This window comes from Dermochelys coriacea, chromosome 6, assembly GCF_009764565.3.
Source record: "Dermochelys coriacea isolate rDerCor1 chromosome 6, rDerCor1.pri.v4, whole genome shotgun sequence".
NCBI classification, from domain to species: Eukaryota; Metazoa; Chordata; order Testudines; family Dermochelyidae; genus Dermochelys; species Dermochelys coriacea.
The window spans coordinates 85,882,184-86,004,541 of NC_050073.1; the positions used below are offsets into that span (position 1 = coordinate 85,882,184).

A 122,358-nucleotide genomic window follows, 5' to 3' on the forward strand; every position below is an offset into this window, starting at 1 on the left:
TTGTCACAATGCAGAACATCATGGTACTCCACACCAGCAGAGCTCAATTCCCATGACTTGGCCACATACTCCCTAATGCCTCACAGACTGGCTGGCACAAAGCATTGGCAATGGGAAATTGAGCCATCCACCTTCAGGGCAAGAGATGTACAAGGCTCAGGAGAAAGACTGGGGCATAAAGGAAAGAGTAACATTTCCCCAGGTGCAGGTACAGAGCAAAATCTGCACAGTGATCAAAGAATGCTCTCATAGTGCCTGGGATATATGCAGCTTGAGAAGGATACAAAAACAATGAGGAATCTGGTGGCACCTTAGAGACTAACAGATTTATTTGGGCATAAGCTTTCATAGGTAAAAAAACCACTTCTTCAGATGCATGGAGTGAAAATTACAGATGCAGGCATAAATATACTGACACATGAAAAGAAGGGAGTTACCTTACAAGTGGAGAACCAGTGTTGACAGAGCCAATTCAGTCAGGGTGGATGTGGTCCACTCCCAATAATTGATGAGGAGGTGTCAACTCCAGGAGAGGGAAAATTGCTTTTGTAGTAAACCAGCCACTCCCAGTCCCTATTCAAGCCCAGATTAATGGTGTTAAATTTGCAAATGAATTGTAGCTCTGCGGTTTCTCTTTGAAGTCTGTTTTTGAAGTTTTTTTTGTTGAAGTATGGCTACTTTTTAATATGTTATTGAATGTCCAGGGAGATAGAAGTTTTCTCCTACTGCCTTTTGTATGTGACCATTCCTGATGTCTGATTTTACATTTATTCTTTTACGTAGAGACTGTCTGGTTTGGCCAATGTACATGGCAGAGGGGCATTGCTGGCACATGATGGCATGTATCACATTGGTAGATGTGCAGGTGAATGAGCCCCTGATGGTATGGCTCATGGGGTTGGGTCCTCTGATGGTGTCTCTAGAGTAGCTATGGGGACAGTAACAGGGTCTACCTCACCCCTTTTGTTTCATATTGCTCCAGTTTGCGCTGGTGAAATCAAGCTGCATAGTTCACAGGAACAATTCCCATTCCACTGGCATTCTCCAGGGTTGGGGGCATACCCTGCAGAGAGGCTCAAAGTACATCAGAATTTCTGCAAAAAGAAGGGTTTCAGAGTAGCAGCCGTGTTAGTCTGTATTCGCAAAAAGAAAAGGAGTACTTGTGGCACCTTAGAGACCAACAAATTTATTAGAGCATAAGCTTTCGTGAGCTACAGCTCACTTCATCGGATGCATCCAATGAAGTGAGCTGTAGCTCACGAAAGCTTATGCTCTAATAAATTTGTTAGTCTCTAAGGTGCCACAAGTACTCCTTTTCTTTTTGCAAAAAGAAGGAAGTCTAAAGAAAACAGCTAATTGCAGGTGTCACTTCATGTCACCTGTTTATTATTGTTATGTTGGCAGGTGTTTGATCACTAGACAATCACAGACCTTGTTAAAACCAAAGTTTCATTTAGGCTAAATGGAAGGAGTAATTAAATGTCCCTTTACATAGTGATAGCTGAAACAATAAAAGCCACCACCCAAATCATTGGGCCTCATGGCAAGGCTTGAGCAAGAACTAGCCTCGGGGAGGGGTTTCCCTGAGGCTGATTGCAAATGCAGGGGAATGATTGGTTACAGCTGTGTGAGAGAATGACAGAAAGCAGCAGCAAAACTGTGCACTTGGCCCTGGGAGGAAACGGAGAGACAGAGCTTCTTTGGGGCACAGTACTCATTGGAAAGGCAGACTTGGATTTCTGAGCAAGGAAACTACCTGCTGTTGATTGTTTCCACTGTGTTCAGGGAAGCAAGATTTTGTGTATGCTTTGCAAATAAACAGGATTGCACCAGAGAAATAACTGACTTAGCATCAATTTTTCTTCCTAACAAAAACAACCCAGCAAGGCCCCAAATACTGGCTAACCACTCGGACCAAAGGGGTAACATAATTTATCAAGAGCCAGTAGTGTTCTTGGCCTTGCACCTACAAAGAGACATGCTCCATAACCCAAAGAATTTACAGTCTAATATGGACACTGACAACATGGTATATAGAGCAGCTAAGACACCAGAGGATAGTGCAAGCATGTAGCAGCAGTGATGTTTACAAGAGCTAGGTGCTGGACAGCTTTTTGGAAGCTGCATGACTTTACCGTTAATCGTTATATGGTGCTAAGTACAAGGGAAGCAGCCCCCATCCAATTTCCTTCTTTAGCCAATAACAGGTGTGGAATTAGGTGCACAGGCAGAGCTGTGTGGGGAGACCAGGGCTGGAATAGCAGGCGGTGCTGCAGGCCAGGAGTGAGGTGCAGGGACAGAGCCGTGTGGGGAGTCCAGGGCTGGATTAGCAGGGGTGCTGCTGCACAGGAGAGAGGTGCATTGTAGCAGGGCCCCTGTGTGCTCTGTCTCTGTGTTTCCTAAGGATTGAAACTATTCAGTACAGTGTGGAGGGCAAGTGCCCACCAGGCAGTGATATCGCCAGCCCCTGAAATACCACGGAACGAGTTACTTAGAACATTCCTTAGCCCCTTGCTGCAAATTCCTGTGGCGTCAAAGCTCCCTCCCGGGCCAGGTGTGGAGGATGAGGGCAGACAGGGGAAGGTCTGTTTGCTAAGGAGGAGGCTGACAATTGGGGGAAGTGGGTTGTGTTGTGCATTCTCTTCCCCCCCCACCATTGTGAGCACAGGCTGCTGTTGTTGCTGTCAGCAGCAGCAGGAAGTGGCTGGCGGTTAGTCACCCCTGGCTGCACGTGGCCGGAATGCTGCTGTTTATTTTTGTTCCTGGGCGTGGATTAGGCCTGCCCTGGGGAGTGATAGCCTCACTGTAGGGACGGCCAAAGTGGGAGAAAAAGAACTGCAGGCAGCTTGGTGCTGGCCCACCCAGCCGATAGCAGCTGGGCCTGGCCTCTGAGCAGCCCCTGGCCTCCCCCCGATACAAATTGCCCATCTGACAGGGAAAGCAGGGTGTGACGCAGTGGTGGCTCTGACACAGTCCTAGGAGAAGGGAAGCCTTCTTAGGGGAACCTGACACATGGGCCCTGGGAGATGGCAGTGTCAAGGCTGCCCTGTGGATTGTTTGAGCCCCGAGTCCTGGGCAATGGAAAGCGCCTAGTGATGTGTCTGAGGCCCATGGAAGGGGAGCAGTGAAGAATCCCTCTTTGCAGGCTTAAGCCCCAAATGAGCATTTGCCTTGTTGCTGCTTTCCCTTTCTTCTCATTCCCATCCCAGAACGAGAGCCAGCTTTCTCCTTCCTTCCGTCTATCCTTCTCACTCTCTTTTCCCTCACTATGTCGTGTTCCCCTTCCCCCCTTCCCCGGCACTGGGTTTGGTGGCAGCTGTGAGAGTGCTAAGTTGACGAAGGTTCTAGCCTCGGCTCTGGAGATTTATTCCCCCCCTACTCTCTTCTGCAATGAGTCCCCAGGCACTGGCCCACTTACCAAGAGATCTCAGGCTCCCTGTCTCATGAGCTTCACCCTCAAGGTTGAGAATGTCATTGTCCATAGCTGCCAGGGAAGGATGTCGCCATGGAGAGAGACTCTTGATGAGATAGCTAGGCCCAAAGCCAGGTAGGCCCCTGATGATGGACACTGAGACTTTGAGCTTGGCCCCGTCTACTGTGCGGAGTGAGTGGCGCACAAGAGGGGTGCGATCCCTGCAGTTGGTGCTGGTGAAGAGGCAGCTGCTGCAGTCTGTGTTTTCAATTCCAGCATGCACAGGGCTAGGCTTTCAGCAGCATTTCTGGGCCAGAGACAGGTGGCAGGAGGAGTTGAACTACGCTGAGAGGCCAAAGCTGTGGGTGGATGTTTGTTCTATTTTGTCGAGAAGCAGGAAGAATATACTGAGACATGATAGCTCCCAGCCCAGCTATGGCACAGGCAGTACCAGGTAACCTTGGGAGCACAAACACAGAGCTGCCAGTGCATCTGCTGCTCCCAACGTGCCAGCCAAGGACAGTACATAAGGCTCCTAAGCACATCCCACATTGCCCCTCCTGCCTGGATAATCATGAGTTTTAGTTACTAAGGCAGATGTTCTCGAGCATGAAAATCCCAGGGGCAGGTGTAGCCATGGAGAAAGGCACTGACAGAACTGCACAGGGGCACCCAAGCATATGAGGGTATGCACAGATGCGGCTTGGGCCAGCGGGTGCAAGTCAGGAGGAGCCCATCTTTGCTGGGCATGTTGCTCCGGTCCCAAAGAAACAGCAGGCTCTTTGCAATACCCTGTGGCCTAGCTGTGTGAGGCAGCTTCTTCTTTCCTGGGCCTCACCACAGGTTCTGGAGGGGAATGGAGCCCAGAAACAAGAGACTCCCTGGGAATGTCACTCAAACAGCTGCAGAGCGCTGTGCTTGGACAAAAACAAACAGCAGGCTCCAGACACCAGCCAGCGGAGCAGGGCTGTAACCGTAACAAGCACAGGGTGAGAGGGGCCTGGAAAGGGCGTGTTTGTGCTGCCCTCTGCCACTGTTTGGCCAGCACAGGCAGAGCTGAGAACTTCCAAGGCATGTATAGGAGGGCAGCTGTTGCGCTGCCCACTGAAGAGCAAGCGGTAGATACCATCTGCAAGTGATACCACACTGTGAGCTGAGCCGATCCCCTCCCATGAGAATGGGGCTGGGCTGCTAAGGGGAGGGGTGCCCAACACCTGAGCAGATCCTCTAGTCCAGTGGCTCTCAACCTTTCCAGGCTACTGTCCCCCTTTCAGGAGTCTGAGTTGTCTTGCATACCCCAAGTTTCACCTCACTTAAAAACTACTTGCTTACAGAATCAGACATAAACATACATAAGTGTCACACAGCACACTAGTACTGAAAAACTGCTTTCTCATTTTTACCACATACTTATAAAATCAATCAATTAGAATATAAACATTGTACTAGCATTTCAGTGTATAGTACATAGAGCAATATAAACAAGACATTGTCTGTATGAAATTTTAGTTTGTACTGACTTCGCTAGTGCTTTTTATGTAGCCTTTTGTAAAACTAGGCAAATATTTAGATGAACTGATGTACCCCCTGGAAGACCATTGAGTACACCGAAGGGTACATGTACCCTGGTCGAGAACCACTGCTGTAGTCCCCTTTCTTCAGGGACATGGCTATTATGTTCCCTACCTGAGTTAGGGGTGAGCAGGGGGCAATTATCCAAGAGGTGGAGGCAATTATCCATCAATCTGCCCCGCCTGTCACCCCCTCCCACAATCTGTCCTTCCTGATGCTGGGCACTCATTCTCCACTGCCAAACTCAGGCACCATCCACACCCAACTTAGTGTCTCTGGCTGCTTATCATGTGGATGCAGCGCTCTTGGCTTTAGCTGTCATAATATTGACCCAAAATGAAATAATAGGGAAGGCGGGATCCTGCCTTGCTCTGGAGTGAAAACATAGGAGGATCAGGGGAGCAGCAGGCTCCTACATTGTGCAGATGGGGGAAGGAGGCTGAGCTGCTTCCAAACACTACACCCTGTTGCCACACCTGCTGATAAGAGGGTACTTCTGAACGACACAGGCAGGGTGTACCCAAATTCATCTTAGTGAGGACGAACATCTGTACCCCAAAGGCTTCATCCTAAAGAACTTTACAGGATGTGCAGACAGGGATTGCTAACCCCCACCCTACATTCAACATGCCAGCTGATGAATGGTCCACACCACCACCACCTAGCACAGGAAGTGAAGGGCAATCCAGTATCCAAAAGAAATGACAGGGGGCATTTAAGGAGAATGTGTGGAGTGGAATCTGACCAGGATGCAGGTCAGGCTATTAGGCAAAAAGTCATTGACTGTTTAGTGACCACAAACTGCCTGAGCCTTGGTTTTATGTCCCATCCAAAAGTTAGTACCTCCTCTGTCACCATGCTGGTGCCCTGATTCTGCACCTACTCAGAGGGGCCACTCCCCACCGCACTTTATGAGCACACAGGGTTTTACAGGAGGGAGGATCTCCCATGCAAGTACCAACAAGCCCAACACCATTTAACTTATGAGCTCTGACAATCGCGGCTGTAGACCAAAACTGTGCTGATATGAGTACCTGATGTCTTCTGACTTCGCCCTGCATGATGCTCTCTTTCTCTCACCCCTTTATTAGGCTTGCCTACATGATGTTCGGTCACTTCCTCTGGTCTCATCATCTCTTCCTGTCCTGGCTGGCCCTCGGCCTCCTTCCTGATGTTCTGTACACTGGTGCTGCTGTTTGAGCTGAGATTATGGGTCATCAACCATTTTTCAGGCCATGTGATAGGTATGTATTGAAGCTGAACTGAATTCATTTTGCTCAGGGAGAAATTGTATCAAATGCTTTTCTACATCCAGAGACAATGATTCAGACCTGCTGCCTTCCCTTTGTCCACTTGCTTTGGGTGATGGAAAAGCAACCAACGTCTCTGGAGAGAATCCTTTGCAAACCCCACTTGTTTATGGTGCTCATGGTTCCATTGTCCTCTAGATGGTTACTGGAGTGTTCTCTCTTGCTAGCGCTTCCATTGTTTTATTAGAGACAACAGTTAGATTTATGGGCTGGTCATTGCCAGGATCACTTTTTCTTTTTGAAAATTGGCATCACATTCACTTTTCTGTAGTCTGCCAGTGCTTGTCTAGTTGGCCATGACTTTCAAATGTGCTATAACTGTCGATGCCCCACTAGGTTTATATGTTCCTCAGACCCGCTGACTTGTGTATGTTTGAATTTTCAAAATATTCACTTCCCTGCCTTTGATCACAAGTTGGTTCTCTTCATTTTTCTGGATGGTTGGACTTTAAAAATGAGTTCAGTATCTGGGCCATTAAGGAACCCTCATTGATTCCACCCCTCTCACCCCCCGTCCTCATTTATTAACTGACCTGCTTTCTTTTTAGCTCTTCTTCCCTCTGCTATATGGGGGGAAAGCACTTCAGGGCCTCCTTGGCTTTTTGGCAGCATTAACTGATTTGGCTTTTTTCCTGACATCATCCTCATCCTGCAGCTTTAACACACTCTCTGTTCTTGCTGATTCTTCCCTCCTGCTCCATTACAAGTTCTTTTTTTCAATTCTCAGATCTTAGCCACTCAGCTCCAAAGCCACATTGTCCACCTTTCTCTCAGAGGAAATGTCATCTCTCACTCCTCCCTTGTGGCATCTTTTAGCCTTCTTCTCCTATGCTGGTGGATTTTAATACTTCCTCCCAGTGCACCGTACTCACCAGATTTCCTAACTCCTCCCCAAAATTACCTTTGTAAAGTAAGAGGTTTGGACATATAGTGCTGTCCCTTCACCTCTCCTTCCCTTTCTACCTATCCCATATCCCTCAACATTGATAGTTCAGGTTGTTATTCCCACTAGACCCAAGCCTCCATTATTTAGTACCCCTTGTGGTTCTTGCTAGCTCCCTATACTCCTGGTGTTTGTGCATAGGTAAGTATGCTCCTTCTCTTCATCTCCTGTTGCTGAATGGCTCATTCTTCTCATTGACATTGGATGTTGGAAGCACACGTCTGTTTATTAGACTAAGGGCATGGCTACACTTGCAGATGTAGAGCGCTTTGAGTTAAACCCGCCTTCGTAGTGCACAGTAGGGAAAACACTGCAATCTGTCCACACTGACAGCTACAAGCGCACTGTCATGGCCCCACTAGCACTTCTTGCACGGCCACAGAGAGCAGTGTATTGTGTTAGCTATCCCAGGAAACAAGTGGCTGCAATGTGCTTTTCAAATGGGGGGTGGGGTGGGGTGGGGTGGAGGGTGACAGGGAGTGTGTTGTGTGTATGTGGGGAGAGAGAGAGTGGGTTTTTGGGGGGCTGAGAGCATGTCAGCATGCTGTCTTGTAAGTTCAGACAGCAGCAGCCCCCCCCCCACAGCATTCCACAGTAATGGTTTGCTTTGTCTTGGAGCAGATAAGCATGCTGGCTGTCAGAAACAGAGCTTTCAAAGGGCATATCCGCATTCCTGCAGCGATTCCAAAACAATGAGAAGAGGGGCCACTTGACTTAAGGGGATTATGGGCGTTTCCTGAGGCTGATCAGAGTGCAGTAATGCAACACCTCGTTCACACTGACGCCCAGGCGTTTCAGCCAAGGTGCACCAAACGTTAATCTTCTCGCAGAGGTGGAGTATCAGGAGCGCTCTAGCCGTGGAGTCAGAGCGCTCTACGTGCCTTGCCAGTGTAGATGGGTAGTGAGCTTGGGCACCCGGGGCTGCTTTAATGCACTCTAACTCGCAAGTGTAGCCAAGCCCTCAGAATCCCCACTCCAGCATTCTATCCTAGTTTAAAGTCATTTTACAAGTCGCTGCCCACTTGATAGTCCTCAATCAGAGAGAGCTTCTCATCCACATGGTCTCTCATCATCATCATAGAAGGTTCCACTGCCTCTTGACTTCAAACCCTGCTCTCTCCTTCCTTGGCTGGTCTGCTCTCCAGTCTCCATCTTCTCCTCACTTATCTTGACACTGGAAAGAACTTGGAGAAACTGTGTGGATGACATGTAGTTCTCCTGCTTCCATAGAGAATCAGAATCTGCAAAAGCAGAGATCACTATGGACAACAGGTGTCCACTAACCCCTATCCTGGCCCGCACAATACCCTTCCCTGACAGTGAACAGAAAGAGCAACTTGCTGCTTCCACGCTTTCCTTATCTCATCCCCTAGAGACACTGACTCTGCTTCAAGCCCTAACTGGGGTGTCTGCTCTTATCTCAGCAGATGAGCCCAAACCCAACTCGTTAAATCCCACTGGCAATGGCCCAGAGAACTAGTATTCCAGTCTCCTATGGTGACTGGGCAACTACCCCTCTGCTCCCCTCACTGCACTCCGGTCAGCTGCCCTGTTTGTCTGCCACTCCTGGACTCTTCTTGGAGGATGCTGTGACTGCCACCATTAGGCCTCCACACTGATGCATGCACAAGGGAGCACACACAGGTGCTGTTGGGAGCATGAGGCAATCTCACCAACTTGGCTAATAAGTCCCCCCGGAATTTAGCAGGACACACCTTAAAGACCGGATGGGAGGGACGGAAGTTCGAAAGGGTCTGGCAGCAGGAGGCAGAAAGGGGCAGTTGTTACAGAGTCTTAGTCACACTCCAAGCTGTGGCTGCCCCCACATTGGAGCCAGGGATGGTCAGCGCTGGCTACGTGACTCAACTCATCTCCGGAGACTTTGGAGCCCTCTTGCAAGCTCTCCAAGCTCCAGAGGCAGTGCGTGCAGATGCCCCTAGTTGCATTATCTTCCAAACTCATTACCTGGGCTATCTGTGCAGCTGCTGAGCCGCCAGGAGAGACGGAATTTCAGTCTAGTATAAATTGTGTATTGGAGAAAATTATTTCCAACTCCATACCCCTCACCGCATGCCCTGTGTTCCCTGCCCCACCCTATCCTCACATCTTCACGTGCCTTCAATCTCCTCCTCCCCCTTTTGATATTCCTGGGCATTTCTTGCCTAACTCTGTCTGAGTCCTGGCAGCAGCTCCTCGCTAATGACAACCAGATGCTACTTGCCTCTCGCACTGTAATCCCTCCAAGCAGCCACAATCCAACACTTCCCTTCACTTCCCGGAGGGCATCAGGCTCTGGCACGTCCCAGCCTCGTGGGGGCCAAGAGGTTAAAAGCTCCTGAAATCCCCATTCAAGAGCTGTCCATTCATGAAAATGACACACAACTTCACATGCTGGCTGTGGGGAGAGCTCCAGCAGTTGGGGCTGCAAGGAACAGGGCAGGACCGCTGGTGGTCAGTGAGCTCCCGGCTACCTCAGACCCAGCCACTCGCAGCAGGACTCTGAGAAGAAAATGGTCTGTAGTAGCTGTGGGATTGAAGCTGGGGAATGTAAACAAACCCAGGATCCACAAGGAGGTCATAACCTCAGAGTCCAGTTACTCTTCCTCCTGCTCCCACCTTCCTAATCTCTGGGGCTGCACTGTTTACTAGAGCAAAAAGTAAACAAACAAAGGAAAGCACAGAAACGATGATTTTTGGTTGATCCCCTATGCCCTGATCCCAGCTGCATGCACAGACATACATGCGTGCACAGACACAAGCATGCACATACACAGGCATGCCCAAACAGGCACAAAGACAAGCAGAGACAGGTGCTCATAAGCACAGGCAGAGACAGGCACTCATAGACATGGGTGCTCACACAGGGCCTGACTCTACAAAGCCTGGCACCTCTTGTTATTTATAGTGCAGTAGTGCCTATGTGTGACACTGTGCTGGGCACTGTACAAACACAGAACAGAAAGACTGTCAATGCTGCAAGGAGCTTACAATCGCAGTACTGGACAAGAGACAGCAGATGGATGCAAGATACAGGGGAAACACTGGGAAAGAATGACAAGGTGGGTGAGGTACTATCTCGTATTGGCCCACCTTCTGTTGGTGAGAGAGACATGCTTTTGAGCTACACTGAGTTCTTCCCCAGGTCTGGGAAATATACTGGGAATGAGACAGAACTGATCAGTACAGATGGGGGTGATCTCGCCACAGTTGCTGCCCAACCATTGTTAAGGGTTGGGGTTTTTGCTTTTTGTTTTTTGCTGCTGGAGCAGCAGCATTTTATGTTTACTTTGCACAGCTGTAAATGAAGACACTAGGTACGAGGCACAGGGGCATGCAGCCCACACACAGAGCTCGCCAGATGCTCCTGCACATCAGGACTGGAGTCATGCCGGAATGCTCCAAACACCGTTCCAGCATTGTTTTAGTTTTGTGGTGCTCCGGTACGTCTGTATGATCACTTATGAGTAATGGTACCGGGCGTGCGTTGCGGCACTTTATTTTTGGGAGTCAGTCACTGCTGCACAGACCCGGACACATGCACACACACACACATTCATCAACCTGCCAAAGTGGCTCTCTGATCTTCTCCAGGCTAAAGGTAGCTCCAGCATAGACCATGCAGTGTATAGGAAGAACTGGGTCCAATAACGCGCTGGCCGTAACTCTTGCTACAGATGGGACACGGCACAGAACGCGGGGAGTGGGTGAGGTTAGCCATTCTCCATGGACATATGAAGGGAGCTGCCTAGCTAGGCTCAGTCTGTCTAGAGCATAGAGTGGGCGGGGGGGGAGGGGGAAGGTTGGGTGGAGGTTCTCTGCAGAGAGCTTCAAGATGCCTCCAGGAGAAATCCTTTGGAGGCCAGTCCTTTCCCCGTAAGTCTCTGTCAGACATCACCTGCCCAAGCTATGGAACCCCATGTATTGTACGAGCAAGGCTGGTCATGCAGTCACTGCTCCTGTTGAGTAGATCCCATGTACTAAGCTGGGCTCTCTTGGGGTTGCTAACCTCCCCTTTTCCCTGCACAGAACCCCTCCAGACGCATGGGACTCTCTAGGGGAAGGGGTCGCTAGAAAGTGGAGTGGGACTGGCTGCTCTATCTGATTAACCATCTGGTACCACGTTTCTGACACTCCCACACCCCAACCATGAATTGGTGTCATCCTGCCCTGGGCCTGGCCACTCTCCAACTGGGAGTGGAGCAAGCCAGAACAGGGCGAGACAGGTGTGGATTGGGCCTAATGAAGAGCCCTGGCCATGTGGACAGAGTGCCTGCCGCAAGCACCCAGCACAGGCCAGTTTGCTTTGGTTTTCACAAGCTGACAGAACAGGGTGCAGGGGAAGGTGCCTGGCAAGTACAACGGACTGGGGATGCGAAATATGCTGCTGCAACTGCCTGAGACATGGACTCTGAGCTCCAGCAACTGGAGACAAAGAGCAACATTCCTGCCTTAGCCTGGAGAGGTATTGGCTTTGCCAGCAAGAGCAGTCAGGCTGCCAGGAACTGCTGCTTTCCCAGCCCATTTGCTTTGGCTCTAAGTTTCTAGAACATTGAATTGTCCAAAATAAATCCTGTATTCCTTCTCAGACAGACGCCTCCTGTTCTGTGGTGCAAACCCTGTGTTCCCTCCATCCACCCTTCCTGCTGCTTGGCACAGACCTCATATTCCGCTCCAGTACAGGCACCTTGTGCTCTCTGGCACAAATCACGTCTTCCCTCAGGCAGAGACCTCCTCCTCCTTTATCGAAACCCAGTCTGTCCCTTGGGCCCTTTGCCTATTTAGGGCTGAATAACATTGCCCTTCCCTTCCCCAACCCCAGTCACTGCCTGCACCTTGCATTTCACATCCCACCTACATTACTGGTCCACTGGTGCTGCATGTGGGGGACTTGGGAGCTACTGCACAGGGTGAGGCAATCTGGGGTCTAGCACAGGCCACAATGTGTGGGATCCACTTCCATGTCCCTTTTCCATTAACTGCCCCAGCCTGACTCCTCTCAAGTATTATCCGAGTTCATATATCTGCATCCACCTCCATGATTCGTCTAGGGATGGGGTCCTGTGTGCCCCCTGCTGGCCAAGGCAGCCTGCTCCACAGGGAGGGTCTTTTGGAAGTCAGTTTATGCTTTAACTGGCTGTGATGCTGGCAAACCAGGTGCCAGCTTATGCCAAGGGCCCTATGTCTCACTTGGACACTGACAAATACACAGCTGGAATTAGTCTGGCTCACCTGTGTGTTAGTGTTGTTAAAACAGATATTAGAGTTATAAACATCTGTTTAATGTTTAACTTTTATTGAATGCTTGTAAGTTGCTGCCTGCATTGATGTCACTTACAACACCTGTATCCCATACTGTAAGGTCATATCTGAGTGTTTGCATTGTAATTCTCTGTAACTGTAAATCACTAGACAGGAAAGAAGCATTAATGAGTGTGAAATACTAGTCTCCAACAGGAGGTGTTATCTCCAGTTCAACAAAGAAGGCCCACCAAGACCAGATGAATTATTGTGGAACTTCAAAGGACAAAACACTTTGTTAATTACTCTCCCCACCCCATGAAGAGGCACTCAAAGAAGAGGGGAAGGGAATAAAAATCCCTGACAAGGAGAAACTGTATCTCTATGCTGCTTGGACGCTGGGAAGGCAAGGTTTTCTAGGCATCAGCAAGAGATCCCTAGCATATAGCCTGGGTTAGCCTTAACGGACATATAAAGCTTGCGAATTATAGAAGCTTCTATTACATTTTGAAACTTAAGACTGTAACTCATTTGTGTGTGTATGTTTAACTGCTTTAACCTTGTAAATAACTCCGATTTCCTCTTCCTCATTAATAAAATCTTTTAGATAGTTCATTATAGGATTGGCACAAGCATTGTCTTTGATGTGAAATCTAAGGGGCAATTGATCTGGGGTAAGTGACTGGTCCTTTGGGACTGGGAGTAACCTGAATATTGTTGTGATTTTTGGTGTAGAGAACCATCTATCGCAAAGGCAAGCTTGCCTAGGTGACAAGATAGATTGGAGTAGAGGCACCGGCTTTCTGAATTCCCTTGGGGGAGGGTGCTAGACCCCTGCTCAGCCACAGACCCTGCCCCCACTCCACCTCGTCCCCCAAGGCCCCACCTCCTGCCCACCGCTAAACAGCTGATCAGCGGTGGGTGGGAGGCAGAGGAGCCGATCGGTGCGGCCTGCCAATGGGTGCCTACAGACTGGAGTACCCAAGGGGACTAGCTACGACTTCATGGTTACACTGTTATAGTGACTGAGGAGTTTACACTTGACAGTTGGTGAAATTTAAGTATGGGACACACAACCAATTTGTGGGTTGTGTCCTGCTTCTCAACCATCTGCCCTGAGGTCAGTATTCTTGAGCCATTGCAGGACAGCTTGCCACTTGCAAACGCTCACCCCACCAACGTAGGCTCTACAGCTTTCTGGGGGCCTAACTGGGAATCCCTATTCAATCTTCCTTCCTCTTGACTCAGCGGACCAGTGAGCCAGCCATTGGGGTGAGTGCAGTGATAGAAGCAGTGAGACCCCTTCTGCTGTCCCCCCTCCTCTCAGGCTATTGACTCCCACTAGCATGCTGGACTGTCCCTTCCAGTTACCACTCTAGCTATCTGGCAATTGGGAAGGGTTTTCTGGAAATGGGCTGGCAAAACTGAGAGGGGTGAAGGGGCTGGCTCAGAGCCAGCACAGCCTTTGTCAAGTCATTTCTCATCTGAAAACCAGGTATAGCGATCCTCACCTGCTACCCAGGGACCTCAGGAGGCCCCATTAATTAGCGTTAATAATGTCTCTGAGCTACAGTAAGAGAAGCTGGGTTCCTATTATCTCTGTGTGGGGCAGGGATTCTGGCCCGAGATACAGCACCTCCTCCCCTATCCCATTTCTCCTCTCCCTTACTCCTCTACCGAGGGACTTTTGGTGCTGAGGCCCCACTTACCCTCCCTGGGAACACTCCAGATGGGTTTTCTCAGGCAGTATGTACTGTAGCCATTTCTTCCCACTGCTGATCCCGCCCCATGCCAGCTGAAATAACATCTAACAGCCTTAACCCAAAGCCTTGTTATTGCAGCAGAAAGTAGAGATACTGGGACTCAAAATGAATGGAAGGAGCAGCGAACAAGACTGGAAGCGGCTCCATGTGGCATAGCCCTCAAAGACTAAAGAGAAAGGGGCACAAGTCAGACTCTCCCCACATTATATCTACATAAGCCTTGCCAGAGATAGGCTGCAAGAACCCAAGGGCTGGGAAGGCAGCCTCAAGAGGAGACGGGCAGAAAGGGAAATGACCTCAGGAATGTCTCATTCCGATGCTGCTATTAGGAATCGTGGGATTGTTACTATTTCCATCAGGGGACACATGAGGATTGTGGGTAAAGAAAACAGAGCTCCTGAGAACTGGCAGGGCTGGACTGTGGGCAGGAGATGTGACGCAAGGTCCTTCCTCCCACCTCCTTTCCAAATTAGCCCAACAGAAGTCTTTGCCCATGGAGGTTCTCACAGGAGAGACACTCCCAATCTCTCTCCCACCCCAATTCAGTTGTGGGGCTGGGGAAAGTCAGAATTCTTCTTGGCCATAATCTGCCTTTGATATTGCAGTGAATGTCATGTGGGCAATGGAAAAGGATAAACTGCTACAAACAGAATGTCAGAATCGGGCATTAAGGGATTCTAAAAAAGATTCTAAAAGGGGAGTGAGGGAAAGTACCTAGCTTCCAACATAGCTTCCACCCTCCTCTCCCCAGCCTATCTCTTCTCTCCTAAGCTAAGCAGACACTACACATCCACTCCGCTGTGCTTACAAATGCTCTAGGCCTCTCCACTATGTGGAAGCATCCCTCTCCACAGTAGTGAGACTGTGGAACTAACCAACAGGTCCTACTCTGTCTCTTCCTATGGAACTCCTTGCCAGAGGATGTTGTGAAGGCCAAGACCATAACAGGGTTCAAAAAAGAACTAGATAAATTCATGGAGGATAGGTCCATCAATGGCTATTAGCCAGGATGGGCAGGGATGGTGTCCCTAGCCTCTGTTTGCCAGAAGCTGGGAATGAGCGAGAGGGGATGGATCACTTGCTGATTACCTGTTCTCTTCACTCCTTCTGGGGAACCTGGCACTGGCCACTGTTGGAAGACAGGATACTGGGCTAGATGGACCCTTGGTCTGACCCAATAGGGCCATTCTTATGTTCTTATTCTGTTTATGTCCAGTAAAGAGTAGAGATAACTGTAAATTATTTTTATTACTGTCTGAAAAACCCTACATAAATAAATTGTAGTGATTTGGACATGTATATGTGCATATTTATTTGGTTTTCCTAAAGTTAATTAAATATTTTAGGAAAAATTGTCAGCGCGGCTATCAGCCAGAGTTGGTGGCCGCACTCTGAGGCCACCAAAAAATTTGTTGTAAGAACCCCTGGTCTAGGGAGATGGCAGTGCCCAGTATGTAAGGCCCTAACTGTATCTAAGCAGTTACAACTCAGTTCAAGAATATGTGTTGTACTTTCAGACCTGTAGACTTTGTGAAGCACTGTTCTACACAAAGTGCAGTGTGGTAGTCACAATGCCTTTTCTCCGGAGGCCAATCATAGCACAGTAATGCAACACCTCCTCCACACTGATGCCCGGGCATTTCAGCCGGGGCACAACAAGCTTTATGCTTCGCATGGAGGTGGATTACCAGGAGTGCTACAGCTGCAGAGTCCACGCACTCTACATGCCTTGCCATGTGGACACCTCAGGAGTTTCAGCGCCTGGGGCTGCTTTAATGCGCTCTAACTTGCAAGTGTAGCCAAGCCCTGTCTCTCACCCTTCTGTCAGGCTGCAAACATAAGTTAGACAAAAGAGCACCTTGAGTTGTGTATGAGAGCCCTCTTATGGAAGACTGGGGTTTACTTCCCCTCTACCTCTTCTGGGCATTTTGAGATCAAGAAGTAGGGAAGCAAGCCCCAATCTATGGGCCTTTAGGGCTCATTCCCTTACCACATCCCTAGGTCTTTAGGGCTTGCTTCCTTTGTCATATCCACTGTTATTTGGGCCTTGTCCCCCACATACCTCAGGCACAGGGGCTTGCTTTGTGCACCCCATATGTCCATGCACATGGAGAACTCCCACCAGTCCCAGGTTCCACAGGACTGTTCGCTTTGACTCACAACCTTGCCCCATGCCAATGCAAAAGGAACATTTCCCACATTCAGGGCAGCTCAGGGAGAAGAGGGGCAGTTAGCTCTGGGCCCCCAAACCAAGTGGTGTTTCAAATTGGGGTGCAGGGTCACAGCGCCACTCAGGTTTGGTCTGTCCCTCTGCTGTCTCCGTCCGGGTGGCCAGGCTAAATTTCAGCATCATTGCAACCCCCTGCACTAGGCCATAATATCATATTTGGCACAAGGCAGGGCAGACAGGCTGAACCTGAGTGGTGCAGCATCCCACTTCAGCCACTTGAGATGCTGGGAGGTATGCACGTGGGGCTCCCTTCATGCTTCCCCCCAGAATGTTCCAGGGGCTTGCTGATCCCCCCCCCCATCTACCAAGCACGTGGGTGTCTCTTTGCCCCTCCCCCAGGCACGTGGGCCTCACTTTGCCCTACGTGGACTCCACGAAGCCTCGCTAGCTCCACCGCCCTGGCAGATCCCACGCGCCCGGACTCGGAGGAGGGCGTGGAGTGACGCTAGTTTGTGACAGGGTCAGAGGTCACAGCCTCTAGACGGAAAACATCGCACAACGCCCCCCCCCCGCCGCGAAATCGGCTCACGAGCGACGCCTCGATCTTCTCTGTGATTGGCTTAACGGCCTGGAGTGGACGGAAAGAGAACGGCTCCTGGCCAATAGCAGTGGAGAGAGGCGGAAGTGGTCCGTGCCTAGCGTGGGTCCGGGTGGAAGTGGTGCTCTCGATCCCACAGTTCCGACCTCTCTTCGCTCCCGCCGCCGCCAAGATGCCGGGCGCGCCCGAGAAGGAGTCGGGGCTGTCGGAGCAGATCGAGGCCTTCGTGGCTCGGCTGAAGCGGGGCGGGGAGCGGCTGAGCTCAGAGGAGGCGGCGCGGCAGACGGTGGGGCTGCTGCGGAAGATCATCGGCCATGGGCGCTGGGGCAGCGCGGGTGAGGCGGGGCGGGCAGCGGCGGGCCTGCGGGAGCCCGTGGCTGGGAACCCCCCTGCGGGCGCTGGTGTCCCCGCAGCCGGCCACGGGCAGCGCGTCTTGGCCTGCGCCCGCTCCCTGCCCTCGAGCGGCGCCCGGGCTCGCTTCCCCAGCGATGGGCACCCCCTGGCCCCATCTCGCTGCCAAGGGGCTTCCCCGAGCCGCAGCCGGGATTCTCCCTCCTCCGTGGGACTCGGCGCCGCCCGGGCCCAGATGCTTCCTCCCAGCCACAGGCCCGCGCTCGAGGTTCCTGGCTCTCGCAGTGATTATCCCTCCGTCCGCCCCTCTCTCGCCCACCCTGAAATCACGGCTTGCCCCCGGGGTTAGCTCTTTAATGAGCCCCCTCTCTAGCCTTGATGGGAAACACTCTGTGATCAGCAGCAAGAGCGTCTGCCGCCCACCACGGCCCTGGGTTTGAGATACTTCCCTCTGAATACGGAGTCTCCTCCCCCGCCTTTTCGTAAACCCCGCTGGATTTCTTGCTCCCTGCTTTCAGAGTAGCAGCCGTGTTAGTCTGTATTCGCAAAAAGAAAAGGAGTAGTTGTGGCACCTTAGAGACTAACAAATTTATTTGAGCACAAGTACAGCTGTAGCTCACGAAAGCTTGTGCTCAAATAAATTTGTTAGTCTCTAAGGTGCCACAAGTCCTCCTTTTCTTTTTTCTCCCTGCTGGTATTTGCAGATCTTCCCAGTTCGCTGTTAAATAAGACCAGAGCTAATGCCGACACTTGCAGTACCCACCAGCTGGATTTCCCCCTCTCCCTGAACTCAGTGCTCCACTCTTTATGATCCTTTGAACAGTTCCTGGAATGTGTGACATCCAAACCACTTTGACTTAATTTTGTGAGTGGGATTTAGTGATATACAGTATGAAATATTTTAGTAAAAATCCCATCTCATCTATCGTCTTCACCTCATCCACTCACATAGTACTATTATCTAAAAGCCTGTCTAGTTTGGAATGATCTCACCTTTATAGCCCACCTGAAACTTTTTTTATTTTTATTTTTTTGCTCATGGCTCTGTTGTTTTCTAGATCATGGTGCTAAGTTTTCTGTCTAAATATTTGTTCCAGTATGTTAGTAGCAATTGAACCAGGTGCAGGACTATTGAAAGATAGATCGGTTTTAAGCTGGCATAGGGCCGCTGGCTGTGGAGTTATTTGAGCCTGTGGAGTTATTTGAGGCTGTGGGCAGACCTGCTCTTGGAAGGATAGATTTAATTATTTTATTAAGATAATGTTGAAGTAAAAAGAAAACGGTACAGAGTTTAGGCATAGAAGTTTCTGGTTATCAGGGAATAAGATACAGATTATCAAGGGGTGTGAAATTTGGTTTAGGAGCGGGTGGCGTAAGGAATACATAATCTGCAATCTCCCCAATTGGGGGTAAAAGTTTAACGGGTCAAAGAACAGACATTGCAATATGGGGGTATGTTGTCCATATAATGGCTATGTTCAGGTTTGGAGTATAATGAGCGGATACGATGATGAGGATGGATCTACCCTCATTTGGTGGGATTTAATGTTCAGTGAGTTTATGTTTCCAGTGCATATGGTCCAATGGAAAAAGTGTCTCAGTCCCTTTCCCATAGTTGATGCACAATGTCGTACCAGCTTACACCTCCTGGTACTGTTGGTGGCCGGTGATGTGTTCGATGTAGATGTCCCTGGACCATGGGATGGTGTCTGAGATCACGAGGCACCGCATGAGCCGTGTGTAGCGTCGACCGATCCCACAGGTCCACAGCACATGCTCGTTGCAGGGGTCCCAGGCGCCCATACTAAGCCATCCCCTTGTTTCAGGGGAATTGATGGTGCTGATTCGGAAGGAGGGCAAGAGGATGACTGTAGCCCAGCCGTCTGAGACCACTGTGGGAAACATGGTGCGGCGAGTGCTGAAGATCATTCGCGAGGAGTACGGCAGGTGAAGCTCTCCCTCCCCCTGCTGCCTGTGTGTACCCCTCTCAGCGATCTGGGAGAAGATCTTCCTGACAGGATCATTTGGATCCTATATGGTGTCTTCTCTTTGCTGCTCCTGTGAGATTCTTCAGGAGTCTTAATGAGATGTCTTTCCTCCCTGTCTCCAAGATTTTCCTTCAAGGTTAAACTCCTTTAATTCCTTTGTAGGAAGGTTTGTAGCCACAACTGGCCTTGTGGTTTCCCTGCTACTGATGTTTCTTTTAGTATGTGTTACTGCTGCATGAAGCTCCCCTCTGCTGCAGATCTCTCTGTGTTCTGACCCTGTATTGCACATGCTGTCCTCTCCCTACTTTCCTAGGAGAGAGAGTTCTGTTGGAGCAGCAGCCTTGAGCCAGGCTGTTCCACGTGCCTCCTGCAGCTTTCAAAGTTTACTTACATAGCTTTCAGAAGGTACAGTTATTGGCAAAGCTTCAGATAGCCTTCTGCCACAGACAGCTTTGGAGCACAGCACCCCAACTTTCACAATATGCCAAAAATCAAGCTAATACCATTTCAAAACAAGGCCAAAACAAGCCAGTCCCTAAGAACTCCCAACACTTTATGTGACTAGATCCCCCCCGGCGTGCAGTCTAGGACTGTGGTGGACCTGCTGTGCATCCCTGATTCTCTCCCCACCTTGTCCCTGCTTGCCAGTAGCTGATCAAAAAAAAGAAGCAACTAGCTCCTAGCCAACAAACAACTCACAAGCCAATTAAGCCAAAAACAAGCCCCATTTCTGCATTTTTTTCGCAGGTTTGGCATGTCTGCTCTGGAGGTTGTTTGAGAAAATAGGTGTGGTTCTCTTATCTGACCCTGAATAAGTAAGGCCCCTTATTTCTCTGCTCTGGAAGGACAGCAAAGCTCAAAAGCAGCCTCATCAGGTTGTTTACTTGTGCTCCCTTCTTGCTGTGATGGGCTGTGTTCTCTCCATAGGCTCCGCGGACGCAGTGAGGAGAGTGACCAGCAGGAGTCACTACACAAGCTTCTGACCTCTGGAGGGCTCAGCGAGGACTTCAGCACTCCCTATCCCCCACTCAGGGCTAACGTGATTGAGGCTATTAGTGAGCTGCTGATAGAACTGGGTAGGAGAAAACCATTCTATCACAGGGTGGGAGAGAGGGCTGATCATGGGATTAGGGATGGGGAAGAACCAGTTCTCAGTTTGAATGGAAAGGATGGGGAGCTGTGAGACCCAATCTTGCAGAATGTGTGTATCCCTGGAGCAGCACACAGGGATCCCTTCCTATGTGGTCCTGTGAGGAGAGTAGAACAGTGTCAAGTATGCACCTTCTGGAAACAGGCAAAATTCAGCCCTGTGCTGTTTGCACTCAAGGCTTTGAAAGAATCTGAGCAGAGCCCTTCCTCCAACTGACTAAGATGGAGCCATGGTGTGCTCAGGTCCTGCAGGGAACAGAATTAAATATTTTCCCCTGCACTTCTTCCCTGGCGGATGCATTGCAAGGATTGTCTGCAGCCAAGGAGGTCTGCGTGCAGCACCTGAGACAGCTAGGAGGGTTGCTGTGAACCTCAAACTTCTCTCTGCACATGGTACAGCATTCCGCTTCAGTTCTCCTTCACAACAGGTCATTGTCTTCTACATCTGTCCACAGATCAGCGACCATCTATCCTCTTGAGGATTACACTGCTTGGCAACCTCCCTCCACATTCAGTACTGGCAGGCTGTAACTTCCTCATGTATCTCCTATTCTGGCACCAAGAGTTAGTCTGTGTGCAGGGTGGCCACCATAGCTGATGCTGGTCCTTTCCTCTCCCCTTATGGTGGGATTTTCAATATGCCTTATTTTCCTGGGCAGTTTGGGAGCCTATGGAAGTCAGGGTGTGGTGCTCTTTGTGCTGCCACAAGGCACGTACAGCCAGACTCTAGCTTGATCCCAGCTGGTGCAGGGGCTGGGGAACTGAACTGTTGCTGCTCCACCAATGCCCATCTTGCTGCCTTAGCTAAGGGTGATGTGACACAAAGCCTGGTTTGGGGGGGGGGGGTCAGGTAATAACCTAGTTACCAAACTGGGGGTCTCAGTGTTCAGATAAGGAATGTTGTGCCCTTTCATCAAGTTGTAGCTCAAAACCTCAGATGCTCTCCCTTCAAACCCAAAGCTCTAAAAAGTATGTTGTTGGGGTTTTTTGGCCTATGGGATAGTTCCATGGAGAGGGAATTGCAGTTGTGTGCAGTGGCAGAGGGCTTGTGCCCTCTCCTGTTGGCCCTGTCTGTGGCTGGAATCAGAATGGCAGGTATAGGGCCCGACTCTCCTCACTGCTGGATGTCTTCCCTTGCAGAGGGCACCACTGATAACATTGCGATGCAGGCGCTGGAGCACATCCACTCCAACGAGGTAATCATGACCATTGGCTACTCTCGCACCGTCGAGGCCTTCCTAAAGGAGGCAGCACGCAAGCGGAAATTCCATGTCATTGTGGCGGAGTGTGCACCCTTCTGCCAGGTAGGACCTTGGTTGGCTGTGTTCTCCAGGCTGTGTCTGTGGTAGCTGTGCAGTGCTTTTATCTGCCTTAGGAGGAGCAGGTGTAGAAATAACAGATACTTCTGCTTAGCATGAGGGAGTGACCAGGCTGCCTCAAGAAATGGTGTGGGATTGCTGCCTGTGGCCAAGAAGTGGGGGAAACTCCTTGCCTCCCCACCAGTGATTTAGAGGACAGCATATGTGCTATACCACTGGCAAGTTTCTGTCTCAGATAATGTAGCTTCTGACTTGAATTGGGTGTGTCTGGTACTGCATCAAGTCCAGCTCAGGAGCTTCCTTGTCTGGTCCCTCTTAAGGGACTCACCAGATTCTCTCTCTTCTGTAGGGTCATGAAATGGCCGTCCGTCTATCCAAAGAGGAGATTGAAACCACTGTCATGAGCGATGCAGCCATCTTTGCTGTCATGTCTCGAGTCAACAAGGTAGGTTTGGGGGGGGGTCAGTAGTGGGGTTCTGGTGTTCAGTCCTTATAGGGCCATCCATAGGCAGCATCAAGTGAGTTTGCTTTCCCTATTAAAGACCCCAAAGAGCTTGGAGAGAGGTGGCTAGAGAGGATGTCTCAGGAGAGGTTTTAGTATTTACATATTGTACCCAGCATAATATGAGTGCTACTATATAGACATGTAGAAAGAGAACCCCTCCTCTGAAAAGCTTACAATTTAATAAGACAGGGGATGGGGAGCAGGATACAGTGTAGAAGCAGAAACCAGTGTGACTGACCACACTTACTCCCAACTTACTCCCAGCTGCTCCTCACCTGAGTGGCTAAATTTCCAGGATGCATTAGAACAAACAGTGAGGCTGAGTGGAAGCAGAGTTGCTCTGAGACACACATTTAGAGCCAAGGAGACAAAGGGTTGACTCCAGCTTTTTTTTTTTTAAAATAAAAAAACAAACAAACAAACAAAACCTGCCCATCCCGAGGGGGAAGCACTGAGCTCTTGCCTGGCGCACAAGTCACAGAGTAGGCAGTATGCCAGCCTTTGGCAGGGTGTCAGGAAATTGCTACTGGACATCCTCAGAGCTCTGACTGCTTTCCCCTCTCTCTCTCATGTGGAGATGAGAATAGAGCACCATAGCCCTGCAGTTAATGCCTGCTAGTCTTCTAACTTCCACTTGGCAGGTCTGACAGTTCTGGATGCTGTTCTAGTTAGAGGAAAACTTTTGTGGAGAGCCAGTCCCAGATGGAACAGACCCAGCACTCTGCTGAACTAGAATCCCAGCTTTTCACTGTCTGTCTAGTCAGTGTAATGCCCTCTTGCTGTGATGTATATAGATGGTGAGAACCTGCAGCCCCTAACCCCAGCATGGTCTGAGCCAGTAGCCCAGGATTTGGAGCTCCTTTTCCTCTGCTTGTCCCAGTTCATTGCAAAGTACTCTAATACTAATTTGTACTTGGAAGGTGATCATTGGTACGAAGACAATCTTGGCCAATGGTGCGTTGATTGCTGTAAGTGGGACTCATACCCTGGCACTGGCAGCTAAACACCACTCCACTCCCCTCATTGTCTGTGCACCCATGTTCAAACTTTCACCGCAGGTAGGTGCAACAACTTTGATTACAGCATCTGCTCTATCTCGTGGTAAATAGAGGGACCTATATTGCTCATGAAAGTGAGTAATAGACAGCATGGACTAGCTAAAATACAGGTTGGCAACCCGGAAGGCTTCTACCAACCCTGCTAATGCACTTAGATCCTAACGCAAGGGTGTCTCTGCCCCATTGATGCACCTTCCCCCAGCAGCTCTACTGATGCAGCTAAGGCCTTTTTTCCAGCACAGATTGCCAGATATGCTGAATGGTGGGCTCTTATGATATAGACCAACATCCACTAGAGACTGAGAGCTACCATATTCATTTCACTTAATCCAGTGGCGATTTGAACTCGCATCTTCAGAGGCGGAAGGAGATGTTTTAGGACTTTCCTGCTCCGCTTTTTTGATATTGTAATATGGATCCTGTCTCAAGTCATGAAAGAGCAGCTTGAGACAGTCATGCCTCTGCTCTCTTGACCTACCAGGCTATCCTGCAGAGCAGCCAGAATATAAGCAGGCATAAAGGAACTAGGAATGTATGGCTTGCCTGAGCCCCTTGCTGTACAGTTTCACTTGCAGTTGCCATGCATATTCATCTGAGGCTGCAGGTGACTGCTGTACACTCTACAAACCTAAGCTGTGAGACCCTTACTTTCCTCTGCTCAGTCCCTTCCAGCACGTATGCCCCAGCTCCATATGGTATAATGGGGATGGTTGGCCTCTTCTGATCCTATTGCTCTTTCTTTCAGTTCCCCAATGAAGAGGATTCATTCTACAAGTTTGTCTCTCCACAAGAAGTGCTGCCATTCACAGAAGGTACTGGTCCTCTTTAGTGCAGGTTTTTGAAGGGGAACTAGTTGTGTTGACCCCAGGCAGCAAGAACTGGGACCCTGTCTCACATGTTTAAAGACGGAATTAGCTTGTAACCAAGGGCAGGAAATCCTGCCCATTGTCTTACGCTCTGAAATGACTGACCCCAGTCCTAGTTATATGCTACTTGGCTGATGGAAGGAATGGAACAGGGTTTCCTCTGAACTCCATCCTTGCAGTTGGGCTCCTGCCCTATGAAACACTTTCTTATACAGGTAGTAATTTAAAAAAAAAAAATCAAGATTCTGATGGTGACTGCCTGCTGGTGGGCAGCAGAGCCCTAGCACAGTGTCAGAGAAACCAAACTAGTTTCTGTGTAGCGCTCATACGTAGTGTGACTTCTTGGAACATAACACTCCAGAAATACTAAATGAATTATTGCCACTGGCTGACATAGTTTTGATTCTGCCATGGAGCTTCTGAGGCCACGTTAGTGTGGGCAATTCCGGTCTCCCATATTTAAGAAAGATGAATTCAAACTGGAACAGGTGCAGAGAAGGGCTACTAGGATAATCAGAAGAATGGAGAATCTGCCTTACAAGAAAAGACCATAAAGAGCTTGGCTTGTTTTGCCAAACAAAGGTTGCAGGAGATATGATTGCTCTCTATAAAATACATCAGAGGAACAAACACCAGGCAGTGAAAGGACTGAAGTTAAGGGCCAACGTTGGCACAAGAACAAAGGAATGTAAACTGCCCATCAACAGTAGTGGGGGCAAAAACCCTAACTTGTTTCAAGACTGAGCTTGATACATTTATGGAGGGGATGTTATGATGAGGTTGCCTACAATGTATATGTCCCATCTGTGACTACTATTAGCAAATATCTCCAATGGCTGGAGATGGGACACTAGATGGGGAGGGCGCAGAGTTACTACAGCCAATTCTTTCCAAGGTGTCTGGCTGGTGTGTCTTGTCTAAATTCTCACAGTCTCAACTGATCACCATATTGGAAGGCAATATGTATTCCCCCTCCCCTGGATTGGATTGGCAGACACGGGTGGGGGGAGGTTGCCCTCCCCGGCAGCGTGGGGCACTAGTCACTTGCTGGTTTGAACTAGAACAGATGGTGGATCCTCTGTAACTTGAAGTCTTTAAATGAAGATTTGAGGACTTTAATAACTCAGCCAGAGGTTGTGTATTGCAGGAAGTGGTGGGTGAAGTTCTGTGACATGTAGGAGGTCAGACTAGATCATGACGGTCCCTTCCGGCCTTAAATTCTGAGAATTCATCTTAAAGATGGCAACGCTGGTGCCCATTTACATAGCAACCAACCTTCCAAATCCATGTTTATGTGCAGCAGGACCTGACAAGTGCTGGGCTAAGACAGTTCTGATTAAGGCTTTTATTGTGGCGTTTTGCAGATCTTCCATTGGGGGGCTCTTCTGGTTAGCACCAGCAACAGCCATCAGCAGGGGCAAACTCTATCGTTTTTATCCAAGACTGTGCTTTATACCCATAATTCAAATAAACCTACCATGGTTGGGGTTGTCTCGAATCTTGTTCTGCTATTTCATTGCCGACTTCAGGGGTGGTGAGGGGAGGATCACAACTTGTGCTCCAGGCAGTGTATGGTGAAGTCACACTCCACATCATCTTGTCTGTTGCTCATCTCAAATACCATGACTGTTTGCTTTTCAGGGGAGATCCTGTCAAAGATCAGTGTTCACTGCCCAGTGTTTGACTATGTTCCCCCAGAGCTCATTACTCTCTTCATCTCCAACATTGGGGGTAATGCACCCTCCTACATCTATCGCCTCATGAGTGAGCTCTACCATCCTGATGACCATGAACTCTAAGATCTACTGGCATGAAGTGCCTCAGTGTCCAGGCTCTTCCTACATTGCTCTTTTGGAAGACCCAGCAGCTAAATAAACCCAGGGCTGCAGATATGGGGGTGACTGTCTTCAAAAGGAAGCATCTGCATAGAGTATAATGTTTCCACCCTAGCCAAGAGCAGCAGTGACAGATCTACGCTTGGCTTTGCTTCCGTCACTTGTATTACAAGGCACGTGGAGCAGTTTTGAATCTGTTTGATGTTTGGAACCTGTTGTTGCCATTCTTGTACATCTCCACAGAAGTTCTGGTTCAATGGTGGACCGGGTATAAATGGAATTCTCTGTTGCCACTAAGCTGCATTACCTTAGTGTGCTACAATAAAGACTGCTTGTAGTGATCTCTGCTGTTGGCTTATTTTCTATACAAGAACAAAATGCTCATTCTTCAAACAATAGCAGCACACTGGCCCCAGTAGTGAGCTGCTGTTGTAGCAAGATGGCTATAGTTGCTTTGGTGATTGCAAACTGAAAAGCCTTCTGTTACAAACCAAAGGCTTTAGAGTGCATTCTCTTTAGCTGTCTCTGGGACTATGACAGCTCTTTTAACAGTGCACAGCAACACTACATCACAGTTTAGGGTATGAAGTGAAGTATTTCCCCCCTCTGGTTTTGTTTAGACAGTAAAACCTGGTGGGCCAGGTTTCTTGTTTTAATTTAGGCACTTAAATCCTGTGTGTTACAGTAATGCCTAATAAGTAAATAGAAATTTGTAACAACCCCCTTACTGGTATAGAAATAAACTCCAATCTATTTAGAGCTGCAGGGTGAATTGAAGAGTGGAGGCAGAATAAAATTAGAATACGAGTAGGAGTGCTCTAGGATCCTTAACTACCTCTTTTCCAGCAACCTCATGTTTCACTGAGAAGATAGCACGTGGCTATATTTTTGAGATCTCCCCTCCACCTGGAGAAAAGGACTGATGTGCTGCGAAAGCCGCAGGCAAGGAAAGAAACAGCTAGCTGGGATTGCTCTGCTATTAGATGCTTAGTTGAATAAAATGACACTTTTGGTTCTTTGATGGTCTGACTCTTAAGTTTGTCTACAAAATCTTGCAGATGGCCTGCGCTCACTCCAGTCAGACATGAGCCTGAGGAAAGTGTTGTTGGTTTATTAATAAATACTTAGCCTGCTACACTTTCAAAGTGTTGTAAATACATTAAAACAATCCTTCCCCTATGAGGAGTCCTGCCATTCTCACAAGAAGGGAATTTAACACTTGTAAGTGTGAGACTATTTCTACCCTTGAATAGCCAAGTCTAGGCACACAATACAATTTCTGAACATTGAAGCCTCTTCTCTGGGCTATATGAGCCCTCTCCTGCTACATTCCCAGGGATGATCTCTGCTCCTCAGAAGGTCAGCTGTGAAGGTAGTACTTCTGATACCATCCTGGCTCAGGAGTTGCATCCAAGCAGCAACGCTGGTTTCGCATTGCTGGCTGGAAATATGAGGGGTTGTGTGACATCAAAACTCCTGGAGGGTCTGTTTTTTAGCTCACACTTCGAAGTGCTGTCCTTGTTTCCCAAACAGCTGCCAGGCTTGGGCCATTCTCCGCAGTTTAGCCAAATTAGGTTTAGGCTGGTAGGAGAAAAGAGAATTAATGAATTGATACAAAGTTTCATTAAGAGAAAGGGACTTTACTGACCTCCATCGTCTTTTCCCCACACAGAAAGATGCTCAAGTGTTTTAATCAAATCTAATTTTAAACGTCCTCTGTGACTTCCAGCTTCACAATCTGATGCAGTGCCTTGGCAGCAGAGTGGATAAAAGTCAAGTTTTTATTTTATTAAACATCAGATTTTTTTTTTTAATATACATCTTGCTAGTCCATTGTTTCTCATTTTAGGCTGAGGTGTTTTGTACTTGTTTCTTCCATTAGTTTCCTCATTGTTAGTAGAATTTTAGATTTTACATGTTTTTCCCTTAAGTCTCTCACTTAAAAGCCTCATCTTTTCTGAAAATGAGAAGCCCAGGGCCTCATTAATACCCTCACTGTAAAAAAAGAAAACTGATAAGCAAACTGACCTTCCTATATTTGCAACCAGCACCACATTCTGATATAAACTGGCATGAATGAAGAAAGCTGAAATGCTTTGGCAAGACCATACTCTTCTGGCAGAATTTGAAGTCAATGGGACATGTGCTCATAAGTCACTTAAGTGCCTATAATAACTTGTGAATTAAAAGTCTATGTAATTTTTCATTGTTAACAGTGAAGCAATTTTGTTTCGAAGTGAAATATTTTATGCTCTTAAGAGAAAAGTTTAATAAAAATACAGTGTTTTAACCACTGCTGCTACACTTAAGCATGTTTAATTTTAAGCACTAGTGACCCCATTAAACAGAGCTTCTCTTGTGAGTAAAGTTACTCACCAGCTTGTTTGCAGGATCAGGGCCATACTATTCTATTTATTTTTGTAAAATTCAAATACTCTACTGGAAGTGGCATTTAAGAAAAATAGTTCATTGTATATTTTCATCTGAAGTTGCAATAGTACATATTTTCAAATTAGTTTTACAAAACCTAAATCTGATTTTAAAAAAATCATTCCACCCTGACAGTCAAAACATTCTCCTGATCTTCAGCCTAGATTTTCTTTCTTTATTTCGTCCCATTCCTCTTGGTTATAACTCTTCATATCATCCTAAATAATTCCACCTTTCAAATAGTACATTTACCCATTCAAGCACACAGAGCAAATGTACTGTTTCAGGCAACCATTTCCTAAGAAATTGAGTTATGAAAGAAGAGAAAAAAGCAAAAGTACTGATCTGCTATGGGATATCCCATGTACTCAACATATTTAGGGAACAGCACATTTAGTAGGGAGCTTTAGAAAGGTGCACATTACTAGTTCTTCCCCCACCACTAGTTGTCCCTTAGCCAAACTAGACAGACTTAACTCCTATTTTCTCCTCATAAGTCTCCTGCAGTTCCCTGGCCATTTTTTGTTGGTCTTCTTTGAATTCCCTCCAGTTTGTCCTTAGATGAGTTTATAACAGTGTTTCAATTGCAAAGTGTTACCAATAGTGTGACTCCCTAAGATGATACAGGATAGCTGAATAAACATTGCCAGTGGCTACTTACCAAGTCTGTACAACTTCAGGAAGAAATATTACAGGAAATGGCATGTTAATAGTAGGGTTCTAAAGGCAAATGTGCAATACACCAAATGAGTAGAGTCTAAAATAGCATCTGGACATGCTCTTTGTGCCCAGTGAGTCACAGTCTTCATTTATACACAATACCGTGAGGAATAATACAGGAACGGTTAAGGGAGGGACAGGAGCTAGAGGTTTGTTTACATCATATGTGGTCAGTGGTTATTTCAGTCAGGATTTCTCTGTTTGTATTAAGTAGTGGATACAGAGTGAGCTGTGTTGTTGGTTAGTATGAAACTTGGATGAAAAGGCTTAGCAAGATTTAACGCATCTTTTCAGACAACCCACCCTGTGGGTTTGTTGCCTTTCTCTGCTCAGCTCTTCACACTGTACCTGCTTTTCCTGCTTCAAGTGGTCTATGTCTGCAAGTGGCATCATGGAAGGTCTCCCATGAGCACACTGGAAAGGCAGCTGGCAAGAGGACAAAGCTTCAATAAGCTGGCAGCTCTCCTCCTTAGTCAAGCTGTCATTAAACTTAATAGCTCCTGAAAAGAGAGGCGAATTATAGCATGTGCCAGCAAGAGTTCAGTTCAGCTAACAAGCCCCCCTCTGGGAACTATGGACAGCACAGCAAGTTAATATGGGGAGCTCCCACTTCCTCCCACACCCTGAGACCACAAACCAGCATCATAGTACACTAGACTTCATATTTAGCTCCAGTTAATCAGACTTCCCTCAAGAAGCCTTCCTGGCACGCACGCACGCACGCACGCACGCACGCACGCACGCACACACACACACACACACACACACACACACACACACACCCCCCCCCCCCCCCCATAGCCTAAGCTGCTTGGTCTGCTCTGAGGCTTCTAGATGGCAGGGCAACTATTTCCTTGCTTCCCAGATGCTACAGTTGTTGTAGCTCAAGGCACATGAGCAGCTTTCTCCGGAGCTGAAAACAAGGCCATTCCACAAATGAGCTACCAAACAGAGAAAGACTGAATACTCACCCCATAGCTACTTAGAGATTGAGTACCACCTCAATAATCATCCACTCTTTCTCACACCTGGGAATTTAATGCAACCACTGCAAATCCAGGCAGGATAGCAAGGTCTCTCTGGTACTTTAACAATCTTTATCCTTCCTAAACACCAGAGGGTGTGAGAATCTATGGTCTCATTTATTTCTCACCTTAGCAGCTTGTATTCTGCAGTTCAGAGATGGCACTTGTCCTGCTTTTCTAGCTTAAATAAATCTTATATGCAGTCTGCGACTTGGAGACTCTAGTGATGTGCCATTGCAACAATGCCACCAATCCACATTTGTCCTTTGGCCATGAGGGGAATGTTAATGCACTATGCAACATGTCTGCTGGCATGAAGGGGCTAGAGTTACTGCTGCTTGTATTTGTGAGATCTACTCACCTTCTGGGCTTCTGAAAGCCCAGGTGAGCCAGATGTCCATCATGGAGCCAGAAAACTAGCACTTCCAGGGTCTCCAGGACACTCTACACTGGCATTTCTACAACTCACCATTTGGGGCAGTCAAAAATGTGCTCTTTGAGAAGAGGGGCACTCCTCCTGCTCCCACAGAACTGGTGAATTAAAGTTCTAGAGCTCATATGAATTGATGCACATTAGGGCTCTATTTTGTCAGCATCTCACATCTGAATAGGAATGTGGATAATAGCCACAAACAATGCAAATAGAGGCAGCATGTTCGGTCCTTGGCAGAGCTCTCCAAAAAGAGGGCAACTGTCTCCTGCTACTAGTAGACATCCTGTCTTTAAAAAGTCAGACTTCTGCAACCCTTCAAAGTGCCATATTATTCCAGAGCCCCAGAAAGTACACTGTGTAGAAATGACAGGTCTCAGAGTAGCAGCTGTGTTAGTCTGTATTCGCAAAAAGAAAAGGAGTACTTGTGGCACCTTAGAGACTAACAAATTTATTTGAGCATAAGCTTTCGTGAGCTACAGCTCACTTCATCGGATCCGATGAAGTGAGCTGTAGCTCACGAAAGCTTATGCTCAAATAAATTTGTTAGTCTCTAAGGTGCCACAAGTACTCCTTTTCTTTTTGTGTAGAAATGGAAAAGTAGAGAAGTTCAGCTCACTTACCATGGCATGCTTGGGAAGCGAGCACCTTTAGAAAGGTTAGTGGGAGTGTCCCTTGTGCGCCTCCTGTGGTCTGCAATAGCTAAAAGTAGAGAGAGAACATGGTCCCACTTTCCAGTGAGTATGAAAAGGAAAGAATAGTAACATTAGAGAAGGAACAGATAAGGAAGACCTAGTAGGGCCCATTTGGTCCACATCTCCCCACTGTCAATCCTTAAGAGCTAAAGGATGGTATGCTCCCAGGTTTTGTACTGTCTCAAGCAACAAAACTTTCAGGGTTGCTTGAGAGCAACCCTCACCCACTTCAAAAGAAGAGCACTACTTACCTCAACTTGTTCTTGAATCAACTCCTGGAAAGCAAGAGGCAGAACAATCAATCACTTACTGTTTTTTCCCTTCTTGACTTTCCTATCTACTGTCCAAACCTGGACATATTTACTGTCTCCAGTTCCAAGTCACTCACTGTGATAAATAATCAAGAAGGATGGGCCAATGATTGGAGCATTAGCCTAGGCAGTGAGAGATCCAGGTTGAAGTCCCCACTCTACCACAGACTTCCTGTGTACCTCGGGCAAGTCACTTAGTTCCCCTCTCTAAAGTGGGGATGATAGCACTTCACAGGGGTGTAGGGAGAATAAATACATTAAAGATTGAGAGTCTCAGGTACTACATGATAAGGGCCATATAAGTACCATAGACAGAAGACCAGCCTGAAGTCACCCCAGCAAACTCCTGAACTCACTACAATTTTTCAGGACTGCACTAAAAGGGATAGCAACACACAATTCCAAATCTGTTTAAGTCCTAATCTTAAAGCATCTCCCATTAGCTTGTTCCCATTACAAAACCAGTAAGAAAGAATGGTAGCTTACCCAACAGTGACAATGGTTCTAAGAGATGCATTGTCCACATTGATTCCACCTCTAGTGAGCCATTGCCCCATGCATGCAAGATTGGACTCTTTTGGCCTGCAGTATTCACTGGTGCCACACCTTGGATGTGCTCATGCCCTCTCTCCCCTTTCCATCCAAGGACATAAAGAGCAGAGGCTCGCACAACCGTCCCTCAGTTTCTTCACCAATACAGACCATAGGTGGTATAGGATTTTCTAGTAACAGGGAACGAGGGCAGGTTGTGGATGGGTTGCAGAATCCATAGACAACACACTGTGAAGAACTACAGTTACTGTAAGTAAGCAACCATTGTTTCTTCTGGGAGTGATTATCTGCATGTATTCCATTTCTGGTGGCTAGCAAGCAGTGACCTCATAATCAGGGGGCGGATGCTAGAAATCCTATTTAAATAACGATTGCAGGACAGTTCTGCCAAAACAGGAATCAGATCTTCAGGCCTCAACTAAGAAATAATGTGGGATGAAGGAGTGGACTGATCCCCCATATAGTTTCCCTGCAAATTTCTGGAATTGGTATGCTTTTCAGAGAAGCTCCAGAAACTGCTTAAGCCCTGGTGAAGTGGGCTTAACTTGCATGGGTGGATCTAAGGACGATCACAAACCTCACCACCTTCCGCTCCAAGTCTGAAGCATATTTCTTTAACCCTTTTTCCTCTAACATAAATACATAACATATATTTAAAAAAATACCCCCGAAATCCCCACCCCTCTAAAGCCCTACCAACACGTGACACTCCACCGCATACACTTCTCTCCCTAAGGAGAGGATAAGAAAACAAAACAACACATGACAGATGTTTAGTCACATTGCTTAGTGCACTACTGGAAGGTGCTCAGATACAGTGATAAATTCAATCTAAGAACCTAGATAGAATAGATCTAATCTAGTTAACTCATGGCATGATTTAATACAATTACATACCCAGTTAGTCTTTAGGTAGATGTTGCTTGACCCTTCACCCTATCTTCAAATGCTACAAATAGCCTCGGGATGCTCTTGAAGGGTATTGTTCTGTCAAGATGACATAAAAGAGCCCTAATCATACCAGCAACATGCAGATTGGCTTCCTCTTGGTTGGAGTGGGGCTTGGGAAAGAAAACTGGCAGATGCTTATCTCATTTAGATGAAAATCCAAGACAATCTTTGGTAAAAAATTTAGGGTGAGCCTTAAGGATCACTTAGTCCGTAGGGAACACCATGCAAGAGCCTGAATCTCTCCTACCCTTCAAGCTGATGTTATGGCTACTAAAAGGACTGTTTTTTACAGATAGGTGATATAGAGAGTAAGTTGTGAGCGGCTGAAAAGGGGGTCCCATTAACTCAGCTAAAACTATCCGGAGGTCCCAGAAAGGAAGAGGGTCCCAGACTGGAGGAAAACACAAGAATAGGTCCCTAAGGAATCTAGAAGCTGTATGGTGGGAAAAAATGGTGTGACCCTGCTGGTAGAATGATAAGTTGCTATTGCTCCTAAATGTACCCTCATAGAGCTGATGAATAATCCTGTATGCTTTAGGGATAACAGATAATCCAGAACAGAAGGAAAAGAATGGTTCCACACTGTAAGGGGGCACTCACCACTTGAGCACCTCCAAGCAGTGGAGTGTGGTCCACAGTCCGTTTCTCATCCCTGATTCCCCTGAGATTGCCTGACAACCTTGGCAGGTCTTCAGTGGATTGGCCCTCCAGCCAAGTCACACAGTCCAAATGAACATCCAGTACACTATCTATTTGTCCTTAGTAGAATTTCCAGCCTCAGAACTGGGTCCTTTAAATTCAGTCCTTTGTTCAGGCTCCCAAATAAGCTCTGTCCCCTTTGTGGATTTATTCCATTTTACCTGTGGCCAGTAACACTATAAACAGCAGCCATATACTCCTTAATTCAAACCTTTGCAGCTACTTCCCTGGGCCTCTTCATACCGGGCCCTTTTATGTTCAGCCCTGTCTCAAGCCCAGCATCCTCAGATTCCTCTCTCTCTGCAGTCCAACTATGTAAGTTCAGCCAGCCATAAATTCTAATGATCAGGCTCCTTTGTCCCAAGAGGAACACTCTTCTTCACTTCTCTGCTCCCAGCAAGCTGAACTGCTACAGCCAGGCAGCAATTTTTATCTGGGCCAGCAGGGCCCTGAGTGGTCGTTTCTAACCCTCTAGCCCTTAGAGAACCAGATTTCTGCAGTTTCCAAAATGGCTGCTCCAAAGAGTCCTCTCTAGGCAAGCTTGGGGGACCCACCCTCACTGTTCTTTTCCCCAACTTGCTCTTTCTTGGGGTGGTGTGTAGTAAGACTGCAGGATCCTCAGCAGGGACCCACCAAGTGGTAAATACACCCCGACACACCCACCCTACAGAAACTATGGTTCTTTGAGATGTTGTAGTCAGTGTGGATCCTGTAAGTGCCCATCCACCTCATGCATGCAAGATCAGTGTTTTTGAACAGTAGTGTCTGCACATGCACCTTGTGCCTCCTTGCACTCCCATACAAGGACATACAGGACACAGTAGCCTCAACCCTCCCTCAATTCCCTCACAATTCAAAGCTGGTGTTGCTGAGGACTCCAAAAAGTGCAGATGGGAGGGCAGGTTGTGAGAGCCACACTGACTACATCTTGAAGACCCACAGTTACTGTAGGGTAAATACCTGTTCTCTCTTTTTTGAGTATGTGTTAGTGTGGATCCCATCACAGGTGACTAGTAAGCATTATCCTCTTTGGATGGTGAGACTAAAAGCGAGCTGCATTACTCAAAGATTGAAGTACTACTCTCCCAAACTTGGCATCACCTCTATACACCCACTCAAGTGTGCAATGTTTGACAAAAGTCAGTGGGTTGCTCCATGTTGCTGCTTTCCAGATCTTGGATACTGGCACATTCCTGAAGAAGATACTCTCCATCAAGGCACAGACAGTATCTTGATGTGTGAAGGGAAAGGCTCACAAACTAACTGGTAACAGTGAAGATCCCAGAAGGTCTCTAAGTAGATCATGCAGTGTATGAGATGGCTTGGCCTTTCGACAAGCTAAATATATACATAAAAAAACCAACAACCCAAGGAGACAGTCTACAACATTTAATCCTGTCAAAGTAATAAAACAAGGCTCCAGAAATGTCCAAAGTATGCAGCTTCTCTCCTGGCATTGAGTGTGGCTTCAGGAAGATGACTCGTAGGTTAACTGGCTGATTTAGGTGAAACGTTGAGACTACCTACCTTAGGGATGAACTTACTGTTCTAGGGTTCTGAATTCTCAGAACCACTTTGTCCTTCTGAAAGGATAAAGGAGGCCTGGCCATAAAGATTTGGAGTATGCTCACACTCCATGCTGTAGTGACAGCTACTGGAAAGACTCTCTTAAGAGTAAGGTGATGTACTGAACAATCCATGAGTATCTCTAATGGAGGCTCCATGAGTTATAAGAGGACAACATGCGATCCCAAGGAGGAGCTGGGACTCCCGCAGGGGGTAAATATCCAAGAGGCCCTTGGGGAATCTCAATACCACTGGATATGAGAAGACTGCATATGACAGTATCAGAGCATGACATACCAATATAGCTGCAAGGTAAGCTCTGAAACAACTAAATGCCAATCCAGCATGTTTCAACTGCAATATGTAGTCAAGCATCTCTGGTACCATGGCCTCAACTGGATCCAGAATCTGCTGAATTGCCTATATAGAGAACCCTTTCTATTTGGAGGAGTAGGTATTCATAGGAGATGGTTTCTTATTATGCATGAGGATTTCTTTAACCTGTCAGGAACAGTCCCTGTCATAAGTGCTCAACCAGCCAAATCCAAGCAATCAGATGCAATGACTGTAGGTCTGGGTGCAAGATCTGACTGTGGTTCTATGATACCGTGTCTGGACAGAGCAGAAGATGGATGGGAAATAAAATGGACATTTGCAATAAGTAAGACAGCCAAAATTGCCTCAGCCAGTAGGGAGCTATTAAGTTCAGCGTGGCCTTGTCCTCTCTGATTTTGGATATTAATCTAGACATCAGGGGAATTGAGGGAAAGGTGTTTCGTAGGCTTAGACCACTGTAGAAAGAAGGTGTCTATTAAGGAGCCCAGTCCCATACCCCCTCTTGAACAGAAGTTCAGGCACTTGGTAATATTTCCTGTTATGAACATATCTATTGTGGGAATCCCCCAATAGTGAAATATCAGTGCTATGATGGAGGTCTGCAGTGACCACTTGTGACTGCTTGCTGTGTGCTGCCTAAGAAGCCTCTCAGGCTTTAGCAGGCTACTGAAAGGTTTAAAGCCAATGGGATTACCCAGTGGAGATGACATCCAGTCCACAGCTTGATGGCCTCCTGGCAGAGTGGGGATGGCCAGGCACCTCCTTGCTTCTTTACATAGTGTATTGTGGATATATTGTCTGTCAAGATATGCAACATGGAGTCCTGCAGAACAAGCTGGAATGCCATGCAAGCCAGCTAGAAGCCCTGAGCTCCAGGATGTTCACATGCAATTTCAAACCAGATCCCTTGCATATGCAGATGGCACCCCAACCTGTACCTTAGGTGTCCGCGATGAGTTTTATTGTCAGGGAGGGGATCAAGAAGGAAACCCTCTTCTATATGTTCGCAGCCACCAACTGAGTTCTCATAGACTCATGGGACCAGGACTCTCTTGCTCATGTGATGCTTTGACGGAGAGTACGCAAACCTCACCCATAACTGCAAGGACCACAGGTGAAGTCTGGCAAGCAGTGTCACATACGTGCATGCTGTCATATGGTCCAACAGTCCTAAGCATATACACACCAACCTTGTTAAAGTAAATTTTAGCTCATTTGTTATGGACTGAAGAGACCATAAGATGTCCTCTTGGAGGTAGGGATTTGCTGATCAAGAGCTAATCATGGTTCCTATGAACTCTATTGTCTGTTATGGGGTGAGAGACAATTTCTTGCAATTCACAAAGAATCCCAGTTGGGAAAACAAGGAAAGAACTGATATTGTAGTCTCCTACTTGGAATTCCTCTGCTCATTCAGATATGGATAGACATGGATACCTTTTCTCCCTAAATGCAATACTATCGCTGCCAGACATTTTGTGAATACTCTTGGTGCCATGGACAGACCTGTACTGGTAATAGTTGGGCCCTACTGTGATTCTCAAGTACTTCCTGTAGGATGAGTGGATAGCTCTATGGAAGTACACATCCAGAAAGTCAAGAGCTACAAACCAGTCCTGAGCCACAAGAAATGGAATGATGGATGCAAGTATTACCATCCTGAATCTGAGGTGGCATATATATTTGTTGAATCTCCTCTGATTTAGGATAGGACAAAGACCCCCTTTTTTCTTTGAAATGAGAAAAAACAGAGTAGAAGCCTCTTCTCCTGAATTCTGAGGGCCCTTCCTCTATGGCTCCTACATGAAGCAATAAGGCCAATTCTGCTTGTAATAGGCTCTCATGAGAAGGATTCCCGAAGAATAATGGGGAAGGGAGCACAGGGGACAAGGAGTAGAAGTATATAAGGTAGCCAGGGGTGATGATATCTAGCACCATCTGTCCAATGTTATGGCAGACTTGACAGCACATATCTGCCTTTTTAGAAGTAGGTGTCACAGATGATGGGGTCTACTATAATTTTTTTGCTGGCTCCAACAGCCCCTCATTAATTGGCATGGCACGCCTTTCAGGCAAGCAAGAGTACAAAATATCCAGTAGCTTGTGTGAGTCTTCCTGCTCTACCACCATGGAGATTTCTAACGTGTAATGCAGCAGTTACTGAAATGTTTTCCAATCATACGGCTGAGTGGAAGTGGAGGGACCTACTGCCTAATCTGGTAAGGAAGAGTGGACTACTGCTAGGATCAAGTGCTCTACTGTCTGCAGGTGTTCTTCCTCATCTTCCTGTGTTATTCTGTGAGTCTGCACCAGCAGCGCCCCTTGAGCACTCTATGAAGTTTCATAGGGGAATGAGATCTAAGTCTACAAGGGGTAGTGAAGGTAGTTTTCCTTGCTGGCTGCAGACCCCAAAGGACCCAAGATTGCACATCGTAGGAGTAAGGGCTGGGGGCCATGGGGTTGGATATCAAGGTGAGTGCTCTCCCCGAGATCCCATAGGTCTACATCTACAACTTCTAGATTCCCTGTTAGATCAGTAAAGGTCATATGAATAGAAAAGAGATGAGTGGCTGGGGGATACCCTCCCTACTATGCTCAGAAGGGGAGAAAGAAAATGAGTACTCCTCCTCTACCCTAACCAGAGTTTTGGGGTGAGCTTGAGTCTTCCCCACCACTGCAGCTGAAGAGTTTACTGGTACTGTAGCAATACTGGTAGTCGATACCAAAATACAGAGGGCACTTTTACAGCTGAGAAAACTATGGTGACTCAGGCTTCATGATCACTGCAAGATCATGTGACACCACAAATAACTTCAGTGCCAAGAAAGTCAATGCTGGGAGCATTTGTACTATAGGGGTCAGTAGCAGATTCAGAGGTGACAGATCATTGACATCTCATGCACCGAGAATCAGTACCAGGTGAAATGCAGACCACTGCCTGAGACAGTACCACGTGTGCTCAGCAACTGGGTTTTATCAGGGTGTCAGAGGAACCTAATTTGTACCATGAACTACCCTTTGTCTTAATAGTCTGAGGAGATCTATGCCTCCTTTTACTAGGTCCCAAGAAGGGTGATTGAGGTCTGTGCTTGCTGTGGGAAAGATATTCCTTCCTACTGTATTCAGAAAACTGAAGCATTGACTGAGGAAGCCTGTTCAGGCCAGAGGCCCTTTTCTCTCCAGTTCTAAGGAGGCGCTACCTGACAGCTTCAGGAAAAAATGTTTAAGGTGGACCTTTCTCACCTTCTGTGTCTTCTTGAAGAAGGAGCAACAGATTGAGCATCTATCACTGTGAGTGCCAATCATTAAGCAGACTAGCTGAATCATAGGAGGAACAAGTTTTGAACCCTTGGAACTTCCTTTCTACCACAGCAATTAAATCCTGGTACTGGGCAAGTCCCTAACTTTAATAAGAGGGTTTTGGTTTTTTGTTATATATAGCCACTAAGTGTAAAAAAGACACTATGCTAACTATACAAATATTACTCTCTCTCTCTCTCTCTAATTACACACATGATCAGTAAAGTCACACAGTGTGCAGAGAAGCAGATTCTGCAGGGGTTCTGTCCTGCAGCCACGGTCAGTAAGAAGGAGTTGAGGGACACCTGGGCCTACTTTGTCCTTTATCTCTGGCAGTGGATAAGGGGAGAAGAGGGAAGAGAGGCATGAGGACATCCAGGGCACAGGTGTGGCCCTCATGGACATTGCTAGCCAAAAGAGTCAGACCCCATATGCATGGGTCACATGAGCACTGGAAGTGGAATACATGAGGAGAATCACTCGAAAAAGAATGAACTTGATGTGCCAGAAGATGCTGTTTTCTAACAGGGTGGACTGATTTAAATCAAAGTAATTTAAATCACTGATTTTAATCGCAATTTAAATCAGTAAGCAGAAAATGCTGATTTAAAACATTTAAATCATTCATTTTCCTACAGAAAAGTTGGTTTCATTGGTTGGTAACCGCAAAACCAAGTTGAATTGGAACTAAAGATGCTCCAAATTTAGTGTAAAGGCTTCTTTTAGTTTTTGTTACCCAGGAGGATACAGTATATCTAGACACATTTATTTAAGTAATTATATAGCTTATCTTAGATTTATTAAGATTCTTAACTTTTACATTTTTTACTGTGTTAGAAATTGGTGAATTATGCATTTCTTATTTAGTAGATTATTATGTTTTTACTTGTGATTTGTGCCAATCTCTATTTGGATCGAAATTCAAATGCATTTAAAAATACAAAAAACAGAATTTTATTTTTAAAATAAAACTATTTTAAATGTGCAGGCTACAAATGAAAGAAAAATGTTTAGCATAAAGTTTAGCAAAACATGTTTTAAATTGAAAACTAACTGATTTATTAAACAAAGGAAGTATTATCTGTAGTTAGTCAACTGATCTGATTTTTTCTGGTCATCATGTCCTTCAAGATGTTATAACTAGTAGATCTCATCCTCTCACACCTAGTTTTTATTCATAGATTGGAGGAAAAGCTTTCCTGATTTTTCAATCCCCAACTGATTTCTTAACTCTGAATTAACTAATCTCTGAACTGAACTAGTTGAATAAATTGAAATAAAAAATATTCTCTCTTCACCTGCAGAAGAGGCTACTACTGTCAACAGCTGGTTTTGCATTCCAACAAATTCTGGTTCAAGTTGCTTAGCCAAAGACATCCACTAGTTCAGTAGTTTGACTTTCTTTAATACTGTACTTCGGAGCAAAAATGTACTCATTTTTTAAATTTAATTTAAATGACTTTAATAGATTATAATAACTTTGGGCCTTAACATATATCGTCAATTTCAAATTTAATTTTAAATAGCTTTATTTAAATAAACAAACTATTTAATTTAAATTTTAAATATCAGATTATTTTTTACTTTAAATAAAATTGATTTTTATCCACCCTGCTTCATAAGTAAGCATGTTTGTTCATATTGCTAATATCATTCAGCATATGACATAATGGGGAATAAGAACACACACCATAAAACCAAATATTTGTTCAAAAAAGGGGTCCCTTCAATGAGTCAAATCCAAGCAGGTCTATATTGGGGTGGTTATAATACTTGTCTTGTAGCTTAAGGTCTACAAGTTTCACACATTAAGTACAAGGAAATGGGTCAATTTTTTAAGCCAACACCATTTCACAACCTGTTTTTTTGCCCCAAGAGATCAGCAGTATCACCCCTTGAAAAGAGCACTTTCCCTGTATATAAACTCTTACACATGAACAAAAGAGAAACATATTGCAAACAGGAGTAGGATTGGAATGGCTTACAATGGCTCAGCCTGGTGGCTGCATCTTGTTATTATATTGTGCTTTTATTTAAAAATATAAGCATTTTTTTTAAATATCTCTAATACTTATGGGTGTGAAGAAAATCTTCAAAATGTGAACTGCAAGCAACTGATGCAGCAATTTCTGCCTCAGTTTTCAGAAAGCCTGAAACAATAGCTCTGAGAGGGATGAACTGCCCCTATTTGTTTATAGGAGAATACAACTCTGACACCTAATGATGGCATTTAAACGTCAGTTTTATTAACTATGTCACTGTTGATCAAAGCACTCAAGAAAGAGGGGCAGTCAAATTATGAATGATTTACAATAAGAGGTATATGATTTTGGCATCATGAATGGATAGAGCTTGAGTTGTGAGCAGAATATGAGAGATTACTGCAACTTATATTTTTCAAATCTGATTCCTGATTGCAGGTATTGTTTCATGCCACCAACATTTTCTAAGGAATTTCGAAGTTCAAACTCCTCTCAGGTGCAACCGAAAGCCACACAAACATACAACTGGAGCAAGAGTGTCTTTAAAACAATAATATTTTAATTTGTTCTTGTCTTTAAATGAAATCATCCTTGCAGCTCACTATAAATTTTTATTTCATCCACTTCCCGAAATCTGCAATCATCCCTAATTATGTCAGTTATAGACTTATAGTTAGCCTAGTTATGGGACTAAAAGAAAACAAACATCACTGCCTAACACTAATTGTGCTCAATAATAATAAATTATAATCTAGTGCTTTTTTTAGTAGATTTCAAAGTGCTTTACAAAGGAACATCATTATTATTACGGGAAAAATGAGGCAGAAATTGGTGAGGTGACTTGCCCTGAGTCACATTCCAGCAGGCCAGGACCAAACTGGGAACAGAACTGAGCTCTCCTGAGTCCTAGTCTAGTGCTCTATCAACATTGCCTCTCTGACTAAGGTACATGAGGTGGCATGTATTATCAATTCTGCTGCCGCACAGATTTAGGGGAGAGAGGCTGGTGGCTCACTCCTCTTCACCAGAAATAGCAAGACACCTCTTAACCAACCTTGTCGCCTATACTGCTGAACACTGGCCTCTGTCCTAGGAAGTCTCATTTTAGTTGTATTAAACTTAAAATAATAGTCTCTCCATCCAACCATGTAGCCTCTTATGCAATTAATAAGTAAATCTTTGCTCTCTTTTATCCTGCATGAACAGAACAGCATTAGTAAGTCATCCTCCTTTCGTTTTCAAGAGGAGTCACTTTCTCACTGAAGATGAAAAGTACACCAGCAAAGAAGCAGTCCTGAGGCCAGCGGACATGGATAAATAGTTCTACTGAAAGCATAGCAAGGGCTTTCTCTAGCTTTCTCACTTAGGAGCCACTCTTCCAACACCCTGCATCATTAATATAGAGCAGAATGACACCATCACAAAGTAATTTGCTCAAGTTCCACACCCAGGACTAACCTCCACAATGCTTTTAGCCACAGGCTGTCTTTTCCGTCGTAATTCATTGGCCTCTCTCTCCATAAAGCACAGGGGCACTTTCCCAACTAGAATCTGGGAGCTGTTGTTCTCTGGAAATGATAATTCAAGGCCTACTTCCTCCAGGCTTTTGTGGCAGCACCTGAGAAGAAAACCTCAGAAATGAGAAATTGAAGCACCCTCTTCCACATACCTACAGGATCAGTCCCAGAGCTGGACACTTCTGCACTCCCCACACAGAAGCTTCCCATCTCCTCCACCCATATAATGGCATCTCAGGATTTCCCAGCAATGCTTCTCTTTCAGTCCACATTTCTCTCCATTAAATTTGTGCAGAATGCTGGCTCCATGGTTCTGAGACCCCAGGAGTTCGCTTTATTGCACAATAGGAAGCTGTACACTTTTCCCCATGTCTACAGGTCTCTTTTCTTAAGATACACACAGGAAGTTCAGGTAACAGTGACCACAATATATTATATACATGCAATGCAATATTATGACAGGGTATTCACTCCCACACTAGCCTGGAAAGGGTTAATGAGGCTGAGAAGAGACATGTAACCTGATACGCCATGCCTGAGGGAAATTAGGTTTGCTAAGGCCTGGGCTACACCAGGAAATTAGATCAATATAACTATGTTGCTCAGGGGTGTGAAAAATCCACACCTCTGAATGATACAGTTAAAATGGACCTAATTTCCTGCATAGACACCGTTAAGTCGAAAGAAGAATTCTCCCATCGGTCTAGGCTTCATCTCTCGGGGAGCTGAAGCATCTACACTGATGGGAGAAGCCCTCCCATCAGCATAGCTAGCATCTTCACTGGAATGCTACAGCAGCGCTGCTGCAGTGTTTTAAGTGTAGACAAGCCCTAAGCAATGCCTGATTGATGATGGAGCCCTACTAAGAGGGAACCGGTGGTGCTAGTATAAAGGTAGGAAGTTGGTAGCAAAAAAGGGTTGCAGTGAGGAAGCCTGCAGTCACTCCCTAGGCATTAGAGAGGGAAAAGAGGAAACCCAGGGAGACAGTAGAAACCCCGGGGATCCACGCCCTGAAGGAAGAGTTTATCCAGAAGGGTGGTGGAGTAAGCCTGAGAGATGCAGAGTAGGACAAGGCTCAGGGAAATAGTAGCAAGGTGGGATGTTGTAGACCTTGGCTGTTGATTAGAGGGTCCCTGACCTGGAACCCAGAATAGAGGGCAGGCCCGGAGTCCCCTACTAGCCACTGGGGAAGTGGTACAGTCCAGGTAGCAAATGGAAAGACTATCAGGTAGTAATGAGAACAAGTGAGGAGATAACGATATTTGCAGGAAGTTTAAGGATTTCCTTGCATCAATTTTCACCACAGAGTGTTCTGAGATATCTACCCCAGACCTACTCTTTTCAAGTAATAAAAATGCTTGAGATGCCAAGAGAGGAGTTACTGAAACAAGCTAATAAATTAAAGTGCAACAGGTCATTGGTATCAGATGGCATACACCCAAGAGTTCTGCAGGAGCTTACGAATTAAATGGCTGATATATGCAAAAATATGCACTCATTATAATGAGCTATTATAGCAGTGGAATGGCAGGCAGCAAGAAGCTTACTTATCCTTAAAAAAAGATGCTAGGGATGATCTTGAGAATCACAGAACTGAGTCTTACCAGATATACCAAAAAACAGAATTGTACAACTTCAAGATGATCATGATATGATGGGAAAAAACAAGTAGGGCTTCCACAAAAGAAAACTGTGCCTCTCTAATCTACTACAATTCTTTAAGCATGTAAGCAAAATAGTAGATAAAATAAAACTGGTTGACAGAATTTATATGGGCTTTCAAAAATCTTTGACAGTCCCTCACAAGAGGCTAAAAACATATTAAGTGGCTATGGGGTGAGAAAATTTTGTCAGGGGTTAGAAAAAGACAAAGAGAAAAAAACAGTGTATCAATAAAAACTCAGTTTTTAATCTGACAAAAGTTTGCACTAGAACAAACATTTTATTAATGAACTGGAAAAAAAAGATAAGTAGTCAGGCAGCCAAATCTTCATAAAATACAAAATTATTTAAATTAGTTGGGACTACAACAGACTGTGTGGAATTTCAGAGGAAAATGGGCATCATTATGGGAGGTGACATTCAAATGACAAATGCACACACTTTAGGAAAAATAATTTTATATATTCAGACACTTGTTGAGTTCTAAATTAATTGCAACCACTAAGGAAAAAGACCTGAATGTCACTGTAACTGCTCAATGTGTAGTGGCAGCCAAAAAAGCACACAAAATGGTAGGGTGTAAAAAGTATGAGACCGAAAGTAATATGGAAATATTGTAATGTCTGTGACATTCTGTACCCCAAAGCAACACCCTGGCACCCCCATATTTACCACAGTGATATGATTATGATATGCTTTGTACAAAGTATGCCTTCTGAGGTATCATTTTAAAAGTCTTGATCTGCTGAACATTAATATCCTGTTGGATTGTACGAGCTATAATTGTATGTGAAGTTATGAAATTTGCTGTATGTGTGTTACTGAAATATGTTGTAAGGTTGGGAACAACCAGCCTTTCAGGTACAACATGGAAGAGCCAGATATTGATGATGGCCCATTAAGGGGAATGCGCACTCACAAGGACTGTCCCAGGAACAATATACAATGGAGACTTCTCAGAGATAGCACATAGACAATGGAGACTGCTTGACTCAGCAAAGGATCTTTTCAGCAAGCTGGAATAAGCTATAAAAGAGGTAAGAGACATCATCGCTTGGCCTCACTCCCCCCACAACTCAACACCTGGAAACATGCCTGGAGAACAAAGACTTGGAATTGGGGAGATGGTTCCAGACTGGAAAGGAGAATCCCAGCTTTGTGTATTAAGGAACCATATCATCAGGATGAGACATTGCTTGATTCAAATCCTGTTTAGTCTATAGAACTCAGATTGCGATTCTACTTTTATTTTTTAGGTGACCAACTTTGGTTTGTTTTCAGAGTGGTAGCTGTGTTAGTCTGTATCAGCAAAAACAACAAGGAGTACTTGTGGCACCTTAGAGACTAACAGATTTATTTGAGCATAAGCTTTCGTGGGCTAGAACCCACTTCATCAGATGCATGGAGTGGAAAATACAGTAGCAGGTATAGATACATAGTACATGAACTGATGGGAGTTGCCTTACCAAGCGGGGGGTCAATCTAACTAATGAGACAATTCAATTAACAGTAGAATACCAAGGGAGAAAAAATTACTTTTGTAGTGGTAATGATGGTGGCCCATTTCAAACAGTTGACAAGAAGGTGAGAGTAACAGTATGGGGAAATTAGTTTTTGTAATGACCCATCCACCCCCAGTCTTTATTCAGGCCTAATTTGATGGTGTCCAGTTTGCAAGTTAATTCCAGTTCTGCAGTTTCATGTTGAAGTCTGTTTTTGAAGTTTTTTTGTTGCAGAATTGTCACTTTTAAGTCTGTCAGTGAGTGACCAGGGAGATTGAAGAGTTCTCCTACTGGTTTTTGAATGTTATAATTCCTGATGTCAGATTTGTGTCCATTTATTCTTTACTACTTATAATCACTTAAAATCTATCTTTCTGTAGCTAATAAATTTTATATTTTACCTCAACTAGTGGGTTTTGCTTGAAGTGTTTGGGAAATCTGCTTAGAAACAAGAGCTGGTGCATGCCCTCTCCACACTGACGGAGAGGCGGACTGGGGAACAGACTTGCACTGGTCAAGCTTCTGATCAGGGTAAGGCGGTACAGTTCTGGGGTCTTAGGCTGGGGAGCTGTGGGAAAATGGCTGGAGCCTCTCTATTGTTGGTTCATGAGTGACAGGTGAAGGCATTCATGTAACTCAGCTGGATGTGTCCCTGCCTGTGGATGTCTGTGCAAGTACAGTAGGAGGAATTTGCAGCTTGCCACAGCATCACAGTGTGAGAGGGAGCCCAGGTTGGTGAGATAGAGGACTCAGTGGTACCTCAGTTCCAGGTTGCACCCTGGGGAACCCGTCACAATGTCATTGTATAAATCTATGTGATATCCTCACCTGGAATATTATGTTCAGTTCTGGTCACCCTATCTCAAAGAAGATAGAAAAGAAATAGAAGAGATTCAGAGATTGCTAACAAAAATTATTAATGGTCCAGAAAGACCTCCCTATGAAGAAAGATTAAGAATATTAGGACTGTTTAGAGAGGAGATGGCAGAGGCATACAAAATAATGAACAGGGAAAAAGAAAGTAAAACAGAAATTTACCCTCTTTCTTAATCTTCCTCTATGGACTGGTTATTCCATGGTTATCCATTAAGTAATTTCTTGCACCTGCCTCTGAAGCATTTGGCACTGGCCACTGCCAGGGAGAATGCTGAATTGGATGGACTACCAATATGATCTAATACAGATATGCCTATGTTTCTAATGAGTCCACACAAGAAGGGCAGAAAAGTACCCATTACCAAACAAGCCTACTCTGAGCACAAAAGGAGAGAACACCTTGTAATTGTAAATACCCACCCCACTTGAGTTCCTGTTCAGAGTGAGAGCTGAGATTTCTGAATAAACCTCTGATTAAAGCTAGATAAATGTAACTACTCAAAACCAAATCTGCATCTAATCTAAATTCTTGTATGGGACAGAAGAATTCCTGACAGTAGCCAATCCCTCTATTCCAAAACATTTGAGAGACTATGTTCACTTCTTATTCCATGTAGTGATTTTGGTTTCTGTCACCCAAGAGCAGAGAGACTCTTCTTTTCTAACAATTCATCATACAAACTTCCCATACCCCTCTATTCTCTTCTCCTCACACTATAGCTATTGGAATTCACTCAAAAAAATGTGTGCACCTAAAGTGTGCACCTAATTCACAGTGTGCACCTAAAGCAGAATGAAAGCAACTCCAGCAATGGCGGTGGTATCTAAAACAGCACACAGAAATTACATTCTCCTATTTCACTAGAGTCCCACCCAAGATATTGAAGCCATCAACCATTACTAACCGTAAGAGTCTTCTCTGCTCCTCCATTACCTCAATCTCCAGTGGGGGACAGATGGTAGAGGACAGCAATTTCTTCTTGCCAGATTCTTCAGGCTGCTTCTCATAGGAATCTGTGGGTAGAAAAATTACAAATACTGTTCTTAAAATGAGTACTTGTGGCACCTTAGAGACTAACAAATTTATTTGAGCATAAGCTTTCGTGAGCTACAGCTCACTTCATCAGAGGCATTCAGTGGAAAATACAGTGGGGAGATTTATATACATAGAGAACATGAAACATTGGGTGTTACCATACAAACTGTAACGAGAGGGATCACTTAAGGTGAGATATTACCAGCAGGAGAGCGGGGGGGGGGGGGAACCTTTTGCCACAAGTACTCCTTTTCTTTTTGCAAATACAGACTAACACGGCTGCTACTCTGAAACCTGTTCTTAAAATGTACATGCAGGCTTTATCCTCAATGGCCCTATGGCTTGGCATATAGACCTTTATGCTTGAATTAAGAAGCGACCACAGGACTCTTCCTTCTGGGACTCATGGGGGACAGTGATAGTCATGGAAAAGACAATCATTGTCTAGGGAGTATGATTAATTCCACATGGATCCCCCCTCAGTGTTAAAAAGGAGTTATCCTACATAGCAAAGGTTATTACAAGAGTTAGCTCAACTCATGGAAAGGCCACTTGAATTGAACTGAATTGAACCATCTAAAATAAGTGCATTATGTCATGACCCTGCAGGTCTCAAACCTTGCTGAGTCTGCAGGTTTCCTGGTCAGTTGATGCCTCCCTGCTCTCACCCAATGGCTTGCTACTAACCAACCCAGCAGAGAAATCATGAAACCTGAAGTTATGTCAGGAAGATCTCCCTTGGGCTTTGACTGGAGGAACACCAGTACTTCAGATTGGCCAGGGCTTCTATGTAAATCCAAAGAGAGGCACCAGAAGACGTTTGCACAACTGGGCTCTATGTAGCTGCTGTTTGGATGCCTCACCCAGCTTTATAGACTCTGATCTGCCTGATTACCAGTATCCTGACCTTGGCCTGAATCCTGGTGATCCTAATAGTGCCTGACCTTGTCTGGATTAGTTCAACCTAATGCCTGTCTGATTCCTCATAACCTGGAACAAGATCCTCCTGAACCAAGCTGCTAACCACTAGATACGGGCTACCTATGTCTTGGCCCTGATACACAGTCTTCATTTGAATACCATTCATTAGCCATTTCCCTCAATCCCAGAAGGTTCTCAGTCTTTAGCTGTTTTCACCAGTAGGCCAAAAGGAGCAATGTTTCTTTCCTGGAATCTTGTTTGCAGGGACTGCAGGGCCCTTTTTGATGAAAGAGAAGGCCAGTGATCTTTTAAGTGCTCAGTGGATGGGCACTGTGTTTTACAGATCTATAACCAAAATTAGGCTGGGCAAGAAAAAAGACTTTTATTCCTCTGCATACAGTTTCAAGTGACTAAATGTGGTGAATTTTAGGTTTCTCTTCTGATCATGGTGTTTAGTTTAACAAACAAAAACAACCCATGCTCTTTAGTCCATTATCCCATCCATTAGTCCATACTGCTAAACCTCATAATCTTATTGACATTACCCCCATTTCCTAATTTTATTCATCCTGCCTGTCTTGTTAGCCCCCCATTACACCAGACCTATTTCAGTCTGAAAGCTCCTTGGGGCATGGATCATTCTATCTGTTTTGAAAGGCACCTAGTACTCCTTTGGGTGCCAATACTACTACCAGATGCCTGTATGCCCAATGATGAGGTGCCAAAATCTTAACAACCTGTTCCCTCCTCACCCCATAAGGGGGTCGTTGCCCACCCCCACCCTCCGGGAGTTCTGCCCCATCCAACCCCCTGTGTTCCTTGACGCCCCGCCCCCCAGGACTCCTGTCCCATCCACCCCCCTGCCCTGTCCCGACTGCCCCCAGAACCAGGCAGGAGGGTCTCGTGGGCCACTGTAGTGAGTGCCCACGCCACCCCTAAGAGCCAGAGGGCCCTGCCAGGGGGCGAGGTAAGGAGTCCCGGCGGTGCTTACATGGGGCAGCTCCTAGGAAGCATCCGGCAGGTCCCTTTGGCTCCTAGGAGCGGGGGAGTGTAGCTGGGGGGGGAGCAGGGGGAGTGGCCGCTCTCCCCACTGATCACATCAAAAGTGGCGCCTTAGGTGCCGATTCTGTGAGTGCTCCAGGGCTGAAGCACCCACGGGGAAAATTTGGTGGGTGCAGAGCACCCGCTGGCAGCTCCCCGCCCAGCCCCAGCTCACCTCCGCTCTGCCTCCTCCCCTGAATGCACCGCCCCACTCCGCCCCGCCCCACACCGCCCCGCTCAGCGAATCAGCTGTTTGGTCGGAAGCCTGGGAGGGCTGAGAAGCAGGCGGTGGCTTCCCACTCAGGCCGAGGGTGGCAGAGGTGAGCTGGGGCAGGGAGCGCCCCCCTCATCCCCGGGTTACCTGCTGTGGCGCAGGCGGCCCTCCTTGCGCCCCCCGCCCCAGCTCACCTCTGTGTCCCTGGGCCTGATTGCGAAGCTGCCGCCTGCTTCTCAACCTGCCCCGGCTTCCCGAGCGAACAGCTGATTCGTGGGACGCTCAGGGGGGAAGGGGGCAGAGAAGCAGAGCAGAGCGGCGCGTTCAGGGGAAGAGGCGGACATAGAGCGGAGGTGAGCTGGGGCCGGGGGTGGGGCAGGGAGCTACCAGTGGGTGCTCTGCACCCACCAAATTTTCCCCTTGGGTGCTCCAGGACTGGAGCACCCATGGAGTTAGTGCCTAAGGTGCCACTTTTGGCCAGTTAAATTTAGAAGCCCTTTTAGAACTGGTTGTCCCTCGCGGAACAACCGGTTCTAAAAGGACTTCTACATTTAACAACTGGTTCTAGCGAACCGGTGCGATCTGGCTCCAGCTCAACATTGCCCATACAGGCCAATGACATGGGAAAGATGGAGGATCATACTAGATCCCTGGACCCCATGAGGAAATTTATATTTAAAATAATTTTGTTAGCATGCTGTCTCATGGGGCCTTTTCCCCCTGGAGACTGTTCTCAGTTGCACTTTGCTAGGATGGTGAAGAGCTTCTTTGGACATCTGAATCCTCACCTGCAATAAGTTGCTCCAAGCGGATACGCTCATGGGCTGCATGCTGATCTACCAACACCAGCAGATTTCCATCTAGAAGTGTAAGAGACAAAAAGAAAAGGAGCACAGACTAACACGGCTGCTACTCTGAAAAGTGTAAGAGAGGAGGTTAACAACAGGCACCTTCATTTCAAACAACTGCACATGTTGGGAGAAGGAAGGAGCATTGCCCATGTTTAGGTCAGATTTAGCAGCTGGGGATCAGTCTCTTTAACAGAGCTAAGTTCAGGAGGAAGCTGGGTTAACAAAAAATAAAATAATGCAGAAATGAAATGTGAGGATCCAGATGAGTCATTTAAACCTGGGGTGGCCAGAATGAAGTTCAAGGAGTTTTATGTATGATGATGTCATCAGCCAAATTCCTATTCCCTCTATATTAAAGATGAGGTCAACTACAATCTGTTCAATTTTATTATGCAAATTAGATAAAAAACAAGAAGCTACTGGTTTGGAGAGCATTTTTGTATAGCTCAAGCTAGTTTCAATACAAAAGATGAAATGCATCCATTAACTGAGAATGAAGTCCAATACCTTTTGGTAATGTGAAATATAATGAGTTTATCGATAGCAGCACTAATCACCACAGCATCTAAGGAGCACCATGAACAAAGTCCTTTAGCAATCTCTAAAACAGAGATAGAGAAAAATCTAGGAAATTCCAAGTGAAGATCAGCACTCTCCTTAATTCATAATAACATGCCTTTTTCTCCTGTCCCGCAACAGCAGAAGATAAGGACACAGTTCTGGCATTTGCTTTGGTTTTCTGGCTTTTGTCAGATCCAAGTTGGAGCCTTAATATTACTGAAACAGAGATTTTGCATTGTTATTTTGCATTTAGCATCACAGAACTATCAGACCAAAAGAATACATCCCTGAAAAAAAAATTACATCTTCTGAACATGTTTCAGAATGCCAGGACAGTGTCCTATCTGTACTGAAACTATATGAGGGCTAGCTCAACTTAATCAATACTAATGGGCATTCTTACCTGCATTTGCATTCATTTCACTCCTAGTGTTGATTAAACAAGCAATAAATTTATTGTCCACTTGATGAAGAACCTGTAACATATTCAAAATGTTCATTATCCATTGGCAAAACCATTTTTAGAAGGGAAACATACAAAACTTTAGAGAGAAAAACTCATCTCCCCACCAATAGTTAATATTGGGACCACTGGATGAGTTAAAGTGCAGTTCCACCTGAAAAAGTTAATGAAAAAATGAAACCCTCAGGTCTCTAGATCTCTTCCCCAGTGTTTCAGACAAACCTGTTGCCACTAGTGACAAATGTTTTTACTCCCATTAGCCTTACAGAGGTAACAACTAAGAGAAAATGGACTGGATTCTAGTTCACCTTGTGCATCAATACTATCTTTTTACTACATCCCAACCACTTATAACTCTACAAAACCACATGAAGCAATGTGACCGCATGGATGTAAATAAGAATATGGTCTGGCCTGCAGAACTTGCATTAGATTAGATTTGAGAGAAGAAAAGAACCCAGATTGGCTCTCAGAGCCCAAAGGTAAAAGTGCAAGGTTGGCAGCATATTTATATTAATTTTAAAATATATGAGCAAAACATTTGATACAGAAGCACTAAGATACAACTGGATTTCATGTTTACTGTACCATTTTAGAGTCACTTTTCAGAGCAGAACCACACTTTAAAATAAATGTAAAAATCCTTACGTGAACTTTGGGATTGCTATTGAAACTGCTCAGCTGAAGGTCAGAATTTCTTCAGCAAATCTCTTTTGAAAATGTATGTCAAAGAATCGGAATTAACCAAACACCTACAACTACAACTGCCTATCAAAATGTTATATAGTGAAGTGATAGTGCTGTAAGTTACAAGGCAGTGATAGCAGGGCTATTTCTTGACTTGACTAGCTTTAAACTCAAGAAAGTTGGGAACCATTCTGTAGGTAACTGTTTACAATCATCTAAGAGATGGTTTTGAGATATAGTTTGATATGCATATATCTGTTGGTATCTCTCTCACAAACCAATTATGCTTTTCTTTGCAAATTAAAAGTATTATCTATTTAATTCCCTACGTCTTTTTCACCAAGCAGAAACATTGACAAATACTATTTGGCTAGTAGCAGTTGAAACATTGGTGTTTACACAAAGCTGCTATCTGACTTATTATACCTGCATTGAATTAATCATCTCCTTGGTGAAACGATAGGGATATAAGATATTATGAATTTTCACAGCCAGACTCCCAGCCTGGCCACTGCTCACATCAACAGCAACCTGTGAAAAAGATCAATACAGATAATTTACAGGATGCAGACTTAACTACTGAGTTTAAAACCACAAAATTAAACTGCCAGCTTTGAATAAGACTATTCTGGAAAGAGGTCCCTTTGTACCTAGTGCGTTGGTTCCTCTAACAAGAACAGAATTAGCTCAAAATACCATCTGGTAATCCCTCTGCTCCTCTCTCAGCACTTTCCCACATACTAAGAGCTATTTCATTAGACAATCTGACATTAGTTGTCAGCCAACATGTACACACTCAACCAGCTGAACATCCAGGAAGATATATCATCTCAAAATGACTGCTACTACAGCAAATGTTCCAAATAATTATTCCCCTTCAGAAACTCACCAGCAGGTGGTTTGCTCCTGCATCTCTATTGTACACAAGTGGAAATATTTGTATGCATACTGTACATCCTGACTGAAATTGTACACTTACTCACATTGATTAAAGATATTTCCCTGTGACTATAAAGGAAGTTGCTCTAAAAGCTCCACAGACACAAGGTGCAACATTGTTACTTCCTCACACATTATGGTCTTGCCGATGCTACAAACATATTTAAATGACCCATATAATACATACAAGGGGGAGGGGAGTATTGCAAGGGACAGAATTTTATCCTAAGTCAAGGTGATTATTTTTGCATTGTAGACACAGCCCACAATAACACTTTGGTTTCCAAATAACACGAGGTACAGTATTCTTTAAGATCAGCTGTAATATCAATCACTTCTAATTTGCATAAACCCACAAAATGAACACACATATAAACAATCTATAAAAACGTACCACAGTCAAGCTCCTTGTTATATGTACAACAGAATAAATATACACAACAGTTATAGTATTTACCATTTCAGTTAAAAAATCAACATAATAGAAGATTGAAATGGCTCCCACTGAAACTCTAGAACGTAATAATACCCACCTCTGGGCAGCGAGCAAATACAGGATTGTCCCACTCTGAAAACAAGGACCGGAGAGACTCCCCATCAGCATCTAGGAGAGAATTTGTGTATAACATGGGGATTAAGAAAGCCTAGGAGTGCCAACAGAAGATGTACTCAGATTGTTCATTCCCACCAACCTGGGACCCTTTAGCTCACAATGTCTGGGTTTCTTTTCTTCTCTTTTTTGAATGAAAGGGAGAAAAAGAGACAAGAGGATGCTCCTTCCTATTGTCAGATGGGAGTAGGACTCTGGGCAGCTTCTCTGACTACACTATGCACTACAGAAAAACCCAACAAAATCTGGAAAGGAAAAGATGGATAAACTCAGCCACCCACTCCCTCTAAACAAAGCCACATACCAAAACATTGATTTCATCCTTTCTTGGGAAAGAGTCCCAAGGACTAAAGTAATTTCTACACTCAGACTGGAATGTGAGGACAGACAAGGGGATTAGATAATTGCTCTTTAAACTATTAGCATGATTTTACAGAGAACTGGGAACATCATCTTGTAAATATAAACACTCCCTAATAGACTTCAACCCTGCAGGATTTTTTTCCAATTCCACATATGAGATGATTCACAGAGTCCCATTGTTAACAGACCTTGAGTAAGTTTGGGTTCCTGTCAGGACATCTGGCAGAGTTCTTTGGTTTGTTTTTCACTGTACTCTATGTCCTGGCAAAATGACCCTACCTCTGAAATCCTGGCTTGCCAGAATCCTCTCTTCCCGAGGTCTAGGAAGGAAGGGTAGAACAAGCTCACTTCTAAAAGGATGGCACCTGCACTGAAACCCTAAACACACAACAAAAATTTACTGCTGCAAATTTAACGGACACAAAGTTTCAAACATCTCTAGAGCCCCGTTCTTCATATTTTTATTAACTAAATTATTATAGTGTGCTCAGTTCTGTACAAACAATGAAGATATTATTCCTGACCCATAGAACTAGAAGTCAGCAATGAAGAAATAATAATACAGTGCTCTGAATGATCAGAAGCTAGTATAGGGAACTTCATTTAAAATAAATTAATGTAAGTACCTAATAACCTAACTTCTAATGTAACTAGGAGAATACTAGCTGGCTTGGCAGAAGAGGTGTGTTTTAATGAAGGATATGAGTGAAGACTAAAACACTGAACACAGAAAGAAGAATATTTGTAATACAACACATTTCTGTGCAAAATGAAGTGAATACTAAACACACACAGTGCATGGTTATATTGTGTCCTTTATATGAAATATTAGAAAATGTTTTTTTACAAAGAGCAACTGATAGACACAGAGATGCAGGCCAGATTTTTAAAGGTATTTAGGTACTGAAAGATGCAGGTAGGTGCCTAGTGGGATTTTTAAAACCACCAGATGCCTAACTCCCACTGATTTGCATCTTTAAGCAACTAACTACTAGGGCTGTCAAGTGATTAAAAAAATTAATCACTATTAATCGCATGATTAAAAAAATTAATCGTGATTAATCACACCATTAAACAATAATAGAATACCATTTATTTAAATGTTTTTGGATGGTTCTACATTTTCAAATATATTGATTTCAATTACAACACAGAATACAAAGTGTACAGTGCTCACTTAATATTTATTTTTGATTACAAATGTTTGCACTATATACAAACAAAAGCAATAGTATTTTTCAATTCATCTAATACAAGTACTGTAGTGCAATCTCTTTATCAAAGTTGAACTTACAAATGTAGAATTATGTACAAAATAAACTGCATTCAAAAATAAAACAATGTAAAATATTAGTGCCTGCAAGTCCACTCAGTCCTATTTCTTTTCAGCCAATCACTCAGACAAATAAGTTTGTTTACATTTGCAGGAGATAATGCTGCCCACTTCTTGTTTATATCACCTGAAAGTGAGAACAGGCGTTCTCATGGCACTGTTGTAGCTGGCATCACAAGATATTTATGTGCCAGATGTGCTAAAGATTCATACGTCCCTTCATGCTTCAACCACCCTTCCGGGGCACATGCGTCCATACTGATGATGGGTTCTACTCGATAATAACCCAAAGCAGTGTGGACCAACGCATGTTCATTTTCATTACCTGAGTCAGATGCCACCAGCAAAAGGCTGATTTTCTTTTTTGGTGGTTCAGGTTCTGTAGTTTCTGCATCGGAGTGTTGCTCTTTTAAGACTTCTGAAAGCAGGCTCCACAACCCATCCCGATCAGATTTTGGAAGGCACTTCAGATTCTTAAATCTTGGGTCGAGTGCTGTAGCTATCTTTAGAAATCTCACATTGGTACCTTCTTTGCATTTTGTGAAATCTGCAGTGAAAGTGTTCTTAAAATGAACCACATGTGCCGAGGCATTATCCGAGATGGCTATTACATGAAATAGATGGCAGAATGCAGGTAAAAGAGGGGGGACATAAAATCAGGGGACATGCAGTTCTCCCCCAAGGAGATCAGTCATAAATTTAATTAACGCATTTTTTTTTGTGGAAGCATGTCCTCTGGAATGGTGGCCGAAGCACAAAGGGGCAAACGAATATTTAGCATATTTGGTATGCAAATACCTTGCAATACCAGCTACAAAAGTAAGAGTATTGCCAGCAGATCGAGAAAAGTGATTATTCACCTCTATTTGGCACTGGTGAGGCCACATCTGGATTATTGCATCCAGTTTTGGGCCCCTCACTACAGAAAGAATGTGGACAACTTGGAGAGAGTTCAGCGGAGGGCAACAAAAATGATTAGGGGGCTGGGTCACATGACTTAGAATCATAGAATCATAGAATATCAGGGTTGGAAGGGACCCCAGAAGGTCATCTAGTCCAACCCCCTGCTCAAAGCAGGACCAAGTCCCAGTTAAATCATCCCAGCTAGGGCTTTAGGACTTATGAGGAGAGGCTGAGGGAATTGGGCTTATTTAGTCTGCGGAAGAGAAGAGTGAGGGGGGATTTGACAGCAGCCTTCAACTACCTGAAGGGGGGTTCCAAAGAGCATGGAGCTAGGCTGTTCTCAGTTTTGGCAGATGATAGAACAAGGAGCAACGGTCTCAAGTTGCAGTGGGGAGGTCTAGGTTAGATATTCAGAAAAACTACTTCACTGGGAGGGTAGTGAAACAATGGAATGGGTTACCTAGGGAGGTGGTGGAATCTCCATCCTTAGAGGTTTTTAAGGCCCGGCTTGGCAAAGTGCTGGCTGGGATGATTTAGTTAAGGTTGGTCCTGCTTTGAGCAGGGGATTGGACTAGATGAACTCCTGAGGTCTCTTCCAACCCTAATCTTCTATGATTCTAAGAAGAGGGAAGCATTATGTCCTGTAAATGTAAACAAACGTGTTTGTCTCAGCGATTGGCTGAACAAGAAGGAGGACTGAGTGGACTTGTACGCTCTGAAGTTTACGTTATTTTGTTTTTGTACACTTTTTTATTTCAGTTACAACACAGAATACAATATATATGAAAATGTAAAAAAAAATCCAAAATATTTAATAAATTTCAATTGGTATTCTATTGTTTAACAGTGCGATTAATCACGATTAATTTTTTTGAGTTAATCGTGTGAGTTAACTATGATTAATTGACAGCCCTACTAAATACCTTCAAAAATCTGACCCATAATGTATACGCTTCTCAATCTAGGCTCTTATAAGATCTCACAAATTAAATTAGGCCTGATTAGTACTTAAGGGAATATTCTGGTGCTGCAAAAAGAAGTGCTGGTGATTTAATAGGTGGGGCTCTTCCATCCACGTCCATGCTGAACCAATAACCCAGCATGGTGTCTAATGTTCAGAGATGAGACAAACAAAGCTCTTGAGCACTTATGATTATTATTTTTCATAAGACATAGGGTTGTCTTGGATAAATAATTTGAATTCCCACTGTAGTTTCAACTGAATACAGGATTCTCCTTCACTTTCGATCCTAAATTGCTCTATATTGTTGCTGCTAATGCTTGCTGCTGCATTCCCCTGTCCCATTTAGAGAAGGCTGCATTTCTGTGTTGGATGAAGAGATTCCTCTAAGTCAGTTTGCAGAGCACTTTGGGATCCTTTTAGAGAGGAGATAAATTTATGTAGTATAAATCATCATCATTTACAGTGAGTCTATGCTTAAAGGAGTTGGGTATAGTGCTTCTCATATATGCAGAAAGGAGAAAAACAAAGTGATGGAGCAAAGGAAAATGTGGACTACACACAAGTGCTAACATACAGCTGAAACAGAAATGTAGATACGATTTAGAATTAGGCTAGAGCAGAGCACTACATGTTTCAAACTCTGAACACTCTGTGTGTTCTTTAACTTCATTTATTCCATCACACCTGTGGTCTCTGCAGGGTCCACATCTTGACCAATCTCATACCATCAGAATATTGAATGACTTTCCATAGATGTGAGACTGATGAACAGTAACTAGTTTATGCTCTTTAGTGAGAGTAATAGACGTTCTCAAACCCTGGTGTGGTTTGCCTCCTCTTTGGCCCTGGCTACGTACATAAGTGCTGTGTTAGGGAGGGGTGGTACTTGCATAGACATTAAAGCAATTAATACTTTTAGGATGGTTGACACTACTGGAACCTCTCAAAGGCAGAGCTCATTAAAAGGATTATTTCCAAAACTACCACAGCTGAAATGGGTTATTCTGAAAGAACAGAAAGGGCCACAGTAAAGCCTGCCAGGTCCCAAAACACCCATTCCCTACCCTACATTCAGGCGTGCCAGCACTGACAATCTAAAGCCACTCATCTTAATATTTAGTTTATTAATAAGAAACTGTCTTGCATGGTGGAAAAATACAAGTCAGAGAGGCCACATGAGGGATCAAGGTTAGACCACCAATCTCTTTCAACCCATCCAGGAATGTTTCAATCAGTATACTACAATCCCGCTCTGTTATCAGGATTATTATGAAAAGTAACCCAAATCTCCAGGAAATGGAAGGAAGATGGGCCAATGAGCAACTGACAGATATCAGAACAGACCCTCAAAACACCATGGCACCAGAAGAACAAAGTACAAGGCAAACTCCTGTTGTCAAAAGACAGACTCGCATTTGCTCCAACATCAAATAACCTGCTAGGAATACATAAGACTTTGTACAAAATGAAGGTGTGAAATAACAACCTTCCCAAATGAACAGGAAAATACTCTAGTTCCCAAGGAAGTTAGTAAAAAAAAGTTGATTTTTATATATGATTATATAGACTTTAAGGCAGTGTAATAGAATGTTAAATACGTAAGCAAGTTACAATATTCATGTTTAATTTTGCTCTCTCAACTAAACAAAACAGATGTTACAATAACTTCCCAGGAGGAGATATTATAGTATGTTAATGTATATGGTGATGTTTAGGAACTTAGAGAACTCTACCTTCAGGAAGTGCTTGATATATGTGCGTATGATATATGTGGATGAAGGCGTAAAGCCTGAACGTTGCACTGTCTTGGCTTTCTCACTCTACTTCTGCTCGAATACTGAACATGAACTTACTCTATTGGCTATGAAATCATAAGTTGGTATCATGAGATTCTAAATCATAGAGACTGGTTTATTAATCTAGAGAACATTATGTGTATTATCAGGCTAGGTCCCAGAATCAAATCTGTGTCATTCAAAATAGCACTCAGAAGCACCTCTGCCCTAAGAGAACTTGATATACTGGTAGTTACTGTTGCAAGAAACTGCCCCTTTTGCTCAGCACAGGGTTCTGATAGAATGTATGGTAAGACATGCTTCTGATCAGAAATTAACTGAGGAATGTATTTGAAAATAAAAATTGAAATTAAAATTTTGAATTTTTGGAGCTCCTACTGGCAACAACCATCTTACAGAAACAATGTAATTTTTGATTCCAGCAGTACTAGAGAACTTGTTTTCATACTGTAGATATTTAGTATTTATCTTTTGATGTAAATCCAGTAAAAGAATTGAACAAAACCTGATTTTTACAGCTTTTGGTCTCTTGTGTTGATGGTAACAAAATGTCCTTAGGAACATGACTGCCCAAGGCAGGAGGTTCATAAATGCCATGATTATCCAGTACCCTTACTTTCAAATATGTCTCTCACTTTATACATGACAAAATGGGTCATGATCATGAGAATTCTCAGAGCATGATGCAGGGTGACACCGGGTGGTTGTCTGCTAAGCAGTATGCTATTTTCATACCTTTTTCAAAATGTGAATCTACTGTACTATTTCCATATTGCCAACAACATTTTCCTGTTTTCTACAGAACTAATTCATGTGACAATAGTTATTTCAGTGTGGAAATTGCAGGCATTGCCATAAAGAGTATTTTACACTGCTAGGAGGACCCAAAGTATCTGCATCATCTTTCCTTGCAACAAAATTAAACATCATGTACTTACCACTCTGTAAGACAACATTCACAGCCATTGTAGTTATATCTTTAGTACAAGCAGCCTGAAGTTCTTCAGTTGGAGGAGTACTGTAGGTGCTTAATCCAGTCATTTTATTGACGTATACCATCTTACCCAGAGAAACATCAAAATGTTGCATCCAGACAGAACCCAATATTGATTCCTCATTTTTAGACTGAACTGCATTTGTGACATCTCCAGGTACTTCCAAACTACTTGAAAAAGTTACACTGGGAAGCTCAGTGGCTTCTGAAGTCTGCTTTGAAGATACAGCCACAATATTTCCATCTTTACAGATGTCTTCACGATAACTCTTTTCACTGTGTAATGCCAAACCACTGCTTGTGGTGGCCATGTACTCCCCATCTGTGTTGATGAGCAGTGACTGGTTCAGAGCATTTTTCATGGTCCCTCCTCTTGTACTATACATTTTGGAGGGAGCATCCTGATCATCAGAGGCAGATGCAAGGATGCAATCGTCTATCCCTGCTTCTTGTGAGGGGCTTTGACACATTTGATAAGAACTCTGCAAAAAATCATCAGTTTGAGACAAAAGATGCAATGTGTCACCTTTTCTACTTGAATCTGTTTGGAATTGTTCATCAGCTTGTCCCACAACTTCTGTAGCTAAAACTTCCTTGTGGTCACCCTTCATTCTGGACAGTTTAGAAGCTAGTGATCCCAGTAATCTACTACTGCTTAAGTCTTTTCTTCTTATTTGAGAGTAGTCAGTCAAAGTCAAAGGACTCTCTCTCACGCAAGGAGCTTTTCTGTCTAACAAAGTTTCTTTCCCACAGAACTGAGACCTCTCCAAGGAAAGGAGGCAACCAGCTTGGCAACTATTATTAGAATCAGCATGTTCCAGAACCTGAGTTTCACAAATGTTAACACATTCAAAATTGTTATTCTGATTCTTCAAGCTGTCAAGATCAGCTAGAGAACCAAGAACACCTGAAGATTCAAATTCACTCCTCTTCTCTGGAATAGATACTGATGGAGCACTCCTGACCTTTCCATAATGTCTCCTGAATCGTTCTAAAGACCCCAACTGTATGGATAAGCTCAGCTTCTTATAGGGTTGGGTTCTGGGCGTAACAAATAGCTCAACCATTTGCCTTCTGTTGCTTGGATTATTTTCATTATGAGGAAAATTCAAGGACGTGACGGGAAGCAACTCTCTACTGTGTGATGTTACACACTCCCTTCTACCTCTTGCAGTAATGGAAGCTACTTCCTCATTCTTCTGGCCTGATACAGTCTCATTTTCTAACCACTCATATGCATATGCTCTGCATACTTCTCTATTGGGTAGTGTAGTATACTCTTTATTTAAAATACTAGAAATATCCTGAACATTTAGACTCTGAACTGAAAAGTTCATCTTGTTTCCAACTATGTCCTTGGCACTTACAGGACCAGGTTTAGAATGCATGTTTAATGAGCAATTCATTTCAGTTTGTTCACGTGGTGGCTGATTTTGCATCAGATGAGTTATAAGGCCTGTGGAACACAACTTCAGTGGTACAGATCTAACAACCCTTCCTCCACCATCATTATTTGGCCCTTTACTTTTTCTACTGTCTTCTTTCATCACATCAGACGTTCTCATCAATGCTCTCCCCCAAAGAAGTTCTGGTCCATCCGCTGTATCTTCAACTCTCTCATGCTGCCCCTGAGTGACACCATTTCCAAAGGCAATGTTGATGCTGCTTTTCTGAGCTGCGCTGTCCTCCTGTGTTTTTGCATCTTCCACACAATTCTCAGTACAATGTGGCATTTCAGCATAACTGTCTATTTTTACTCTTTCTGACCTGGACTCCCCATAGAGATTTTCTGAAGACTTGTGGCTCACAAACATCATTTTGGGATTGCTGAACTTTTTTGGCTCTTGTTCTGAGATATCTGATTCTGAGAAATCAGAAGTGGTGCCTTCTTTATTGAGTAGAGGATTCACCGTGTCAGCTGGTTCAGCAACGATCAGACCTGGGGAGACTTCCTTTCCTCCAGCATTACCATTTGAACCTATGAGATCTGAAGACTTTTCCTGAATAGTCACTTTTCTTTTGACAGCTTTTGATTGCAAATTAAACATTTCATAGGAATCTACAATAGCATCACATGTTTTCTTAAAATTGTCTTGTATGCTCTTTTCTTCAGAGAGTGCAGTCTGCAGAGTTCTGGTCCTGTACAAACTAAAGCCATTGTCTTCATTAAATTCTTTTATGTCTTCACCAGACAGTTCAACAAATAAGTGTTCTTGCTTTAAAAATGTTTTCACTCCTTCCTCAATGCAAGCTAAAAGAGCATCCCAATTGCGGAATTCTATCAGAGTTTTTGCAGGTTCCAGACTCACATCATATTCACAGTAATGACACTTCACATTGATAACAAAGATTCCATAGAGCTCTGGGCCACGATACCGAACAGGACTTGAACTCATTTGTCTGTTGGCAGGGCCACCTTTTGCCTTGCAAATTACACTTTCTTTCCTCAATAAAAAGTCCATGAGTTTATGCAATCTTGTTTTTAAAACCAGTCTATTATTCACATACAAAAACTGCATATTTTTATTGTAATGCCCTTCAGAACTGATATAGCCACTTAACTCAAACCCCCCAGATGTATAATTTATTTTTCTTAATTTCTGTGTTCTTCCCAGTCCATAAATCTGACAAAAACGGGAACACATATCTTTTGTCTTGGGGAGATGAAGCATCATAGAACAGGAAGCATCATTTCTTAAGGAAAATGAGACAGAAGGATGCATGAACGAAAGAGCCTCTACCTTCTGCCTCACCCTCTCAAATTCCAGCATGGGATCCATGCACTTTTTCCTCACTGGTAACTGGTGGAACAGGTTATACACAGTCACTGTTGTTCCACCACTTGGTCTAGTCAATTCAGCCTCACAGACTTCCAGTGCTTTCCCATTCTGAAACAGTTTCATAAAGGTTTTCGCTACGTTGTTGGTCTTGGATGAAATTTCTACTATGCTGGCCATATTTGCTATGCTGGCCACAGCCTCCCCTCGGAAACCATAAAACTTCAGATTCTCTAAATCCTCCACTGAGTTGCACTTACTAGTGAAATATCGATTACCCACTTTATTTAGGTCCTCTGTCCCCATCCCAGAGCCATTATCCACCACTTGGACCTTGAAAGTTTCCAAATCCACCCGTATGGCCACGCATGTTGCTTTAGCATCAATGCTATTGAGGACAAGCTCTTCAACACACTGGGCCAGTGAGTTGATGGCCACTCCAGAGCGTAACCTGGTGCGTACATCTTCCACCAAACATTTGATCATGGCAAAAGCAGAAAGGTGAGGAACCCAAGAAATTTCAGGAATATCATTCCTCTTCCTTCTTTGAAATAGTCCCCTGTAAAAAAACAAAGGGACAAAGAGTAAAAGCTCAGAGTTTGAAAATCTCTTACATTTACTATATAACAAGTTACCATTTTAAAAAGTTTATTTTGCCTCCATGAATGCCTTAATTTTTTCCTGGTATTCAAAGTGCTTTTCTGTGCTCACTTTTCCTGCCCTAGCTATGACCAGGCATCAACCAGTGCCCTAGACATGAAAGTGCAACAATAAAAAATAAAAGTGCCCCCATTTTCACGATCCTTATTAACACTATACTCCTTTCCCTAATCCCATACTTCCTAAAAGAAAATCCAAACACACAAACCAAAAACAAGCTATCAATGACCTGCACGGGGAAAGCACCAGTTGCCAGTAACTTCAGCAATAGGTACTCAATGCCACCAAAAGCGAGGCTCAGAGCCCTCTTCACATCATTGTCATCCAATAAACTTATTTTGCTGTTCTGTTTTCAAGTGGACTTTGGATGTCCATCCTCACCATGGCCAGGCAGCATCTATCCTTGGAAACACTCCAATATGCATCCAACTGGGAAGATGCCGTTGCCATAAAACCCCACTGGCACATGGGCTGGCTCAAAGGTGGTGGTGGGGTGTCTAATAAATTAAGCTTTTCTTTCTATTATGATTATTTTATACCACATTGATTCATTCATCACCTGTGGTGTTTAGCAGGATGTACACTTTTCCCTTGAACCTCACATCTACAGGTTAGAGAGAAGGGGATTGGGGAAGCACAGCTCCCCCTCCTGTGCTAAAAGCAGAGGGAAGCCCCTCTCCTTTCTCTTCCTTGAGGAGCAGCATTCCCGCTTAGCTCCCTTCCTCTTTGGCAGGTACAGCAAGTGCTCCCCTTCCTATTTCAATCCACTTCAACCATGGCCCAGATCCCAGGATTTAGCCTAGTCACAGGCGTCAGTGCAATCCGTTAGGCCCTGTCCACGCTACAGGTTATGACCAACTGGCTTTTCGGTTTGGGCAGGCCTAGGTCACTCGCCCCAGCACCTGCAACAGGTCCACACTGAGACCAAGGTGCCAGGCAGGTGCCCGCGTGAAGCACGTTACTGCTATGGCTCTCTGCTGGGAGAGTCTGGCGCTCAGTTTCGCTAGGGCACTGCCCCGAACGCCAGGCAGGAAAGGAAGGGAAACAGTTCAGCCACCCCAGGGATGACCTCTAGCAACTTACAAGCGACAGTTCCCCGGCCGCAGCGGCGTGAGGGAGCTGTGCTGGCCCAGCCCTGGCCAACGCCAAACAGGAACCTCCCGGCCCCTCCGCCACCATACCAGCTCAGGGAGGCAGCTGCATGTTGGTGACTAAATTCAAATGTCCCCGCACAGTCCCCCTCACTCCCGCAGAACCCGTTGAGGGGGGAGGGGCCCCCTCCACACCAAAGGCCGGGGCGCGAGACAGGCAGACCAACCACCCGCCGCAGCCTCTTTGGCTCGCAAGGTAGACGCCCCAGACCCAGCTCGAGGGAAGGAGGGCGGGGAGAGGAAACCCCTGTGGCACATGCGCAGTGAAGATATGTGGAGCCGAGGGAAGAACAACGGCAGGCCGGAGGTGACTACAATTCCCAACATACATTGCGACATGATTCAGTGCATGCTGGGAATTGTAGTCTTTCTTGAGGGTGGCCCCGTCTGTGTATTTTGTCAATTGATTACCGCCCACTATGGTGGGCAAACGCACCATATTGTCAGTATTGTTCAGTGGGGCATGGCCAAGGTTGCCCATTTTGATTCCCCTACCATCCCCTGAACAGTCTCACGAATGCAGCAGCAGTGCCTCTGGGAAAGCTGAGCAGACAGCAGATGAGGGGTAGCATGAGAAATTAGGTTGGGGTTAGAATGGGATGGTGACTGATGCCATATAAATATCTAGTAAGCAGACAGGACGTTCCCTTGAGGGTGCAGATGGGTTGGAGGTCACTAGCCATATAGGGCCAGAGGCTCATTCCTCCTGCATTCCCCATTCACTTCTCCTTCCTCTCCCTATGTTAACACTGACTGGAGGCCCAACTGCCTCTATGCTGGCGTGCCTCACATGGTAGTGTATTAAAATCTCAGTGAGCAACAGCATACAGGGCCTACCACACAGCAATCTGGGCTCACACAAAGTAGTAGTGGGCAGGCTAAGTTTACTGCAAATGGGACAAAAAAAATCTTAGGTTTCAGTGTAACTGAATGAAGTAGTAACAATGGCATACCATGATTGCACAGGGATGCATGCCAAATAATAACAATATGGTAACCCAAAGAAGCTGGTCCTATTTCAAACCCATTATGGCAGCTCCATCTGTGAAATGAGTTGGTAGGTCTACCTGCTAATAGCCAAGTACCCACATGACAAAACCACCATTACTACAATTGGTTTTAATCAACCACTTTATTGGCAGTCTCAATATAGAGCCTAAAGACTGAATGGGCTACAAAGACTGAATTCTCCTCTCTCTCCTAGGGAATTAGCAGCAAGGCATTGGGCATGCTGTGCTACTACTCTACCAATCTGAAGGGATAGAGAGAAGACTTCAATTTCTAGGGCTTTTGGTCTTGTATCAGCCGTATTATAGTCATTCATAAATTTTGAAAAACATCACAAGTAGCAGCAGCAATATCCCTTGGAGGCAGTGTTGTTGCAGTACCACTAAAAGCTTTCCCAGCTTGGCCAACTATCACCCAAAAACATCAAAGATACTGGTGTGAAGTACACACAAGGCACCCAAAAGAACAGAAACTGCCAAATACAGTCATTGCTGGATGGAAGATAAAACGGATGTTTCTGAGAACTGGAAATTTAAAAAATAAAGAGAGGCCAATGATTCTTTAATAGTATTTAGTATTAGAAGAAGCCAAAATTCCATGGTTCTGCCCTCCAAGGCATCAATTCCAAGGCTGGTTATGTGACTTCTGTGAAATAGATGGGATACTATACTGACTGTGTATTCTCTAAAATGCAAAATGAGTTTGAATGGTTGCAAATAAATTCAGATATGAGAGGTTGGGTTTCCAAATGATCCCTTTATTAAAGGCAGTCTCACCCTCCAGTCTGCCTGTTTTCCTGCCCATGGGATTCAGGAAGGTTCAGGGTTAAATAGTATAACAAACAGACAATAAATTAGAAGAGTAACAAGATCAAACTAAGGACTCTCTGTATTTGGACACTATCTGACTGAACAAGTAAAGGTTGGTGGGGAAGTTTTTGAGAGCTCAACTCCTTCCTCAGTGCTTTCTGTCTAGTTATTTCACAATGCTGAAGTTCCTGTACTCCAGTGCAACAATCTTCTTCTCATTGTGGAATTCTGCTCGGTCGATGTGGGATTTGGGGCTTCCTGTCTTCCTGAGCCATTCCTGCAGCTGCCGTACCTTGACACTGGGACCTTGGATTTGTCCTTGCACAGTGCCGTCTTCGGTGTTTTGGACCCAGCCAACCACCCCCAGCTTCTTACCCTCAGCCTATAAAGGAAATGTGAGATGAAGTTGGGATTAATCTGAACTGAAGGCAGACCACAAACTGACATCTTTTTATAGGAATCAGTCCCCAGGGAGGACCATGGGAAAGCCATTCATAAGAGAGATCCCATGGAATAGCCAGACAGAATGTATTTTGGGATTAATCCAGTTATCCATTGTAAGACCTTTACATTGAAAACAGCACCTGCAATACATCCCTTGAGTTACCCTTAGGGAATACAATCCAGGTGTCACTGGCAACAGGCAGTGTCAAGAGATTCCAAACAAAACACAGCTGTGGCTATAAAAGCTAAGATGCTTGTGACTCAGTCTCAGCTGAATTACTTACGAGTGACCCAGCAGCCTCACAAAAGCCTCTGGGACCTTTGATGGAAAGAGTCTGTAATAGAGACCATTCGGATCACAACAGAATGTTGGCTGACCAGGAAGAGGGTGAGGCGACTCCCCAGGCTGGGAGGCTCCAAAAGGAAAAGACTGGCCTTGAATGTTAATGTTTTTCATTAAAGTACAAAATTTAACTCAGATTTTGTTCTCTAGGTGGGTCAGCAATAGCTAGACCACTCCAGTCCCAAGACAATACTCTTACTCTAGGAGATGGAATTTAATGGGCTGTACTTATTTAGTGTGGCAAGTCCTCAGCAAGTCACAACCCAACACCTGGACCACCCCACTCCTCTCCCCCAAAAAGTGATGGATCCAGAAGGCAAGACTGGTGACTCCTGCTGCTACCCCAAAAGGAAAAAACATAGAAGAGCAGTAGGGGGAAACAGCAGCAGCTTGAGGGCAGATAGGGCCAACGCCAACTTGGGAGAGGCAGCTCAGGCCCAGCTTATGCTGAGATTCAAATGCAGATGGGAGTTCAGTACAGCCTGCGCCCCGGTGCTGACTAGATCAAGGTGCCTGAGCAGCCCCATCCTGACTGAGCTGCCAGCCTCGCCCTCTGCGCCAACATTTGCAGCAGACACACCTGGGTGTACTTGCGGAAGAACACTCCTTGGACCTTCCCAAAGACTTCATAGTCCACAGAGATGAGGCTGCCGCCCTCAGCCATAGTGACGCACGCCTGGTACAAAAACAAAGCAGCGACTATTAGCAGAGATCCAGGGGGATGATGCCACCGCCGCCGCCACCACCACGCGGGCAAGGCGGGCTTCCCGCAGGGCCCCACTGCGGCCGCATTACGAGGCTTGCGAGAGACAGGCGGGCCGGAACCGCGCCTTATTTGGAGCTTAAAGTCCCAGGACCCGTGCCCAAGGAGGAGCCACTGAGCAGCCCCTCGGCGCTCCCAGCAGGCAGGTAGAGCTGCCCCCGGCTCCCCGCCGTGCCCTGGGGGCGGGGCCACGCCTCCGCCCGCCGCCCCCCCGGGCAGGCGAACCGGCTCCGCCCACGACCTGTCCCCATCAGCAACTTCACGAGTAAAGCAGCAGGGCTGGGAGACGTGTCCGAACCCTTCGGGCGCGGGTCCCGCCGGACTCACCAGCCGGAGACCCGCAGCCAGAGCCAGCGCCGCCCAACGGCTGTGGCGCGCGCCGGCTTTTACCGCCGTCGGGTCGTAGAGCCGGGAACAGAGCAGCCCCCGACCATAGAGCGGAGCCGAGTGCCAGAGCGGCCGACTCGGCGGGAGGCTAGAGCGGCCCTGCAGAGAGCGTTGGCGTGCTGGTTTCCAGGCAACAGGAGTAAACAGTCAGTGCGCAGCGCCCGCGGCCGCCCTGCGCGGCTGGAGGCCCAGGTGAGGATGGCGCTCACGAGGCGTTTGTTTCCCTGGGGGTGCGCGAGGGCAGCACCCCGCCCGTGGGGGCCCTTTCCCGGGGCGGGAGTCAGGGCAGGGGGGTGGCTGCCGGGGTGTCGGAGCGTATCTGGACAGCGCCGGGGAGGGCGCTTCGCGGGGTGCCCGAGCACCTCCCAACCCCCCTTCGCTGACGTGGGGATAACAGGGGCCGGGCCGGGCCGGGCCTTCCCTTCCCTTCCCCACGCGAAGAGGAGGAAGGGTGCTTGACCTCAGGGCCTGGTTCAAGTCCCAGCTCAGCAGCCGCCTCTCGCGGAGCAAGCCGTGATTTGTCTCTGTCTGACAACGCTGCCTGCCTCCGCGTCTGGGACACGGAAATACCCCGCCAAGGAACGTGACCTCATCGCTTCTCACCGTCTGGGCTGAGAGGAGGGCAATAAAGGAAACAATAATCAGCATCACCTGCACTCGGCAGGTGCTGTCAACATTCATTCAGTTTTAGGGGCTGTTGGTTATTATAAGGAAAAGTGGGTGTGTGTTATAACAATAAATGCTGTTTAATTTGACAGAGTCCCTGCAAACCTGCCCCAGTCTCAGCATTGTGTGCAATGTGCCACTTAGAGAGGGTTTGGTGAGTTCTCATATCAGCAGAAGGCTATAGCCTCAGTTTCCTGGTTTCAGTGGAATAGGCATTTGATCACAAAAACAGGACCACAAACAGTGCTGACTTCAGAACCCAGCTGACCCCTTGCAGCTCCAGTGTTTTAATTTTAAAACACAACAGAACTTGCAGTGCTCCATCAAAGACACAAAAATTAGAAGGTAAAACTGGGTTCCAAGATAGCTGAAGCTTGCAGGTTACCCCCAGACACTTACCCACTTAGAACCCAATTAAGTGCCCAGTTAAGAGCTTCCTCTCATTACTTGTTTTATCCCTTAATTAGCTAAATCACTGCTGCTGTCACAGTCCCTTTCCACCAATCAGCTGTTCAACAATTGTTTTGAATTCAAATTAAAAACTTCTGTAACCGCTTGTCCAAACTAGTAAAACTTGATGCCATGAAGCAAATGCTGGATGTTTGTACACCCACCCGAATCATGGTGCTACAAGTACAATTTTTAAGAGCACATGACTTCTGCAGAACTAAGTTGTTGCGAAGGGCACACTGCCACCAGTACCTACCTGAAAGTTGTTGCAGTCGGTGGGCATGTCACTGGAATTCTAACAGCCTTCTCAGCTGCTGGGGATTAGACTGCAAATAAATCAGCACCAAAAACCCACCGAATAGCGTATGACCTTTACATGAGCATATCTCAGCGCAAAGCCTATATGTCCTCATCATCCCCTGCTGTACACTTAGTTTAGATTACACTCCTAAGGGCAGTGGCTTTGTGCTGGTTTGTAAAGCTCCATATATGATTGTGATGGTGTATAATTGGCCTTGCCCTATAGGAACCTCAAGTTATCTGCTCAGGCTTTGTGCTGTAGGAGAGCATGCTGCAGGAGCAGGGTAATCTGCTTCTGGAGGTTTCTGTATGTTGACTCTACCTGTAGCATACAAGAATCTGTGTTGGTAGAATCCAAAGAACACTTGCTTCTCTAGCTGGTGTTGCAAATTCTAAATGGAGGAACCATAGAGGGGACATAGCAGATATTTTTGGGCAATAGACTTCCCTGCTGGCTGAGCAAATTCCTGCTGTTTTCGTAGCAAGACATTGCACAAGCAGAAAAAGAAGCAATTTATTTCCAACTGCATTAGAGAATTCAACAGGTAAAACCAGGAGAGGCCTTCAAAGAGGCCCTGCAACTCAGGGAAGGTTCACAGAGGGCAGAGTAATCACAAAAGCTCTCCCAAGCTCCCTTAATGTCCTTTGAGCTGTTCAGGCCGCTGCCTCTAGAGTAGGGGTGGGCAAACTACGGCCCGCAGGCTGGATTCAGCCTGTCAGTCATTTTAAACCAGCCTTCGAGCTCCTGCTGGGGCGTAGGGTCAGGGGCCGCTCCAAACGGCTCCTGGAAGCCGTGGCATGGCCCCTGCCCCCCAGCTCCAATGGGAGCTGCAGGGGCGGTGCCTGCAGATGGGACAGTGTGAAGAGCAGCCTGGCCGTGCCTTTGCATAGGAGCTGGAGAAGGTACATCCCATTGCTTCCGGGAGCCTCTTGCATCCCTGAGCCTCTCCCCAGCCCAGCCCTGATCCCCCTCTGAACCCCATGATCCCAGCCCAGAGCACCCTCCTACCTCAAACCCCTCATCCCCATCCCAGAGCCTGCACCCCCAGCTGGAGCCTGCACCCCTTCCCACACCCCTTCCCATGCCCCAACCATGATACCCCTCCACCCAGCCCAGAGCACCCTCCTACACCCCAAATTCCTCATTCCCCAGCCCCACCCCAGAGCTCACCCCCCCTCCCACTCCCCAGCCTGGAGCCCCCTCCTGCACCCTGAACTCCTCATTTCTGGCCCAACCGTGGAGCCTACAGCCCCAACCAGAGCCCTCACCCCCTCCCACACCCTAACCCCAATTTTTTGAACATTCATGGCCCACCATACAATTCCTATTGGCCTGAGGACCACATCTGCACTAGAGCATTGATTTTGGGGGAGGAAGCCCCAACTTGGGAACAAACATGTCTAAAATGTGTGTTCTGCTCCAATGTTCTACCACAGGCACCGAATGGCTCAGCTGCAACTGGCTGTGTGTCCACCTGTGGATTCTATGGTGGCAGGTCCCAGTCTTTCATTGACAGGGCAGAAGAGATACCATCCAAAGGCCCTTGGGCACCAGTCCCGGCTAGAACACCTGAAGAACAACTTCCAGCAGCAGCTCCTACATGACAAGGAAGAAAAACTGAAGGATCTTTGCATCTGCAAAATCCAGAGTTATTCCTGCTCTCTCTTTTCTGGGAGCAACCAGCAAGACTCTGGACAGGGAGGCTTCTACTCTGCTGGACTCCACAGCAGGTATCTCACCAGCCAGACCAGTACTTTGCCCTCCAAGTGGGCAGCCAGACGGAGAGAAGGGGTGGACCGGTCCTACCCTCTGAAACCAGTCTTTCACCACAAAGCTGAGAGTGTTCCAGTAGTCAGCACAGGTCCACTCAGGAGCTCGCCACCCATGGCTGAATCTCCCAGTAATAGATCTAGCTCAAAGAAGAGAGGGAAGTTACCAGCAGCCAGGGCCCAGCCAGCTGTATTCCCATCTCCTTTGGCAGCAGAGCAGCCTAAGCAGTCAGCCACCTACCCAAGCAGGGAAGAGTTGGGTTACATCCAAAGGCTGGAAGCAGCTGGGCAGAGCCTGGAGAAAGAGATCCAAAGGAAAGAGGCCCTCCTCAGGGAGAAGCTGAGGAGAACAGAGGAGGAGCTCAGGAGGATCCAGAGACAGAAGCAGCAGGTGGAGGTGGAAGAGAGAAAGGAGAGAGAGGGTCTGAGGATGCAAGAGAGGAAAGCAGCAGGGCTTTCTGGAGGGAACATTTTCAGGGCTACAGCCAGACCCAGTGAGGGGGACTGTGATTGGGAGCAGTCTCCAGAGGGTGCCATGCCCATGCCAAACAATACCCACCGTCCCCATGTGCTGGGCATAGAGAGACTCAAGAAGGGGCGGCTGGTGGCCAGCAATAGCAAAATTCAAGAGCACATGTCTTTGGAGAGCATGGCCTCCTGTTCAAAGTTGGTCATGAAACAAAGCCAGGATCCACCTGCAGCAGCCCCCTCAGAACAAGACCCTACAGCAGAACTGTTGCATTCACAGGCTCCCATTGGCGGGGAGCAGGGAGAGCTAGGAGAGTGTGGCTTCTGTGGGCGTAGGTTTCTCCACCTCCGGCTGGAGAAGCACATGTATGTTTGCAGCAAAAGCCAAGGCTCCAAGAGGAAAGTATTTGACTCAAGCATGGCCAGGGCCAGGGGAACTGAGCTGGAGCAATATCAGCACTGGAAGGGCAAAAACACCACCCAGGTAACATGCACTTCCAGGCAGCTGGCTGGCCTGGAGCTAGATCAGTCCTTCCCCCTTGGAACCCTCTTTAAGAAGGACGGAATTATACCTGTTTTAATAATACTTGCTATACTCCTGACACTCCATTCAGGCCCACTAGAATATAGACGCCTTTACGGGATAAGCCAGCAACGAGCCCATGGACAGGATCCAGCATTAGAAGGTTTAAGGGGCTTGGTTTAGGACACCGATGCTTCCTGGAGATAGTAATCCTGATCTCCAAAATAATGAAGGGGTATGAAAGAACTTGCTCATAAGTAGGGCCCTACTAATTTCATGTCACTGAAAAACACGTCCTGGACCGTGAAATAAACCCTTCCCCGTGAAATCCAATCTCAGCGTGCTGTTGGGAGTGCCCCAGCTGGTAGCTCCTAGTCCAGGCTGGGCTGGGCAGGACAGGATGCGTCCTTCCCCTGCACAGCTGCTCTTGATGGGGAGATCAGACCCACCCCCGAGGCAGCATAGAAATGAGGGTGGTATACCCTCACTTCTGTGCTGCAGCAGCCCCAGAACTGGGCTTGGGGCTCCTGCTGGGACAACTGGGCTTCTGCCAAGGGTTTGGGGTGCCCCCAAATTGGCCTGGGCTCCTGGGCACAGTTAATCCACCACTGGCCAAAATTAACAACAAGGTGACCCTAACTGGGGCATTCCCAGCAGCAAGGGGGAGATCAGACCCCCCTCCATTTCTCATAGGTGCTGGAACTGGGGGTGCTGCACCTGCTGGTTTGAAGCGGTTTCCATCATTTACAGGGTTTACAGTTTTGCTTAATGGCTCTCAGCACCCTCACTATAAAAATCGTTCCAGCACCTATGACATTTTTGGGCCTTTTACACTGTGCAAAGGGAAGAATCTCCCAGTGAAAGGGGCTCAACCCACTCCAGGATTCTCCCAGCAGGGGCAACCTCTTATTGGTGGGCGGGGCGGGGGAGAGGGGAGGTCTGCTGTATTTAAGTTGAGGGAGCTGCAGTATAATTGGGGCTGCTATTGAGGGCAGGCTGGGACCTGATCTAAAAGCCTATTGTTAAAACAAACCAATGGCATGGGGAACATCAACATCCCTCAGCCAAGCTTCAGTAGCCCCTGCCTGGTGTATCGTGGCCCCACTTCTACAGGCTCCCTATAAGTGGCTATTTTCCCTGCTCCTCCTGGTGACTGATGCCTTCCCTTGGCAACCACCATCTGTCTTGGCTGCCTTAAAGGGGTGGTACCAATCTGGGGGTTTGCTGCACTGGAGGTGGGTTCAGGGCTGAGTATGTGGTTGGGCCCTCTGAGAAGATGGTGAGTAAAGGCGCAGGACCTGGAGCCAGCCCAGTTATAGCTCCTGCCATCTATACTAATCACTCTTCCCCTTCTGTGCAGAATGAGCCACCCAAGAACAATTGGAGACAAAAGCATGAGTCTTTCATCCGGACCCTCCGCCAGGCCCGTGAGATGCAGCATGTGATCTCTAAAGGGGGGAAGGTCTCAGACCTGCCCCCACTGCCCCCTGTAGAGAACCCAGACTATATCTCCTGCCCCCACTGCAACCGCCGCTTTGCGCCCAAGGTGGCTGAGAGACATATTCCCAAATGCAAGACCATCAAGAACCGACCCCCACCACCACTACAAAGGAGACGTTAAGGATGAAATACTGCAATGAATCCCAGCTCCCTCTCCCAAACTGGCTTCCATCTAGATGAAGCTTTGTTTTCTTCCCATCCCCCAAGCGGGCTGCTAACTTTTAAGATCTCCCCATGTAACAAGAGTAAGGAGCTCAGGCCCCATGAACAAAATACTAAAGCGCTTGTACTTTGAGCTGCAGCTAGTGGTTCCTGAGTGTGTGCAGATAGGTCCATGACAGTTTAGGCCACTACCCTACTGCTGCTGGTTCCCATTCCTTCCCCTTCTACAGCTCTTCACAAGGAGTTCCAGTTCTCCTGATTGAAGAGATTCCAGGGTCTTGCTGTTAGAGGGAGGAGATTACCATTATGTCCCTTGTGTAGGGAATGGGGTTGTCAGTGGGACAGCAGCAAGGGAAGAACCACCATGTATAGGCTGGTCCTCAGAATCATGGTTAGCGGCAGGTGGAAGGTTGAGGGTTCTTTCCTCTGACAAAGTAGTACACAGTGTGGGGCAGAGGTCATCCAGATCTCACGGATGGAAAGAAGCCCTTTAGTTGGGCACCAACAATGCTCAGCCTTGAACCAGCCACACACAAATATCCCTTCTCTGCTGAGATCAAACTGATATTTGTATAAACAATGAGGAGTCCTTGTGGCACCTTAAAGCCTAACCAATTTACTTGGGCAGAAGCTTTTGTGGGCTAAAACCCACTTCATCCAATACATGGAGTGAAAAAAACGGTAAGCAGCATTCATGTGCTATGAATGCTGCTTACTGTTTTTTTCACTCCATGCATCGGATGAAGTGGGTTTTAGCCTACAAAAGCTTCTGCCCAAATAAACTGGTTAGGCTCTAAGGCAGAGGTGGGCAAACTACAGCCCACAGGCCACATCTGGCCCATGGAATCCTCCTGCCCAGCCCCTGAGCTCCTGGCCCAGGAGGCTAACCCCCCTGCTGCCCCCCACCTCAGCTGACTGCGCCGCCAGCACAACGCTCTGGGCAGCAGAGCTGTGAGCTCCTGGGGGCGCAGCTGCAGAGCCTGGCCTGACCCAGTGCTCTGCGGCATGGCTGCCTGTCCTGGTGCAGCCGCGCCGCCAGTGCTCCAGGCGGCGCGGTAAGGGGGCAAGGAGCAGGGGGGGTTGGATAAAGGGCAGGGGAGTTCGGGGTGGTGGATAGAGGTTGGGAGTGTGGATAGGGGTCAGGGTGGTCAGAGGGCAGGGAACAGGGGGGTTGAATGGGGGCAGGGGTCCTGGGGGGGCAATCAGGAAGGAGAGGAGAGGTTGGATGGGGCAGTCAGGGGACAGGGAGCAGGAGCCGTGGGTGGGGTACAGGTCCCAGGGGGGCAGTCAGGAATGAGAGGAGGGGTTGGAGGGGGTGGCAGGAAGCAGTCAGGGGTGGAGGATCTGGGGGTGGTCAGGTAGGGGTGGTTGGATGGGGTAGGGGTCCCGGGGGGGATGGGGCAGCTAGGGTGGGGGGGGTCCAGGGGCGATTGGGACAGAGAGCGGTGGGTTGGATGGGGCAGGAGTCCTGAGGGCAAGAAGCAGTGGGGTTTGGATAGAGGGCGGGGGCCAGGCCATGCCTGGCTGTTTGGGGAGGCACAGCCTCCCCTAACCAGCCCTCCATACAATTTTGGAAACTGGATGCATCCCTCAGACCAAAAAGTTTGCCCGCCCCTGCTCTAAGGTGCCACAAGGACTCCTCCTTGCTTTCGCGGATACAAACTAACATGGCTACCACGCCGAAACTTGATATTTGTATGTTAACACCGTGACTGTGCTGAAGAAAGCACTTGCCTGCAAAACAGCTGGGGAGTGGGCTGGAATTCTACTGCTGTTTAGCTGCAGATGCTGGCACACAAAAGCCCACAAAGATCAACTCTGCCAAGCTTGTGTGGCTGTCTCTGGGAAGAGCGGGTGGGAGGGAGTTCTCGGTTCCTGCAGTAGAGAGGCCTTGTGTGAGATGATACAGTAGTTTGGTTAAGTCAGGGAAGGTAGTTTCCTTGCAGAGAGACGGGGAAAATAAATGACATTAGCAGGTTAGAACAACGTACAAATTACAGCTTTCCTTCCCTCTGTTTCTAACAGTCCCTGGAGGCAGAATCCAGAACTGCTTCCCTCTCTCAGCTGCTTTTTGTGTTCAGTCCTGTTTATTTTCTGCATTGTTTTTGAGCTGAACAATGAAAACGGAGCAGGCAGGCTCATTCCATGCTTCTCCTGCAATAGTACACAGGAGGATTTATTTAACTCATTTCCACTGGAATTCAGGAAAATCCTGGGACTGTTTCTGTTGGACTTTGGATCAGTAACAGTTTGCTTTTAAACATCCAAAACCCTTAATTTGGGGCCATGTTTGACATACCATCTCTTTAATCGGAAGAGCAGATTTGGGAGGGGGACCCATAAAATGCAGCTTCAGCATAAGAATTCCTTGGGGCAGAAAGCTTACAGATGGGGCCTCATAGTAGCAGGGGAGCTATGCACCACCAGCCACTTACTGAGTATTTGGAGAGGCATCTTTCAGCCCAAGTGTGCTTGTTCCAGTGTCAACTGTGGAATGGTAAAGACTCCTAGAGCTGGGACAGTGCCTTTAGGCAACAGGGTGACTGTTACAAAGGGATTACTTACCAGGTACACGAACTTGGACTCTGATGCAAGGTTCTTTCCAGCCTCAGTTTTCCATGGAGAGCATCCAGGCTGGCAGATGTCTATAGGCCCCATGTAAGTAGCAGGTTGTACAGTACTAATGAAGCCCTAGCAGGTGGGTCCCAAACAGTGTAGGGTTACCAATGGAAGAACATGTAATTCATGAGAGGAGAAAATGAACAAAAAAGCCCAGTAACTTTTTCTTCAAGGCACATGGTGATCCTGCCCCAACTCAGCACAGCCTGGGGAAAATACACAGGGACCAGACTGAACGAGGTTTAGTCAGAGGCTGGATATTTGGAAACAGTCCTTGACTGGGAGGTGTGGAATAGTTTCCCAAGGAAGCAGGAGACCTCCTGTCCCCAAGATAAGTGGGCAAATCTCCCTCCCTTGAGACACTATGGTAGTGCTCAAAAGCCCCAATTAGGGTTAAAGCTGCATGGTGCTGGGCACTGTGCAAGCACTGAAGTGCTTACAGCCTAGGAAGAAATATTAAAATCCAGAGACAGGGTCTGCAATGGGTTCAACATACATGCAGAGTGATCATGGGAGGCTGGGCACATGGCTTAGTAACTCCATTTCTGGTTTTATTATTATGGGATAGCAGTGAGGTCACAGGAAGGCTGGAGAGGAGTAAAAAGCAAGAAAATGGGGAAGGGAGGAGAGTGGAAATTCATCTGAACTGATAGATAAATTAATTTTTAAAATGAACTAAACATGAAACTAGTTTAAGAAAATCAGTATAGTAACCCCTGTGATGTGTTTATATTAAATCCAATTTTATATGACCCTCACCCTGTTCCCAGTGTGCCAAAGGCTGATGGTGTCAACAATGCTGGTCTGAATCACAGAAGTCAGCAGGGGAAGTTGGTAGGGATAATGGGGCTCTTGGGAAGTTGTGGGAGGCAGTTTGGGATTGTGGGATAAACACATTCATGGCAAGTTTCTTAAAAAAGATGAGCAGATTAAATAGCTAATGGTGACATTGAAGTTGTAGACCAAATTGCTGGGGTTTCATCACCGAAGTCAATGGAATTATGCCAGGAGATAATTGGCTTGCCATCTTTATGTTTCAGAGTCAACAATGGGCAGTTCACTGCTCTTGTTGAGCTATTGTTTCAGTTAGTCTGCTGACTCAGGCAGGCATACAGATACCAGTGAATACAGGAGGCCCTGATTAAAACCTCAGAGTTTTTATGTTCTGTTTTTACAGCACCCAGCACAATGGGACCCTGATCCATGACTAATGCTCTTAGGTGCTGAGGTAATGCAAATAAATAATCAGAACTGGCAGCAGTGCCACTTATTACAACTACTGAATAGGTAACTGTGGGAGACTTAACACTCTAGTAAAAGCTCTTCTAAGAGAACCAGGATTTTGTTCCTTTGGACCCCATCTCTTCCTGCTGCTCATACCCCACATGGTACCATTGGAGCTGTGGTAAAAATGGCATCATCAGGAAGAGAAGCAGCATCAAGAGACCAGATGTCTCATGGAACACAGAGCCTCTTTTCATGTAGATGTCCCTAGTAAAGCAAAACTTGCCACTTTTTCACAGCAATGAATCTTCCCCTAAGCTGACTGCGTGCACACTTTCCCCACACCTCTTGGTGGAATGAGAACACAGGAGACCCTGCTCCGAGCCGAGATTCTGCCTGCAGGGGAGGTGGGAATATGCACAGAGTCAGGACACACCGGAAAATTAGTTTAAACATTTATTTAAACAAACTACAAACCACTCCACTCTTTAATCTTTCAAAGAAAGATAATGACAAACTAGTTATTCTGCCAGTGTCAGAGCAGGCATAAGTCGTGTTCCACTATAACAACTTAAGAGCAAAACTAGCAGGAGACTGACATATGGAGCTAGCAATGCAAAAAGGGAGAAGTCAAAAGGGTTTTGAAACTGTTCAAAGGCACTTCTACCCACTTGCCCTTCACTTTCCAGCCCAAAACTGGGTTTAAACTGCTTTTTTGGTTGCACAGCTAGCTGGTATGAAAATCAGTGGTCTCTAATAGCCACAAATTGGATAGCGTGAATCGTCTAAGGCACATATGAGGTTATGGAGCACAGGACACCCTCTGCCAGGGATCTGAATCCGCTACTAGATCCAAAGGGAATCCAGTCTTCCTAACTATAGAGCATTGAGAAAGGAGATAGCAGTGCACTGCAGGAGAGTGACTCCCATCAGCTTAGTGCTCACTTATTGGACATGGCTTAGGCTTAGCACTTCACTCCTTCTCAAAGCTACTGCTGCAACACAACAGACTCCATCTCTGCAGCAACAGAATTCTTATGCTGGGACTCCTAACCTGAGAACTGGCTCCAATACATATGGGAGAAGAGAAGGCAGTGTCACCAATGGTAACCAAGCAACACTTGAACTTCTGGCATTCAAGATCCTACATTGGGGCTCGCTCTCTCTCTCCTTCCCACTCTACAACGATAAAGACAGCCAGATTGAGGTCTAACTCTGCCCAGGCTGCTGCTCAGAACAGACTGCATTTGATTCAGCTCTAGTATATTACAGTGATAGGCACTAGAGAAGAATCTAAAAGAGCACTGATTCCAAGCAGGATGCTTTGGCATCTGTCCTCAGGCAGAGAATTTCATCAAGAAAGACGTTAGCACCCTTAAACAGTCCCCACAAGGGAAAAAACGTCTAAGACAGGTGAAACAGCTCTCATTGAAAGATTCAAGGCAACACTAGAGACACACCAGTGATGGAGACAGTTTTAGGGATAATGAAATCACAGCCCCACCCCATTGCACGGGAGGAGAGGACTCTGCTTCCTAGAAGCCCCACCCTGGGAAGGGTGAGGGACTAGCTTCCCCTAGAGGCCCTTCCCAACCCAAAAATCCACCCCAAGCCAATTTGCTAAACAAACAATTTAGAAAACTCTCTCATTCCCTACTAGGATATGGGAAAGTCTCAAATGTCAGGTCACTTCAAGTTCCTTGGAAGAGAGAACCTTGTGCAGCTAGAGAAGGGGTGAGCTTTAGACTGAGGCCTAACCATCTACTGCCCTTGGGAAAGATGAATCCTGTGTCCACTGCAGTAGAGATCCATGCTGAGAGGGCAGCTGTGCTCCCACTTTGTCAAAACAATGGAGGGGGAAAAAATACTGACTAGGCCCACACCAGCATTGAGATTGTGCCAGCCTACTGTGAGGGATAAGTAGAAATAAAGCCAGGAGCAGCAATGGACTCGCTCTGAGAAATCAGACATGACAAGAGGAGCTCTGGCACCCAAAACTAGCTGAACAGATGGAGTAATGAGTGTGCCACAGCCTGAGATCCAGACACACCTGGATAAACTCTAAACTCAAGAACCCTATCTCAAGCAGTTCCCTCTGCTACAACTGGAAACTAAATCCACTTCTCCTTTTTGTGCAGTGCTTGGAGGGTGGAAAGCATTAGCTGAGTGCTAGGCCCTCAGAATAAAGCATTTAAACTTCATCTGTAGGACTAGGGCACACAGCTGTATGGCCAAAGGCTGCATCTCAAGTCAGGGGCATGCTTTCTATTACCATCTCCCCACTGCCTCCAGAGTAAAACACATTCAAGGCTCTGTTTGCCCATGAGCAGCATTGAGCTGTTCCACAGGCAGGGCCCTGTCCGTTGCCATAATGGTTGGGAACAGCTCAGAGTTCACTACTCTAAAGTGAAGGTGGGGAGTTAGGGTTCAGCCAGCTTCCGTACTCAATTGTTCTTGCTCTCTCACCTAGAGGTGCAGTGACTAATGCTGGGGTCCCAAGGGCAGCTCTTAGGAAGCAGTGAAACAAAAGGGCCACAAGCTGCTACTGGAGCCGTCCATGGTCGTCTTGCCTCAAGGGCAGGATTGATGGATGAGGTACATAGAAGAGCTGCTGCTGCCATAATCACTGAGCTGACCAGGGCCCAGAGCTCAGGACCCTACCCCTCTCAAAAAACTCACTCCTAGATCATATCTAAAGGAGGTGTCTCCCACCAAACATACGTGGGTGCTGCTCTGGAGCCTCCGCCCTCTCTCCTTATCAGTGAGTGACCTGAAGCCAGGAAAGCCGCTTTCTGCATTCAGTTAGTGTGTTGTGAAGTTGGATGGATCCCAGTAGGCTCAGGAGACTAGAGGCTGGAGCGGCATGAGTCCGTTCCCAAGAGACACCAGGAATCTGAATCCAAGTCAGTTTTTGGATCAGTTTCCATCTCTTCTTTGGCTGTCTGGGTTCCTTTGGAATGAGCCTGCAGCTGTCCAGACAAAACAGTCAGTCACTCCCAGAACTCAGCTGCTGGCTATACAGAATTTACTGGCTACTCCAGATGAAAGTTTCTACCATCACGAAGAGAGCTACTATGGCAATCTCAGCCAGGGCACACTACATCTAACTGCTCCCCTCTTCTTGGGAAGGAGAAATACAAGTTTCTCAAAGTCTCTTAGGCACTGAAGTACCTGCCTCATGGCTGTATTACTATTAAATTATTGCCATAGAGTAAATTAGAGCATCTTTGCAGCTGACCAAGAGCAATAGGCACAAGGGATTTTTACCCTACACCTCTCTGCTCTGTCCCATCTCCTGCTGCCTGAAGAGATTTGAATTTGATTAAACCTCTTCCTCCTCTCTCCCTCACCCATCCAGCCAGAACCAGGATCAAAGTTCTCTACCCCTGCACACACACCTTCAAGGGGTGTGAGGGTTCTCAGCCTGAATGCCCCACCCAACGGATGTCCTCACCTGCTGCATTCCCTCTGTCCCCCTGCAGAACCTCTGGAGCTGGGCACTGAGACGACTGGTTTCCTGCTGCAGCTTCTGTGGTCAGCTAGACACTGAAACACCAACCCTTGCAGGCCGCTCCACCTCACTTTGCAAAGTGCTGCACACACAGGCTGCAGCTGGAGACTCAGCCTTTCCCTCCATGCAGGGCAGGGCCAGAGCTGAACACATTTGCTGCAGAGAGAGATGGGGGAGTGAGTCTGTATGTGTGCGCAACGTTTGAAATCTCCCAGGCCAGTGGCTACCTGTTGACATGGTTCCAGCCGCTTCAGGGAGCAGTGTGGTGCTTGCGACGCCACGGGGTAGGCAGAGGGACAGGGGGTTGCGTGGGAGGGGGATCATGGGCAGGTTGGCAGGCCTCTTGAAAGAACCCCGTGGGCCACATGCGGCCCACGTGTTTGAGACCCCTGTCTTAAGGTATATGTTACCTGGGGCTCTGTCTTGTGCTTGTTGAATTCAGCAGGAGCATCAGAGGCCACTTTCAGTCCTTGGAGTTCCTGATAGGGAAGAGTCTCCTTTTCAGGCTCTGAAGCATCTGTGCTCATAGGAAAGGGGCTGTCAGGCATGGGGATGAATTCAGCATTCTCCAGTTCCTGGACACACACACAAGCAGCATTGTGTCAGAGATTTCTCATGCTCCTAAACACCCTGTATCTCTTCAGCCACGGCACCAGCACCCTCTTGTGGTGGAAAAGGCGACTCTGGCTTACAGGCTCCTGACAGAACAGACCTCTTGCTTGAAGTCAGACAAGCAGCAAGACACTCTCCTCCTAACAATAGCCTGGCCCTGGCACTAGGCGTCTCAGATCATCACTGGGGTGAACTCCACACCATTTTCTGGTGTGGGCTGGTTGGCTGACAGGTCCCGTTTGTGTCACCACTTAGGTGTGCGACAAATCTCCAAAAAGGGCCATAATAATATACCCACCCTACACACACCCACACCATATATAACTTGAAAGCTTATTTTATGTATGTTTAGATGAGGCATAATATGGAGTAGTCAAGTGGTGCCGTAAGCCTGTAGACAAGGTGAAACAGTGGTACCTAAAAACAAAAAAAAAAGTGTTATTTTCTGCACAGTTCCAGAAACACTGCAACAGGACCATGAGTACAGTTTTTACTGTTTAAGTTAATTTCAGCACCTTAGTGTGGTACTTATTGGTCAAGTCTACCAAACAACAATTATTAAAAGATTTTTTTTAGTTTCTCATGGACAAGTATTTTTCTCAGAAATGAAGCTGTTTAGAATGTGGCAAAATGGTGAATATCAATATCAAAAGTAACTTACAGTGATAATAGTTTTCTATACCTTCATTGAAATTTGCTGACCAGATCGGTCTCAGACTGAAGGTTTTGCACCAGTAGAAGCAGATTACGTGCCTACAGTTTGTGCTGTATAGAGGGTACATATAAATGTACATGAATTCATAATGTAATGCTTCTCCATCTGTAAGCTATTGTACATATAACGTAGCATCTAGTCTGCCTGGTAGAAGGTTTTAAATTTGTAACTGCCCATGCATGCAGTACTTGCATTTGAATATTCTAGAAACTAGCTTTTTAATCAGTGATGCTTATGTACAGGTCAGTGTTAGTATTAGAGATGATAATACATAGCATCATAATATAAATATGCAAAAACTATGGGAGAAAGAAGTGGCCTAATGAGAAGTAATGAAGACAAAATTCATAAACAAGTCCTTGCCTCTGCACTGAAGGATGAATAGCATGTTACAACTCTTATCAATGTCATCAACAATATGACAAACCCATTTGACCCTGAATCACATCCAGAGGAGTTTATCAACATATTTGCTAGACTGCATGTAAAATCAGGTGTACAAGAGAGTTACTGAAAACAGCAGACGTTGGGAGAATAGAACAGACTTATGAGAGGGGCACTTGATTCTGATAGGACATATCTCTTCAGTTCAGTCAAGAAATCTGGCATCAAAACATTTGCTGACGTGGCCAAGACCACAAATTTAAGTCAGGCAAAGGAGGGAAACCTGAAGTAGCTATCAGTCCTGAAATTATTTTCTGCGGAGCCAGTCCTAGCAAGATGGAGAGATGACTGTTTCAATGGCAACTGTTCTTAGTCACCCAATAGGACCTATGCCTGTGCCCCTCTTCCATGCTGATGGAACTATGAGAAGAACAGATAAAACTGAATTAAGGCATCAGCTGGAAGCTCAAGCTGAAATACTCCATAAGCAAAGAGCCTACAACAAAGAAGCCAGAGATGCCATGGCTCTCATACAACTGATGGCTGGAGACAAATCCTCTGCATTCTATGAATTGCCTGCTGAGTACTTGAGGCAGGTCCTAAAAGGATTTGACAATGCTAATTCTGTAATCAAAGTCTTTTACAGATATGACAGGAACTTGTGAAAACTGCAGACAGACTGTGCTGGACAGGATCTAAGATGGATGCAAGAAATACTAGGTGACTGGTGGATGCCCTGTGCCTCCATGAAATTGTTTCTAAATGTGTATCCAACAAGCAGTCAATTCTAAAATTTCTCTAATGAATATAGGGTTAAAAATGCACCTGAGTGTGTTGGGCACACCCAACACAAACATTCCTTTTGCTGGAGGCTTTTCTGATGGTGAAATAAGCAAAGTTCATCACCAGTAGAGGTTTTTGAAGTAGTCCAAGACTTAAACAGTACTCAAGAGGAAGAAGACACAAGAATACTTTTGCATGCTGTATATGCCAATATGGATTTTGGCTCTCTGTGTGTCAAAGTAACCATAATAAGGTCACCTGATACACAAGTTTTGATCATTGCTGTTCATTGCTTTCCAAAACTGGAACATACAGGTAACATGTAGGCACTATTACCATTACCAGAACAACTGACAAGCACAGCTTCATATCTATGCATGCAATTTGTGATGCATTCACCGTGACTTCGGCAACACACTTCCTGCTGTACACATATTAACAGGATGTGACTCTATATCAGCCCTATTTAGTATTTGGAAAAAATTTTTGTTTAATGTCAAAACAAAGGTACCTTACCACTTCAGGAAATCCTGCCAAATTGGAACAAAATGACAACAAGCTGCAATTTCTGCACCAAAGAAGTTGGTAGTGGTGCTGTCTGACCAGCACGAGAAAGAAAGAGACCTGTAGAGACCCGGAATTGCTACGCTTCATTAGCCATCAAAAAGGACAAGTCAATGGCCAACTCCCATCGTGTGAGGACAGTTTTGAAAAACTGATCCAAAAGAGCATCTTGGCAAACAAATATTTGCAATGCCTCCACAAATCGGTAAACCAGCTATTGGATCACTATTGCAATGTAGATGATGAATTACTGCCTGTACTCTCACGGCCCAAATCGTAGCTGAGCTTCTACAAGATCTTATCTGTGCCTGTACCAGTAGAGTTGCGGCACAATCTACCGTGTCTGTATCAGAACAATCTTCCCTGCGCAGAACTGTGTATAAGCCAAGGCAATGAAGACTATGTTATCCCATGCACTCTTGACAGAGATCACAATGATGACAAGATGATGACAATGTTGCCTAAAGATGTTACAGTGCTATTACATTTCAATGATACCTGTAAAAAATGTGTTATTAGATTTTGTTTCACCCTTTAGATTGTTGTTGTGATGCTTTGGATCACAGAGAAATCAAATTTTAATGTCTTGCAATAATACCTAAAGTGATTAAACTAACAAATGAATGCAAACATTTCAAAGTGGTCATTTGGTATCATTGTTTATCCCATTGCTATGGTAATGCCACCACTTGACAGCTCCACATTGTACCCCATCTTAAAGCAACATGATAAGCTTTCATATGATGTATGGAATGTGTATGGGGTAGATAGGGTACATTAAATTGACCTAACCAGTGGTGTTGGCTGTGTGTCTAATTCCAGTACTACCACAAACAAGGAGTGCAGAGAAATGTCTATCTGGTGCAGAGGGTCTCCTGCGCCCTCTGTGGGGAAGAATAGAGGCTGCAGACAGTTTAGAGAAGCCTCTTGGAACTCCTCTTGCTGGCTCTTTGAGGAAGAACGGACAGCTTATTCTCCCTTAACTGTGATCCCCCCTGGGATTTTAGATAAATTCATGAGACAGTTTATTACCTTACGCAGCCAGCCAGGGCAGGAGCTACTGTCAGCATTGCTGTCCCCCATGGCCTCTGTTGCACTGATCCAGCCCCCATTCCACGATCTGCTTCCATGGTTCCCCGAAAGCCTCCACTTGGATCAGGGTTTCAGATTCCCGTTCATTTTCCTCCTCCTCTCCTCCACCAGTTGTGGAGCTCTGAGCCACTGGCAGACAAGAAAGAGAAGCAACCTTACCATTTCACTGGCTCTACCAGGTCAGGAATGCAGCAGGTGCTGGATCCCAGATAAGGCAGAGAAAAGAGAAGGGGAGATTATCCCCCTAAAAGCTACTTTAACTGCAGAACCCTGAGGGTGAGTATATTTACCTGGACTATGTCTCCTTCCAGCTATATAATTCATAAAACCCATGCAACCCTCCCCAAAAGTGACCCTCTGCCACACAATCGTGCTTCCTGCCCTCATCTCTCCCCACCCAAAGTCCCTGTAGTGACCCCAAGATAGGTAACCACCTCCATCCATCAAGCTGCCTCCTGTTGCATAAAGGGACACGGATGACAAATGCCTGGACAGATCAGACAGACGCTGACTGCTTTTTCAACCCACCCACCCAATCTCCTTGTCTTCATATCTGTACCACTCATCCAGTCCCACCACCTCCACAAGCATCCAGTCCAATCCTATCAGCCTGCCCTGCCTTCCTAACCCTCATAACACACAGTCTGTTTGAAAGTTAATGAGGTCATTGCCACTTTGTGAGAGTTTTGAACCACTGGCACCCCAGGCTAAGCTAACAGGACACAGACCCCACAATATCCAGCTCTCCTGCCAACAAGCCTCGGACCTTGCCCTCCTTCCATCCATCCAAAATGTTTCTGCCAAGAGGTATCCTTCAGAATGTCACCATATCACCTCCCTCTATTGATCTCCCCTTGCCTTCCACATCAATTCAAGCGTCTCATGTTAAAGGCCCCACAGCTCAGCTCCTGCTTCCATCTCTTCCTACTCCTCTCCCACGCTGTTCAGATCCTTCCCCTTAGGCTTAGCCCTTCCTCATCTGTGCACCATTGGCCTCCCTCTCTTTATTCAAGCCCCTCGCATTCTTCTCTGATGCCTTTCAAAGACAACTGAAACCCTGTGACAGACTAACTGCATCCACTCTCACAGTGCACTGTGCAAGGGCCATGTCTGAAAAATGCAGAGGCCTGAGCCCGTTAGACACAGATACCATAATTCCACCTATATACCCCTGACTGGATAATAATAGAACCACCTTGCACAGACCCTGATCCTCCTCGTCTGCGCTCAATCTAACTCAAGCTGCAAGCCTCCTGCGGGGCAGGACTTCAACACAGTATACAAATGTTACATTCTGGTGCTTGGCTCTTACGTTGTTATCTCCAGGGCTTCCTGCAAGGACCTGAGTCTTTGCTCCTCAAAATTTCAGCTGCTCTAGTTTTCTCTGATCTCATACTCTAGGGGTCTGACTAGCTGAAACTGGTTTGGTTTATAAGGATTTTTTGCTCGCATCTAAGCCGACACGTGTGTCACACTGTGCTAATTGAGGCAAGTACCTCCTATCATCATTCTTCTCACCATACTACAATACTGGAGAGGGAGCATCAGCTTGCCCCAGTGCGAAGGAGTCCCGAAAGCCCAGTGCAGCAGGAAGCAGTGAGGGGGATGGGTAAGACTGCTCTGAAAGCCCTTTGAAATGACCCTGCCATTTGAAGCTTTCCAGTGTGCGTCAAGCTGCTGCTGCCCAGGAACTCCACTGCGACCCACCTGCTTTTACCCAGGCTGATTACTCACCAGTACCGATGACAAGCCACTACTGTTGGATCATGGTTTTGGAATTCAGCCACCTTTTCTATGTAAAGAAAGAATATCCTTTCAGTAAAGGGGCTCTCATAAAGTGGTGCAAATCAATACAGGACAGAACCAATGTTCCAATACTGTGCTGATGTGGACTCGCCAGCGAGTTCCCTCAGAATATCTGACCCTCCCTCCCAGTAACGCCATTATGGTATGATTATCACAACAAATGTCCTTGGAACACGCCGTCCCTGAATCACACTCCCCACAATGAAATGGTTGCCAGCCCGCAGGACAGATCCTGGAACGTGATGCAGGGACCCAAAAATGGGCCGAGGCCATGAAGTACAAATATCGGAGCCATGAGCTCTCTCTGTCGGTGTCATTGCCAGACGTCCGTTCCCACCATTGCCCCAGGCAAAGATATGGTTATCTAGGAAAAAGCTGAACCATCAGCCTGAACTTAGAAACACCTCATTACCCTTCCAGGGGCCCCACCAGCCTGGACTCATTACAGAGATCTCCCATAGCTACTCTGATTCAAGACAGACAGGGTGTCTAGTCCACTTGCTACTAACCAGCCCTTGGAAGGCTAAAATTGTGTGTAGTGAAGCCTAGCAGCCAGTCTCCAGCCAACCACTTGGTACCCTCTGGACAACATTAGCTAAAGCTTTGTGCTGCCCTGCCCCACTATTATGGCACCAATCTGGGAAAATTTCCCCGTTCCAGTCACGGCCTTTCAGAGCCTGACTGTGCCAGGGCTAACTGCAAAGACTGCAGCCTTTCTGTGCTGCCCTGAATGGCAGAAGATACAGGAAATGCTCCCATTGCTAGATGGGAGCCAAATGTCTGAAACTATTCTGCAGACCCAGCCCACAGGAGGAGTCCACTGCAGCCCCACAAATGCCCACTCACCGTCAGTAGCAGCTATGGTGAATTCATCTCCACATGAAACCCTGATCACCTGCTTACCCCCAAGGGGGCCTCCCAGCAGGTTAATTCCCAAATGCTTCTTATAGTCACCAACGCCCAGCTGTCCACACTTGTTGGAGCCGAAGGTCAGCAAGCGGCCCCGCTCTGAGAGGAGGAATGAGGAGAGTCATGGTAGGTACCCAAGACAGGAAGCAGCCATGCAGGCAGAGAGAATTACTAGCAACACCCCATGACCAAAAAGGACTTTGCTAAGAACTTGGTCATGCTGGAAGGGGGCTATTAGCCAGTGAGAATTGCTTCAACCCAAGAAGTCCCCCAGCCACTCAAATCTCTCTTTGCTTCCTACCTTTGACTCTGGATCCCGTGACTCCTCCCAGTCCCTTAACTGAGATGCTCTGGCAGGGGGAAACCAAGGTGCCTGATCAGGTTCTAATGCTGAACGTCAGCCTTCCCAAGGTATTATCCTTTCCATGCACAAGCCTCTCCTCCCTTTAGGAGGGCTGAATTGAGCTCTGATATTGCTGCTGCTGAACAATGTGAAATTCATGCCTGCTCCAGGAACTGACAGCCAGTGGCAAAGGGAGCTGAGACCCTATCTAAAACCTTCATTGCCCAGGGGTCAGCACTCGGCTCGCAATCACTGGATGGGGCTTCATGCGCTTCTACTTTGCTCAGTGGAGCTGGAATGAAATGGAATAGAACTGATTTAAAAGGACTAGCACAAATGGTATCCTACTAACTCTGAACACAGCATACGAGCCAGTGACATGTACAATGAAAGCCTATCCCTGGAGGCTACAACTAGCTCCTCTAACTGGGAGTGGGGAAGTGGAGCCATTCTCCACCACCACTTGCACTGTGAGTAGGTCTCACCATCTATGGAAGCTGTGTGCGTCTTTCCTGGGGCAATGGTGCGGATCTTGTAGAAGGAGAGCTGCTTGGCCAGAGTAAGGGAAGTTGTGTAGGGAACTTCATAGTAGGTCTGAAGGAAGAGACCAGACATAATCAGGTAAAGCCCAGAGCCAGCACCCCAGGGGCACACACATCATGCACATTCACCAACCAAGATCTATTTATGCAGGTCTTGGGTAGAGGACAGTGCTGGGTCTGCCAGCCCTGCAAGAAGGCAGGTAATTCCTGCCAGGCTCAGATTCCACTTACGTTGTATGAGCGCCCCAGATGCAGCTAACATGCTGTTTTACCACCACAGAAGTGAACTGAACCCACTGGCAGATGTGAGGCTGGGGAATATTTGCCTCTCATCATACTAGCAGTGCCTTAGGATTTCCCTTCCCCCTGCAGTTCTGAGCTGGGATCCAGTGGATGGACGTATCCCATGTGATGGATTCTTTGCCATTGTTGGGGGACCTCTGCTTCCCCATCTTCTAGGAAACCCTGGGAGCAGGCACAGGAGCACCAGATGCACTCACATCATGGTTGATGATCCCAGATGTGCATTGGTTCAGGCCCAGTTTGTTGAACTCGTTGAGTCCACATGCCAGCACTTTGCCAGTCTGGGTCAGCAGGAAAGTCCCATCACAGCCACACTGGACTGAGACAATGTTCAAGGTCTTTGGAACATCCACCTAGATTGAAAACACAAATGCCAGGAATCAAGTCCTGACAGCTAAAGAGCAGAAGCCAAGGACCAAACCTAGAACACAGGAAATACCTGACTGGATCAAAGTGGTGGTCCATCTAGTCTAGTCCTATCCCTGACAATGGCCAGTACAAGATGCTTCAGATGAATGTGTAAGAATCTTCATAACAGAATAAGCTGCCCACAGGGAAGTTATGTCTTCCTGACAATTAGTTTGATATGGATGGGCTTCAGGTCATAAAACCAATGTATGATCCTATAGTGAATCCTACCCAAGCTTGTGACCTTAAATGGTATTTTGCATTAGTAACTGTTATTATTCCATAACGGACGTCACTTCTTAAGCACTATCAGAATTTGGCGTTTACCCCCAAAGCATTTGTTTTTCTTCCTTCTGAATCTTCTTTCCTATTTAATGTGAACATCTGACCCTTTACTGAATCAGAACAACAGACAGTGAGCGTAAGGGAAGTAAGAACAACTGTAATGATAAAGATCAGGAGATTTTTTGCTTATCTACACAACGTATTTTTGGTAAAGAAAAGATGGTGAGGAGTGATCTTTATAGCGAGTGGGGAAAAACGATCACAGTAAACACTTTAGCCATGCAAACTTGCTGGTTCCATGTGAGGTACCAGAGAGCCTCACAGGTTTCTCTATTGACTAACCTACATAATTTTGTGTCATCTTCAAAATTGACCCCACCTCTGTTCATCCACCTGTTCTGATCATTAATAAATACATCAAGCAACACTTGGAGCCTCCAAGTAAACTTCTTGCCATGAAGAAAATTGATAAATTATCCTATCCTTTGTTTTCCGTCTCAGCTGGTTTCTAACCCATGATAGAACTTCACCTCCCACTCCTTTTTGGGAGGGATTTTATATTGCTTTCCAAATAATCTTTGACAAATTATATCAACTCATTTTCCTTTTGCCATTAGTTTGTGAAACGCTCAAAGAATTCCAGTAGGTTAGAGAAGCACAATTTTCCTCTGTAGATCTGGGGCATGGAATTTGGTGCTGACTAATAGTTCAGGACGCTACCCTCCTACAGGGCTTTCTTTGTCAAGTTCAGCACTTGCTATTATTTGTCTCTGCAAGGAGGTCTCAGAGCAGTGAAGTTGGAAGTCACAAGCCACGGGGAGCACCCTAGTTTAGCCATTCTGAGAGCTATGTTTCCCATCTCAGACCAACTGATAACTGCCATTAGATCTAGGGCCAGTGATTGGTGAAGGGAATAAGTGAATATGGAATCCTCAAAGCTTTGCAGTGCCTTAGGAAAAACAAACTCAGGCAGAAAATTTTTGAAAACAGTGACTAATTTGGGCCTAGATTAATGTCCAAGAGGTGTTTCAGGAGGAGGCACCTAGAGTTTTACCTTCTGAGGGGTGTAGTGATCTTCTTCCGAATCCAAACCCAGGCGCCCTGTGTCAGCAGAGAGACTATGGTGAGAAACAGTGATGCACGATCTTCCCATGGCTGAGAGGTTTGTCCCTGGGACATGCCCTTGTCCTTCCCCACTCCTAGCAGAATCCCCCAAAGCCAGGAGCCTTGCTTCTGGGAAAACAGTGCTCCTTTCCATTCATCAGGGTAACCTCTCCAAGGAAAAAGTGCACTGCTCCAGTTCACAGAGAACTCTCTGTCCCAAAGGCGGAGTACCTATTTCTGGGAGAACCACCCTCCCTCCCAACTTCCTAGTAAAATCCCAAAGGTTCATTCCTCATCTCTCAATCTAAATTGGAAAGAAACCCCCAAGAACGACTAGGTGATTTTTGGCCTCCAAGGTGCCCTAGGCAGCCCTCATCCATTCTCTGCTTTATATAACTGCATCATAGCCACCATCCTGCCAGTTGTGAGTAAGAGTGGATGTGTTTCCATTCCCTCTCAGGGCCATATTATATCTGACCTCCCTAGGCCTCCAAAGCTTGGAACAGGTCCCAGAAAAAGGACACGGCATGACTGCACATACCATACTCCCCACAGCCCCATGAGTAGACCTCTCTGTTTCTGGTCAGAACAGCCACATGATTATCTCCACAGGAGACCTGCTCCACAGGGTTGCTGAGGAAAAAGTCCAGCTGCAGGGGGTCCAGGACTTCAGAGCCAAATGCCTTGTCAACACCCATGCAGCCATAATAGTCCGAGCCAAAGGCATACATCTGGCCTTCATCTGCATGGAAGATGGAGTAAACTCAGTCAGCACATGGAGCTTGCATCAGGCTGCCTATTAACCTCCCACAGAGTTGCCAAAGGAGCCTGATCCCTGTGGTCACCCTCATCTTTAATACAGAGGAATGGCCCCAGGAGACTATAAAGTCTTTGCCTGAAATGTAATCTGGTTGTTCATATTAAAATGGATCACTGCATGCTGGGATCTGCAGGCCTTTTGTTTGAGAAGCTCAGAGAAAGCCAAAGTGTAGCCTTTCCCCTGGTAAAGTAGCTCTGCTGAGCTCATCTTGGAGGCTGACTGGTCCACTGTGCAGCAGACCAGGGTCTCTCCTCATGCCACCCAATCAGTCTCTCACCTGTGATGCAAACGGTAAAGTCATCCCCACAGGACACCTGGTGGATAGCCTTCCCCTGCAACTTCTCCACACGCTTTGGCTGCCGGTAGGAAGCTTTGTCTCCATGCCCCAGCTGGCCATGCAGCTTTGTGCCCCCCTGCATATTCTGTAATACATAGAAGCCTGGTAAAGATGCATGTCCAGAGCTCAGTGGGGTACTGTCAGTATCCTTGAAGCCTGAGAATGAGGAGGTAAGGAAAAAACAGCAACAGAGCAAGGGAAAGTGTTTTAGTTACCCTATCCTAGGGAAGAGACTGGTCTCTCAGAGGGGTATGATACCAACCACCACTTAAATGCCACCTTGGGCTTTCCGGTAGCTTTAATTATGCCCTAAGGAGCAGCAATCAGGTTTCAAGCCAGCCACAGGAGTCAGGAAGGAACGCCTCTCCTTTCCCATGCCTACCCAAATGGACAGGTGCATTATATGACTAAGACCCTGTGTAATCTGAGATGCTGCAGAATACGCTTGTTGCTGCAGAACTGTGCTCAAGGATCTCAGCTTTCATTATTACATATGCTGCTAATGCTTATGGGTGCAAAGAAATCCTTAAGCATGTGAAACAAGTGTCACTGATGCAGCAATTTCTGCCTGAGTCTGCAGACAGACAAACAACAGCTCTGAGAATTTTGAACTTCCCCTTTCATCTTGACGGGTTGTTGATGCTGAAACCTAAATATGACAATTAGAGTGTCAACAATGTTAACGATCTCACTGATGGTTTTAGTAGTGAATGTGTTTGACCCATAATCACCAACTGCCTCCCTCCCCAAGAGACCTATCCCCTACTCAATGATCAAAATTTCCTGTTCCTCCCCTTCCCCTCTGAACAGGTTCTATGCTGCAGTTGTGTGTTGTCAGTACAAAAATCTGCAGAACACTGAAAATGTAGATGTAGGATACATTTGTTTAGTTTGATACTAAAGCAACAGGGGAAACAAAAGTGAATTATTTTAAAATTCAAGATAAAACTCAATTTTTCCATTCACCTTAAGCTGCTGCAGTCTCCAGCTTGGTCCCTGAAAGAAGGGGCCCTTGCTGCAGAATTTGGAACCAGCCTGCTGCAGAGTACTCAGAGTCCTACCTATATCCAGCCAGGCTATGGTTCCTGCACTCAGCACATGACTCCTACATTCTAATGGGCTCTCCCACCCATTCCATGTGGTCTCTGAAAACCCTTCTCCAAAAATAGATACAGGCTAATGGAATAGTACAAGACCGCCACTGCACTTAGGGATGGGGGGAGGGAAAGAAAGGGTGCTTGGCTCAGGGCATCATGCCACAGTCCCTAACTTACCACCCTTTGGTGTGCTGCAATCCTGGGTAACATCAGCAGCACTTCGACACCTGACTCCATAGAAGAATGCTTCCACCCCCGCATAAAAAATATTATACTTGAGAGGTTTAGGTTAGCACCCAAAGGGGCTGCCTCCAACCATTTCCGCTACTTCATCTAATCCCCAAACTTGCCTACATTTCATCTCTCTCCTTTCTGAGCTCCCATTCTCCTATTTCTAACAGATTGATAAACTGACCTATGGCTGGATTCTCTAACTTTTAAATCTTCTATCCCTGGCCTCCTTGCCTTCCCAAGTTCCTTCTGCTTGGCTCACTTACCACCCAAGTGTAGAGCTCCTTCTCCACCGTCACCACAGCAAAGTGAGTGTTTCCAGCACACACCTGGCGCGCACTGCAGCCACTTTTGATGACATCCAGCTTCTGGGGGGTGGACTTCCCACCCCCCCAAACATACACCTCACTAGTGCGCGAAGTCACCACTGCGATTGGCGTCTCACTGACGGTGCTCGACCTGTGTAACACCCCCAGAACACAAATGCTCTTAGTATGAAGCTATGACCATTGTCAACACTGTTCAACCCAAATCCTTCCTTCTGGTCCCCATGCAGAGGAGAAACTAGATGAGAATTGGGCAACTTGGGTCTGAGCTGTAGCTCTTCACAAACATTAGTGGGTTCTTCTTTACAAAAATTCTTCTCTCCTCAAAGACCGTGATGTCTGGAGTGTTCTAAATATGCTCAGGAGCACAGCTGAGTGAGCACTGGAGAAAAAGGAGCCTCCAACAATCATTCAAATAAAAACTAGAATCCAATCTGACAACATTTAGAACACTGACATGACAGTTGGTATTTGTCAAATATGAAGGTCTCATTAGTACTCATGAAAAAATGTTCAGAAAGTGAAAGATTCACAAATAATCACACAAACACACACAAAAACACATGGCCATCTCAATCTCCAGTTTCCCTCTAACAAAATTTCAGCCATCCAATCAAGGAACAAAAACACACTACATAACTGTGGTGACCAATCGCTCCACAAACAACGGATCACAAAACGGAAGCCAGTCAAAGCAAGTAATTTGTGAACACATGGACTGAAACAGGATCAAACACAGAGCTGAGCCAATGCTTTCAAATAATCAATTTGTGAAAATCAAACTGTTTGATAATTCACCAGCAGAAAAACAGCTACATTTATTGCAGAAATTATTTACTACAAATTAGCTCATTAGCTGGGATTAAAGGAGAATTTATGCACATACCCTGTTCTACAAAAAACAGTCGCAAAATTCAGATGAATAGCCCAATTCCCCACTGGCAGCCTGGTGCCTGTGGGCAGCGATTATTATGTCCTGGAGTGCCCGATGATGGTTATGAATGCCACCACACCTTACCTCATTTTAATGAAATAAAGGTTACCCTTCTAGTCCTCCTCATTTTCAAAAGCCTCAAAGTGGAAACTAGTCTCTAGGAATGTGAGTATGTCATGGGATTTAACTTCAAAAACTATGAGTTATTGGTTGTAATTTTCACTCAATTAATTGTGCTCATCTCCGCACCACAATCATAACTAACTTGAGTTACCGCTCCAGTACTGGTTTTGAGTTATCTGAGCATAAGACACTCTCCTTCACCCAAAATTCACACACATACACCCTCCACTGCCCCCCCCACACACAAAGGAATTCTCCAATAAAAACTTCAATAGGGCTGAGTTAGGGTTCAGAATTTATCACCCTCAAGAGGCTGCTAATAGAACTTTTATAGAAAGTTGCACACTTTAAAGATCATAAAATACCAATGTTAGCTTTGCCCCCTTATCAACACTCATCCTATTCCATCTACATTTCTAAAATGGGCCACATACCCACTATCTCCCTTACAACACGAACTGATGAACCACAACCCACCCACCACATATGGGCCAGTAACCTGACCATTCTGCAGTTCCCCCAACCACCCATAGTGCCACAGAGCTCAACATCTCACATCTGACCCTCAACACAGTGTAGACCCAGCATCTCCCCCATTTCACTATTGCCTGAAGAGCCCAGTCTATGACGACTTCCCTTCCTATTTGGCCTAGAAACCCACTGTAACTACCTCATTTGCCCTCCCAATACCAGTCAGAGATCACACCCTCCAAATACAGGCCAGAGCCAACTCTCACACTGTCCATGGATCCCAGACTACCACAAACAGCCAAACACATGTGGGGACATCAACCCACCCGCTCTCCACAGAAAAGGATGGGTAGCTGACAGATATAGGTTGTGGTTGGCACCCTCCTCAGAGTCCAAGCAGTGCCTCCTCCACACCCTATCCCTTTCCCCTAAGCCACTCACCAAGCCAAGTGACATAAAAATGTACACTGAGGGAACTGAGATTCACACAGAACACCTCCTGCTCTTCTGAACTGGGTCCCACATGCTGCGCCAGTGTCAGTTAGCTATATGTTATCTGCCAATGATTATGGAACCCCTTTACGCAAATGACTTATCTCAGAGACAGAATGATCCACCTAACACTCTCCCCACATGAAGTAGAAACTCCCACCTTTGCACTTGAGACAAGCCTGAAAAGAGGGGGTTGGATTACAGCCTCATACACTGATGAGCATACAATTGCACCCTCCCTGAGTTTCTAGCATTTAAAGTTTTTCTAACTACAACACTCCATTAAGGATGTCACAGCCTCATCTCTAACACTCTCAGCAAAATTTCTAGGTGGAAAGCTATTCTCTACAAATCTCTCTTTAAATACATGCTCAAATCATTACCTTGGTCGTTTGGTTGGCCCATTAAGCAGCGTGACTTTCTCCTCCATCTCCCTGCCACAGGGAAAAAAAAAAAAAAAAAAGAAAAACATTACAGAAAATAGTAACTACATATTACTATAGCCCAAACACTTTACAGACTCCACAAACTGACAAGCCATACACAGGGATTACTTTCCCTTCAAATGAAATGCTGCTCCTTCTGGGGTGGACCACAGCTATTTACACATCCTACAGCAATACATGTGATTAGGGCAGAAGTAAAGCACCAGAGAGCTAACAAACTCTTGTGGGAATTAAGGGAGGCAAAAAGTATATATCAGAGCCAGAATTTGGCTATGATGCTGAAGCTTACACCCCAACTTTTGAGAAAAGTACCACTGGATCTTTAATGACCACAAGTGAACAGGATGTGGGTTTAAATCTCATCCTAATGATGGCACGTTCAGCAAGACAACACCCTGGAGCATCATTCTGGCGGTTGCCTACCAATGAAAAGCACCTTAAAACAAGGAAATAAGTCCACCACCAGGGTGGCCAAAGGGTAACTCAAACAGTCCAACAGCATGGCCCACAGCCACCCTCATCTTACACAAAGGAGTAGGTAGGTTACGTCTCAGCCAGGCCATTTAGAACACCATGAAGCAGCACATCTTGGGACTTGACTTGCAGTCTCTGTGGGCTGCCCCTCTGCACTGAAGATGAGGGTGGGCAAATAGTCAAGCACAGTCCTCAGGCTCCTGGTAAGTTGCCAACATGGTCTTTAGTGCAGCTAAGTGTGGGCACCCACTCAAATGGGGCATTTTCATCACAACTCTGCAGGGAGGGCTAAGGGGAAAAGTGCTGGACTGGGCTTATTACACGGAATACAGGAGATAAAAGGGCTTTTATACTGACCTTACAACTGCCTGACCACTGCTATGTGTTCCTAACTTGAATGTCAGTAGCCAGGGTCCCTCTAAGAAGTCTCAGAGAAACACACCAGAGTTCTCAGAACATCAGCTGTTAAACCGAAGAGGGCAGATGGGCATTCCACAGCCCCCCATGCTCCCACCGGTATGCAGGTTAATTAAAAGGCACCAGCAAGGCTTTCTCTTGCCTGAATAGCAGCAATCCACTCCCCTCTCTTAAAGGGGCAGAGTCTATTTCAAGGTGTGCCTCCTACCAGCCAGAAATCAGTCTAAGGGCTGAATTCAGGTAGCATCAGAATTATTAGTTTGCACAAAGCTCCAAGGTCCCTCCTGACCCCTACAGCCCATCTATGTCCAAGATGAGAACATTTGGCTACCTCCTGCGTTTGCTGAGAAGAACATGTTCAAGCAGCTCATCGGCAGTTGGCCTCTTCTCAGGATCCTGAAAGAGGTGAGCAACAGGTCACTCCTAAGGAAAGGGTCATGGTCTACAGTGAAATCTCATTCCAGCCCCCACAGGTCTCCTTCCCTCATGCCTCACTTGCTTCAGAAAGGCATGCAGTCAAACAGAAATGAACCAAAGGGCCATCACGTCTCTGGACAGCACAGGGTTAAACGCCAGATATTCAAAATTCAAACTTCAAATCCCACACTCCAAATTTAGGTGCAATTTAACTGCCTCCCAGAAGCATGTACTCTGAGGGCAACAAGAACATTAAGCCAAGAGGCACAGCCCAGAGAGCTGGAGCCAGGATAGATCACACTGGGAAGATGCTTCCATATCAATCATGCTGATAGGTCTGCTGATCAACGTGAAAACCTCAGCCTCTAACCATCCCCCAACATACAGCATCAGATCAAATCCAGCAGCCCTCCAAATCCCATGAAGCTGGAAAGGCATCCAGACAGGAAGTTTTCAGAGAACAAGAGGAAGCAGAAGTTACTCTCACTGACACACCAGGCTGCACAAGCAGCTGCATGTGGGAGTCTGTCTGCACCTACATACCACACTCTGAAATACACATCTCAGCAGTTGCCCAAGTCCTGCAGCTCCAGAGCAATGGGTAATTGGGCAGAAGATCTGAAGAGAAAATTAATCTTCCCAACCTGATCGAGGCAGGAGTGCACCATCTGGATCAGCTCCAGGGAATAGACACTGGAATCAACCTCCATGGCCCGATTTCCCTGTACAATCTTCACACACAGGTTTAGGGGATTCTAAGGAGGAAACAATGACCAGTTGTAAAGGAGCTGAGCTGACTTGGACAGTGTGTCCAATGGGGAGGGATACTGCAGGCTTCTGATGTTTATCATCTCTTTCTCTGACTGGGTACTCAACATTTCCCTTCTCCTCTCAGCTGCTACTAGGTGTTGCAGCAACCTAGTCACCTCCCCTGCAGAACCGCTACCTCTTCCAGACAGCCTTTCCAAGCTAGGGCTTGGTGGCAACAACAAGCTTCTCTCCAAATGAAGCAATGAGGGAGAGGAGGGTGGGCTCCTCCCTGTATGTCAGGCTCCATCAGTGTACAGAAGCTCCCAGCTCTCAAGATACCACACAAGCACTCATGTACTGGAGTCTAGGCACCACTGGCAATGAAAAGTCAGAAAAAGACAGTGATTTGACATGGCCCCATAGCTAGTATAGAACATATCACAGCCATACCATCCCAGCTGGCTGCATTCCCCACATCGTCACACTATACTAGCTGGCAGCTTTATTCACCAACCCACCCGTGCCAGCCAGCCAGCCATGCTCCCCACATATCTGAGTGATAACTCCCAGCTGTGCCAATCAGCCACACTCTTCACATAATCAAGCTGTAGAACAAGACAACATGATTAAATCCTAGGTGGTCCAGAGATTACAAATTCTCACAACAGGATGTTGCATTGTGAAACTCCCAACTAAAAGCATAAGACTTTCCCTTCAAACATTGGTACAATCTGCACTCCGTGTGTGTGTGTGTGTGCGCGCACGCAGGCTGCAGGGAGGATCAAAGAGTATCAGCAAAGCTGAGCAGGAAAAAAGTTTGCCCATATTACATCCAGCTCTTGATTGTGCTCTCAGACCCTCGTGTTCATAAATACTCAAATTATCAAGAGCCATGAAGGAATAAAAATAAAAGTTAGAAAAGCTACAAGAAAAGCATAGACACTGTGACAATAACAAATGGCATATTCAATTTATCCCACAGTCTATGGACTTACTGTAGCATCAAAAGTTCTCTTCAGGGTGAGAAGCTCAAAGACAACACAGCCCACAGCCCAGATATCAGATTTGAAGTTGTATTTCACCCCCTGGCAGAGCTCTGGGGACATGTAGTATGGAGTTCCCACCAGCTAGATAACAAAAGCAGAAAATCTTCATATACATTCCACCCAGATCAACCATAATTACTATGGGTCCATCAGTGTTTCCATTGCAAATCCTAATTTTCTAACGTTTACAGAAAACCCAAAGCATCCAAGTTGCTCAGACTCTGATGTAGCACATAGTGGAAGTCAGGACTTCAGGAGAGGGACCTATAGTCCCTACCTCACCATTCACCACCTTGCAGGTGAGGGCAAACAGAACTACAAAGCAAGTGATGACAACATATCAGGTTCAGCCATCCATTTCTCCTCACCTTCCTCCCAGTAGTCTTGGGAAGGTGAGGGACAAGGGTACTGACAAAGCATATGAAAGCAGCTGCCAGCTCACAGCTGGTGAGCAGTTCTGTCTGACTGTGGGATGTTAGCAGACAAAAGATGCTCTGTTTCAGAATGAAGAAGGAAGTTTTCAGGATCAGGAAGCCAAAAAGCTGGCCTGAATCCCATCTGGAAGACTTCCGCTGCAGGACTGGACTTTCCTCAACAACAGAGCCAATATTTTGGTTAAATGCAGAAGCCATCATGACCACCACATGAAAGATGAACAGCTCAAAATCACAATGAGAAACTGAGAATGAACATGACAAGTGGTATAAGTGGGAAGAAGCTTCCAGCTGAATAGGCTCTTCCTCTTAGCAATGAGTCAGACTAACCACTGTGGAATGAAATTGAGAGAGAAATGAGAATAGATCATGTCTTTAGGAAGAGGGGGATATTTATAATCCTTTTTATGCAAACTGTCTCAGCAACAGACCCGGGGAATGCCAGGCTAGGCTGGGAGAATGGGCAGTTATGTCACAAATGAGGTAGGCTTTCATTAGTCTTTGCTAGAATCTTACCAGAGGCCTATGAGCACATTCACAGGGCTCTTTCAATCCCTTCTTACTCTATCATCCACTATCCATTTTCCCTTAAGCTGGGTGGTAGTTACACAACTCTAGTCACACAGTCAAATACCAACTTCAGCATGCTCAGCAGGTATTTATTGTCACCCTCAGAGAACTCAAAAGTGTCAGAATGAATTTTGATCAAACTACCCACCAGCCAGAAAGGAGGGGGCAAGAAAGAGACACACTCCCCTTTGAGCAAAAATCAAGCATGGAAATTCTCAGCAAAAAAGGTGAATTTCTAAATGTTATGAATGTGAGGAAAATGGGTCATAACTGAATTGGTTTTGCTATAGCAGGAGCTACTAGGGCACATTATAGTAACCCTAAGTTCCCATTTGTTATGGAGCTGTGTACTAGTGCTGATGTTCTTGAAGCAAGTTTTCAAAGGAAGGAAGCATCCTAGCAAAACACCAACAGCTGCATTAAATTTAACAATCAAGCCTTTGGGGTGAAAAGTGCGTGTTGGCAGGTATCCTACCCTATAAAATCCTTAACAGGTTGGGAGTTCAGAGCAGTCTCCCATTCCAAGCCTACTCACTGCAGGAACAATGGAGCTTGGAGATCAGATCCTGGATGGAGAAGAGGAGAGCTCCTTTAACAGAACTGTATTGGATGTTCCAGGACAATGTGCTCCAAACACCTGTGCTACATCAAAGTCTGAGCAGCTTGGTGCTTTGAGTTTTGTGAGAGAAGACTGATATGTCTCTCTCCACCCGACCACCCCCACTATTCCCGGCAACACATAGCTCCCATTCCCCCCCCCCATCACACCATTTCTAGTTCACCTCCCCTTCCTGTCCCATTAAACCATTAGTATTGCAGAAGCCCGGTGTGCCCCCCAAAAATGCTGGAAGAATCTGTGAACTTTAAAGAAAAGCTTTTTTCCTGGGGGGCAGGGTCATATCTAGGGAACCCCTTGGTCAAATGACCCCAAATTTGGATCACAAACCCCACCCTACAGCCCCATAAGACACAGCAAATTTCAAGAAAATATGGACAGGCATTCAGATTTTGGAACATATAGGAAAATCATCCTTTAAACAGAAAAATCTTCTCAATCCTAACTGTAGCAGAGCTGCTGCTCCACTTTTATAATTATGAAATTAACCATCAGCAACTGCTTTTCTATATGCAGATCCCCAACACAGGATAATCCTAAAAGCACAGGAGACTCAGAGAGGTGTGATGATCTCAGATGAATGAGAACACCTTATGGAGATTAACACAGCCTGAAACAATAACTCTGAGATGTGTTAATTGCTCCATTCATCAGTAGGTGTTTCCCTCTCCCTGCCCTAGCACTGGACAGCCTGTGATATGCATCAAGCATGACTGTTCTCAACTCCTCACCTGTGTCAGCAGAGTGTTTAGTTCTGTTCCCAGCTCCCCCCAGAAGCATATGGCTTCTCCAGATCCTGGCTCACATAGGGTATGTCTACATAGCAAAGAAAACCCTGCAGCTGGCCTGTGCCATCTGACTCGGGCTCATGGGGCTCTGGCTGTTTCATTGCTGTGCAGAATTCCAGGCTCAGGCTGGAGCCCAGACTCTAGGACCCTCCAGAGCCTGGAAGTCTACATAGCAATGAAACAGCCTTGCAACCCAAGTTGGCTGGCATGGGCCAGCCGAGGATGTGTCTTTGCTATGTAGACATACCCATCGAGGTCAGAGAGATGGACTTACATTCACTTGCGCACTAGAGGAAAGGGCAACTCCAGGTCACATGAAAAGGTAGGGAGAGGGGCTCTGGCATTGCCAGAAAGACAAGCCCCCTCCAGAACCTGACTTACAAGAGGGATCACGGAAGCAGGATCAGACCCGAAAGGTGGGCAGAGTCCTCCCAGGACCCTGGCACACCCCCAGAAGCAAGGCCCTCCATATCCCAGCTCCCATGAAGGGTGCATACCTACAGAAGGGGAGAATGTAGGACTGACCAGAGTTGCTGACCAGCTCCCCTGTCTCTTTTCTCTCCCAGTCCTCCTGCCACTTATCCCCATGTCTCCTTCCCAGAGTCCTCCCCCTCACCTGAGCACTCCAGTCCCTCTCACCTCCCCTACCACCCCAGCTTCATTTATCCCTTCTCCGTAATCTCCTTCCACTGATGCAGCCTCACATCCCTCCCTCCACTCACTAAAAGCACTTCCCTGCCAGCAAAGCATTCACCTGTCTCAATTTTTTTCTTTAAAACAAAATCCCTTGATTACATTTCCTCAAAATTGACCTGCTAAAATATACTCACAGTCTCAGCCATGGAGTACTCAGAATTCAGCTTCCCTTTGCCAACCCATAGTCTCCCAGCTTAATCAGGTTTGCCTTGGTGAGGAAGAATTTAATGTCTTTATATCTCTGGTGAAAAAAGAGAGAGAAGTGTCACTATGAAGCGAGGTACATTGAGTGTGCTTTCAGCTCATCAGGACTTGGAGTGAACTTTCTGCCTTTCTTTTCTGTTAGCCCTGAATGACGTCTCTCACTGTATCAGACTTGATTAGCTTTTCTTCAGACATGGAAAGCCCATTGTTGCAGTCACTGACAGAGCTTCTCATCTCACAGTCCCAGGGAAGTAATCACCTTAGCTGCATTTTATCATATATGCACAAACAGAAATAGTCTGGAATGTTCATCCTTCAGAGCTCAATGTACAGACTATGGTTCTTTCTCCTGTGAATCATAGTGAAGACCATTAAAGACAGTTTTATTTTTCCATTTTCAGAAATGGACCAATCCCAGGCATATGAGCCCATGGAAAATTCTTAACAAAATAAAACAGTGTAAAAGCAACCCAATTCCAGAACTTAGCTGTTAAACATAACAGCCCTCTGCCTCACCTTTTGGCAGAGGTGCTGGAACTAGGGGTGCTGCCACATCCCCTGGCTTGAAGTGGTTTCCATTATATACAGGGTTTACAGTTTGGTTCAGTGGCTCTCAGTACCCGCACTATACAAACTGTTCCAGTGCCTCTGGTCTTAGGCAAAGGCCTTTGGGAAGATATGAGCTTTACACTAAGCTCTTAAGGTTAGGAAACTGTTAAGTATGAAAGACTGTGAATCCAAGAGCTTTAAGCTCTCATTGAAAACATATGTCCCCCAGAACCACTATTTTATATTTAGAGTTCTACAGATCAACATCAGCACCTGAAATGTGAAGCCGCCGCCACTGCAGTCCATGGAGCACTGGTGTGATGTGGTTAGCCCACATGAGTAATGATGCAGATTCACATACTGATCTGATGCTGGGATATTATTGCAGATGGGACAGTGTTCTACACTAGTAATACCTCAACTGCCTGATTTAGGAAATAATTTGTTTTTGTGCTTCAAGTCCAGAGGTTGGTTTACTCCCCTATTGATATTTATCTTTTTACTCAATAATAAGTTCAATGCTGCAAATGCATCGATGAAGGGAGCTGTAGCTCCACGAAAGCTTATGCTCAAATAAAATTTGTTAGTCTCTAAGGTGCCACAAGTACTCCTTTTCTTTAGCCTTGGCTATGTAGAGCAATTTATTTTTCTAGTCATTGTGCAAAATCAGCAATGCAATTTTAACCCTAAACTCATGAGATGAGCTGGCATTTAATGCCAAAGCACTCAGATATGCCATGAGCAGGGAGCTTCCCAAAGGAACATCAAACAGGTATGACGATTCCCCTCTCCCCAGCCTCCTGCTAGCCAGGGTATGCTGATTCAGAAGTAGGAGCACAGAGATTTTCAAATGGGTTTGGCTTTCAGACACATGAATCCACTTTTACCCCAGCTTTGTTCACTTAGACACCTACCTGTGAAGGATTCCAGCTCTATGGATACAGCTCACGGCTGATGCAATCTGAAATAGGTACCACACAACATCTGTAGAGGTAGGAACAACAGGTCACAGGAGGCCCAAAAATTACATATATCATTGTCCTGGCAAGCTACAGCAAGAGACCTGTGACCACCAGCAAGAAAACATCCTGGCTGGAGGCTCTTTTAGGGAGATGTCTTCTTCACTCCCCTGGGAATATCCCAATTTGGGGATCCTTATAAGAGGAACAAGTCCAAAAGATAATTTTGTGTCAGTGTTCTTGAAAGTGCACTGTAGACCGTGCTATAGAAATTGGTAACTTACAGTAAAAATAATAGGCGTGGTAGCTAAGATCTTCTGAGGAATTTGGGTTGGGGTGGGTCTTTGCAACCCCAACTGGACCATTTATCTCTCACAAGACTCACAAATTCTCAAGTTATTTTATGAGCAGCGCAAATGTGGACTCTTAATTCAAGGTGGGAGAAGGAAGCAGTGAGAATGTAGGAGCTAATGAGAAAAGAACAGTACACACTAAAAAGTATGGCCTAGGAAAAAGTCACTGTCAGACTGGTCATAAGTAGTCTGTGAACAAGCCATATTGGAATAGATTCCCATGGAAGGCCAAAACAAGAGAAATGAGCAGAGTGATAGTCAGATGGGAATGCAGAAAGGGAGATCTTTAGAGCAAAATCTCAGCTGAGACTGTAAAGCAGCCACAGCCACTGACTCTCCCTCATTATTCCACGCATGATCTAATTGCCTAAAGATATTCATAGGTTGAAAGGAAAGGCTTCCTGATGCCTCATAATGCTTATGATGTCCAAAAGGAGAGGCGGGACTATATCCCAAAGAGCTGAGACGAGAATAGAGGTGAGCTAATACTACGGGAAGGAGCATAGCCTAAATACCTAGATAACTATATAGGTTATAAGTAGCGCTGAACCAGCACCACTGCTATCCTCCAAACAGCCCCAAATTACCTCTTCCTCAACAACTTGTCTTTCTGCCGCAGGATCTTATCGTAGAGGTTCCCCCCCTGCAATAAAAGTCAGAGAGAGAAGCATCTCTTAGTAATGGTAAATGTTCTGCTGATGTATCATCGGGAATCCAGTTAGGAATCTGCTGGCTATTGCACCCCTCTTCAGAAGTTGCTCTCCCCCTCTGTGCTACTTCACTTAGACTCTGCAGTGTCTCACACAAACAAGTTTTCTTCAGAACGCACACCCCTTTCCTCTCACAGGGAAACTGGCACATCCAAGGCTAGAAAGGGATTATTCTCTCTCAGCACCACCTTCAATTTGTTCTAAAAGATGTATATGAAAGAACAGCCAGTGCTCCTTACATAATCGTGTTTCCTAGACATGGGCAGACCTTTATACCCTATACCCCGAAATAGACTAGACTGCCTTGCAGAGCACAGCAAAAAAAAATCAACACCAAAATAAAAGAATTACAAACATTGCAGAAAAGTCCCCAAGAGCAGCAGTGATTACATCCCCATCTTCTCCATCCATGCAAGTCCAATTATCTAGGTTTGTGATCATCAAATTGCCATGATGAAGATATACCATTGGCACTGACAATCCAAAAGAGCAGAAGCCTTAATCAGTAATCACAGTCTCTCTCTTCAGGCTGCCTAGCAATTCCAGGAGGGTGAGTTGAAGATCAAGGAAAGCTAAAAGGAATGATGAACAAATGGACTGCAGCGAGCAGTGAAAAAGAAAAGACTCCCTACCAAGCCAGCATCTACTGGCAAGTCCCAAGTCTCCTCTGATTACATCCTGCACCGTTTAGTCTTGACAATCATTACTCATGTTCCCCATCATAGATGTAAGAGATGAAGGGACCCATTAGGCCTCTTTTTTCATTCCAATGGGGACAGCACAGCAAATCCTGCAGTCCATTCTCCAAGGCTTGTCAAGCCTTAGGGTTCCAAGTGCTGGTGATGGAATTCCTTATATTCCTTGAGAGTGTTCTAACAGATCTCCCTATAAGGAAGATCTTCCTGCTATTTAATCTAAATTCCCTTGCTAATTTCTTCCCATTTCATTAGTTACTATGCAGGATGCACACAATCTTTCCTCACTTTGCATTCACACCTTCTAAAATATTTTAAAACAATATATCTTCCCCTTTAAAAATTTAAAAGCCAGCTTTTATAATTTAGCTCTTTTCTTTCTTCACAAATAAATTCTCTTTTCCCCCATCCATCTGCCCCAAGCCCCTTAATCTTTTTGTTGGTTTTCTCTGAACTCCTTCGAGTGTACCTGCATCTTTTTGGCACAGAACTGCCCAGGTATGAACGCTGTATCTCAGGTACAATATCTCCATGGTCTTATATAGGGAGCTACTTTACCTCCCTGCTTGGTTATGTGATGCCTCTGTGTGTATGCGAGCCAAAAAATCACATTAGCTTTTTTTTCATATCAAATAATTGCAAACTCATGCCTAACTTGCTGCCAACTAACACACTGGGGGTCTTTTTTGTTCATTCTTAATTCCAAGGTTTTTTTCCCCTCCCATCAATTATGCTTCAGGTTATTTTCAACAAATGTATTAATTGGCATTCTTCCATGATGAATCTGAGTTTAGTTCCAGCTTTGCCACTATTGCTATGTGACCTTGTGCAAGTTACAACTTTTCTGTGTGTCAGCATCCTCATCTGTAAAATGGGGATAATACTTAACTACATTTGTAAATCCCTTCAGGATCCCTAGAAGAAAGGGGTTATATATATATTTTTTTCTGTCCATATTGTGGTTTTGGATCTCCATAGTATATTTGATAGTGTCTAATGAAATCTTACTTGAAAAATGAATAAATTATTTTGGAATGAAACCTGGCTGAAGAACTGCAAACACAGAGCAACAATAAACTTCAAAAGCATCCCATTTTCAGGAGATGTCTAGTAGGGTTGTGAGTAACTGAAGCAGGCATGGTCTTATCTAACATATTCATTAATTATCTGGAAGGAGGCAATGCATAAACATCCAATTACTGAAATTCAGTTTATACTAAACTGGAACCCACTGCCAACACCAGAAATAAAACAAAGGGGCCTAGAGAAATGAGCAACATCTGGTGCATTTCATTTCCCACTATTGTTGTCTTCAGGGCTTATAATATTTTCCCAACACTGACTAGCCGAAACACTAAGCCCATTTGTTAGGCCAAAATACAGCTGTGTCTTAAGCCACATACCCTCTTCCTGGTCACCCCTAGTTGGTCCATAATACTCATGTCTACTGCAAGTTGATTCTGAGCTCTCAAACTCATACTGCCCCTTCCTACACCAAATAAATCAATTAATGCTGGTCTGCCCTCAAACATTTAGAGAAGGTGTGTGTGAGCGCTGCGCACACATGCATGTACTATGGGGGGGATGAACTATTAATACTGGCCAGCCCTTCTCTGCCCCCTCAAATCAATTTATACTGGCCCAAACCAGAGCCTTGTCAGAGTGCAAGAGGACTAACCCACAGTGGGTCAGAGGGCTGTTTCCCTCCTCCTAGACCAGTGATCTCAACGTTCGTACTGGTGACCCCTTTCACACAGCAAGCCTTGAGTGCAATCCCCTCACAAATTAAAAAACAATTTTTAAATATATTAACACCATTTCAATACTGGAAGCAAGCGGGCATTGGGGTAGAGGCTGACAACTTACGACCCCCCACATAATTACCTCAGGACCCCCCTGAGGGTCTCAACCCCCAGTTTGAGAACCCCGTCCTAGACCGACACCTCATCTCATCTAAAAACAAGGGCAGTGGACCTGAGGAGCAGCGAGGACCTGGCCAGCATGAAAGCCAGTGATTATAGGCCCTCTACCAAAGGCTTTTGTACAAGTGCCTCCTCCTGCCAATATCCCCACAAGCAGAGAGCCCTGTGTGTGAGGCACCTCCAAAAAGCTGTGCTATGTGGAGTCCTCACCCTTCTTGTGGTGATGATGGCAGCATGAGGGACCTTGCTCCCATACAGAATAATCTTCTGCTTGAGTGGCAGGTAGCATTGGTGGAAGGCCCCAAACGCACAGAGTCATCTGCTGGGGTGATTGGATTCCCCCACCACAGTGTCCCCTATTCCAGAGCCTATTCCAGAGAATATTCCCTATTCCCCTATTCTGGTACATCCAGAGCCTCTGCTCTTAACTGTAGCAGCTGCACATTCTCTCTTCTCCCAGCTACCTTAACAGCAGTGATAACCTGGCCTCTCACCCCTTCCAACAGTGGTATCTGCCGACCACCCCACCCCCAAAACGGGAGCACTCTCTCTTCAGACTTTGGAAGTTATAATTGCATTGGTTTAAACTTGGCTCATGTTTGAAAGGTTCTCTCCACAACCATAATGGCTAGAAACGTTTTTTCCCAATGGAAGATGCAGATTCTACAAAAGCTGATGGCATTTGCTGAGATAAGATTCCTGCTTACCCTGGACAGTAGGATTTTCAAGCCCTGGTTGTAACTCTAGCTAAAGAAAGGACTCATTTAAAAATGTGCTGTCTCTTCTGGCCGTATCCCTAAAACAGAGACATGCCCTGTACTGGCAGGAAGATGGAGCAGATGACCCAATAGGAGGACAGTGGGGAAAGACCTATGTACATGCTCAAATGCAGGAGATATATTTAGAGCTCTGTATTAACAATACCTCCACTTCTTTCAACGCCCCATCTGCTCACTCCAGAAACTGGTCAATCTCTGGAACTACCTAGATTGATCACTTAGTTTCTCTCTTTGGCACCCTACAACAGAACCACAATATCCCCTTCTCTAGCTGCACTACAAGATTTGGCTTTATGCCTCTTCTCTCTAGAAGATACTCAAGAAATACAGTTAATGTTCCAGCAGATTCTGCTCCAGTGCTGCACGGCACCTTCCCTTTTTTAGGTGGGACTGGGGATCTCACCATTACAGTATTCTAGCTCAATCAGCAGTGTGGTGTTATCCATGAAATGATTGTAGTAAGCAATGATGTTGTCATGCTGCAACAGAGCAAGGATAACTATTTCATTCAAAGCATCACGACGCTCTTTTTCTGATAGTCGGGTCAGATCCACCTCCTTCCACACCACAAGCGAGTCATCCTGAAACACAAAGACTCTGAATTAAAACATATTGCTGGGAAGGGGAAAGAACAACATGTACCTTTGAGTCAGGAAATTAAACCTCCATGAAAGGTAAACACATTTCCTCCCTCTTACAGATTTCAGTCAAAGTTTTTGCACAGAATTAATTTAAAGTTTCTCTATTTCTGAGGTTGGAAAATCACTATACCTAGCTGTTTTTCTAGCTGGCTAGCACTCTCTTGTTTTAAAATAAATTAGGAACTTATCAAGGAAAGTGTTATAGGGGAACGGGAGGTTTTTGTTGTTTTTTCTTGCACAAACTCAAACACATTGTGCATACCCCAGTAAAACAACAATTCTGTTATAATCCATTATTTTCCCAACAAGCATTAATGTAGGCTATGGTGAAAGAGCACTGGCCCTCAGAAACTCCTCGCTACTCCAGAGCCAGTTTATCCAAACAGAGACTTGAGGAGCTACAGCGAATTTTAACAGTCTGCCCCTATAGACCCACCCAATTGTAGAATTATACTGCCCATTCATTGGGTCATTCTGTCAGTGCCTTGGTGAAACATCATTGTTTGTCCCCAGCCATCCAGGCTATAATACCTAGTTGTCCCTTCCTCCAGAAGAAGTAATAAATCATAAAGACAATTTGGTAACTGGAGTCAAGTGTTTCTCTCTGCCAGCAACAAAAAATAAATGGAATCTGGATGGATTGAATTGAAAGGGAAGAAGAGAGAGCTCTGGCTTCTGTGGCTGAGTTTCCTCTGTTTCTACTGAGATTGTGAACGTACCAAGAGAGCTTCAGTCAGCTCTGCAAGATAGCCTCATATCGGTCATAACTGGAAAAAGCAGCAGAAAAGTTTGAGGTACATTAATGGCAGGGATTCTTAATGCCTCACTTTGAAAATCTGAGAGGCCAAAATCCTGTAAGCAGCACTAGCCAGACTGCAGCTCAAAAAAACCACGCTTGACATTAACATCTTCAGTCACGACTTGGGCCCTAGCCTCCTATTTTGGGGGAGAAAATTGAAGGTTATTTATAGGGCATACTGCCAACATCCTCAATTCCTCAGCTTTCCTGTTCCAAACAATCAGCTTTCTGGCCTGGGTATGGCAAAGAAACTGTACTGATATCTATGATAGAAGATATCTGCCTTACAATGGTACGCATCCATAATAATTTGATCTATGATACCACTGACCAGGTGATGTGGCTGATGTGCACGCAGGCCCCTGCAGAGGCATAGGGCACAACTTTGCAGTGATTTAGCTCCTCTCCCTCAGCGATAACTCAGAGGCCATTGCTGAAGAACTACTCTTCTTTCCCAAGAGCTCTCTCTGCATTACCCCGGTGCCCTAACCTGCAGCTCCTCCTGTTCAATGCCCATAGGAGACTTCTGCAGGTGTTGGATGCTTTGGGCGGTAATATCACACATTATGCTGAAAATGCTCAGCTCTGTGGCTGAGCATACATCAGGACACAGTTTCTCTGCCTTCCCAGTGCCCTACAGAGATTGGAAGTGAACTGGCCGAGGCTCACTGCGATGCCAGTTAGCAGAAGCACTTGGAGGGGGGGGTGTCCGGGGCCCATGCTGGCCCCCTGTCTCAGAGGCGGGCCCTGGCTTGAGCAAGACGGTTTGCAGTAGCGGGGCTTTATCAGCGGATGCAGGGAGCGCAGGGTCCCTATTTCCAGCCACGGCTGATGGAGAGGCCGGAACCTGCCCCCCAAGTAGGAGCCCGCGCCAAGCCATACCCGTGTCGGCTCCACAGCGCAACGGGCTGGCGGGGCGCCGCTTCCGCCGCAGCGCGGCCCTGGCGGGCGGAGAAGGCGGCTGCCCGGGGGCTCGGGGCCGCACAGCGGGAGCGCCCAGGCGCAGCCGCGGGCCGGTTACGCCCTCAGGCCTGGCACCCTCGCGCCGGGGAGCCCGGTCCGGGCGCAGCCGCGGGCGGTACCTCGGTCCGGCGGTAGAGGGTGGCCTCCCCGAAGGCGCCGCGGCCCAGGATGCGGATGGGGGCGTAGTGCAGCTCCTCCTGCTCGGCGCCCAGGCTGGGGCCCGCGCGGGGCCCGCCCCGGCCCGAGGACTCGCTGCCGAAGTCGGAGTTGATGGAGTCGCAGTGCCGCTCGTACTCGCCCAGGGACATGGTCCCGGCGGCTCTGCCCGCCGTAGGGCCGGGCACTCGCAGGAGAGACCCGGAGCGTCCCCGGCCCGGCTCGGCGCCGCGCCGCGCCCGCTCTGTGTCCGGCCCGGCCCGGCCCGGCCCGGCCCCTCCCTCACCGGCCTCCCCCAGGTCCCGCAGCCCCGGCAGGCTCCATGTTGGCTCCCGCACGTCCCGGAACCGCTTCCGGCCGCCGCCGTGACCTGCGCGCTCTCGCCACCCGCGGGCACCCGCACGAGGGGGAGCTGGCCGCCCCGGGCAGGGCTCTGAGAGCGAGGGGCTGGGAAGGGCTCCGAAGGGGGCTGTGTGGGGAGGGGTTGTGGGGGAGCACTCGGGGGGCTGGGGAGCGCTCAGAGGGGGGCTCTGAGAGGAAGGGGCTGTGAGGCACTCAGAGGGGGGCTCCGCGATTGGGAAGTGAAGACAGCTGCAGTGGGGGAGGGGAGCTCTGTGGCCCATGGGCAGTTTTGGGGGTGGAGGGGTGCTAGAGTCTGGCTCCATTAGCTCCGCTCGCTGAGGCTGTTCCTTCCCCCGTCATTGCTTTTCCTAGGCCCCAGGGGTTCTCCTTGGCTCGGTTCGCCCATCTCACTGAGTAGGCTACTTCTTCCGAAGGAGCCTGGCCGGGCTGTGGTGCTGTGGGGAAGCCTGGCCGGGCATGTGCTTCTCCACAAATCTTCTGTCACGTGGTTAAATAAGCCTCCACCAGGCCTGAATGGCCGTAGTGGCCCTAATGCTAGAAACAACCAGCTTCAAGCTCTTGCTGGAGAGAGGGCCAGTGATCCGACAGGCTGCTGTGAAGCCCAGATGAAGAGGCAGCCTTTAAAGGTAACTTGGATCAAAGGTATTCAGAGCTTTGCAAATAGCCACCAGAAGAGGGAGCCAGTGCAGAAGCACAGCCCTGTTCAATATGCTTCTGCCAGACCACTCCAATCAGAAACACATGGCTGCATTCTGGACTAGCTAGAGCAGGGTAGGCAACCTATGGCACGCGTGTCAAAGGCGGCACGTAAGCTGATTTTCAGTGGCACTCACACTGCCCAGCTCCTGGCCACTGGCCCAGGGGGCTCTGCGTTTTAATTTAATTTTAAATGAAGCTTCTTAAACATTTTAAAAACCTTATTTATTTTACGTACAACAATAGCTTAGTTATATATTATAGACTTATAGAAAAGACATTCTAGAAACGTTTAAAATGTATTACTGGCATGCAAAACCTTAAATTAGAGTGACTAAATGAAGACTCGGCGTACCACTTCTGAAAGGTTGCCAACCCCTGAGCTAGAGCTTCTGAGTCACTTTCTTGGTTAGTAAAAATTAAAACTGGTTGCCTTAATCAAGCATGAAATGGAAGAAGGGAGAATCAAGGCATGGTCTGTATCTCAGAGGAGGGGGCATAATATTATTTCTGATTAGGTGATTGTGATGGGCTTAATGTCATTTAAACAGATCAAACATGATTTAATAATAAACAGTGTGTTACACTATTTAGTGCCACTTGATCCAATATCCATGTCAAATCTTTCTCTACCCAAGACAAAGTAAACTTACTGTGAGCAGCCCCATAAATAATAATTAGACCTGGGGCTGCAATAGCCCCTCTGTCATAAGAAGTACTAATGACTTTAACCCTAGAATTTATTTGCCGATAAAAATGTAAACAATCTATCCTAGTGATACTTTGTTCTGCGATAATAGTAGTTAAATATAAGAAAATGTGGATTAATATCAGGAATATGTTCATTTTTAGGATATTTGAGAAGACTTTGGGACTTTAGGATATTTGAGAAGACAAAAGACTTTGGAAGTTCAAATATAAATCTCCCCAAAATAAATGAGGCTACTAAAGTGTGGTTAGTACTGTCTCTGACACTCACTTTGAAGGCTCTTTTTTGCTCATTAGAATGTGACATGATTATGGTGCTGGCTAATGCAGCTAGAGCTACTGAAGAGCTACTCAGCATTTCCATTATACACACTTTTCTTTTTTAAAGAGCAATAACTTGCCCATCAAAATTCATTTGCTGTGTGACATTTTCCACATGAAGTTTTTCTCTTCTGTCTGTCCTGTCCCCCAAAGCTAGTGTCTTCTAGAATGAAAAAATTGTAGTGCCACATTCTCAACTTCATAAATAAAGGATTTTGACAGGAGTGTGTAAAAGCTCAGATATACAGTACTCAGTTGAATAGGTCACTGTCCTGCGCTCCTTGTCCATGCATCATAAAGAAGATATCTGGCAAAATGAAGACATAAGTGAGAGTAATGGTCTGGAGTGAGGAGCAGGATACTGGAAGACAAGTGGAAAATCAGTATACCCCTTTTCAAATAAAAAAAGAGTAATCCTGTCCAATATTGTCCTGTAAATTTAACTTATGTCCATAAAATGATGAACAAATAGAGAAGAAATTCACAAAACATCTACCACCCTTACATTGAGCATTGCCCTACTCCACAAGTAGTCCTACTCAAATCAGTGGGACCACTTTCATAGTAAGATATTACTCAATGCAAGTAAGAATGGCAGAGTCTGGCCTCTGGAGAGTAATGGAACTATGATTAATAGGAAGCATTGGCAGTGAATACAGAATAAGTCTTGTCAGACAGACCTGTTTGCTTTAAAAAAATAGTGAACAACAAATTATTTACATTAATATTCCATGCTATGTCCCACTAAATCTTAATTGAAATATTAATTCAAATTGACTTGGATAGGAAGACTCATATGGATGGATCCATATCACTGATGATCTTCAAAAGGGACAAGACACCGTGTTAATGAAGTTTGTAAATGTTACTAAATTGAGAGATCTGCAGACAGTACCAATGACAGAGAAATAAAAAGTATCTAGAAATATAGAAACAGAATGAAATTCAACTTGGGAAAATGTAGCGAATATGATACACCTGAGGAAAATTATCCTAAAACAAGACACTGAATGGGAAGAAGAAACCTGGGAAGCATGACTACGTTGGTGAGGGTTTACAGAAAATCAGACAGGAGTTGCAAGGTGATATGGCTGCAAAGGTTTTGTGCTGCACCTATTGAGGCACCATATCCCAAAGCAGGGAGAGATTAGTTCCTCTCTATAAAGCTGTAATGCAATATTGAACCCCGTGATGCTGTTTATACAAAATCACACAGGTTAAATTGTACATGATTTATAGCTCAAGGGCAAAGACACTTCAAGGTGATGAACTATAGAAAGAAGAAAATACATTTTGTGAGAACTGTTCAGTATCAGCTCTTTCTGTGTAACAATTCCCAGGAGGAAGCTATTCAACATCTAAATCACTAGGATCAGAAAATGAAATAATACAAATCAAATGAGGCCTCAAGGAAACAACAGCTCTCGCGGGCATCAGCTGTGTGTGTGACCCTAGCAGCCATGAGCATTGGGAATGCTACCCAACTACCATAAGTCCCATGACAGAGACTGTTTGGGCAACATTGAAAATACAGGGGTAAGCCAATGAACAGTTTAAGATGAAAGATGACAGACCATGTTGACCCCACTTGCAACACAGATGAATACAACCATTTTATTGTTGCAACAAAACCTCAGGATCAGCTGTTTCAAAGGTCATGGAACGGGCCAACAGAGAGCATAAGACAAAACATCACTCATTTGTCATTTGAGACCCACACAGCTCATTTGTTATAAACTGAATTAAAAACATTCTGCACAATGTAATAATTCACTCGGATGCAAACTCTCATAATCCTGTAAAACACTTAAGTGTTTCAAATGACAAAATGTAATAGACATCTATCCACCTCAGCTGGTAAAAGGAGATACACCAAAAGATAAGCAAATAGCTTTGCAAGCCTTAGGTCTGGTCTACACTTAAAAATTAGATCAAACAAGCTATGTCACTGAGTTCTGTGAAAAATTTTGTGCCCTGTCTTTTGTAGTTAAGTTAACCTATTTTCTCCTCTAGATGTGGCTAGGTAAATGCGAGAATTCTTCTGTCAACCTAGCTACTGCCTCTCAGAGAGGTGGCTTAATTACTTTGACAGAAAAACCCCTTCTTTCAATGTAGAAAGTGTCTACACTACAGCAGCACAGCTGCAGCACCAGAGCTGTGCTGCTTTAACAGTTTTATTGTAGACATACCCTCTGTGTAGCTCAAGGGCTTGTCTCTCTTGCCAACAGAATTTGGTCCAATAAAAGATATTACTTCACCCACCTTGTTTCTTTAATATTCTCTAGAGTCAGATAACCCCAGCTACTATGCAATCCTCAGAGGTTATGTCTTCACTACAAAAAGGTGTGGTTTTGTAATGAGAATAGCTGTTGTGATATAAAAGCCTAGTGAAGGCAAGTTGAGTTATACCTTGATATAGCTACTGTATGTTAACCCCATGCCCCTCTCCCTGCCTGGGCTTGATTGCCATTAGTTACACCAAGGCAAAAACTACAGTGCTTTATCTTCACTAGGATGTTATATTGAGAGGGCTATGTCAATGGATGAGCATCATGGCGCCTAACTTTTAGGTGCCTAGAAAATCACTGGGGCACTACTGTGATCAATAAAGCCTGAATTAGGCACCTAGGTTTCCGTACAATGAATGGGGAGATACGTGCCTTAGAATGTGATCCACAAAGCCACCACAGTAGGCAGGGAGCTGCCAAAGCTAGCCAATGGGAGATACTGACAGGAGGAGAGTATGCTAAGCCCTGACCCTCTCTCAGAGACAGGTGCTTAAGTACAGGATGCAGGGAAGTGCTCTCTATGATCCATGAACCAGGGGAAGATAGGTGTTTGGCTGCCTAAGTTGTGTTCTGAGGCCTGATATAATTGGTGTACTGGGAGGCCATTTACTGGATTGGGCCCTTCAGGCAAGTTCACATACAAGTGGGGAGGGAGACCCTCTCCCTTATAACAGTCAAGCGGAGAAGGTATTCATTCTGAATGTGGGAAGCCCCTCATTCAACTGTCTCCCCCCCACAGGAGAAAGGATTTGAACAGGGATCTGCCCCTGTCAGGTGAATGCCATAATCACTAGGCTATGGAGTCATTCTAACTCTTTGGCCCAGTTAATGTGTCACACTGGCTGGAGTGGCTCACGACCATGAGTACCAATCTCAGGGCAGACTGTCAAAAGGCAGGGCAGAAACCCCAGACTGGTTGATTGTTCTATAATTGTTTCACCAATCCACTAAAAAATGTAAACACCAAAAGCACTATAGCAGTTTATCATGGAGTCACAGACAGTCTCCTTGGGCATTCCAGTTTATCTTGCCACCTGGGTAAGCTGGACTACGTGATAGATCGGGGTGGTCAACCTGAGCCTGAGAAGGAGCCAGAATTTACCAATGTACATTGCCAAAGTGCTACAGTAATACGTCAGTATCCCCCCATCAGCTCCCCCACCCTGCTCCCAGTGCCTCCTGCCCACCTGCAGCCGATCAGCTTCTCCCCCTCCCTCCCAATCAGCTGTTTTGTGGTGTGCAGGAGGCTCAGCGGGGGAGGACTGAGGGCATAGCAGGCTCAGGGGAGAGGGCAGGAAGGGGTGAAGTGGGGGCAGGGCCTGTGGCTGAGCCAGGGTTTGAGCAGTGAGCACCCCCGGCACATTGGAAATTAGGTACCTATAGCTCCAGGCCCGGAGTTGGTACCTATATATTTCTTTCTATCTATAAAAACAAAAATAGGCTACTTTTAATAAGAAAATATTAAAAACAAGTTTATTAGCATCCTTAATCAGTACAATTAAAAAGAGAGAGAAAAGTGAACAAGTGAAACTAAAGAATCACCAACAGACCTTTAATGATCCTTGATATTTAGATCTATCTACATACACACTCCAAATCGTAAACTTAAGTAAGTTATGCAACCTGTGTTCCTATTATTGGCAACTTTATCTTCCCCTCACCATGTGGTTTGTTCCACACCCTCCCACTACATCTTGTTCCAATTTAGCAAGGAAGTGATTCAGAGCAAGGACAGATATGTTTGTGAAATTACAAACAAAATGGCACTGCAATCCTGACTGGCACCTCTGGGCATTACTGTCATATAAACAAACCAGTTTCTCCTCACAAAGGCCAACATGTCAGATTTTTGACATGGTGGCACTCCATTGTTTAAAAGTGTAGCTGTGGGGGGGTTTGATGGGAAAAACTCTATTAACATGTCCATAAGGCTCCTCCTGAGTTTTAAGTTTTCTGTGCGAGTCATTCACTTTTGTGACATCTTGTGATATAGGGTCATTGCTATGTTGTGACAACTTGTGATTTAGGGTCACTTAATGATTAGAGGCTTATGTCAAATATTTAGATCTTAGGTCATAGTTAGTTTAGTTAAACGGTTGTTTTACAGGCCTCAGGCCTATGTTACAACATTAATTCTTATATTTCACTTCTATGTACTAAATATACCTGGTATCTTTTATCCTTAGCTACACAGGGAAAGCTGTTAATCAAATGGACTCTGGCAAATATTGGACATAAAACTGCATGCACTGAGTGAGCCTCCTGCTCCACATTGCCACTCTTCTCCTGTGACCCATAACTCTGGTTCTCCCAGTCTATGCAGAGCATTTTTGTTCTGTATCTGTCTATGGTTAGCTTAGCAGCACTGCTGGCAGCAGAGCTGATGTAAAGAGCATCAGCAAGAGCACCTTGGACCTCAGGCATTATTTCAGATAGTAAAGGTGGGAAACCAGGCAGGCTGCATGATGATCAGAATGGCTTAATGTGTAAGTTATGTAATGACATCTTTAATCACATACATTATACAGACAAACCTCTATTCTTATGCAATAAAAATACTTGTTTATGAAGACTCACATGCAGAATATTTTGTGCAAAAGACAATCAACTGCAAGGTGGTTGGTCTTCCTCCCCGTAAGCTGCCATGAACATCCTCAGCCAAAATCAAATTTGAAATGTTGAGTCCTCACCATCTACCAAGATTTGAGTCTGGTGCAGGTTAAAGCTCCATGCCTTTCACTTCATGTACAGAAACTACTGCATGTACTGAATCCACTAGGAGAAGCACATTACATTGTACCAGAAGAAAGGAATGTCCACTTAAAATGAGGTCCAGCATTTCATAGGCTCATAGAGGTTAAGTCCACAAAGGACTATTACATCATCTAATCTGACCTCCTGTATAACACAGGCCATTACATTTCACCCAGTTACCCCTGTATTGAGCACAATAACTTATGTTTGGCTAAAGTATATCTAGCATTCGCAGGAATCCAAGTAGAAATTGTAAATCCAGCAGGAAAATATATCAGAGGGGTAACTGTGTTAGTCTGGATCTGTAAAAGCAACAAAGAGTGAACATCCACGTCGTTGGATGCATGTAGTGGAAATTTCCAGAGGCAGGTATAAATATGCAAGCAAGAATCAGGCTAGGGATAATGAGGTTAGTTCAATCAGGGAGGATGAGGCCCTCTTCTAGCAGTTGAGGTGTGAACACCAAGGGAGGAGAAGTTGCTCCAACACTTCAGACAGAGACCAACACCTACAAGATCTTCACCTAGCATTCTCAAAACTACGATACCCACACAAGGAAATAAGGAAACAGATCAACAGAGCCAGATGTGTACCCAGAAGCCTCCTGCTGCAAGACAAGCCCAAGAAATAAATCAATAGAACTCCACTGGCCATCACATACCGTCTTCAGCTAAAACCTCTCTAACGCATCATCAGTGATCTACAACCCATCCTGGACAATGATCCCTCACTTTCACAGGCCTTGGGAGGCAGGCCAGTCCTCGCCCACAGACAACCCGCCAACCTGAAGCATATTCTCACCAGCAACTACACGCTACACCATAGTAACTAACTCAGGAACCAATCTATGCAACAAACCTCGATGCCAACTCTGCCCACATATCTACACCAGCGACCCCACCATAGGACCTAACCACACCATCATCGGTTCATTCACCTGCACGTCCACCAATGTAATATATGCCATCATGTGCCAGCAATGCCCCTCTGCTATGTACATTGGTCAAACTGGACAGTCCCTACATAAAAGGATAAATGGATACAAATCAGATATTAGGAATGGCAATATACAAAAACCAGTAGGAGAACACTTCAACCTCCCTGGACACACAATAGCAGATTTAAAGGTAGCCATCCTACAGCAAAAAAACTTCAGGACCAGACTTCAAAGAGAAACTGCTGAGCTTCAGTTCATTTGCAAATTTGACACCATCAGCTCAGGATTAAACAAAGACTGAATGGCTAGCCAGCTACAAAAGCAGTTTCTTCTCCCTTGATGTTCACACCTCAACTGCTAGAAGAGGGCCTCATCCTCCCTGATTGAACTAACCTTTTTATCCCTAGCCTGATTCTTGCTTGCATATTTATACCTGCCTCTGGAAATTTCCACTACATGCATCCAACAAAGTGGGTATTCACCCACGAAAACTTATGCTCCAATATGTCTGTTAGTCTATAAGGTGACATAGGACTCTCTGCTGCTTTTACAGGAAAATATAGGCGCTTTTAACATCTGTGTGGAATTATCAAACAGCGCAGAAATCCAAGAGGCCTTTTCAGCATGAGGTTTTATTCACATTTATTCTTTTTCTTTATTATTTGTATAGTGGTAGCACCCAACGGCCCCAACTGGAATCACTCTACCATTCTACAAGCACACAGGAGGACATCATCCATACCCTGAAGAGTTTATAATTGCATCAACATTTATACACCGAATTCTTTTCCATACATAAAGACTTAGACACATACCCCTTTACACACTGAAAATAATTCCTCTGAAGTCTCTTTCTGGCACAAAGTTTGATGCACATATAATTTTATAACTGAAATCAGCTTAAGCTCCTAAAGTATCTTCTGCTTCTTTCTTCCTTCCCCGACCCCCTCCTGTCCTCCAAAAGGACATTTTCAGCTAAAAACTTTAGCTCAGTTAAAGTTGCTAGATAACCTAAGTATTGCTTAAGCTATATGCCAGGTTTATTAGTTAATAAAACAAAGTATGGAGATAATCTGTCACTGTAGTGCAGATACAGGATATAATCTTTAGGTATTTCTAATTTTCCTCTCACTATAATGTCCAGTTATAATATGAAAATTCACATTAGACCATCCAAATATACATACATTGATCCTTATTTCTCACTGGTTGTTCTTTCTGTGCTAGGTGACTATTACCAGTTTAATATTTTTGGTATGGCAGGGAACTTGAGCGTCCCATGCATTTTACAGTGCGTTTTGCTTTCTGCCCCTCTTCTCTGCTTTCCACCTCCCCTCTAAGAGGCAGAGAGAGGTCTCTAAGGAAATGAGCCCAAAAAGATGCCAATGGTTGTTTTTGGGTAGGCAGAAGAGGGAGGGTAGGTGGGTATGATGATACATTTTTACAGAGGGAGGCGGAGGGGAACAGGCAGAGAGCAGAGCGGGCCCTGAACTGCTGTGCTCTTCACAGGCTACTAGTCGCCTTTCTCTCCTTTTTACTCCCTGCTCTCCTCCTGTGAAAGATGCATCGGTCCCAAGTTTGCATGCCCTCCTTCCCCAACAGCAACTATCAACTCCAGGGCAGTTAAGTTCCCACTCTCGAGGCTTCTCTTTGCTCATTAAGGGTAGAGGGAGAGAAGAGCAGAGCCTGAGGGCCTTGTGGGCCTCAGGAAGGCAAGTGTGGTGGAATCAGTAACAAAGGAAGCCAAAGGTAGGGCCAGCCTAAACCAAGTGAATTGGGAAGGTGGGGGTCCACCAACATTAAGTAAATTTGGGGAACCTTGGCAGGGACCATCCCTCTTTCTCCAAACCCTTATCTTTCCATGAGATGCCCAGGTAGGGACCCACTACCCTTGTCTCTAACAGATTGGTTTATTTGATTCACACAGCAAGAAAATGTCTTTAACCTGTTTTAGTTAAAAAACATTATCTACCATCAGTTATGACACAGCACAGAACAAAACACAGGTATTCCACAGTGTGGTTATTTATTACACATTTTGATGCCTTCTGGGAGATGTGTGATATGGTGTAGGATGCTAATTTCATAACAACAACAAATAGAGCAGATGCCATAGGTATTCTGTATGGAGCATAGAATTTGCCCTGACACCGGAAGAGAGATGGAATATATGAGGATATATCTGTGTTAACGCAATTCTAGATAAAATGTTTATGTACTGTCTAAATAATGTAGGAATTGTTAGTCATGTTCAATTAGAATGGGTGGGTGGAATGGGCCTGGCAGTGTCCGTATGATGCTGTTTGCTTCAATAATTACATCGACTGGTGATGTGTTTGTCACAAGTAGAGATGGGCCAAGACCCAATTATCTGAATAGCTCAG

The 122,358-nt window shown here is 45.9% G+C and overlaps 5 protein-coding genes across 16 annotated transcripts; 2 read left to right on the top strand and 3 right to left on the bottom strand.

The window, feature by feature from the left end:
- The first annotated feature begins 16,851 nt into the window (after nt 1-16,851).
- On the top strand, nt 16,852-26,418 carry EIF2B2 (eukaryotic translation initiation factor 2B subunit beta). Of its 2 annotated transcripts, none has more exons than XM_038405691.2 (8): nt 16,852-17,341; nt 19,184-19,304; nt 20,273-20,421; nt 21,635-21,798; nt 22,163-22,258; nt 23,239-23,376; nt 24,122-24,188; nt 25,884-26,418. In XM_038405691.2, exons 1-8 carry the CDS (start codon nt 17,179-17,181, stop codon nt 26,039-26,041), a joined length of 1,056 nt encoding a protein of 351 aa, XP_038261619.1. In that variant the 5' UTR covers nt 16,852-17,178; the 3' UTR covers nt 26,042-26,418. The 2 variants fall into 2 exon arrangements, with proteins under 2 accessions (XP_038261619.1, XP_038261620.1); XM_038405692.2 differs by lacking the exon at nt 16,852-17,341 and adding an exon at nt 18,080-18,222.
- Nucleotides 26,419-27,166: 748 nt separating this feature from the next.
- MLH3 (mutL homolog 3) lies at nt 27,167-65,198 on the bottom strand. Of its 7 annotated transcripts, XM_038405688.2 has the most exons (13): nt 64,828-65,198; nt 60,252-63,643; nt 54,597-54,695; nt 53,878-53,948; nt 52,832-52,936; nt 51,659-51,731; nt 50,632-50,703; nt 47,537-47,645; nt 42,533-42,692; nt 31,629-31,652; nt 31,306-31,384; nt 29,576-29,727; nt 27,167-27,658 (listed from the first exon to the last, which is right to left on the bottom strand). In XM_038405688.2, exons 2-13 carry the CDS (start codon nt 63,568-63,570, stop codon nt 27,575-27,577), a joined length of 4,347 nt encoding a protein of 1,448 aa, XP_038261616.1. In that variant the 5' UTR covers nt 63,571-63,643; nt 64,828-65,198; the 3' UTR covers nt 27,167-27,574. The 7 variants fall into 7 exon arrangements, 6 of the variants coding, with proteins under 6 accessions (XP_038261616.1, XP_038261617.1, XP_038261609.1 ...); XM_038405689.2 differs by lacking the exon at nt 54,597-54,695 and having other exon boundaries at nt 64,828-65,176; XM_038405681.2 differs by lacking the exon at nt 29,576-29,727 and having other exon boundaries at nt 31,306-31,412; nt 64,828-65,143.
- Nucleotides 65,199-66,551: 1,353 nt separating this feature from the next.
- On the bottom strand, nt 66,552-69,237 carry ACYP1 (acylphosphatase 1). 3 transcript variants are annotated; one of them, XM_038405695.2, is made up of 3 exons: nt 69,110-69,237; nt 68,080-68,175; nt 66,552-67,094 (listed from the first exon to the last, which is right to left on the bottom strand). In XM_038405695.2, exons 2-3 carry the CDS (start codon nt 68,161-68,163, stop codon nt 66,879-66,881), a joined length of 300 nt encoding a protein of 99 aa, XP_038261623.1. In that variant the 5' UTR covers nt 68,164-68,175; nt 69,110-69,237; the 3' UTR covers nt 66,552-66,878. The 3 variants fall into 3 exon arrangements, with proteins under 3 accessions (XP_038261623.1, XP_038261624.1, XP_043372122.1); XM_038405696.2 differs by lacking the exon at nt 69,110-69,237 and adding an exon at nt 68,590-68,720; XM_043516187.1 differs by lacking the exon at nt 69,110-69,237 and adding an exon at nt 68,295-68,313.
- On the top strand, nt 67,431-80,189 carry ZC2HC1C (zinc finger C2HC-type containing 1C). 3 transcript variants are annotated; one of them, XM_043516185.1, is made up of 3 exons: nt 67,431-67,544; nt 71,503-72,787; nt 74,187-80,189. In XM_043516185.1, the coding sequence occupies exons 2-3, from the start codon at nt 71,510-71,512 to the stop codon at nt 74,445-74,447; spliced, it is 1,539 nt and encodes a 512-aa protein (XP_043372120.1). In that variant the 5' UTR covers nt 67,431-67,544; nt 71,503-71,509; the 3' UTR covers nt 74,448-80,189. The 3 variants fall into 3 exon arrangements, with proteins under 3 accessions (XP_043372120.1, XP_038261621.1, XP_043372121.1); XM_038405693.2 differs by lacking the exon at nt 67,431-67,544 and adding an exon at nt 68,590-68,841; XM_043516186.1 differs by lacking the exon at nt 67,431-67,544 and adding an exon at nt 69,178-69,313.
- NEK9 (NIMA related kinase 9) lies at nt 78,775-112,257 on the bottom strand. Its single transcript, XM_038406098.2, is given in 29 exon segments — nt 78,775-81,300; nt 81,786-81,998; nt 82,253-82,417; nt 85,933-86,009; nt 86,012-86,062; nt 86,065-86,111; nt 87,199-87,213; nt 87,710-87,757; nt 87,759-87,784; nt 87,990-88,162; nt 88,645-88,806; nt 89,536-89,644; nt 90,093-90,248; nt 91,643-91,689; nt 92,234-92,434; nt 92,790-92,934; nt 94,444-94,636; nt 96,907-96,957; nt 98,192-98,256; nt 98,922-99,032; nt 100,023-100,154; nt 103,312-103,344; nt 103,347-103,399; nt 103,402-103,418; nt 104,845-104,914; nt 104,959-104,993; nt 105,830-105,884; nt 109,752-109,929; nt 111,871-112,257. Coding segments are annotated over 29 exon segments (2,940 nt in total). The 5' UTR covers nt 112,060-112,257; the 3' UTR covers nt 78,775-81,177.
- Nucleotides 112,258-122,358: the final 10,101 nt, after the last annotated feature.

Excerpts from the sequence above, each read along its gene's own strand:
- EIF2B2 (XM_038405691.2), top strand. The coding sequence starts at position 17,179 with ATGCCGGGCGCGCCCGAGAAGGAGTCGGGGCTGTCGGAGCAGATCGAG. Across the intron at positions 17,342-19,183 it reads TGGGCGCTGGGGCAGCGCGG|GGGAATTGATGGTGCTGATT; the intron begins GTGAGGCGGGGC and ends CCCTTGTTTCAG. Across the intron at positions 21,799-22,162 it reads AGTGTGCACCCTTCTGCCAG|GGTCATGAAATGGCCGTCCG; the intron begins GTAGGACCTTGG and ends TCTCTTCTGTAG.
- MLH3 (XM_038405688.2), bottom strand. The coding sequence starts at position 63,570 with ATGATCAAATGTTTGGTGGAAGATGTACGCACCAGGTTACGCTCTGGA. Across the intron at positions 54,696-60,251 it reads GAATGTTGTCTTACAGAGTG|GGTTTCAGTGCAGGTGCCAT; the intron begins GTAAGTACATGA and ends TTGTGTGTTTAG. Across the intron at positions 53,949-54,596 it reads GGCAAGCCAGGATTTCAGAG|ATGCTGATGGGGAGTCTCTC; the intron begins GTAGGGTCATTT and ends ATTCTCTCCTAG.
- ACYP1 (XM_038405695.2), bottom strand. The coding sequence starts at position 68,163 with ATGGCTGAGGGCGGCAGCCTCATCTCTGTGGACTATGAAGTCTTTGGG. Across the intron at positions 67,095-68,079 it reads TCTTCCGCAAGTACACCCAG|GCTGAGGGTAAGAAGCTGGG; the intron begins GTGTGTCTGCTG and ends TTTCCTTTATAG.
- ZC2HC1C (XM_043516185.1), top strand. The coding sequence starts at position 71,510 with ATGGCTCAGCTGCAACTGGCTGTGTGTCCACCTGTGGATTCTATGGTG. Across the intron at positions 72,788-74,186 it reads AGGGCAAAAACACCACCCAG|AATGAGCCACCCAAGAACAA; the intron begins GTAACATGCACT and ends CCTTCTGTGCAG.